Here is a 126,313-nt window from a genome sequence, read left to right on the forward strand (position 1 = left end):
CCGGTGGCCCGCGGTGTTACTTCTGTGGGGGGGTGAAACACCCTCAGCAGCGATGTCCAGCTAAAGCGGTGTTGTGCTCCGCCTGCGGCAAGAAGGGGCATTATTCCAAAGTATGCCGGTCCAAACCTCCATCCAAGAACAGCAGTGCGGCGTGTGACTCCCCGGAGCCGGCCTCCTTGTCTTCTGCGTCTTCAAGGTCTTCTACCACGTGCGATTCCAGGACGTCGCCATTCCGAACGACGGAGTCGCAAGACACGTGCGACCTGCAGGGGCCGCAGGTTTTGGCGCCATCGTCCACGTGCGACCTATGGGGGCAGCCATTTTGGTCGGCACCGACCGCGAATGACCAGCAGGGGTCGTCATCAACCATCTCAGCTGCCTGCAGTTGCACCCACGAACCAACGGTGGCGTCGATCATGCTGGACCAGGCCAAGCCTCACAGACTCGACAAGTCCATGATGGACATACAGGTAAACAGACGCCCGATTTATTGTTTGTTTGACAGCGGGAGCACGGAGAGCTTCATTCACCCGAACACCGTGAAGCGGTGTGGTCTCCAGATTCGGACTGTCAAGCAGACAATTTCGATGGCGTCAAGGTCCCGGTCTGTCACCATGCTAGGGAGCTGCGTGGTCAATCTGACAGTGCAGGGCACGGTTTACGAGAACTTCAGGCTCCTTGTGTTACCGCACCTTTGCGCGCCAATACTCCTAGGGCTAGATTTTATGGTCCACTTGAAGAGTGTAACCCTGCAGTACGATGGGCCACTCCCTCCGCTTTCAGTGGGAGACCCACAGCCTCTAAATTGCCCAACGCGCTCCACATGTAGTCTCTCAACGCTTAGGATTACCACACCCTCCCAATTCCAGAATCTCGTGCCAGGCTGCATGCCCATCGCAACAAAGAGCAAGCGTTACAGCGCTGAGGATCGGATCTTCATTCGATCTGAGGTTCAGCGGCTCCTCAAGGAAGGGATCATCCAACCTAGCGCTAGTCCTTGGAGAGCGCAAGTCGTGGTGGTTAAGAATGGGAACAAACCCCGGATGGTCATAGACGATAGTCAGACCATTAACAGATACACGCAGCTGGATGCGTATCCCCTCCCGCGCATACCTGACATGGTCAACCAGATTGCGCAGTACCGGGTGTTCTCCACCATCGACTTAAAATCTGCTTATCACCAGCTCCCCATTCGCCCAGAGGACCGACAATACACGGCCTTTGAGGCGGATGGTCGCCTGTACCATTTTTTAAGGGTTCCTTTTGGTGTCACGAATGGGGTCTCGGTCTTCCAGCGTGCTATGGACCGAATGGTGGACCAGAACGGGCTGCGGGCTACCTTCCCGTACCTGGATAACGTCACCATCTGCGGCCATGACCAGCAGGACCACAATGCCAACCTTCTTAGATTCTTACGCACTGCATCTCGCCTGAATCTGACCTACAACAGGGAGAAGTGTGTATTTCACACGCGCCACCTAGCTATCCTCAGATACGTTGTGGAAAACGGGGTCCTTGGCCCTGATCCAGACCGTATGCGTCCTCTCCTCGAACTTCCACTGCCCACTAGCATCAAAGCACTGAGAAGATGTTTAGGCTTCTTCTCATACTATGCACAGTGGGTTCCCAATTACGCGGACAAAGCCCGTCCGCTCATCAAGTCTACCTCTTTTCCCCTAGCAACAGAGGCTCGCTTAGCCTTTGCAAGAATAAAAGCCGACATCGCGAAAGCCACGATGCACGCTATCGATGAGTCCATCCCCTTCCAGGTGGAGAGTGATGCATCTGATTTCGCCCTGGCCGCCACACTTAACCAGGCGGGCAGGCCCATCGCCTTTTTCTCTCGCACCCTCCAAGGCCCTGAAATTCGACATTTGGCGGTGGAAAAGGAGGCCCAGGCCATTGTGAAGGCCGTTCGGCTTTGGCGCCATTACTTGGCGGGAAAACGGTTCACTCTACTCACGGACCAGCGGTCCGTGGCGTTCATGTTCAACAACACGTTACGGGGTAAGAACAAAAAACAAAGAACAAAGAACAAAACAGCACAGGAACAGGCCCTTCGGCCCTCCAAGCCCGTGCCGCTCCCCGGTCCAGGATTGAATCCTGAATCCAGGATCCCTGCCCAATTTTCCAGCCTATCTACATACCAATATCCTATCCACCAAGCTGTCCCTCACAGCTACGATGCTTTGTTCATTACAACCTATTAACTCACCCCCACCCCCCCATTCCAGACCATGTGATCTCCAGGGAGAGGCGAAAACCCAGAGTGAAAACCCCAGGGCCAATATGGGGAAAAAAAATCTGGGAAATTCCTCTCCGACCCCCTGAGGCGATCGAAACGAGTCCAGGAGATCACACTGGCCCTGATCGGAAAATGCTTCCCAACCCTAGTCATTTCCACTTCCACGAACACCATATGAATTCCCTGCCCCCGAGACAGGTTCCCAACTATCCGCAGTCTCGCTCTGTACTGGCACCAGCAAGATGATCATAGAATGAAGCCTTGAAACGAGAAACAAGGAACAATTAGCCCGCGCCGCTCCCTGGTCCAAACTAGACCACTCTTTTGTATCCCTCCATTCCCACTCCGTTCATATAGCTGTCTAGATAAGTCTTAAACGTTCCCAGTGTGTCCGCCTCCACCACCTTGCCCGGCAACACATTCCAGGCCCCCACGACCCTCTGTGTAAAATATGTCCTTCTGATATCTGTGTTAAACCTCCCCCCCTTCACCTTGAACCTATGACCCCTCGTGAACGTCACCACCGACCCGGGGAAAAGCTTCCCACCGTTCACCCTATCTATGCCTTTCATAATTTTATACACCTCTATTAAGTCTCCCCTCATCCTCCGTCTTTCCAAGGAGAACAACCCCAGTTTCCCCAATCTCTCCTCATAACCAAGCCCCTCCATACCAGGCAACATCCTGGTAAACCTCCTCTGTACTCTCTCCAAAGCCTCCACATCCTTCTGGTAGTATGGCGACCAGAACTGGACGCAGTATTCCAAATGCGGTCGAACCAACGTTCTATACATCTGCAACATCAGACCCCAACTCTTATACTCTATGCCCCGTCCTATAAAGGCAAGCATGCCATATGCCTTCTTCACCACCTTCTCCACCTGTGACGTCACCTTCAAAGATCTGTGGACTTGCACACCCAGGTCCCTCTGCGTCTCTACACCCTTTATGGTTCTTCCATTTATCGTGTAGCTCCTCCCTACATTATTCCCACCAAAATGCATCACTTCGCATTTATCAGGATTGAACTCCATCTGCCATTTCCTTGCCCAAATTTCCAGCCTATCTATATCCTTCTGTAGCCTCTGACAATGTTCCTCACTATCTGCAAGTCCTGCCAGTTTTGTGTCGTCCGCAAACTTACTGATCACCCCAGTTACTCCTTCTTCCAGATCATTTATATAAATCACAAACAGCAGAGGTCCCAGTACAGAGCCCTGCGGTACACCACTAGTCACAGGCCTCCAGCCGGAAAAAGACCCTTCCACTACCACCCTCTGTCTTCTATGACCAAGCCAGTTCTCCACCCATCTAGCCACCTCCCCCTTTATCCCATGAGATCCAACCTTTTTCACTAGCCTACCATGAGGGACTTTGTCAAACGCTTTACTAAAGTCCATATAGACAACATCCACGGCCCTTCCTTCGTCAAACATTTTGGTCACTTCTTCAAAAAACACCACCAGGTTAGTGAGGCATGACCTCCCTCTCACAAAACCATGCTGACTATCGTTAATGAGTTTATTCCTTTCTAAATGCGCATACATCCTATCTCTAAGAATCTTCTCCAACAACTTCCCCACCACGGACGTCAAGCTCACCGGCCTATAATTACCCGGGTTATCCTTCCTACCCTTCTTAAATAACGGGACCACATTGGCTATCCTCCAATCCTCTGGGACCTCACCTGTGTCCAGTGACGAGACAAAGATTTGCGTCAGAGGCCCAACGATTTCACCTCTCGTCTCCCTGAGCAGCCTTGGATAGATTCCATCAGGCCCTGGGGATTTGTCAGTCTTTATATTCTCTAACAAACCTAACACTTCCTCCTTTGTAATGGAGATTTTCTCCAACGGTTCAACACTCCCCTCAGAGACACTCCCAGTCAACACATCCCTCTCCTTTGTGAATACCGACGCAAAGTATTCATTTAGGATCTCCCCTACTTCTTTGGGCTCCAAGCATAAGTCCCCACTTTTGTCCCTGAGAGGTCCGATTTTTTCCCTAACAACCCTTTTGTTCCTAACGTATGAATAAAATGCCTTGGGGTTCTCCTTAATCCTGTCTGCCAAGAACATTTCGTGACCCCTTTTTGCTCTTCTAATTCCCCGTTTGAGTACTTTCCTACTTTCATTGTACTCCTCCAGAGCTCCCTCCGTTTTTAGCTGCTTGGACCTAACATACGCCTCTCTTTTCTTTTTGACCAGTTCCTCAATTTCCCTGGTTATCCACGGTTCTCTAATCCTATCCTTCCTATCCTTCTTTTTTACAGGCACATGCTTGTCCTGTAGCCCTAACAACCGTTCCTTAAAAGACTGCCACATACCAGATGTGGATTTACCCTCAAACAGCCTCTCCCAATCAAGAGCTGCCAATTTCTGCCTGATCCCAATAAAGTTAGCCTTCCCCCAATCCAACACCTTACCCTTGGGACACCACTCATCCTTTTCCATCACTATCCTAAAGCTAACAGAATTGTGGTCACTATTTGCCACATGTTCCCCAACCAAAACTTTGAAGACCTGACCGGGCTCATTCCCCAGTACCAGGTCCAGTATAGCCCCCTCTCTAGTCGGGCTGTCTACATATTGTTCCAACGAACCCTCCTGTACACATTTTACAAATTCCTCCCCATCCAGAGTCCCTGCCCTCAGCGATTTCCAGTCTATACCAGGGAAATTGAAGTCTCCCACTACAACAACCCTATATTTCCTGCACCTATCCAGTATCTCCTGACATATCCATTCTTCCACTTCCCTTGGGCTGTTGGGGGGCCTGTAGTACACCCCCAACATAGTGACTGCGCCTTTCCTGTTTCTAAGCTCCACCCAGAGTGACTCGTTACACGACTCCTCTGAATTGTCCTCCCTCTGTACCGCTGTAATATGCTCTCCAACTAATACTGCTACTCCCCCACCTCTTTTGGCCCCTCCTCTGTCTCGCCTAAAACACTTGTACCCTGGAATATTCAGCTGTCAGTCCTGTCCCTCTTTCAACCAAGTCTCTGTCACCGCAACCACATCCAAATTCCTCGTGCGCATTAAGGCCCCAAGTTCGTCTGTCTTACCTGCTACGCTCCTTGCATTGAAGTATAAGCACTCCAGACCTCCAGGCTCAGTGAGGTCGTCCTCCCCCAGAGTGCTCTTCTTCTTTGCCAGCCTTGTCCCAGTCCCAAGCTCGTCCCCAGCCACCACACTTATAGACCTAATAGTTTGATCCCCACCCCCCTGCCATACTAGTTTAAACCCCCCCGAACTGCACTAGCAAAAGCTCCCAGCCAGGATATTTGTGCCCTTCCAACTTAGTTGTGACCCCTCCTTCTTGTACAGGTGCCATCCTCTCCTGAAAACCTCCCATTGGTCTATGAAAATAAAGCCCTCCCTCCTGCACCGGTCCTTTAGCCAGGCATTCATTTGTACCAACTCCCTATTCTTAGCCTCACTGGCACGAGGCATTGGGAGCAGCCCAGAGATGGCCACCCTAGTGACCCTACTTTTTAACCTATTTCCCAACTCCCTGAATTGCTCTCTTAGGACCCCCCTACTCTTCCTATCTACATCATTTCCACCAATGTGTATAATGACATCCGTTTCTTTATCTTCCCCTTTTAATATGCCTCCTATCTGCTCGGAGACATCCGTGACCCCAGCACCAGGTAGGCAGACTACCATCCTGGAGTCCTGTTCGCCCCCACAGAATCACCTGTCTGTGCCTCTAACTGATGCATCCCCCACCACTATCGCTCTCCTAACCCCTCTCTTCCCTTTCCGGGCCACAGAGCCTGACTGTGTGCCAGTGACCTGGTCACTGTGTCTTACCCCTGGAGAGGCACACTCCTCCACACTATCTAAAACAATATACCTGTTTTGGAGTGGGACAACCACAGGTGACCCCTCTTCTAACTGTTCACTCCCCTCCCCTCTCACACTTGTCACCAAGCCCTTCCTATTTTGAGAGACCACCACTGGAGTCCTCCCTTGTACTTTACCCTTCTGCCCTTTACTCCTCCTAACTGTGACCCACGTGTCATTCTCCCGATGCCCCAGTGTAACTAGTTGCCTATAACTGCTGTCAATTTTTCTCCCTTTTTCCCTGACTAGACTAAGATCAAGAATGATAAAATCTTGAGGTGGAGAATCGAACTCTCCACCTACAATTATGATATCATGTACCGTCCAGGGAAGCTCAACGAGCCCTCGGATGCCCTGTCGCATGGAACATGTGCTAGTATGCAGGAGAATCGATTGCAGGCTCTCCACAATGATCTCTGCCGTCCGGGGGTCACTCGGCTCTTCCACTTCATAAAGGCCCGGAATCTACCCTACTCGGTGGAGGATGTCAGGTCCATAACCAGAAGCTGCCGGGTATGCGCGGAATGCAAACCGCACTTCTACCGACCTGACAGGGCATACCTCGTTAAGGCCACTCATCGCTTCGAAAGACTGAGTGTGGACTTTAAGAGCCCCCTTCCCTCGACGGATCGGAACGTGTACTTCCTCAATGTGGTTGATGAGTACTCACGATTCCCTGTTGTCATTCCCTGTTCTGATATGACCGCTGCCACGGTTATCAAGGAATTTCATGATCTTTTCACCCTGTTTGGTTACCCCTGTTATATCCACAGCGATAGGGGCTCGTCGTTCATGAGCGATGACTTGAGGCAATACCTGCTCTCATATGGGATTGCCTCTAGTAGAACCACGAGCTACAACCCAAGGGGTAACGGACAGGTCGAACGAGAGAATGCTACAGTCTGGAAGGCTGTCTTACTGGCGTTGAGGTCTAAAGGTCTTCCAGTCTCCCGTTGGCAAGAGGTACTCCCTGATGCGCTCCACTCCATACGCTCACTCCTGTGTACGGCAACCAACGCTACTCCTCATGAGAGAATGTTTTCATTCCCTAGGAAGTCTTCCTCTGGGACCTCATTACCGTCTTGGTTGACGTACTCAGGACCTGTCCTCCTGCGGCGACATGTTAGGACCCGCAAGTCCGACCCTTTGGTTGAACAGGTCCATCTCCTGCATGCCAACCCTCAGTATGCCTACGTGGCATATCCTGACGGGCGAGAGGACACGGTCTCGATTCGAGATCTGGTGCCAGGAGGGGGCTTGGAAACCCCTGTCGCTCCCACACCTCCTGTTGGGAACCCCCAACCATTATTTCCCCTCCTGACACGGCGCGGGCAGTATCGGGACCACCACTTAACCCTCTTACTCCCGTGTACAGCTTGCCTGAGTCCAGGAGATTGTCGCCACTTCAAGGCGTGCCCGAGTTCAGCGGATTGTCACCACCTCGGGGTCTACCGGCCCGTGAGGCACTGGAGGAGTCGCTGGACACCGCCTTGGAGAGAACGTCACCGCGATTGCCTGAACCGGTGTCATCGCCGGTGTTGAGGAGGTCACAACGACGGTGCAGTCCCGCAGACCGTTTGAACTTATAGACAGATGAACAATTGTTCTGTGTTTTGTACCCCGCCGGCCTTTGTTTTCAAAGGAGGGGTGAATGTGGTGAACCATTGTTGGTTCCCACCAGGTAGTGCTGAGCCATGGTCTGGCCAGTACTATGAGTCTGTAGATATGTTACTGTTGGGGTTAGAGTTGGGCTGTTCTACCTGTTAATATAGTCCTATGGTACACCCCAGTTGGCTCCGCCTCCTGGGAGAGGTATAAAGGTCACTGCTCTGCCTGGTGACCCTTTAGTCTGGGATCGTATACTGTATATGGTAGCTCTGTTATTGTTGGCAATAAAAGCCTTTATTTCCCGAGTACATCCAGCCTCTCGTGTGTTATATCGCGCATCAGTTACCTTTCCCAAGTCAATACTGAGACTCAAAGTGTCCCTGAAAACTAACCTTACGAGCAGCATTGCTAATGGTGCACTTCCTTTCAGCACTGATATCCAGCACACCCCAGCTTCGTGGTCAGTAACACTGCAAGATAAATGAAATATCTTTGCTGCCCATTCAAAGGGGTCTCAAGCCCAAGGAGACTCCAGCAGCTGTCACCACTTGTTTTACAGAAGAGCACAAGAAATAGGTGCAGGAGTAGGCCATGGCCTACTCTGCTTTTCAACAAGAACATGATTGATCAGGTTGTGGTCTTAACACTTCATTTTCTTGCCCATCACCAATAACCCTCGATTCTTGGTTCACACAGATCCATCAACATGCTTCCCAGTTGCAGGACTTTTCCCAGCCATTATAGCAGGCTCAGCAGCCAGAAATAAAGGCAGCAGTCCTTACTTACAAATAACTTTGCATCTGTTAACTTTATAAAGTAATTTTATTTGGTTTGGTATTTTACAGCACCAAGAGGATATGGTGGCAAAGTGGTAATGACACTGAACTATTAATCCAAAGGCCTAGGATATGTTTAATCACCTTCAGCCAGAACTGATGAGTGGATGACTCATCCTGGCAGTCTTCGGAGGTTCCAAACATCACAAGATGCCAGTTTTCAGCCAATTCAGTTCACTCCATGTGTTATCAAGCAATGGCTGAAGGTTTTTGATACTACAAAGGCTATGGGTCCCAGATGTGTGCTCCAGAACTAACTGTGACCTTAGCTAAGCTGTTTCAGTACAGCTGCAATGCTGACTTCTACCTGACAAGTGAAAAATTAACCAGGTATGCCCTGTCCACAAAAACAAGGCAAATCCAACCCAGCCAATTACACTCCCATCAATTGCTCTAGAATACCCACAAAGTGATGGAAGGAGCCATTGACAGTGCTATCAAGCAGCACTTACAGGCCAATAACCTGCTCAGTTTGGATTCTGCCAGGGCCACTTCTCTCCTGACCTCATTACAACCTTGATACAAACATGGGCTAAAGAACGAAACTCAAAAAGGGGTGATACGAAACAGTGACTGCCCTTAACATTAAGGCAGCATTTGACCGAGTGTGGTATCAAGGAGCCCTAGCACAATTGTAGTCAATGGGAATCAGAAGGAAAACTCTCCACTGGTTGGAGTCATTCTGGCACAAAAGAAGATGGTTGTGTTTGGTCAATTATCTCAACTCCAGGACATCACTGGAGGAGTCCCTCAGGATTGTGCTCGGCCGAACCATCTTCAGCTGCTTCATTAGTGACCTTCCCACCATCCTAGGGTCATAAGTGGGAATGTTTGCACAATGTTCAGCATCATTTGTGACTCCTCAGATACTGAAATAGTCTGCATTCATATCCAGAAAGGCCTGGTGTCTGTTTGTAGAAAGGCTGGACAACATTCAGACTTTAGCAGATAAATGGTGAGTAATATTGCCACCACAAGTGCCAGGTAACAACCATCTCCCACTAGAGAAACTAACAACCCCTTAACATTTGATGGCATTACCATCACTCTGAATTCAACATCCTGGGGGTTACAATTGACCAGAAACTGAATTGAACTAACCATATAAATACTGTGGCTACAAGAGCAAATCAGAGGCTGGGAATTCCAAGGCAAGTAATTCACCTCCTGACTCCAAGACCTGTCTACATCTACAAGGCACAAGTAAGGAATGTGATTGAATATTCCCCACCCCTGGATGAGTGCAGTTCCAACAACATTCCAGAAGTTTGACACCATCCAGAATAAAGCAGCCCACTTAATTGCCACCATCAATTTAAACATTCAGTCCCTCCACTGCCACACTGGAAGCAGTATGTGTCATCAGCAGATGCATACAGCAACTCACCAAAGTTCCTTCAACAGCACCGTCCAAATCCAGCATCCCTGCCACCTAGAGTGGCAACAGCAGCACAGGCAAGGGAACAACACCACCTACTGCTCCAAGCCACACACCATACTGACTTGGAACTGTGTCAGTGTCCTTTCATGTTGTTGGGTCAAACTATCTTCCCAGCAGCACTGTCTCTTCATGAGTGGACTGCAACAGCTCAAGAAAGCAATTCACCACCATTGTCAAGGGCAATAAGAGATGGGCAAGAAATGTTGGCCTAGCCAGCGATTCAACGAAAGGGCCATATAGTACCTTTCACCTAAAGCAATTGTGCAATAGGAAGCACTGCTTCAGCCTGACTAAAAGAACAGCAAGTCAATAAATTTCTCAGGGTGGGCTTGACATTCACATGAAAGCATTCGACCAGAGGAGTTCACTTCCAAAGCTTCACAATGCCCCAGGAAACAAGATTTAATTTGTCATTTATAACAGTAGCAACCTTTTGCTGATGTCAGAGATATTGGTCAAAATAATCCTACTGTCAAGATACAACAATCCTTCCCTTCTCAAAAATGAGCTGGTCTGATCTAGTTCGGAGTAGGATTGAAGCCTTCAATGAAAGCCAAGCCTGGCATTAGATTAGAGCTGCCTTTCAGGCCAGTGCCTGTGTCAACCGGTGTTACAGAACCAAGGTTTATTTGCCACTCTGCACTTTTAACCAACTGCCCGCCTCAGTATTTAAGATTCTGGTGATAATCCATTAGTGAGGTTGAAGATGTAAATCAGGACAATTGCTCAGGGTCATCGTTAGTCATGAGCTATGTACCATGAAGGTATAATGGTGCTCTCAAGAAATAAAGAGTGAGAATGGTGGGAGGGAATGGTTCAACTATGTGGCATCATTATTTCTTCTCCACTTAGCTTCACTGACACCACTGAGACTTGTCTTTCCTTGTCCAGTAAACTCAGGATTGTAGTTAGTTTTAAAATAGTGCACTTGTGTTGGCTGTCAATGCTTCTGCATGACAACACTTCAAAAGTGCTTCAGAAAACATTCTAGTATTCGTCAAGTGCTGTTCAACTCACTGATCTGCAAAGTGATACTTCAATTGCATTTGGAGCACAAGATTTTGTCTCCTGCCACAAACTCGAAAACTACAGAAGTATCATGTGGATTAGATTTCTCCTTTATTCCTGGCACCGGTTAACTCTTACTCCTGTGCTGTTCACAAGTGCCACTATTTCCAGGAGCCTGGAATACAGCTGTTAGATTTGAAACCTGTCAGATGTACTAACCAATGTGTCTCAGAATGAAGGACTTCGATTATATTAAGAGACAAGAGCATTCTTCTCAGAGCAAAGGAAAAGGGAGGATTGAATAGAAGTGCTCAAAATTCTGCAGGGGCTTGACAAGAAGAAAAGCAGTTCCAGGGACCAAGTCAGCAACAGATGAGGGAATGATTTTTAAACACAATGGATAATAATGATCTGAAAGGCATTACTTGAAGGGCGGTGGACACAGATTCAATGGTAACTTTCAAAAAGGAAAATAGATACATACTTAAAAGAATGGATACATAGTTAAAAGAAACAAAACATTTTCTGAATGAGAAACAAAGTGTGATCCATTTTAGATTCAGTTTTCAACAGCAAACCTTGGAAAATAAGCTTTATTCCAAAGTATGTTATTACCGTTATGAAAGGAGCTATAACACACAAAATAAGGATACAAAACAGAGCAATTACATACAAAAAATCCTTGAGTTAAAGATACAACCCGCTTTTTATCAATGCACTTCCTCACTGATCAAATGCAATTTATCTTGAAAAATCCCAGTTCCGCTCGTGAGATGTTCTAACATTCTCTACTGGCTGGAGGAGGTTACAGAGATAGGGAGGTTGTTGGGACTGGAGAAGGTTACAGAGATATTGAGAGTTGTAGGGGCTGGAGATGGTTACAGAGATCGGGAGAGTTGTAAGGACTGGAGAAGGTTACAGAGATAGGGAGAGTTGTAGGGACTAGAGGAGGTTACAGAGATATTGAGGGTTGTCGGGGCTGGAGAAGGTTACAGAGATAGGGAGGGTTGTCGGGGCAGGAAGGGTATAGATAGGGTGAACAGTGGGAAGCTTTTTCCCAGGTCGGAGGTGACGATCACGAGGGATCACGGGCTCAAGGTGAGAGGGGCGAGGTATAACTCAGATATCAGAGGGACGATTTTTACACAGAGAGCGGTGGGGGACTGGAATGCGCTGCCAAGTAGGGTGGTGGAGGCAGACACGCTGGCATCGTTTAAGACTTACCTGGAATAGTCACATGAGCAGTCTGAGAATGGAGGGATACAAACAAATGGTCTAGTTGGACCAATGAGCGGTAAAACCGCTCATGTATTGGGTGACAGTGAAAAGTATTGTTTCTTGTGCGCCATCCAGGCAAAACATACTATTCATAGAGCACATAGGGGAGAAGGAAAGGAGAGGGTGCAGAATATGATGTTACAGTCACAGCTAAGGTATAGAGAACGATCAGCTTAATATAAGGTAGGTCCATTCAAATGTCTACTGTCAGCAGCAGGGAAGAAGCTTTTCTTGAGTCGGTTTGTACATGATCTCAGACTTTTGTATCTTTTTCCCGAATGAAGAAGATGGAAGAGAGAATGTCCTGGCTGCTTGGAGTCCTTGATTATGCTGGCTGTTTTTGCAAGGCAGCGGGAAGTGTAGACAGAATCAATAGATGGGAGGCTGGTTTGAGTGGTGGACTGGGCTACATTCATGACCCTTTGTAGTTTCTTGCAGTCTTGGTCAGAGCAGGAGCCATACCAAGTTGTGATACATTCCGAAGGGATGCTTTCTATGGTGCATCTGTAAAAATTGATGAGAGTCATAGCAGACATGCCAAATTTTCTAAACCTCCTGAGAAAGTAGAGGTGTTGGTGCTCTGGACACCTAGAAACTTGAAGCTTTTGACCACAGAGATGTCTGAGCTCCAGATCTCTCTTTCAACAGCTACAGCTGAAATCAAACTAAAATTTGCTTTGATCAAATTTTACAGGGGAAAGCTACAGGAGATTCACCAATGTGTGTAATTTCACTTAGTTGTCAGCTGCTCTTCAGTTGGGAACACGCTCATCCTGGAGGAGGGGATCATAGAATTCATGTCCTACTCCGGAGACTTGAACAGAGTATCCATGTTGATCCTTCAGTGGATCACTACAGGGGCATTGCATTGACATAGTTATTGTAATTCAGATGAGATGGCACATGCAAGGCTCAGTCTGCCCTCTCAGGAAGATATAACATATCCTGGGGTCCTTTTTGAAGAGGAACAGAGGAGTGCTTCCTGGTTTCTTGAAGGTATGTATGCCTCAATCACCAGCAACAAAATGGATTGTCTTCCTTTCATTGCTATTTGTGGGATCTTGTTGTGTGCAAAATGCCTGCCATGTTTTTTACCTTACAACAGTGAATAAACCTCAAAAGAATTTTGTTGAATATAGAGGCCTTTGAGCCTCCTTGAACCTGCGAGGTGTTACTTTATTGGCTGTACATTCTTCAGGGTTAAATGAATTTGTCCCCCCAAAAAAAGGCGTGGGAATCATGAAGCCTGATTAATCCCACTTGTCGAGTGGATTGCAGCCAGTATATTAGCTTCCTGCTTCTTATAATAATTTCTGCATGCAGCCAATACTCCCCATGCTGTGTGCATCTAAAGGGAGCCTAATGCTATTGATAACTTGCACCACTTAAAGCTAACTTGCACCTCGTAAAGGAGAATCACATTGCAGCTGGAGCAGTTGTTGGGGGTCGTTCTACATGTGAACCTGCTCTAGCAAAAAATGCAGAATGACAGAGTGGGCATCCAAGTTTTTGGAACCCTTGTTAGGTGGAGGGGGGGTAGGGAGTTCTGGAAAAAAGAGACATAGAACATTAAAATGTGCAGATAAATGGGGCATATTGCAATACCTTCACGAGTGGGAGGATTATTACACAGCATAGAAGGCAAACTTGGATTTTGAGCATAAACCAATTTTTAAAAATTCATTCATTGAATTGATTTGATTTATTATTGTCACATGTATTGGGATACAGTGAAAAGTATTGTTACTTGTGCGTTATACAGACAAAAGCAAACTGTTCATAGGGGAGAAGGATAGGAGAGGGTGCAGCATATAGTGTTGCAGTTACCGATAAGGTGAGGAGAAAGATTAGCTTAATATGTGATACGACCAGTCAAACATCTGATGGCAGCAGAGACAAAGCTGTTCTTGAGTCGGTTGGTACGTGTTTTCAGACTTTGCTATCTTCTTTTCCAACGGAAGAAAATGGAAGAAAGTATGTCCGGGGTGTTTGTGTTCCTTTATTATGCTGGCTGCTTTTCTGAGGTAAGTGTAAATGGATGGGAGGCCAGTTTGAGTGATGGACTGGGCTACGTTCACAGTTCTTTGTAGTTTCTTGATGTCTTGGTCAGAGCAGAAGCCATACCAAGCTGTGATGCATCCGGAAAGGATGCTTTCTATACAGCATGTGGACATCGTGGGCTAGGGCAGCAATTATTGCCCATCCCCTTGAGGAGAGCTGCCTTCTTGAACCGCTGCAGTCCATGTGGCATAGGTACACCTGCAGTGCTGTTAGGGAGAGAGTTCAGGGATTTTGACCTAGCAACAGTAAAGAGACTATAGCTGGGATTTTCCGCTTCTGTTTTTATTGGGTGCGAAAGATGATGGGAGTGGAAAATCCCATGAGACGATCAAATCGTGTTTCACACCGATATAAAGGTATGATGCGATTGCTCCCAGCCCCCACCAGAGATGTCATTACATCATCCATTATGATCAATCTCCCACGTGCGAGGAATACAGTGAAAAGTATTGTTTCTTGCGAGCTACACAGACAAAACAAGCCATTCATGGAGTACTTAGAGGAGCACCTGGTGCATCCCTCAGGGTAGAGGGCATCACGGCTGGGCATTAACCGGATACATGCCCCTGCACTCCCCCTGGCTCTGCCCAGGCAGTACCAGAGGGCAGTAACAGGTGGCAGTGCCGGAGGGGGGATACGGGCAGGGAGGTGGGATGGGGTCTTCTGTTTTTATTTTTGTATACAAGGGTGGCCTTTAAAAGTGGTGCCCCAATCTTTAAAAAAACGAAGTTGATGGCGAGATGGGCTCAATCAGAGCCAGCGTGGCATCATGGGACCTGCCCCTTGGATTTTCTTTCTCTAAGTTCCTAACGATACGCTGGAGAAAGCTGCTGTTGGGGCTGGCAGCTTGAACACTGATTTTCCCACCCGCTGCCACACTGCTAAAAGAAGGGAAAATTACATCCTATACCCTCCAACCATCGTGTATGAGTTATTTGCATGAACAGCCCACGCTAGGGCAGTTGTCAACTTGCAGGCTGGTTGATCAGCTAAATTTTATACAGCGTGCATCAAACACTGCATGATTCCTTTTAAGAGTGCATTGCTGCAGTATTCATAACCAATGTTCTTCATATTTCCAGACATGTCTCTGAACTCTGAACTGGCAAATGTCCCTTCATTATCAGTCAGAAACCTGGCTTGTGCCTCAAGTTAGCTTCCTATGCATTTCTCCATGTTTTTGGCAAAAATTACCTTTTTGGCCTAACTCCTTAATCTAATGTCGAGACTGAGACTAATATACAGCACAGGAGTAAAACGCACCGTGACTAGTACAATTTGTTTGGATTGATTATTACCTTCATTTTCTGCCTCAGAATTCTCTGACATGTGTCATTCCTGCATTGGGCTGTTCATTACGTAGTGATCCTTTTAAGCCACATCTGAGGCCATTATTAACTGTTTCCTTAGGCAATCCTGGGCTTCATTCGCCTATTATTCCTGTTCCAATTTTGTTGTCTACTGAATAAGCAAATCTGCTAAAGGTGCTTTCACCCTCATTCTGCCTGCTTGGCTGGATGAAATGAGTTTTTTCCCCCCAAGGTATTTTTTCGAGGCAGCAGACATTTGACCCAACAGGTCTGCCACTCAAAGAACTGAACATAAGAGCATAAGAACTAGGAGCAAGAATCGGTCATTTGGCCCCTCGAGCCTGCTCCGCCATTCAATAAGATCATGGCTGATCTTTTCGTGGACTAAGCTCCACTTACAGGCCCACTCACCTTAATTCCTTTACTGTTCAAAAATCTGCCTCTGCCTTAAAAACATTCAATGAGGTAGCCTCAGCTGCTTCACTGGCAGGGAATTCCACAGATTCACAACCCTTTGGGTGAAGAAGTTCCTCCTCAACTCAGTCCTAAATCTGGTCCACCTTATTTTGAGGCTATGCCCCCTAGTTCTGGTTTCACCCGCCAGTGGAAATAATCTCCCTGCTTCTATCTTATCTATTCCCTTCATAATTTTGTATGTCTCTATGAGATCCCCCTTCATTCTTCTAAATTCCAATGAGTATAGTCCCAGTCTACTCAGTGTCTTCTCATAAGCAAACCCTCTCAACTCCGGAATCAATCGAGTGAATCTCCTCTGCGCCCCCTCCAATGCCAATATCCCGATGCCTTTCTCAAGTAAGGAGACCAAAACTGTACACAGTACTCCAGGTGTGGCTTCACCAGCACTACATAGCTGCAACATAACCTCGCTGTTTTTAAACTCCATCCCTCTAGCAATGAAGGACAGAATTCCATTTACCTTCTTAATTACCTGCTGCAACTGCAAACCAACTTTTTGTGATTCATGTACAAGGACACCTATGTCCCTCTGCACAGCAGTATGCTGCAATTTTTTTACTGTTTAAATAATAGTCCATTTTGCTGTTATTCCTTCTAAAATGGATGATCTCACATTTACCAACATTGTACTCCATCTGCCAGACCCTCGCCCATTCATTTTGCCAGACCCTTGCCCACTCACTTAAACTATTTATATCCTTCTGCAGACGTTCAGTGTTCTCTGCACACTTTGCTCCAGTTAGAACAAGGATCTTTTCCACCTTCACATAATCCAGCAATGTAAATGCTAGGATTAATCCAGAAATCACTAAATTCAATGTTTTTCCATATTTTATACAAGCTGTTGAAGTCCTTGATTCCTCCGTGAATGATTCCTCTGTTTTGTGAAATCCATCAACACCTGGCCCAGCCTCACAGGCGTTGATCTTACTTCTGGTAGAAGGTGGCAACACGACAAGATATGTTTCATATTTGGTATGGATGTAACCTGTGTTCACATATCTCATAGTCATATGGTTCAGTCAGACTCCAAGAACATCAGAGGGTTATCATCCCCCAACAATTTACATTTATTTTCTGCCATTTCCCACAGTAGCTTTCCAACCTTTACCTTTAAGCAAGCATTTTCCGTTCGAATACACAAAACCAATTAGTGAAGGATAGAACTGGAGCCAATCTTTATACACTATTACATTTATTTGCAGAATGAAACTTTGCAAGCTTACATCTCCTAATTCAACCAGATCACAGTCTCAATAATCTCTTTATATGTGCTCAAGTTAATCCCCAAGTAATAAAAATTACTATACGATTAAAATGCCGGAGCTCAGTCTAGAATGACAGGGTTAGTGTCAAACCAGTGATGTTTTAATCTGCCTGCTCTGTGTACTGCCAGTGGATGTTAGGTTCACAGATGCTATTGCATTATGGCATCTGGTGTACTTCATGTCAGAAATGTACCTGCATGTCATGGATACCATTTTGGAACCATAAAGTCCCTCTTCGTGTTCAAAAATGGAAGCTAACGTTTCCAGTTTCATCTCTCTTTTTTTAATAAAAATAGGGCCAGCTCATAAAAGTTACCAGGATGAAATTGTGATTTTTAAAAAACTAATTGATTGGATGTGGGTACCACTGACATGCCCAGGATTTACTGCCCATCACCGACGGCCATTGAAAAGCTGCCCTCCTGTGATGTATACAATCCAGGATTCCAGCATTTTGACCACAATGAAGGAACGGCAAAATGTTAAGATGGGTGTTAAAGGGTTACCACATAAAGCATGCTGCACCCTAAAAGAAAGGCTCAATAGCAAAGGGGGCATAATTTTAAGATGAGAGGCAGGAGGTTTAGAGGTTTTTCCCTAGAGAGTGTTGGGAGTCTGGAATACACTGCCTGGGGGGGTAGTAGCCTGGGGGGGTAGTCGAGGCAGGATACCTCACAACTTTTAAAAGGTACGTGGATGAGCGCTTGAAATGTCAATATTTAAGTCTATGAGACAAATGCTGGATTAGTGTAGGTATAGTGTCGTTTTGTCGGTACAGACTCAATGGGCTGAAGGGCCTCTTCTATGTGAGTACATGACTCTAAAACATCAAAAGCTGCAGTGAGCACAAGGTTGGCGTTTGACTTCTCTGCAGGACAGAGGGTAAATGGAGGCATGAGTGACATCTCCTGGCAGTGAATTAAATCGTGTCGAAATCTCGACTTCCGAGTTTGACACAAACACGCATTAACACAAGATACTTAACAGACAGATTATCTTTATTTGACTTGCTAGCAAGGGGAATCAGTTCCTGACACAATGGGTCAAGACACCACTCCACCGGACAAAGAAAATCATCCTGGTTTCTACAATTCTGCAGCTCACAGTCAGTTGGACAAATCCAATCAAAAGTGTTACAAATGACACACTTTACGTATTGATCCAATAGGAAAAATACTGAATCACCATGATCTATGAGATCACGATACCTCGTGGGTACCCCAATATATCATCCTAAACCTGTCCTCTAGTCTCTTAGTCAGACATTATGTCTCTATTTTTGATAGCAGACTCACAAAGCATCTTCTCTAAAACAGCTTCACATGGGCATCCTTTAATTGATAAAGGGGGCCTACAAAAGCCATTAGTATTTTATGGCCTTGTCAGTGAAGTTAACTGAATCTCTAAGGGATGTGGTCAACTCAACTTGCCTTCAGGATATTCCCCAATTATAGCCCTGATAAGTTTTGTTTATTGCCAACATAATGAAACACATGGATATATTGCTTATCAATTCAATGACTGAGCATTTTATCACTACCTACAAATCCAAGGTGTATCATTATGTTACCATTAATTCTTGTCAGTTCCCACTAAATCCCCTATCATAACTCTTTCGTTGGCTGAGACATTAATATCTTTCTGACTCTGTTTTGACTAGAAACTGTGAAGGCAGCTTCATTAAAACTCACTCTTGTATCAGTTATTTCTGATAAGTTGTCTGGTGAGGCAATTAAGTCTCCTTTATGGCCTTGTGATTCCAACAGTTTAAAGGATTGCATCTAACATGTTTGGTATCAAAGGGGCACTCTGTAACTGTGCATCTAAGTTTCTTTGTTTAATTTCTAAAAATGTATAGGAGATATATTTATATGTATGGATTAACTAAAGGTATTACATGTACCTTTAAAACTACAAAGTATTTAAAACACCTCATTACAATTACTAACAAACTTGCTGCCCATTGATAAAGTGAATTCTGTATCTAAGTTGATTATACAAAAACCTTAGCAGAGTCTGCCAATCTTATAGTAGCCCTTTTCTTTTCTATCTTTCTACAATCAGAACAGAGACAAGGGGACATACAGTTTAACTGACGTGTTAGTAATTTTGTTCAATGTTATATAATGGGCTTGTCGTTGTATTCTGGTACTGTACTGTGAAGGGTGATTGTTTGTACATCATGTAGAGGGAGTCTTAAGCACGACCAATGCATTTCTGGCTTCCTGATGCACAAAAATTGAAAATCAAAAAAGATTGTAAACATAGGCACATGCACAGTGATTTGCAAGCATTCAATGTTGCCCTGCACCTTGGAGAAGCCTGGAATCCTTGAAAACCCTCACAGATATTCTGCCTGGATCCCCATGATAAGATGAAACGAGAAAAATTTACCTCGCTTTTACATGGAGATCCACAAGAAATTCCTTTATCAGAGTAAACCAATTTACCAGAGTAATTTGGTTTACTCTGACAAACCAAATACTCTGGTTTGTCAGAGTATTACAAACCACGAGTTGTCACTGATACCTCCAGCTTCAGTCTGGAAGCAGCCAGAAAGCTCATAAACATGGTCACCTGCAAAGTGGCAACTAACAATGTGGTCCTTAATTGCCCTGATCTGAGGTTAGCCATCTAGCTGCTGCAATTGGCAGATTACAAAGAGAACCATCTTAGTAAAGCACAGAAATCTCTTAAGCAGTGGTTGTTACTGAAGGTCAGATAGTAGAAACGCTCTGTAAATATGGTTTCGGTAGCACCAGTTTTTGAACGCTAAGCAAGTCTTTAAGATTACAAATGCTTAAGACTCCCACTACATGATGTACAAACAATTACCCTTGACCCACATGCCCTGTGGATTTTGCTAAAACTCTGTTTCAGCACCTTCAGTAAGTTTGAGATTGAAGTTGCCAATTAATTTTCAAATGGATTATTTTGCATTTGTCTTTACATTTTGCATGCACCAAAGATCCTTAGACTGCAGCTTCCAAACCCACGACCATTTCCATCTAGAAGGACAAGGGCAGCAGACACATGGGAACACTACCACGTGCAAGTTCCCCTCCAAGCCACTCACCATCCTGACTTGGAAATATATCGCCGTTCCTTCACAGTCGCTGGGTCAAAATCCTGGAATTCCCTCCCTAACAGCATTGTGGGTCAACCCACAGCAAGTGGACTGCAGTGTTTCCAGAAGGCAACTCACCACCATCTTCTCAAGTGCAACTAGGGATGGACAATAAACGTTGGCCAGGCAGCGACGCCAATGTCCCACGAATGAATGAAAAAAAATTGTTTTGGAAAAGCAGTGGCACTGTAGATACAGACTGTATCCTCTACTTGTGTTACATCTTTAATGTGATACCACATCACAAGGCACTCCATAGGGGCATTATAAAGCAAAACATGACAATGGGCCACATAAGGAGATGACCGAAAGCTTGATCAAAGAGGGAGATTTTAAGCATGTCTTAAAGGAAAAAAGCGACGTAACAAGGTGGAGAGTTTTTGAGAGGGAATTCCAGAGCTTAAGGCCTCAGCAAAATGTATGGCTGAAGTTTACCTTCCTCAGCAGTAACTAACTGAAAAGTATTTCAAGTTTTTGGCACTTTCAAGAAACAGTTCTGTTGTCTAATTTTTGATGGGATGGGAAGAGAATTTCCATTACCAATGTTGGAAAGCATCAGCCACCAGCCGGTCTGTGGCCTCCGGCCTGGGTTATTAAGGTAGTATGAATTTGGAAAATGCCAAGAAGCAAGACATAATTTTTAACTAATGTAGGATTCCATTGTAAGGAGGATGCTGCAAAGAATTGTCAAGCTGTTGTTAAATCTTGAGTCAGGGAGCATTCTGACCTTTGGCTAAATGTAAACTAGGATAAGCATTTTTGTCTGCTGAACTCTATAATAAGACAATAGCAAAGATAAACAACTCTGTTATATCAGCTGTGTTAGCTAAAGAGTCTCCTGCTTAATAAACAAAAACACCATGTGTGAGCGACATGTACGTTTACAATACAGTATGGATAATAATGAAATAATGGTAAACCAATCAGATCAATAATAAAATGGTCATAAACTATTCAGAAGAGGTGCCACTCTACTCAAGGGTAGTCACCTAATGTGGTACAAGGCCAGATTGCAAAGAATATAGAAGAAGTCTGGTGACCCTCAACACACAACCAAGAGAAGAGCAGGCAGAACACAACAGCAACAAGATTGGAGCAGAAGTCAGCACTCCGATCAATTTGAGTGTCCAGAGTTGGTATTTGCAAGAACGGATTGTGCCTACTGCCTTACTAAGTAGTATTTTGTTATACTACTTGTCCTTCTACTTACTAGACTTATTACAGCTTATACCAAATGCCTCATACCCCGAGTGGTCAGTGACTAGTCAGAACTAAACGTCCCAAAGGTTCACTCAGACTTACACTGAGACTTCCTCACAAGCTCCAGGAGGCATGACTGCAACCAGATCCATGTTGTGTGAGAGTCCACCTCCTTCATTTCTGGTGTTAACAAATCCACAGAATGCTACCATAACCTTCGACTCTTTCACAGGCGCATATCTGATAACGTTGCTTTCTGATCTGTCTAGGCAGTGGAAACGTGGGGCAAAATAATCTGGAGGGTCTCAGCCGCCTGCTGGAGAGCCAGTGAGACTCCCACATCCTTTGAAGATTTGAAGAAGATTTTAAATGACCCAGTGGCTACTCTGTCGGGCTTTTCTTGTGGCAATTGAGGCTCTTTCATTCTGGGACACAATTAATTTACATTGTTTCAACCAGTACTTGTACAAAATTAAGCAAACACATAATACTGTCAGGATTCATCTAGTGTTCAACAAATCATCAAAGTCAATTGTAAAGAACAGTGGAAAGTAGAAGAAGTGCCAACATCAGGGAGGTCTTATTGTGACATTTTGTGTTCATTAAATAGGAATAAAGGAGCCTGCAAGCACATTAAAATGTACTTAGCAACATCCAACAGAATAAGATACAATTCTGAATCAATCACAAATAAATCCGAATGAGCGATAATTGCAATTTCATCGTAGACCACACTGGGGGTGGATATAAACACAAAGCTGCAAGACAAATCTATGCATATTCCCAGCTGTATTCCATCTGAAATGCTGAATCCCAATCTTAAACAACCCATCTGAGATACCATCGCCCAGGACAGCAACAGCGAGGTGAACCTTACTATGCGCTGCATTCAATTAAGGATTGAGAATTTATGTAACCAAATTAAAAGGGCACCAGCCTCCTGACGGTTGAGAGGCAATATTCAGCCAATTAGCGCACTCTTCACCCAAATCCAAATCTCACTGCTGGATAAGGGCAACAGTAAGTGGGCCAGGTGAGAGTGTTCAGTGCCACTTCCACTTCAGGCCAAATTACCCCAGACAAGTACTGAATGCACAGAATTGTATCCTGACCCTTTGATAAATCTTACACTCGCTGGTCATAAAGCATGGGGGAAACTATGAGGAGTGCGGCTCTGTGACACAGGGAGGATTGAAACTGTGTTGGCAATGTATTACTAGAGATTTCATTGCATGACTTGCCCTATGCTCTGAAATGGATTATAATCCTAGCATCTTTTTGGGGCTAATTCGGATCAGGATTCTCGGATGATCATTCTCAGTTCAGGTCGAGAAAGACAGTCCTCACAGGCACTTAAGTGTGTCTGAAGAACTGATCTAACTGTCCCCATAGGTAAGGAACTGCCAGAGAATATTACTGTCCTCCGCATAGCTTTTTAAACAACTTTTAGCTAGTTTATAATAACCAGGATATTGTATGGGTTGAGACATCTCTTATCAGCAATGTACCTATCCACTGATGAGTGTACTGAAATAGGTTTTCAAGTCTGGATACAGAAGACTGTCTGAGATAATATATTTTCTAAATGATATAAGAGTTTATTAAAGAACTGGACATGCAATTCACTTTTGATGGCAATTTAATTGCAACATTTAACATTTCTGGGAAAGATAACAACGTTGTTTCTATTGAGAATCCAGCTCTTATTAATGTTACAAAGAGATAGTTAAGATATCCATCAATATTCAAAGTAGTATCTACATTAAATCCCTGAGCAGAATGCTACCAAGTCTCACAAGATACCTCTATCCCAATTAAGGGGAAAACTATTATCATTACACTGTAGCATATTCTTGCCTTGAGAGTCGCTGGAGTGAATTCAACAAATCTAAAAATCCTACTGTGTAGTTCAATATTCATAAACTAAAAGAGCTAAACCAGCAGGAAGTATGTTGAGCACAAATGCTGGACAACCTCATTTGTTTTTGTCAACATCCTTCAAGCAAACAGGAACCAGAGAGATTGTTGGTAGTTTCAAAATTAGTGTGATGATCATTTTGTAGCCTGAATCAATATGTTACTTTGTATAGTAAACTAACATGGCCAGATACCATTTTGAACTATTACATTTTAAATACTAAACAAATTACTGCATTATTGGAAACTAGACAGATTAGTCAAATAAAGAGCCTTCATTGTGAGACAATGAAAGAAAAGCAATGAATCAATAGAGCATTAGTAAGATTGGTAATATAACCTGTAGCACAAAATTTGTAATGTTTTATGTCTTATAATTACACGTAATTAACACTTAATTTGAAATACACTGACCATAAATCATGATAATTGTAAAATGGTGTCTAACAAGCCAGTCTTGGAAGTAGGGTGTGAGACCTTTGAAACATTATATCCTTGACAAGCTACATTCAGTCAGGTAAAGAACAAGACCTTATTCAAGTTGTCTCATTTTATTTCAGTGAGTCTTTGTATTAAAACAGCAGGAAATTATAAATCAGTTGACAGAGAACCTGGTGGCATAGTGGTAATATCACTGGATAAGTAATCCAGAGACTAATTCTTAGGAACATAAGTTCAAATCCCACCATGACAGCTGGTGGAAAGACTTAGTGAGTGTTAGATCAACCATGATCTTATTAAATGGTGGAGCAGGCTCGAAGGGCTGAATGGCCTACTCCTGTTCCTATTTCTTATGGTCATATGTTAACCAATTATTGTTTGACACTTAAGCTATATTTCTTATCTTGAGTTAGCCTAAGAGAAGCCATTTCCTTAAGGTTGAGGCAACGTGCATAATTAGGTAAAACCAATAGAGTTAGATCTTATCTCATCATTGATAAATTATGGATCAATTAACTATTTCCAACATTATCTTTCAGGTACAAAATAAAGATTTCGAGAAGCCATTTTTGTTTGCATGCTGTCCATGTTTTGGGATTATTATTTCAACTTTTTGGCCTGATCAACCCAGGGAAGTTGTGAGAAGTCTATTCAATTGTTAAAGTTAAGTTTGCTCCTTTCACTGTTAATTTATATTTTGCTGTTTATCTTTCTGATTTGTCATCTTTCTACCTTTTAATGATTAATAGATTTCTGAATTTAGCATTTGAAGTGTTCATCCTTGTTGGATTAGAGAACAGAATTTGATTTACAACTGGGGACTTAATGCAAATAACCTGTACACCATAAATCCAGTCAGAAGTTGCGGATAGTGATCACTTCATTGCAACAGCCAGTTTCTAGGGCTCAGTTAACAAGTTATTTCAGATCATCCTTATGGTTATCCATTGTGAGATTGTAGTATCTTACAATTTACCAGTGCCTTGCTGAGTTGATGTAAAAGCAAGTTCCTGTTTTGTTTTCAGAATTGCCTTGTGTTAGAGGATATGCCAGAGGATATTGTTGTCCTTGAGCACACAATTATGCCCCTGCGTGTTTATAAACTTTTAAACCTTTGTCTAGCACATTAACTTTGCTTTTAATTTTTATTCCCTACTTCAGAGGAGAATTGCTTTTTTAATCATGTAACTCCTTATTTATAGCTAGATTCTTTTATGGCTTTATATTTATAGCTGCATTCCTTCACAGCTCCAGCCATTATATGACCGACACATCCATCGTTGTGACATGTTGCCTCCCTGCACTAATTGAAAAGTTAAAAAAAGATTCAGTACCCAAATGGATGATACTTGACTGTCAGCCAAACAGGCCCTTTCCCCCAATGTTCACTTTTTATTTCTAATAAAGAGAAACGTTTAAATTAAATTGCAAAAAAATTCTAACTTTTTAAAATCTCCCAGTTTAATTTTTCTCTAGAGTTGCACTGTCCTGGAGATTGGTCTTCAATTCCTTGGGACTCCGGGCCAGTCTTGGAGGCTTGACAACCCTAGACAGAGGAAAAGAACCTGTACAAGTATATCCTAACTCTGAAAAAGTGTTGGAGCCTGAGGAAATACAGCAAAGTGATTACTCTATATTACATCTAAGTCCAATATATAATATAATTCAGATAATGTTTAATTAACTACCTCTGGCGGATTCAGTTAAAATGAACCAAATAGTGATGCTAACATTGAAGGGTTTTGAATTTTCATTAATGTCTGACACATATAAATAAGCGTCAAATAATGGATAAACAAAAGAAGCTGATAGATGGAAACAAGGAGTGTAAAAAATTTGAAAACAGCCCCTAATATTAGTTTAATTTTATTTAAACAATTAGATTAATACATAAAGCATGATTAAACAGGGATGACAGTGCAGGTGGTGTGCCACTGCAGCATTATGGGAGTTTGTGGGGAGCATTGTGATCTCTGATGCAGTATGTGCCTGCACCTTGAGTAGAGAAGATAACCAATTGCCCAGGTCACTGACCAGCTTAATTTGAGCTTGTGAAATAGCACACTTGGCATTGTGAGGGCGGGGTGGGGGCAAATTGACATAATTTTTTGTCTGACATTTAACCGGCATGCTTTGAGAAAATTGCAGAGCTGGTGGCAACATGGCTTGTTTATTTTATTAAAAGGTTGCTGAACAGTGCAAACTAGACGAACTTAGAGCCAGACTCACTTTTCAAAGAGAACTGAGGGACTGCTGTGTACTCTGTTTCACGGAGACGTGGCTCACTCCTGCTTCATCGGACAGTGCCCTACAACCAGAGGGCTTCTCAATCCATTGAATGGACCGTACAGCGGCCTCAGGCAAGGCTAGGGGAGGTGGGGGTTTGCTTCTTAATCAACACCTCGTGGTGCCTTGACGTAGCAACACTGGCAATTTTCTGCTCATGATGTGGAGATGCCGGCGTTGGACTGGGGTGAACACAGTAAGAAGTCTCACAACACCAGGTTAAAGTCCAACAGGTCATTTCCACTCCATCTGACGAAGGAGCAGCGCTCCGAAAGCTTATGGTATTTGCTACCAAATAAACCTGTTGGACTTTAACCTGGTGTTGTGAGACTTCTTACAACTTTCTGCTCCCCAGACCTAGAATACCTGACGCTAAAATGCCACCCCTACTACCTTCCGTGGGAGTTCACCTCCGTTATCCTGATGGCAGTTTACATCCCACCCCATGCGGACGTGAAGATTGCGCTGGACGAAATATACACCACTACGAATAGCCTTGAGACGAAACATCCCAAAGCCTTGTTCATCGTGGCCGGGGACTTCAATCAGGCCAAGCTCAAGGGCGTACTCCCAAGTTACCACCAACATGTCTCCTGTTCCACCAGAGGCCAAACATCCTAGACCACTGCTACACAAATGTCAAACATGCCTTCCGCTCTATCGCCCACCCACATTTTGGCAAATCAGACCACAAAGCTGTGCTCCTACTCCCGGCTTACAAGCAAAAACTGAAGCGGGAGAATCCATCAAAGAGAGTCGTGCAATGTTGGTCTGAGGAATCGGATGATCTCCTACGGGGCTGCTTGGAGTCAGTGGACTGGTCAGTATTTAAAAACTCTGCGACCAGGCTGAACGAGTACGCCACTACAGTAACTGACTTCATTAGTAAGTGTGTAGAAGACTATGTGCCAAAGGGGCAAATCCGTGTGTTCCCCAACCAGAAACCATGGATGAACAGGGATATCCACTGCTTGCTGAAGTCTAGGTCTGAGGTATTCATGTCAGGCGACACTGACCTATACAAGAAAGCCAGGTATGATCTAAGGAGATCCATCAAAGGTGCCAAAAGACAATACCGGACCAAGCTAGAGTCCCAGGATAGCCACACCGACCCCCGCTGACTATGGCCAGGTCTGCAAGACATAACAAGCTACAAGATGACGGCATGTAAAATCGTCGGTTCCAACGCACCCTCCCTGATGATCTCAATGCATTCTATGCCCGTTTTGAGCAAGAGGTCAGCAAGAGCATGCCCTCCAACCTGGAAGCCCTGGATGAACCTGTATCTGGGGTCACCATTGTAGATGTCAGAGCAGCTTTCTTGAAGGTCAATCCACGGAAAGCAACTGGCCCGGATGGGGTACCTGGACGAGCACTCAGATCCTGCGCAGATCAGCTGGCGGAGGTATTCACAGACATCTTTAATCTCTCTTTACAACAATCTGAGGTCCCTATCTGCTTCAAGAAGACGACCATCATCTTGGTACCTAAGAAAAACCAAGCAGCGTGCCTTAATGACTATCGGCCGGTGACTCTGACATCCATCATTATGAAGTGCTTCGAAAGGTTAGTCATGGCATGAATCAATTCCAGCCTCCCGGACTACCTGGATTCACAACAATTTGCCTACCGCCGCAAAAGGTCCACAGCAGACACAATTTCCCTCCCTGCACTCAACACTGGAACATCTAGATAACAAGGACACCTATGTCAGACTCCTATTTATTGACTACAGCTCAGCCTTCAACACTATTATTCCCACGAAACTCATCTCCAAACTCTGTGGCCTGGGCCTCGGCACCTCCCTCTCCGACTGGATCCTGAACTTCCTAACTCACAGACCACAATCAGTAAGGATAGGCAACAACACCTCCTCCATGATCATCCTCAACACTGGTGCCCCACAAGGCAGTGTTCTCAGCCCCCTACTGTACTCCTTATACATCTATGACTGTGCGGCCAAATTCTCTTCCAATTCAATTTGCAAGTTTGCTGACGACACCACCGTAATGGGTCGGATCTCAAACAATGACAAGACAGAGTACAGGAATGAAATAGAGAATCTGGTAAATTGGTGCAGCAACAATAATCTCTCCCACAATGTCAACAAAACGAAGGAGATTGTCATCGACTTCAGGAAGCGTAAAGAAGAACATGCCCCTGTCTATATCAATGGGGATGAAGTAGAAAGGGTCGAGAGCTTCAGGTTTTTAGGTGTCCAGATCACCAACAACCTGTCCTGGTCCCCCCATGCCAACACTGTTGTTAAGAAAGCCCACCAACGCCTCTACTTTCTCAGAAGATTAAGGAAATTTGGCATGTCAGATACGACTCTCACCAACTTTTACAGATGCACCATAGAAAGCATTCTTTCTGGTTGTATCACAGCTTGGTATGGTTCCTGCTCTGCCCAAGACTGCAAGGAACTACAAATGGTTGTGAATGTAGCCCAATCCATTACGCAAACCAGCCTCCCATCCATTGACTCTGTCTACACTTCCCGTTGCCTCAGCAAAGCAGCCAGCATAATTAAGTGCCCCATGCACCCCAGACATTCTCTCTTCCACCTTCTTCCTTCAGGAAAAAGATACAAAAGTCTGAGATCACGTACCAATCGACTCAAGAACAGCTTCTTCCCTGCTGCTGTCAGACTTTTGAATGGACTTACCTTGCATTAAGTTGATCTTTCTCTACACCCTAACTATGACTGTAACACTACATCCTGCATTCTCTCGTTTCCTTGTCTATGAACGGTATATTTTGTCTGTATAGCGCACAAGAAACAATACTTTTCACTGTATGTTAATACATGTGACAATAATAAATCAAATCAAATTAAATCATTTTCAGAGGGAGCTATCAGAAGGGGATGAGGAGCATATCAGCCATGATCGAATGGCGGAGCGGATTCAATGGGCCAAATGGCCTAATTCTGTTCCTATATTTTATAAGGCAGCAAGGCCATTGGCTCAGAAAGAGACATTGATGTTTGAAGTAATTTGGACTTTCTCACCTGGCAGATTGTCAACTCAGCCCATTTGAATCCAAGTTCAAAGGAAGGCCCAATTACAAATTTGGACGGAATAGAAAATCACTGAAAGGGATGTTTTAACTGTAAAAAACCGTGGCTTAAACATATCGGTGCTGCAGTCAAAAAAGGTGATGCCAACTGATCAGCAGAAGGAGATTTCTGTACTTCAGTTGGAAAAATAGCCAACCCTGTGTGGATGGTTATCAATTCACTGAAGCTGGCCATTTTGGGGCAATAGTATGATCAGTATGAATAGTATGGGCGGCACGGTAGCACAGTGGTTAGCACTGCTGCTTCACAGCTCCAGGGACCTGAGTTCAATTCCCGGCTTGGGTCACTGTCTTGTGGAGTTTGCACATTCTCCCCGTGTCTGTGTGGGTTTCCTCCAGGTGCTCCGGTTTCCTCCCACAGTCCAAAGATGTGTGGTTAGGTTGATTGGCTATGATAAATTGCCCCTTGGTGTCCCGAGATGCATAGGTTAGAAGGATTAGCAGGTAAAATATGTAGGGATACGGGGATAGGGCCTGGCTGGGATTGTGATCGGTGGCCTCTTTCTGCACTGTAGGGATCCTATATTTCTATGAGTTATTCATAACTGTTTTGAGCACTGTAGTACTACAACATTCTCTTGTTAGATAATGGTTGTGGTGGTTGGAGGTCGATTATCTCAGCTCCAGGACATCACTGCAGGAGTTCCTCAGGGTAGTGTCCTAGGCACAACCATCTTCAGCTCTGTCATCAATTAACTTCCTTCCATCATAAGGTCAGAAGTGGGGATGTTCACTGGTGACTGCACAATGTTCAGTATCATTCATGACATCTCAGATACTGAAGCAATATCTAGGGCGGGATTTTACGGCCTCACTTGACCCGAAACCAGAAAATCCCACCCCAAGGTCAATGGACCTTCCCATTGTCTGCCTCTCACCTGCTTTGATTCCCATGGCGTTAATATCCAAATGCAGCAAGACCTCGACAATACCCAGGCTGGGGCTGACAAGTTGCAATTCATTTGTGTCACACAACTACCAGGCAATGATCATTTCCAAATAGGGAAGATCTAATCATCACCCCTTGACATTCAATGGCATTACCACCATTGAATCCCCCACTATCAACATCCTGCGGGTTACCATTGACTAGAAACTGAACTGGACTAGCCATATAAATACTGTGGCTATACAAGAGTAGATCAAAGACTAGAAATCCTACAGCAAGTAACTCACCTCCTGACTCCCCAAAGCCTATCCACTTTCTACAAGGCACAATTGAGCAGTGTGATGGAATACTCTCCACTTGCCTGTATGAATGCAGTTCCAATAACACTCAAGAAGCTCGACACCATCCAGGACAAAGTAGCCCACTTGATTGCTATTCCTTCCACAGATATTCAATCTCTCCACCACCAACAAAAAGATGCAGCCGTGTGTACTATCTACAAGATGCACTGCAGGAACTCATTAAGGTTCCTTCGGCAGCACCTTCCAAACAGGTAACTGCCATCATCTAGAAGGACAAGAGCAGCAGAGACCTGGGAATACCAACACATGGAGGTTCCCCTCTAAGTCATTCACCACTCTGACTTGGAAATATATCACCGATCCTTCATTGTCAATGGCTCAAAATCCTGAAATTCCCTCCCTAACAGCACTGTGTGTGTACGTACATCTCAGCGACTGCAGCAGTTCAAGAAGGCAGCTCACCACCACCTTTTCAAGGGCAACTAGGGATGGGAAATAGATGCTGGCCTATGAGGCGATGCCCGCATCCAGTAAATACATTTAAAAAATATAAAAATACTGGAGCATTCAAGGACTAGCAGAGCAGTAAGAAATTGAATTGCAGTTCAAATAAACAAACTTTATGAAACCACAAGGCTTTGTCTGAGTGATTAATTTATGCTCTTGTAATTCACGGATCAAAAGGAACCACAAGTCTGGGTATAAAGACTTATAGAATCGGACATGAAACTGTTACTTGGTACATTTAATTGACTGCAGGGTAAAGACATTAACATGGGAACATTATATCTAGTGCTCTAGTACAATGTGAACATGTCAATATGTTTGGAATGATCACAGCTTTACATTCATTAACATCAATGGTTAGTACAGTTTTCCTGTACTGAAGTCAGTTTTCCTTAGTTAATTGGACTTAACATGAACGAGATCTAAATGGTCTAGCAATGGTTTAGTCTGAGAATTAATGGAAGTGTGTGTTTATTTACTTGCAGGAAGATTGGTTAGAATAAGTAATTCTCCACCACAAACGTTTGCTGAAATAAGGCAGCAAGGCCATTGGCTCAGAAAGAGACATTGGTGTTTGAAATAATTTGGACTTTCTTACCTGGCAGATTGCCAACTCAACCCGTTTGAATCCAAGTTCAAAGAAGAAAATGGGTTTACCAGGTGTTAGAAATGTTGTAAAGATTAAATATTTGTATCATTGGTACACCAGGGATATCAATGCCAGATAAGTTGCTATCTTTAATACAACAGAATGGCTTGCACAGGCATTTAAAGAGGCAACCACATTGTTGTGTGAATCACATACATACAGGCCACAGGAGGTAAGGACAGCTAAAGGGCATTTTTGAACAAGCTGGGTTTTCACATAGATGGCAATATCATGGCCACCATTTTTGGTATTTTATTCCAGATTCCTTCATGGAATTTGAACTCAAAGCTCCAATCTTTTAGTTGTGCCTCTAGCTGACTATTCCAGTAACATAACCAATATTCTGCTGCACTCATTTTGAGGCCATGGACTCAGACAAAGATTCACATGTTAATACACTAACCTTTACTGTCCAGAAAGAAGAAACAAGTCATTTGGTTCATCACATCTGCACCATTGATGTTCACTATGCAAATCATCCAGATTAATTAGTCTAATTCGCCATGCTCTTAATACTCCTCTTTTCATAAAGCCAATTCCCTTTTAAGGAGATCTTGTGGTACAGTGGTACCGTTCCTATCTCTGAACCAGAAGCTACAGCTTAAAGCCCCACTTCAGGATGTGATAGCTGTGGAAGGAGCATTCATAATGTGGCCAAACAGGTTGATTATCAGCCTGTAAATCCTTCCAATAAGCCTGATGGCAGACAGGAAGGGTAGGAGTGTTTCCTAGTCAGCCATACTGCAGAAGACAATGGCAAATCACTGCAGTACTTTGCCAAGCATAAGCAAGGACCAATCCAATGGAGTTTTTTGAGGATGTAACTAGATTTCATTTATTCATTTGTGGAACATAGGCGTCACTGGATGGCCAACATTTATTGCCCATCCCTAGTTGCCTTTGAGAAAGTGGTGGTGAGCTGCTTTCTTGAATCGCTGCACTCCATGTGCTATGGGTTTACCCCACAATGTCATTAGGGAGTGAATTCCAGGATTTTGATCCAATGACTGCAAAGGAACGGCGATATATTTTCAAGTCAGGATGGTGTGTGGCTTGGAGAGAACTTGCAGGTGGTGGTGCTCCCATGTATCTACTGCCCTTATCCTTCTAGATGGAAGTGGTCGTGGGTTTGGAAGATGCTGTCTAAAGATCTTTGGTGAATTGTAGATAATACACACTGCTCCTTCTGAGCATCGGTTGTGGACAGAGTGCATGTTTGTAGATGTGGTGCCAATCAAGTGGGCTGCTTTATCCTGGATGTTGCAGAGCTTCTTGAGTGTTGTTGGAGCTGCACCCATCCAGGCAATTAGGGAGTATTCCATCACACTCCTGACTTGTGCCTTGTAGATGGTGGATAGGCTTTGGGGAGTCAGGAAGTGAGCTACTCGCCACAATATTCCCAGCCTCTGACCTGCTCTTATAGCCACAGTGTTTATGTGGTGAGTCCAGTTGAGTTTCTGACAGAGTAGATAAGAGTGAACCAGTGGATGTGGTGCATTTGGATTTTCAAAAAACCTTTGATAAAGTCCCACATCAGAGGTTAGTGCAAAATTAAAATGCATGGGATTGGGGGTAATATATTGACATGTATTGAGAATTGGTTAGCAGACAGGAAGCAGAGAGCAGGAATAAATGGATATTTTTCAAAATGACAGGCAGTGACTGGTGGGGTCCCACAGGGATCAGTGCTCGGGCCCGGCTATTCATGATATGCTTCAATGATTTGGGTGAGGGAGCCAAATGTAATATTTCTGAGTTTGCTGACGACATGAAACTTGATGGGAAGGTGATTGGTGAGGAGGATGTGAAGGGGCTTCAAGGTGAATTAGACTTAGTTGTATGTGTGGGCAAATACATGGCAGATGCAGCATAATGTGGATAAATATGAAGTTGCCCACTTCAGACAGAGAAACAGAATGACAGAGTATTATTTAAATGGTGATAGATTGTAAAATGTTGATGTATAAAGTGACCTGGGTGTCCTAGTACATTAATCACTGAAACCAAGTATGCAGGTACAACAAGATGTTAGGAAGACAAATGGTATACTTGAGTACAGGAGTAAGGATGTCTTACTGCAGCTGTGCAAGCTTTTGGTAAGACCACACCTGAAGTATTTTGTGCAGTTTTGATCCTATCTAAGAAAGGATACACTTGCCATAGAGGGAGTGCAGCAAAGGTTCACTAGACTGATTCCTGGGATGGCAGGAGAATTTACCAACTCTTGTTTCAACAACAGTTTATGGCAGAGAATTACATACTCTAACACACTTCCTGCAATTAAAAATATCCACCTTTAATACTTCATTTTGCATCCATCAGTTATTGTCTTATTAGCTAATGGACACAAATTTTTTACCTTGTTCATAATCTTCATGACTTCTATTTAATAAGCCCTGATTTCTCAGGCCTCCCTCGCTTCATGACGCTAACCGTTCATGTTTGGCATAAGTTTTTAACAATGTAAAGATAGAGACGACTGAAGCTTTTACCCAAGCTTGGCTGTCCCTGACAAATTTATCAATGTGATTAAACTGTTACAAGATGTGATGTCTAACGAGTGGTACTGGAATACTATCTGGGCTTCCCTATCATCAGCGTGTTCTGGCACCTCTTCTGTTTAATCTCCTGAAAGAACGGTTCACAACTGTGAAACTTGGATTATTTACAGACATCACGTTGAAAAAACCTTGGAATTGTTCCAGCTACAACATCAAACGGCAGGGCAAAATTCCAAACACTAAAGTCCTGACTTTCACTGGCATGTCACGGATCAAAGCTTCCCAAAGTCAAACTTCAGCTGAATCACACTTTGAACATGCCTAAAGGCAAGCTCGCCATGAAGGCCATCAAACAAAGATGTCACTGACAAAACTGGCATTTACTGCCCATTCCTGACTAAATGGTTTGCTGATCCACTTCAGAAAACAATTAAAAGCCAACCACATTGGCCAAAAATGCCATACTGTACAATATTATATACACTGTATTCAATATACAATATATTGTAAAATTCTAAATTTCTTTTCAGAATGCAAATAATCTCTTTCTTACTTACCAAAGCTACTAACGTAATGAAGGTACTTTTAATAATTCTAATTTGTTTATTAATTGCTATTTCAGTTTTTTAAATTTGTGGATTGTAGTAACATTGGCAAGGCCAGCAGTTATTGCTCCTTCTTTATTGGCCTTGAGAAGGTCTTGGTGAGCTGCCATCTTCGATATGACTGAGTGGCTTGCTTATACACAAGAGTCAACCATTTTGCTGTGGGAGTTGCATACAGGCCAGACAAGGTACAAAGTCACCTGTAGGCTGCATACAAACCGGAGGTTTCCTTTCCTGAAAAACATTGGTGAAATAGTTGGGTTTTTAATGATACACTGAGAGTTTTATGATGACTTGGCTTGATACCAATGTTTCATTTCCATGTTTTCCAACTGAATTTAAATTTTCAAATTGCCACAGTGAGACTTGAATTCATCTTCTTCAGATTGTACATCCAGGTTTGGAATCCAATCACCACTCCACCATTCCCAATAATTGCCATGCCCAGCTGAAAGAAGGCAAATGGATCCCAAATGGTAGATCTCAAAGAAAGGTCAGAAACTGAGATTAATATGTAATATAGGGATCAGTCTATGACCAACTGGTCCTGGGACTCTCAGAATGAGGCATAAGGTTGCATTGTGATCAGTGTTGAAACAGAGATGGTTTCTTCTGGTTTTTCTTGCAGTATTTATGGCGATTGACCAGGAAAATGGGACTGTCTGGATTGCTCTACACAGATTTGATGGGCTGAATGGCCTCCTTCTGGGCTGTATTGAATCTATGACTCACAGAGCCTGTGCCATCCAGTAATATTAGAAGCCTTTGTAACAGACTTCAGCTACTGAAGAGCCACATTTCAATTAGCTGCCCTGCCCAAGGTTTGTTTTGTGATGTAAGAATAAAGCACAGGGATGAAGAAGTGAAAAAGCCAATGGACTAGGTACAAAATACTTGGCCTCAGTCCAATCATTTCATCTGTGCAGATTAATGATTCTGCAACATTTCTCCACTTTTAATGATCAACAGGTGAACCAAGAGGAGTTTATTAGGTGACTTTGGTCTCAGAATTTCCAGGGATCTATTCTTCTGATGTAAGTGTGGCCTCTCGGCTAAGATCAAGGGTGGAATTTTATGGCCTCGCTCGAGCGAGACCGGAAATTCCTGCCTGAGGTCAGTGGACATTTCTTTGTCCACCCCTTGCCCGCTCCGATTCCATGATGGGTGAGGCAGTGGAATTCCGGAACAAGTATCAGATCAAGCCCAAGAAGGGGTGCAATGCCTCATCTTGTCAGCTTGGGTCTTGTTTGTCTCCCTTGTGGGGACCTTGAATTGGATTCAATTGGATTTTGAATTTGGTTTTTGGAGTAAGCAAGGAATGGATTTGGGGTTGCCCGGTCCACTCTGAACCTTAGCTTTGTAACTTTAAAAATCGAGTAAAATAAGTTTTAAAAAGTTTGGCAGGTGGAGGCCCTTAGTCTTTTGGCTCAGATCAAGCATGGGATCAGGTGTAAGATCAGGGGCAGAATTTTCTCAAAACAATTCTAAGTGTAAAACGGGCGAGAAAGCAGGAGGTTTTCTTGACGGGTTTTTCAGTGAGGTAAGTAATGGGAATTTATGGCATTCTGCGCACCACAGAGGCTGTAATGTGAATCTCACCAGTAAGTGGGGGGTTGGATTCTCAGCTTGCCTGTGAGGTGGGCAGCTGAGCTGTAGGAGCGCCATTGCACAGGCGCTCCAATCTCCCAGTGTACACAGTAGACTGGGAGATCTATCACAGCCCCATACCCCACACCCCAGATATCGCCTCCCTGACCACTGCACTAGACATCGCCCCACCCCCACCATGGGCATCGGCCCTTCCCATGCCCTGATCGCCATCCCAGCCGATTTCTGCCCCCGCACCTCCGAGCGTGGTCCCAGCCGATCACTCCCCCCACCCCATCCCGATCATCACCCAGCTGGTCAACCACGCCCCCCCCCACCCTCTTATGGAGTTACTGCAACATGGCCCTACCCCCACCAGGCCCTGCCGCCACATCAGGTCCCATCACCAACAGGCCCTGCCCCCATCAAGCCCTGGCTCACCAGGCCCTGCCTCCTTGGCACTGCCCAGTGCCAGGCTGGTAGTGCCAAGGTGCCAAGCTGGCAATGCCACGTGGGTACTGCCCAGTCCTGTCCCCAACCATCGGGGGCTTTAATGGTTTCCATTCCCATCAGGGAGGCCATCACATCTGGTCCTTCTTGGCGCTTGTTCCAATGCTGGAAAATCGCCCCTCGGTCAACGGATCTTTGCATGGTTCGTGTCCCGCCGGCTATGATTCCCCTGGTGAGCAGGACGGGAAAATTCAGCTTAAAAGTCTCAAAATCAGGAGAGAAAACTGGGCCGGGATTCTCCCCCCAAATAATTAAGTGCCCAATGGGTGGGAAAACAAGAGAATTTTGGGTGCACTACCCTGAATGAATCTCCAACACTTTGTGCCTCAGCATGATTCACGCTGGAAAGTGAGGGGGATGGGGACCCATCCCGCTGGAGATGTGGCAGCATAGTGCTGAGCAGGTCACTGCACATGCACCGAGCTGTCAGTGGGGAAATTGGTACATGCGTACTGGCCCCCCACTTCCCTAATCGCCAGCCTCCTGTTTATCCCCAAACTCCCACCCTGATTGCTGGCCTCCTGATACCCCCTGATCATTCTTGTACCGCAGAGTTATCCCAACAGAAGTTTTCTGTATTACCCATCACAGATTTAGGTAGGCACATGGTTCCACTGAGGGATTTAACAATCCCCAATACATACCCGAGGGACAATTGATAATATCCTCCCCAAAGCATTTTGCTTGGAGCAATGGCAGAAATGGTTCAAAGAGAAGTCTCTTTAGAGTGTCAGTCGGAACCCCCACTTCACTTGGTATGACACGGCACTATTCTGGCACTGTGGATCAGAATGGATGCTTGCTTGCTTTCGATACTTGGGTGCCAGGTTAGCACTGCCCAAGGGGCAGATCTCCTGGGGGGGGAGGGGGGGTCAATGGCGTCTGTCCCCACCAGTGGGGTGAGGACGCCTGTTCCCCTTTGGTGGGGAGCAGTTGTAAACCCCACTGTTGGGAACCTCTCCCGCGACAGGATGGGGGGATACTAGCGGGCCCTGAGAATACCGTCCTCAGCCCGCTAATCAGATGGAAATTGCTATTTCCAAACGGTAATCAGCTCCATGCCGAGTTCTGACATGGAGTTGGTAATGTTGAAAAAAAGAATCTCGGAGACTCACGATTGGCCAGAGGCTTGTTGCAAATCCTGATAGAGGTCCCGGCTGTTGTGTCCTGGCCAGCTCTGCTGCTCGGACAGCACAGCAGGCTGGGAGAATCCCAGCCTTGATCTGTGGAGCTGGAGAGGTTCTCACTGGTTTTCTGTCTGAGCCTGATACTTACAGAAAGTTTGGTAAGATTCATCTCTCTGTCTCTCTTGCGGGGCCCATGTATTGGATTCAATTTGAAATTGGTTTTTGGAGCAAGTAAGAAGCTGGATTAAGGGTTGGCCCTGTCCACTCTGTGTTGGCTTTGTAACTCTGAAAAAGGAATTTTTTAAAAAGGTTGTGGCAGGCAGAATCCCTGTTCAAAGATATGTGCGTTAGGTTGATTGGCTATGCTAAATTGACCCTAGTGTCAGGGGGGATTAGCAGGATAAATGAGGGTTACGGGGATAGGATGTGGATGGGATTGTGGTCAGTACAGACTCGATGGGCCAAATGGCCTCCTTCTATACTGCAGGAATTCTATGATTCTGGATCTACGCAGCAAATCCCAAAAATGCAGTCATTTGAATGGCTCAGGTGGACAGGTCAGCAAGCATTCATTCTGATCCACAGTGCCAGAATAGAGACTTCTCTTTGAACCATTTCTGCTATTGCTCCAAGCTTTGGGAAGGATATTATCACTTGTCCCTTGGGTATGTATTGGGGATTGTTAAATCCCTCAGTGGAACCCTGTGCTTACCTTAATCTGTACAGAATTCACAAAATCTAATTCTTTATCAAGCTATTCTGGTAACAGCTGTTTTAACCATTGTCATGTCCATCCCAAATATTCTGTTGGGATAACTCTGCGGTACAAGAATGATATAGACTGTAATCCAGTATATCTTTTGTGTAAGATTTCAGGGGCCAGGGTATGGTATTTAAACTTTGCTTATTTTTGTATTTAACCTGAGCAAACAATGAAAGATTGTTTTGGAAGAAGTCTGTTTTAAATGTAATTGTTTCCCCCCCCCCCCCCCCCCCCGCCGCCGCCGATTTGATTCTCCTGATGTCAGTGGTACATACTTGTGGAAGCATTATTTTGCTTCAATCACATTTCAAACTCGATGCCCATACAGCACCGGCCACGTTAAGCAAAGCTTGTGCCACAGTGACCAGGGTAACTGGGAAATGGCTTGCATTTATGTTGTGCCTTATCTCAAAGCGGTTCATAATCAATTTGTTTTTGAATTTCTTTCATTGATTTTATGTGGGCAAATATAGAAGGCAATTCGACAGAAGGCGGCACAATGGCAGAGTGGTTAGCACTGCTCCAGGGACCCGGGTTCAAATCCGGCCTCAGATGACGGACTGTGTGGAGTCTGCATGTTGTCCCCGTGCCTTCTTGAACTGCTGCAGTCCATGTGGTATAATTACATCCATAGTGCTTAACATATTTGTAATGAAGATAAATCAAGCGGCACGATGGCACAGCGCTTAGCACTGTTGCCTCACAGCGCCAGGGACTGAGGTTCGATTCCCGGCTTGGGTCACTGTCTGTGTGGAGTTTGCACATTCTCCCTGTGTCTGCATGGGTTTCCTCCGGCACTCTGGTTTCCTCCCACTGTCCAAAGATGTGCGGGATAGGTGGATTGGCCATGTTAAATTGCCCCTTCGTAAATACGTGGGGTTATGGGGATAGAACCTGGGTGGGATTGTTGTCGGTGCAGGCTCAAAGGGCCAAATGGCCTCCTCCTTCACTGTAGGGATTCTATGGATTCTATGTCATAGCAGTGCCCCACTGATTTAAACTGAGAGAACTGAAAGGCTATTGGTGCTAAAGAATGTAGATCTTCTTCATTGAAGACACAATATCTTAATGTTGACATCAGGAGGTCTCATCTGAGCAACAGCACCATTCCCAAATACTGCATTGTTGCATGGGAGCATAAGCTTAGTTTCCAAATCCTGGAGTGGGGACTTTCAGGACAGAAATGTTACAATGCAGAAGGTGGCTATTTGGCCCACTGTGTCTGCACCAGCTCTCCAAAGGAGCATCATGATTTAGTGCCATTCCCTTACCTTTTCCCCAAACCCCTGACCTGACTAAAGTGCATGTTAACCCCAATAGTAATCCATGATAATTATTAGTTCAAAAGCTGATAAATTGTTTTCTTCCAATTTGTAATGCTGTACAAGAGGACATTATGGATTGATTACTGCTTTAATCCCAGTAATAATTCCTGGCTGCCCAATAGTTGCACCACTGTGCTCAGGAGGCAAGCCAGGAAGCCAGGATGGTACAGTGGTTAGCACTGCTGCCTCACAGTGCCAGGGACCTGGGTTCAATTCCCAGTTTGGGTCACTGTCTGTATGGAGTCTGCACGTTCTCCCCGTGTCTGCAGGGGTTTCCTCCTGGTTCTCTGGTTTTCTCCCAGTCTTAAAGACGTGCTGACAAGGAACATTTGCCCGAACAGATGCCAGAGTGTGGCGACTCAGGGAATTTCACAGTAACTCCATTACAGTGTAATGGAGATCCAAGCAGCAAGTGCTTATGATCTGGAATGCACTTCCTGGGAGAGTGGTGGAATTGGATTATTATCTGAAAAGCAAGGATGTGTCAGGCTACCGGGAGAAGGTGGGGAATGGCACTCGGTGCACTGCTCATGCTGAGATATGATAGGCCAAATGGTCTTCTTTGGCTTTCCAGAGACTACATGTATGGATATGATAATTTGCATGTCCATGCTCCACCCTGCAGCAGATATGCAGAAAGACTGAAGCACTTGGCGATCGCTTGAACAGAAGTGTTAAATTGAAATAGAATATCACCCAGAAACCGGTCTCGTTTGTTTACCAACTCCAGAAACTAGAGACTGGGTTTAGAAACATGATCCTCTGAGACAAAATGCATCATTAATACCAGGTAGGAATTTTTTTTAAATTGAATGTTGTATAAAGCAGTTCCAGACTGTAAAAGGCTCAGATTTGTTAAGAGATTAAATAAACCATTAAGGAGATAAACCAACTGTCAATCTGCATACATTTGTGTTTGATTAAAAACTTTTGTTTTGCAAATCTCTTGATTTTTAAGATAGGACTCTATTTATTGGGATTTAATTTGGCAACTTCTTTCTCAGTTCTCCAAGCCCTTTGTGAGATTACCCATCATGCATACATGGAACTACCTTGTCCTGAGGCTTCCACCAACCTAAACCCCGTTTTAACTCCACAGGAGAGAATCCCAACTTGCAAGCTCTAAGCATCTTGCCAATACCCAGCTGATCAGGTCAGCTACAATCCAGGCCTTTGTGTCAAAACATCTTAAGTACGGGCAGCAGAAGGCAGCCTGAGATATGCGTTTAGTCATGAATAAGCTGTACAGCCGGCGTACCTCTGACAAATTGCAGGGTGGAGGCATTTAAACATGAATGAATCTGTATCACTTGTCATCAGACTGGACTCCAAATATCACAAAACATATCAATGAGATCTTAGGCCTAAATATCTTAGAATTACAATGGTTCCAGGGATGTTTGATTATGTTAAAGACACGGAATTGCTGTTGTTTTCAGACTTGTATTGTGCTGTTGTGACAATGTAGTTTATCATCCTGTTGGCTCTTGTTGCCTTTGATGCTTTTAACATCTCAATTACAGAATGTTATACTCTCAGTGATGTTGCATGTTGAAAGCATTCCAAAAGGAAATCAAGGCAAATCCTAACCAAACAGCTTGACTAATCTTCCCCATGCTTGGTAGAAAGGACTAAAGGCACTGGATACTGAAAAGACCAAGGACCCTGACAATATTCCAGCAGTTAGACTGATTGACCATGTTAAATTGACCCTTAGTGTCAGGGGAACTAGTCGGGTAAATACGTAATTACAAGTACCTGGTAATTACGGGGGTAGGGCTTGGCTGGGATTGTTGTTGGTGCAGGTTCAATGGGCCGAATGGCCTCCTCCTGCACTGAAGGGATTCAGATATTCCAGAGGTGAGGTGAGATTGACATCAAGGCAGCATCTGGCCAAATATGGCATCAAGGAGCCCTAGAAAAACTGGAGTCAGTGAGAATCAGGGGGAAACTCTCCACTGGTTGGAGTCATATGTGGCACAAAGGAAGATTGGGGGTCAATCATCTCAGTTCTAGGAAATCACTGCAGGTGCTCCTCAGGGTAGTGTCCGAGGCCCAACTATCTTCAGCTGCTTCATCAATGACCTTCCTTCCATCATAAGGTCAGAAGTGGGGATGTTCGCTGATGACTGCACAATGTTCAGCACCATTTGCAATTCCTCAGATACTAAAGCAATATCTAATGTCGAAATGCAGCAAGACCTGGACAATATCCAGGCTGGAGCTGAGAAGTGCAAGTAACATTCATGCCACACAAGTACATGACAATAACCATCTCCAAAAAGAGAGAATTTAACCATCACCCCATGACATTCAATGGCATTACTACTGTTGAATTCCCCTCCCAATCAGTACCCTGGGGGCTACCATTGACCAGAAACTGAACTGGACCAGCCATATAAATACTATAATTACCAGAGTAGGTCAGAAACTAGGAATCCTGCAGCTATTAACTCACCTGACTCCTCAAAGTGTGTCCACCATCTACAAGGCACAAGTCAGCAGTGTAATGGTATATTCTCCCCTTGCCTGGATGAATACAAGTCTAATTACACTCAAGGAGCTCAACACCATCCAGGACAAAAGCAGCCTGCTTGATTGGTATCCCATCTGTAAACATTAAATCCCTCCACCACTGACGAACAGTGGCAGCCATGTGTACCATCTACAAGATGCACTGCAACAACTCACCAAGGTTCCTTCGGCAGCACCTACTAAACCCACAACTACCATCTAGAAGGACAAGGACAGCTGATGCCTGGGAACACCACACCTGGAGGTTGCCCTCCAAGTCACTCTCAATTCTGACTTAGAAACATATCACTCTTCCTTCATTGTCCTCCCTGTGAGCACCGAGGGTATACCTACATCCCAGGAACTGAAGCAGTTCAAGAAGGGAACTCACCACCATCTTCTCAAAAGACAACTTGGGATTGGCAATAATTGCTGGCTTAGCCAGTGACACCTACATCCAGTAACTGAGTAAAAAAGGACAACTGTCTTCTAACCTGAAATATAAACGGAAAACATTGGAAATACTCAGCAGCATCTGTGAAGAGAGGGAAAGAGTTAACTCTTCACATCAAAATAACTTTTCATCAGAACTTTTAGCCCTAAGTAAAGTGATTTTGTTTTATTGACATTCAATTTGAAGGACTTTGGAGGTGGTGGTGTCATGGTAATGTCATTGGACAGAAACCAGGGTTCTAGGAAACCAGGGCTCTAGGAACCCGGGTTCAAATCGGTTCAAATAGTAGATAGTAAAATTTGAATACAATAAGAGCTGGAATTAAAAATCTAATGATGATAATGAAACCATTGTCAATTGTCGTAAAAACCCATCTGGTTCACGAATGTCTTTTAGGGAAGGGAATCTGCCGTCCTTACCTGGTCTGGCCTATGTGACTCCAGGCCCACAGCAATGTGATTGACTCTCAACTGCCCTCTGAAATGGCCTAGAAAGCCACTCGGTTCAAGGGAAATTAGGGATGGGCAACTAATGCTGGCCTAGCCAGCGACACCCACATCCCATTAATGAATTTTTAAAAATGTTATAGTTGAGGAAGAGACAATTATGTTCCATATTTATTCTAAATCAGTTGGTCTTCATTATGTCTTATTTTCCGTTAGTTATTTAAATCAAAACCATGCTTTGATGGCATTGGCTCCACCACCTTTCAAAGTCAAGGGGATAAATGATATGTTGAAGAAGCCAATTACATTATTTTCTATACAAATTGATCTCTCCGCACTGCCAAGCTTACCGCAATGTCCAGAGATTGAATGTGCAGAGGTACTTTCCAGTTTAGAGGGAGCAAGGACTTTTTGAAGTAGGCTCTGGAAATAAGTGTGAGAAAAGGTTTCCTAAGCAACAGTTGCTAATTTCTTCTCCCCTTCCACTTACAGTGACATATTGTACACATTCAAAATGTAAACTGAGTGCGAGGAAACAGCCCTCACACGTCCGTCTGCGTTTTATAAGTATCAGTCATTGTTGAGAGTGGTACCGTTCTTGCCCGAGTCAGAAGGTTTTGCATGAAAGTCTCATTCACAAGACTTGAGCACATAATCCGGGTGAGCACTTGAATGCAAAGCTGAGTGAGTTATTACTGCACTGTCAGAGGTGTCAGGTTTCTGGTGAGACATTAAACTGAAGTCCAACTGCCCTCTGAGGTGGACATAAATTATTCCCTGGTGCTGTTCTGGAAAAGAAGCCTGGAGTTCTCCCATTTCTCCCTCAATGTTTTTTTTTCTCTTACAGAATGTGGGCGTAGCCGGCTGGGCCAGCATTTATTGCCCATCCCCAATTGCCCTCAAAAAGGTGGTGTTGAGCTGCAGTCCCTGAGGTGCAGGTACATGTAAAATACATGCTTGGTATGTAGTTCGTTTGCTCAGCTAAGCGGATGTCATTCAAAACTCTACCGCTCAAGTCCTTAATTGTGCCAAGTCCATTCATCAATCACTCCTGTATTCACTGATCTACACTGGTTCATTGTCCAGCAATGCCTCGATTTTAAAATTCTCACCCTTGTTTCTAAGCCGCTCTATGGTGTCATCCTTCTCCGTAATTGCCAGCCCCATAACTCTCAGACTGATCTGTGCTCCTGTAATTCTGGCCTGTTGAGCATCCCTGACTTTAATCATCTGGTGGCCATGCCCTCAGCTGTCTTGGCCTTAAACTCTGGAACTCCCTCCACCTCTTTACCTTGCTTTGAAATTAACTTTTTTGACCTTCCTTTCGCTCTCTTTGACCAAGCCTTTGTCTGTCTTGATTCAGTGTCAAATTTTGCTTTATAACATTCCTGAGAAACACCTTGGCATGTATTATGTTAAAAGTGTGAAATAATTAAATGTTGTATTTCATTGCTGTTTGTGGGACCTTGCTGTGCGCCAATTGGCTGCCACATTTCCCACAATTCAATAAAGTACTTAACTGGCTGTAAAGCAGCTAGGGCTGTCCTGGGGTCATCATGGAGCCGGGAACTGGTTGTTTGTGGCAGAGAAGGAGGCCATTTGGCCCATCAACATCATGCCAGAATCTGGACCTTTCCAACTACAGTCTAACCCAGCTAAGGACTCACTCCTCCCAATGTTCTAGCTCGGTCTCAACATAAAACAAAGTGAGTCAGAGGTCGATGCGAATTGCCACAATATGATTGTCTGAAAATGATTGATGCATCATGAGGAACTTTACATTGCTGCAGGATTAAGCACATGGGATGTACTGGGCAAGAAACGACCGAGATCCATCGAGTTCACCTTCTACAATCCTAACTGTTGCATGATGTGCTAATATTGGAATTGTTATCAAATCACGGTAATCTGTCTCTATCAATTAATCTCCAACAGACGTGCCATGTTTCCTCACATTATAACAGTGACTTCCAGACACTTCTAGAGAACTTCATGTGTGCTTAGGGCCATCCTGAAAGAGGTCACTTAAATGCAAGTTCTCGCTTTCTTTCCTAATGCAGATGGACACCATTATATACTGAAAAAAAAAATGATTGGATAGGCCAGTGTGTGTCAAGGATTTTACTTCCACTTTACTGTTTTGCAAACCATCTGAACAAGGTTAACAGCAGTCAAGTACATGTGTGATGTCAGAGAGGAAACTTCAATAATTAGACATGCAACTGAATTCATACCAATTTTGATTAATTAAACGATTCAACTTGCTGGTTCAGCACATTGCATGGCCTCTCTTTTGGTGTTTAATCATAAGACATTATATGTGCTTAAATTTAAATACAAAAAGCTTTTGTGTTTACCAGCATACCATTTTGAGAGAGAAAAAATGGAAAGCAATTCAACCGAATGGTGGCTGATGGTGAGTCTTCATAGCACATTGAACAAAGAACTTCTGTTATGAAGTTATTCATTCAAATCGGCATACGATTCGCAGTAAACCAACAACTGAACACTTAAGCTGTTCAAGATACATTGTATATTTATGAGCTTAAATGCAAACACTTTGCAAATTAAAGAAATACAATAAACACAACTTTGTCACAAAATGGAGGACTGCACCAATGTACCAAGGTCAAAGCAGTTCATATAGAATGCCCTGTACAATCTCCAGCCTCTTTTGAATCTGGCAGGATTATCAATAAATGTTAATGAATTACAGATGCTGCCAGACTTTGAGTTTTTCCAGCATTTTCGATTCTTGTTTCAGATTCCAGCATCCGCCATGTGAGACGGGGTCCAGGTTTTGCAAGGGTAAGTAGTGCCCAGAGTCTAGAGATTGAACAGTAGGATAGGGTCCAATGGTTAAACAGTCAGAACCAACATAAGAATGTTACCAGGAGCAGGAGTAGGCCATGTGGTCCCTTGATTTTGCATCATTCAATTGAATCCTGGCTGAATTTCTGCATCAACTTCACATTCTCACCCTATCCCACATTCCCTCGCTTTGCACTGTTTCCATCACTCTAAAAGCCTTTCGACTCAAAGGGGTTCAGCACAAACTTTGTCACATATTACAGTGCATCATAGTCCCAGTTGATGGACAGAAAGTCAAGTTCCTGTAAAGTTCCTGGGATGCGCGATGGTACAAAGCCTCCTTGTGTTTTTCATGCACAGTGGCTTTCACCTGAGGTGAGACCAAGTATTCCAGTCCTATTCCCAGAGACCCATCACAGAATACTCGGTTAAAGTCCCAAGCTTTGTGATGCTTCTCGTTTCAATTTTATATAATCTCTGCATTTATAATGAATAGGCTCAGTGTATGTATAATGCATATAATGCACGCCAACACTTCATTATCTTCTACCCATATAGCAATAATGGCATATATTATAGCTTTAATACTTATTATTCATAAATAAATTATATATTTAATGTAAAAATAGAGATACTTAAACACGTTTGCAATAGAACTGCAGTTTAGATGGCAAGGTTCATGGGTAATATTTAGATTAAATGAAAAATCTAAACCTTGCATGACCCAACAATAGTCATTTATTCGCCGGTGTGATTAACATTTCCAGCACTGCCACTTTGATCTTATCACTGCGTTAAGATTTTGAGTCATGCTTTTGTCCAATCTGACTTCTGAAAGACTGGCGTGGTTTTGAAGAGCAGAGCGGGGAGTCTGTGGTGCGAATTGGGCAGGGCGGAGGGTTGGTGTGCGAACAGGTTGGTGATGGGCTGGTTGAGGGCTGGTAAGAGATGGCAGGGATGTGGAGGAGTCGGCAGGGATGAGACGGTCCACCTCTCGGGGAATGATTTCTGCAGTGTCACGGTGCCACGACGAAGCTGTGCCAGCATGTCCAATGACAATAGGTACGAGCCAGATTTAAAAGGGCTACTCACCGAGGAAGGACTCTGACCATGGAAATTACACATCATAATAGATCCTCATTTTCATATTGCCATTGCTTTGGAGATGTGGAAACAAATCTTCATTAAATAGGGGATATTTCTAATGCTATCTATAGGAGCCCATTAGCATTGATCTTAACCCCTCTGTTAAAACAAAACAATTCTGCCAATTTTCTTCACTCTCCTCTTGAAGCTGTTGACCACCTGCCAGTTGTACTGGGGTGTTCTAAGAACTTTGTCCAATGTACAGTTATTCATAGTGGAGGCAATGGTGAACTATTAGCCCTTCAAGGTTCAAGGACCAACCCTACCCAGGTGCTAGCAAGGTTCAGCAGAGGTCATTCAGGACTGTAAATGGCTATCAATTTCCATTTTGTCCAGGGCTACTGTAGCTCCAGACACTGACCTTCTCGCTGCCACAAAGAGAAATAATATTTTTCCCCTTTAATTTTAAGTACCTAGAGGGAAATTTACCCATTAATGAGAATGCTGCCAATTCCCTTTTTAAAACAGTAATTCATATTTCTTTGTACATGTTTTATTACAGAGAACTCAACATGGTGAGTTAACGTGTGGGGAATCAGTATGAGGACTGAGATCAATAACAGTGCCACCACTACAAGAGTGGATCATCAGGACTACTGTCCCATTCGTCGCAAGGCAGGCAGATCAGAAACGCACTTCAGCTTCTCATTGCTCATTCATCTAGAGGGATCAATGGCTCTGCAACCTTCTCTTTCAGTGTCCTATCTGGAAATACAACACTCCCTTGCTCCTGCCATCAAACTCAAATTGGTCTACCCTTGTTTCGGGCATGTGAATTCAAGTCGGTTCTAAACCTACACTGTCATTTGTCCTAGTCACCCAAAGACCCTTGAGCTCGCGTGATCACACTTCACCCCACGGGTAAGATTTTAACAGAGCCTGGACAGAAGGCAGACCCTGCCAGTCTCACAACTTTCACTCATGTTGCTCTTAAACCGGAACATGCCCCTTTCGGCTTCCATGAACTTGTTGTCTGCCTCGTCCTTCAATGACGAGTCTTACTCCTAACATCTCCACTGTGTTGGCTTGTCCAGAAAAGAAACAATTGTGATTATCAGAGGATAAACACCCATATGCTGAACATGGTCATTTGTACTGATTGACTTGTAAAGAATGTTGTGCTTCTGACAAGCTTCAATGCTGCACATTACTCATTTTGGTACACGCGCAAAGGTCTGGTAAGGTTACAGAGCAGGAAGTCACACACTCTCATCAACCATCTTGATTTGATACAAGCTGGAGCAAAGGGACATATTGTGGAATTCTTTACTGTAACTAGTTTCTGACTATTTGGTAAAGAATTTATTTTTTGGTAAACATGGGGATGAATTAATTGAGTTTTGTCAGAGCTTGCCTTGTGCAAGCCACAAGAATCACTGCAGGATGGGTTAAGATGGGTGGTAGGGGTTGCAGTTACTTGGGCAACACCAAATAAATGAAGGAAGGAGTTCAATAAATGAACCCAAGAGGCTGAAGAAGTTGCAATACCCAATTGCAATGCAAATGTTTGAGTTTAGATGAATCGCAACAGCTTCCAGCTGTAAAACTACGTTCATGATCAACATATCCTGGTTTCCTTCACAGTAGAAAGATTCCTTCGTCACTCCGGACGTCCAGGACTCTACGGGAACCAAAGTACTTTCCCCTCTTGCTCTGTCACGTGGAAGTGGAGAGCAAGCCATTCCTCTGTCACCTTGTGCTTGGTTCAAGAGGGTTCTGCTCATCCCTCCTTTCCCCTTGCAACTTCTTCTCCAGACGATCCAGTTTACCAAGGTTTTCTCGCAGAATCTTGCTATTTGGTACAAGCTCTAGGGCCTTTTCGTAATATTCACGTGCCGCTTTATAGTCACCCTGCGAGATTAGAACACCAAAATGGACATTAAATGAAGCCACAGATTAGAAACCAAGTCCACACACACAAACAAACAGAAATTGTACTCGGGCAAATAAACAGCAGATAGACCCGATGTAAGCAAACAACATACATGGTGGGTAATACCATAGAACCCCTACAGTGCAGAAGGAGGCCATCCGGCCCATCAAGTCTGCATCAACTCTCCAAAACAGCATTTTATCCAGGCCCTCCCCTCCGCCCCATCCCCATAACCCCGCACATTTCCAATGGCTATTCCACCTAATCTACACATCTTTAGACACTAAGAAGCAATTTAGCATGGCTATTCAACCTAACCTACACATCTTGGGACAGTAAGGGACAATTTAGCATGGCCAATCCACCTAACCTACACATCTTTGGATTATGGGAGGAAACTGGAGCACCCAGAAGAAACACATGCAGACAAGGGGAGAATGTGTAAACTCCAAACAGACAGTGATCCCAGGCCAGAATTGAACCAGGTTCTTGGCGTTCTGAGGCAATAGTGCTAACCACTGTGCCACCCAGAGCTTGACTTTCAACCTTGAACTTTGAGCCAACATCACCAGTTGTCATGTCCCAAATGTAAAGGTCTTGCATTCTTGCACGGTTAACTTACTGCACGCAGTAGCAGTTGGTTCAGCATCATTAACTAAAATTTAACATCAGGTTAAGACTGAAACAGACATCGGCCAAAGTAGAAGATGATGCACACAGTATCTGGTCAAGCGATACCCCATTTTCTCTCACTTATATGAAGATCCATAATTCATGTGCATAGACACACATATGTGCAAGCACATAGCAACACATATACACAGACACACAAATACAGTAACCCATACAAAGAAATATGCGAACATACAAATTAGCCTCAAGAGTAGGCCATTCAGTCCTTCAAGCCTGCTCTACCATTTAATAAGATCATGGCTTGGCTGATTGTAACCTCAAACCTGCATTCCTGCCTGTCTCCAACAACCTTTCACCCCCTTGCTTATTAAGAATCTATCCATCTCTATCCCAAAAATACTCAAAGACTCTGTTTTCTTTTGAGGAAGAGAGTTCCAAAGGCTCTCAACCCTCCGAGAGAAAGAAAATTCTCCTCATCTCTTGTCTTAAATGGGCGGCCCTTTTTTTAAAAAAACAGCTTCGTTCTAGATTCTCCCACCATGAAACATCCTTTCCATATCTACCTGTCAAAATCCTTCAGGATTTTATATGTTTCAATCAAGTCGCCTCTTACTCATCTAAACTCCAGTGGATACAAGTCTAGCCTGTCCAACCGTTCCTCATAAGACAACTTGCCCATTCCAGGCATTAGTCTAGTGCCACTTACCTGAACTGTTTCCAGCACATTTACATCCTTCCAATGCAGTAAAGAGCCCTGGACAGTTAAAGCAAGACTTCTTTATTCTTGTACTCTAATCTGCTGGCAAAAAAGGCCATTTGCCTTCCTAATTGTTTGCTTGTACTTTCAGGTTAACTTCCTGAGTTCCTTCAACGAGCACACCTAAGGCCTTCATCATTTTAAAAAAACCATTGGCTTTTTTATTCTTACAACCTAAGTGAACAACCTCACGTTTCCCCATATTATCATTCACCTTGCTGGCAGAGACATGGGAATGACTGATGGAAGACTTGCGGATTGTAAAGTGTTTGATGAAGCTTTTTTCAGTTGTTTAAGTAGCATTGCCAAGTTGAAGCATCCTTTTTCTACTGACCTTTATGTGCCGGATGCCTCCCATGTTCATCCAAGCCTGGGACAGATCTGGACTCAACTCTACCGCCTGCTTATAGCTCTGTGTGTTTGAAACCAGAAAAACATACAAAACACAGATTTCAGAAACAGAGCAAAAATTCTGAATTCAGAAAGATAAATTCTGAGATCCCTTTCTGCCCACAGACATGCGGGATCTCCACAACCTGCCCCCACCTCACCACATCCCATCAATGCCCACCCAAAATCTGCCAACTCACCCTCCAATGTCCATCATCTTCCTCCAAACTCCATCCAACCCTCCAATCTCTCAACCACTCCACCTCCCCCCACCCTCCCTCTCTCCCCATCATCTCCTTCATCAACCTTCATATTCACCATCTTCCAATTCTCCCCATCCCCCTCCAACCTCCCCCCACCCCCCCCAACCTCCCTCTAACCTCCCCGCTAACCCTCCCTCCAACCTGCCCTCCACCAACACCTCCCCTCCATCCAACGTCCTTTCCTTTTGGCACCTCGCTCTTGGGCCTTGATTAAAAGGCTTACATTTGGCTGATATTTAGTAATGCTGACTTTCTTATTTTGTTACTAATCTTTCTTCCTTCTCTGCCAGCTCATGCTAAGGTTCTCCATCTGGTATCTCACCCACCTGCCCTTACATGAATGCAGAAAGGGCTAACCAATTGGTTGGGGTATCACAATCGGACATGATCTGTTCCTCACCCAATACCTCCACAATTCACATTCCAACAGGAATAACTGGATAGTGATTGGAAGCATGAAGCATTCTCTCTCTACCGGGGATTCAGACTGGGTAACTGTCTCTAGTTTAATGGCCAATTCAGGGAAGGATTTTGTTGCGTCATTGAGGAATTATCCTTCACTAAGTTGTTAGTCTTGGCTGAATGGCTGGACTCTTACCTCCAAGATCAGAGGATCAGCCATTTAAATCCCATTCTGAAATCTTCAGAATGATAGCTAAGCTGGTACACCAATCCAGTACTGATGCAACGCTGCACAAGCAGAGCTGCTGTATTTTGGATGTGATTTTCATAGAATCCTCAGGTGGACATACAAGATCCAAGTGCATGATTCAAAGAAGAGCAGGGGAGTTCTCTCTGGTGGCCCAGCCAATATTCATCCTTCAAATAACGTCAGACTACCTGGTCATTATCACATTTGTGATTCTGGGAGCTTGCTGTGTACAAATTGGCTGCCACATTTTCTACATTACAACATTTCAAGAAGTATTCCATTGGCTGTGAAGCATTTTGGAGAGTCCTGAAGGATGCTGTATAATGCAAGTTTATTTTTTCAGAATAATTGCACTGTGTACTGTCAGTGCAGAGAATATCATTCCAGAGACTCTTTCATTGTGAATCTACAAAGGGCCAGAATGGTCTCTGAAATTCCGAGATGGCTGATTTGATGCAGGCAATGTACAGCTCAATCTCATTGACAAGTTAGTGGACTTCAGTGGGGGGTGGTGTTAGAAGCACTAGCGATATAAAGAAAGCACCTTTCTTAACCACTGACATCTTACTGGCAATTTTACAGCCAATGACGTACTTTTCAAGGGTAATCACGGATGTCATGTAGGAACAGGGCAACCAATTTGCACACAGAATTTAATCATCTCCCCTTGATATTCAATGGCAAGGCCATCATGGAATCACCTACTATGGGTGTTACCACTGAGCAGAAACTGAACTGGACTAAGCATTTCAAGAGCAGGTCAGACCTGGAATTCTGCAGCAGGTAACCCACTTCCTGACTCCCCAAAGCTTGTCACCATCCACAACGCACAAGTCAGGAGTGTGATGGAATACTCTCCCCTTGCCTGGAAAAGTACAGCTCCATCAACATTCAAGAAGCTCAACACCATCCAGGACAAAGCAACCTGCTTAGCACCCCATCCTCCACCTTCAACATTCACTCCCTTCACCAGTGATGCAAAGTGGCAGCCCTGTGTGCCAGCCTCAAGATGTACTGCAGCAACTCCCCAAGGTTCCTTAGGCAGCATCTTCCAAACCCACAACCATGCCCATCTAGAAGGACAAGGGCAGCTGATGTGTGGGAACACCCCACCTAGAAGTTCCCCTCCAAGTCACTCACCATCCTGACTTGGAAATATATCACCGTTCCTTCACTGTCACTGGGTCAAAATCCTGGAACTCCCTCCCTAACAGCACTGTGGGTGTATCTACACCACATGGACTGCAGCGGTTCAAGAAGGTGGCTCACCACCACCTCCTCAAGGACAATTAGGGATGGGCAACAAATGCTGGCCAAACCAGTGATGCTCAATCCCAAATGCCAACTTCCAAGACAGCAATGTGATCATGGTGAGATGAGTTGTTATTCTGATGCTGATTGAGGGATGAATATTAGCTAGGACACTGCGTGTGTCTCCAAAATTCTACAGGTCCTGGAAATCTAAAATAAGAACACAAAATGCTGGGAATACACAGCAGGTTTGGCAACATCTGTGGAGAGAAAAGCATAGCAAACATTTCGGATTGTGATCTTTAATCAGAAAGATGACTTAAATTCAACCATGGCACTTTCACGTTCACCTGTGAGGGGAAGTGGGGTCTTGGTTTAAAACTTCATCCTCTGCCCAGTGCTCCTTTAGACTCCTTAGCCAAACAGCCTAGGTTTGTGTCTTCAAGTCCTGATGTAGGGTTTGAACCCACAGCTTTGAGTCAGGGGCAGAAACGTTACCATCTGGCCCATAGCTGACCATCCCCACAGCAGATCTGTATTCGAGTTGGATCTGCTGAACACACTGTTTACAGTGACACCTACTGGAATGCATGCAGCTTTGAACAATAAGTGAAGACGGGAGTAAACACAGTTGCCCAGCCTTTCCCAATCAAATGGCCTCCAACATCTTGGAGAGCATTTTTTTTGAGTCAACAACTTCAGGACAAGAGGGGAGGAAAATAGTGGGGAAAGAATGTTAAGAAAAACATAAATTAAGGAAACATGTGAACAAGAAGCAGGAGTAGGCCATTCAGCCCCTTGAGCCCTTCTTTATTCTTGTACTCTAATCCCCTTGCATTAAAGGCCAACACAACCTTCTCTGACGTGCTTCCAGTGCATTTACATCCTTCCTTACATAAGGTGACCCCCAAAACTGTACCAGTTCTCCAAACATGGCCTCATTAGTGTGCTGTATAGCTGAAGCATAACCTCCCCATTTTTGCATTCAAATCCCCTTGCAATAAGTAAATTCTGAGCTTTCCTAGTTACTTGCTGTACATACATACCAGCCTTTTGTGGTTGACGCACCAGGACACCCATGGTTCTAACACATTTCATAAATTCAATATCTAGACCCAAATGATAAGAGTGTGTGAACTGCATTTCATTGTTAGATAAACACTGCACCTCAAATGCCATATCCAGCCGGTTCAGCTCCCTCAAGAGATTTCCTTCTGAAAAATAAAGTTCTGCAAGGATTTTTGGGTCTTTGGGCTTCATTTGGACGGCCTTTTTCACAGCGACAAGTGCCTGGGTGGGAGAGAGGGACAGATTGTGGGCACTCATCCCTTTGTCATCTAATATTTAAGAAATTACAAACAACTACATAATAAAGAATCCAAATTCTAAGCATAAGTGCACACACATAAACACGCACATGCATAAAAACAGACACACATTTAAAGAGGCACACATGCATATACAGACACACAAAAGCACACATGCACTTAAACATGTATGCATGAATACATGTGCATAAACACACGCATAAACACATGCTCATGAACGCACACTGACACATCACGCACACTGGCACTCACACACATGCAGATACACAAGCATGAACAGAAACACAGTGATACATGGATAAACAAAGACACAGTTGCACAAACACATTCAAGAATACTTACTCATGTATAAACAGACACACGCAGGCACACACACACAAACAGACACACGAATAAACAGCCCTGCACGCACACAAACAGACACATGTAGAATCATAGAATCCCGACAGTGCAGAAGGAGGCCATTCGGCCCATCGAGTCTGCACCGACCACAATCCCACCCAGGCCCTACCCCCACACAGTTTACCCGCTAATCCCTCTAACCTATGCATCTCAGGACTCTAAGGGGCAATTTTTAACCTGGCCAATCAACCTAACCCGCACATCTTTGGACTGTGGGAGGAAACCGGAGCACCCGGAGGAAACCCACGCAGGCACAAGGAGAATGTGCAAACTCCACACAGACAGTGACCCGAGCCAGGAATCGAACCCGGGACCCTGGAGCTGTGAAGCAGCAGTGCTAACCACTGTGCTACCGTGCCGCCCATATGTAGATATGTACATACAAACAGACACACAGATATACACGCACATAAAGAGACATGTTCAGATATACACACACATGCATAAACATAAACAGCCAAACACGCCTATGTGAACACATACATAAACAGAGACACACATTCATAAACACACACATATATAAACAGGCACAAAGAGATACATGCATAAACAGACATACACTAAACACAATGCCACACACATGTATAAACACAGTGCAGATACACATGCAGAAAAGACACATGCTGAAATTCACACACATTATCAGACACATGCAAAAACAGACATGCACACCAAGGATAATTAAACTGCTGAATATTGATGGTTACATTTATTTCCACCTGGGTAATAAAGGATGTTTCTTGGCAGTCTGCACAGTTCATGATTTTATTTATTTTTCTCATCCTCCTTCCAGTCTTCTCCCCTCATCTTTGGCAGGTCTGAGAGCTCCATTGTTTTATCAATAGGAGAAGAGATCCCACAGTCTAGCCCCATGTTGTCCTCATGGTGAAACATGCCCACTTTTGGGATGGGGGTGGGGGGAAGAGTGGAAAATTGTATGGACTGGATTCCCCTCCAGGTTCCCATATGTCCCGACCTGGTAGTGATTGTACATGGGGGAAGGCAAAGTCTCGGAGGGGAAGCCCATCCTTTCCCCACTTTAAACCCTTAAGTGGCCGCTCAGTGGCTACCTTAAGGCCTTTTTCTGCCCAGCCTTGGGTGACAGTTCAGCGCGAAAATAAACAAAGTTTGATCTCAGGTGGGAAAAGGAGCTCCATCAGAAGCCCCCTTCTGATGGGGGAGGCGGGGGTTGTCCTCCCCATCCAGGCTTGGTGACTTATGGACATCCCTCCCCCAACCTGGCCTATTCCCTAAGAGCCCCCCTCGCGACTCGCAAAATATTTCCAACCCTCCCTATCCCTGGTACCCCTGCCACTTAGCTCTCCTCAGGTTCCTGGGACTGAGTTCCATTCAGCTCCCTGCAGTACCTCCTCCGACCACTGCAGTACTACGCCTGGAGGGATTGGAGAGCTATCTCTCCAAGGTGGGACTTACTCCCGAGTGACGGCAGAAGTCCCAATTTATGCCAGTCAACATTTGATAGAGAGTAAATTGGCAACGTGGCAGCTGGAGTTGGTGGGAATGTGTTCCCCACCAATACTTTGGATGGCAAGGATCCTGAAAATTGAGGCCAATGTTTCCATAAAACCATTGCAACAGTTGTTCACTTCATTCATAAGCTGGTTAGCAGTTGTTTGCTACAATACACTCGGGCATGTTTTAATAAGGATTGATTCTTACCTCCTTGTGGTTGCCCTTTTTGCTGTGAATAACAGACAAGAGACGTTGACACTCCAGGCAATCACTCCTTTCACTCGCTACTTGATTAATGAGTTTCTCAGCTTCTCTGGCTCTGCCAGCCACAGACAGGACTTGGGCCTAGCAAACAAATTGAGTAGATGAGAGTTAATGTGCAACATTCCTGTCTTAGAGAATAGAGTAAGAATTCTCACAACACCAGGTTAAAGTCCAACAGGATAGAATCATAGAATTTACAGTGCAGTACAATCTACAGTCAGTACAATCTACAGTCATTTGGCCCATCGAGCCTGCACCAACAACAATCCCACCTAGGTCCTATCCCTGTAACCCCACATATTTACCCTACTAATCCCCCTGACACTAAGGGGCAATTTATCATGGCCAATCAACCTAACCGGCACAGCTTTGGACTGTGGGAGGAAACCCACACAGACACGGGGAGAACATGCAAACTCCACACAGACAGTGACCCGAGGCCAGAGTTGAACCTGGGTCCTGGCGCTGTGAGGCAGCAGTGCCAACCACTGTGCCACCGTGCCGCTTTATCTTAGAGAATAGAGAAAGAGAATCAACAATAGGCCACAGCCTTTGGTGACGACTTGGACAAAAAGGGAATAATTGCCAAATCTGCTTAAGGGTTTGCATGTGTTTGTTTGTGCAGCCCTGAGTATGAATTGCTACAACAAAGGTGATGTCCTCTTTCAAGGCTTCGCAATCTGATCAACACTGACTCTGCCGCTGGGGAACACCTGCTCAGGACTAAACACTGTACATTAAACACTTGGTACAATTTCTAAATAAAAGCAAGCCTCACATTTAAATAGCACCTGAAACGTCCTGAGACACTTCACTGGAGTATTATCGGACAGAATTTGACACTGAGCCACACATATGTCCGAGGATGTGGACTTGGATAAAGAGGATAGGTTTTAAGCAGCAACATAAAGGAGGAAAAATTTCAGGAAGGAATTCCAGAACAGAGGATCCATTTTGTATCTTGGATTTTTAAATCTGGGAAATGAAAAGTGGTTCCAAGATTTTTACACTGGGAGGTTTTTATCCCTGTTTACAACTACAAAACTCCGATTTATTACAAAAGAAGGACGGCACAGTGGTTAGCATTTCTGCCTCACAGTACCACAGGAGTCATAGACTCAGAGTCATATAGCACAGAAAAGGCCCTTCAGCCCATCGAGTCTGCACCAACAAACACTACCACTAAATGTGCGCTAATCCCATTTTCCTGCACTTGTCTCATATCCTTGAATGTTATGATATTTCAAGTACTCATACAAATACTTTGTAAAGATTGTAAGGTTTCCAGCCTGCACTACCTTCTCAGGCAGTGCATTCCAGATTCTCACCACCCTTTGAGTGAAATATTTTTTTCTCAAATCTCCTCTGAATCTCCTGCCCCTCGCCCTAAAACTACGCCCCCTCATGATTGACCCCTCAACTAAGGGGAAGAGCTGCTTCCTATTCACCCTCTGTCCATACCTCTCCCCTTATACACCTCAATCATGTACCCTTAGTCTGAGGGGAGCAATTATATAAATAGCATATATTCTCACAGAAAAACGGTGGTGACACTTTGCTATTTTTACAAGTCTGGAGGGATAAGATGTAGATCATGACGTAGTGCTTTGTTCTGTCCAAAACTGTAGATCCAGAGGAGACACAGCCTGCGATAGACAGAGGGGTAAATTGAAAACCAATTTGGGAAAACTTTGGGTGAAGTTTTAACTCCTTCAAAACCAATCCACTTATGCCAAGTGGAAGTGGGGCCAATTATTTCAGAGATGGAGTGACCAGGCTCTTGAGGCAGAAGCAGGATGTAGATTTCCTTCAGTGAATACCATTTTGGGATCCCCCATGTGAATAATTTGAAACATAGAATCATAGAATCTCTGCAGTGCAGAAGGAGGCCATTTGGCCCATTGAGTCTGCACCACTGACTATATCTTGCCATCCTGTCAATCATTCTGGTTGTTCCTTTCTGTATTCTTTCATTAACTGCAATTTTTTTTTGTACTGTGGTGACCAGGACAATTCCATGTGCAGCTGCACCAATGATTTACAAAATGTCAGGATTACATTATTTTCCAGCTCATCTATTGACCTTTTTCTTTAAAGCAAAAGTCCCAACATCTGGTTTGCTTTGCTGGCAATTCACTGTCAGTCAGGACCCCAGATCCACACACATTATTTTCTTTCCATGAGTTTCCGTCCCTGCTGAGAGGTTTGATCCCCATGGGGAGCATTTTGAGTTTCTCTTCACAGAATTCCCATCTGCTACCTCTCTGTTCAATTCCCGAGACTATCCAAATCCTACTGGGCTATGATCGCCACGTTTGTCAGTCATGTTTGATTTGTTGAGTTAAGATTTTTTCATTTGTTCCTTTGAGTTTTGCTGCAGATTTTTGTTGATGTTTGACGAACGTAGAATCATAGAATCCCTACAATACAGAAGGAGGCCATTCGGCCCATCGAGTGTGTACTGACCACAATCCCACCCGGGCCCTAGACCTGTAACCCCACACATTTACCATGCTAATTCCCCTAACACTATGGTCAATTTAGCATGGCCAATCAACCTAACCCACAGATCTTTGGACTGTGGGAGGAAACCGGAGTACCCGGAGGAAACCCACGGGGAGAATGTACAAACTCCACACGGACAGTGACCGAGGCCGGAATTGAACCTGGGTCGCTGGCGCTGTGAGGCAGCAGTGCTAATCACTGTGCTGCCGTGCCGCCCCAAATGAAGGTTTGTCCTTGACTTGAACCTGGGACCTCTCTCCACTTTTACCACCCAAAGCAAGAATCATACCCGAGACCAACAAGCCCTTGCTGACTGCCATGAACTGTAAGCAAATAAAAATAAAGACGCAATGTCCAAGTGGGGGCAAGGGTGGCAGGAAATGCTACCATTTTGTCCCTTGGTCCAGTTATTGGACAGTCAGAGGGCACACTGGTTTTGATCTTCAATGGCACTGTTCAGAGTTCTTGAGAACATGAGCTGATGGAAAGAAGAATTATGGATTTAAATGATGTTAACCAGTTAATGGAGCTGAGCAAGGGGGAGTGGTTAGTGAATAACTTGGGACACAGTGAATAACTGAGGAAGTAAAGTCACAAATGCCTGGGGTGAAAGCAGAAGAGGCATTGAGGAGCCAGGAGAACCAAAGAACATTAGGGCTGCAGAAGACCAGAGATGGAGGTGAGAATTAAGATTTTGACTAGAAACTGAATCCCTACAGTGAAGGAGGCCATTTGGCCCATCAAGCCTGCACCAACAACAATCCCATCTCGGCCATACCCACGTAACCCTGTGTATTTACTCCGCTAATCATGCTGACACTAAGGGGCAATTTAACATGGCCAATCCACCTAGCCCACACATCTTTGGACTGGGAGGAAACCCACGTGGACACAGGGAGAACCAGCAAACTCCACACTGACAGACACCCGAGACTGGAATTGAACCCAGGTCCCAGGCACTGTGAGGCAGCAGTGCTAACCACCGTGCCACCATGCTGCCCAGGGCAGGGCCAGTGACCATTCAGGAATAGCGAGTTACGAGAGAGAGATTCACTATACTATGTAGAATGCGAGTAGTGAGTTTGGAACAAGGAATAGTTAAAGGGTGGGAGATGCAAACTAAGCTGCTGAGGGGGTGAGAGAATGGGTGAAAGGGAAGCAGATGTACTGGGGAGGAATGAATATTTCAGAGCTGGACACATTAAAGTGCGGTGAGGCTTATCGAGTGAAGGGAGCATTAACAGATTTCCTCAAACACTATACGTAGATAGGTATGATACAACAATATAATCTATAGTTTCTCAACATCACGGCACGGCGGCACAGTGACTAGCACTGTTGCCTCACAGCACCAGAGACGCAGGATCAATATCGTCCTCGGGTCACTGTCTGTGTGGAGTTTGCATGTTCTCCCCGTGTCTGTGTGGGTTTCCTCTCTCTGTCCAAAGATGTGTGGGTTAGGTTGACTGGCCATGCTAAATTGACCCTATCAGGGGATTAGCAGGGTAAAGGGATGGAGTTACAGGAATAGGGCCTGGGTGGGATTGTGGTTGGTGCAGACTCAATGGGCCAAATGGCCTCCTTCTGCACTGTAGATTCTACGATTCTATGAACAAGCACATGTCACATTAATTAAAATCTTAACACAAAAGCAAAATAGTCTGGATGCTGGAAATCTGTAATATAAACAGCAAATGCTGGAAATTCTCAACAGGTCAGGCAGCATCTGTGGAGGGAGTAACTGAGTTAATGTTTCAGGTCAACCACCTTTAATATTTCACGTTTCCTTCAGCAGTGTACGTACCACCGCCAGCTGTAGTTCGCTGTTTGTGGGCTGCATTGTAATGGCCTCTTTGTAGATACGCAAAGCCTCCTCGTACCTCCCGGTGTTATAGTATAGAGCTCCCAGTGGAGACAGAACATCCACCTTCCTCGTTACCAAAAGCGCTCTGCAAACAGGAACAACAGAACACCTTCAACATGCGACAAACTCTCTGATGCATCATTTTTATCACTATCTGAGGCAAGCATCTCCGGATTACAGTCTGGTTGTCAACAAGCAAGAGAATAAACTGCCAGTGTGGCCACCTCCCAGCTCCGCCCCAGTGTACAAGGGTCAAACAATTCAAGTGGTTCTCAGTATGGAAGTCACCGCGAGGCCAAGCAGTGGCTGGGAATCGCCAGTTTAACCGCTGCGGATTTGGGTGTGGGGCCTACTATCGAAAGTCAAGAGTGTTCGGAACAAACAACGTTCACCAAATCAATAGTTTTAGTTTACTCCAAATGTTAATTGACAAAGTTTCGGATTATGAAAACTGGAGTCAAATCGGCTTTTTTCCTGCTTAATTCAAAGCAGAAATATGCAGCGAGCCGGGCAATAGCTGTAGAGAGAGCGACAAATTCACTCGGGAAACAGGCCCATCTTCCAAACATTACAGCATTTAAAAAGGGACAGGATGAAGGGTGGGGTAAACAGGCAGACATAAAGGACAAGAAGACAATCAAAGATAGAGGTTGGGATTTTCTGACAATTCCCAGTGGCGGAATCTTCTGGTCCCATCAAAAGCAATGCCCCACCCGTGCCGGATTACCTGGCAGCAGGACAGGTGAGCCATGCAAAACACCATAGACGTCGGCGGGACTGGAGGATCCCGCTGGCCGCCAATGGTGAGCTGCTTCCCACACCAGAAAACACGCCGCTGGGGGAAGGGGGTCACGCCGATTCACCTGAAAAGGCCAGTGAAGAAATATCACAAAAAAGATGGAGATAGAAAAAAGATTTCTGTTGCTCCTTTCACACACACAGATATCCCTTCTCAGCCACTGGAGTCCTCCTGAAACGTACTCAGTGCTGTAATCCAGTCAATTTCACATAGCAAATCCCACAGACAGCCATGTGATAATGAGCAGATAACCTGCTTTTCTAATGTTGATTGATGGATAGATATTGGCCAGGATGACATGCAATAACTTTCCTTTTTTTTTGAGTAATGCTGCCGTGGGAGTGTTTCCATCAAGCAGAGGGGGTTGATGGGGCCTCAGTTTAATGTCCCATCAAAAAGATGACAGAGAGTGAACTTCCTCAGATAGCCTTTCAATCATTGCTTTCTGACTTTATGTTTCCCAGGATCATTTCAATTCTGGCATTCAACCATCTTCAATTCTCCATTTAGAGGCTGTGTGCGGCGCGTGTACCGCGGGGGCGTGGCGTGAAACGTTTGTGGACTGTGAAGTGAAGAGGGTTCTGCACCTCTCCCTCTTCAATTCTGTTGCTTATTCCTGTCCACTTGCCAGTTCTTCCTATCCTGTGGGAGGCTGCCCACCTGATTTTTAACCTCCTTTGTTCTCTCTGCAGTTGATGACTAACAAGCCCAGCACTTGTTTGTTTGTTTTAGGTTTGCAGCGATTGCAGCATTTTGTATTTACCCGTTTTCCTGCTTATGTCGCTTCAACCTCCATTTGTCAGGATAAACCCAGAGGGAGTTTAATGAACCGACACCTCTATTTAATTTTTCAGTGTTTATCCATTGCTATATTTTAAAATCTCTCTCACTTCCTTCCTCTCCTCCTGTGCAGCCACACCCAAGAACTTCTGGCCAAGTGGATGTTTAAACTTTGATAACTAGTGCCTGCATGTGGCCTGATCCTGTGCTCTCCATGAGCCTGGACCCTGGCCAGTATTATCCCTGCACTAGGGCACTGAGGTGATTGTAAGCAGCCCTATCAATTCCCTGACTGAGGTCAGAGATCTGAAGCTGTGCCTTTCCAGGTCCTGTTTGTGCCAGAGAGATGGAGGGAGTGGGGCCTCTTGTGTTTTTAAAAATATTATCTTGGAATCAATCACCAAATATTGTGGATAACAATATGGAACTCATTACCACCGTTTCCTCCAAAGAGGATTGGAATGGATAATACCATTCCAATTAACTCCTTTTGGAAAGAATTGGATAAATATAGAGTTACGGATGGGATTGAGTACTGGACACCAATGGGACTGGTAATCTATTTGTGAGCAGCACTGGGAAACCCAACCACGGAAGACCAGTCCTAGAATGTGAGTAAATTTAGCTAATAGGGTTCTTTGCTGCTGTTGGGAGATGAGCAGTGGAATTTTATCCTCCAAACGGCACGGTGGCACAGTGGTTAGCATTGCTGCCTCACAGCACCAGGGACCCGGGTTCAATTCCCGGCTTGGGTCACTGTCAGTGTGGAGTTTGCACGTTCTCCCCATGTCTGCGTGGGTTTCCTCCGGGTGCTCCGGTTCCTCCCACAGTCCAAAGACGTATGGGTTAGGTGGATTGGCCATGCTAAATTGCCCCTTAGTGTCAGGCGCACTAGCTAGAGTAAATGAATGGGGTTATGGGGATAGGGCCTGGATGGGATTGTGGTCGGTGCAGACTTGATGGGCCAAATGGCCTCCTATTACACTAGGATTCTGTGATGCTATAAGATTAGAAGAGTCAGACTGAGTCAATAACACGTCATGGAGGCAGAGAAGCAGAATTATGTCAGTGTTTGACAAATACAAAAAATTACTGGGTTTTGACAAACTCTTCTGATCAAGTACAGCAGCCACTCGAACAGTTGCCATATATTTATACCACATGACGGGTTGAAAAGTTTAACAGAAACACACAAACTGGTTAAGTATCAGTGTATGGAAGATATCCCAGATTCTGTCAGACTTGCTGCTAATGTTGCTGGGAGGAACTTTCCTTTTGTTTTGTCAACAATTGTTTAACTCCCTCGTGTTCCATATTCCTTTGTTGTGTTCGAACTTTCTCAGCTTGGGCTCTCTCACAATGTCTTATTACCACAGCTGCACAGTCTGAAAATGTCCGAAAACAGCTCCTACAATAAATGAGGTGTCTGGACCACGACATCCCTGGTTCAAATCCTCATCTGTGCCACATTAGTTGATCTGAGATGGGCTAGTTTCCAGCTAGGGATTGATCCCCTCCAGGCACCATGTCCAAATGGCCATTTCTTTGGTGTGAGGCCAGATGGTGGATGCTCAATGGCTAATCGACTGCAGGGAGCATCATTGCGCAGCACATTCTCACCCAGCCTTGTTCCAATCCCTGCGCCCCCGATCCCCCCCACCCCCCCCAAAAAAAAACTACCTGTGTTCACATTTGACAAAAAACACAGATGCTGAAGCCAAGGCTACATTTACTGCCCCATCGTCAGTTGCACTGAGGAGATGGGAAAGGCTCTTGTTTCATAGGGATTGTTTTAAACAAATAACAGGCTCATTGAGCGACTTCAGCGAAGTCACATTAACCCATCTTTACAATGCTGCACTGTGCTTTTCCTGTTCTGCTGTTACATATTAAAGGGACACTGTCCCTCACTTCTCAAGTCACATGTACGCCCACAGTAGGTAGGAGTGGAGGTCAGTCATCTGCTCCACAGTTTGGTTCCAGCACAAAAGCAGGCCATTCGGCCCACCAAACCCATGATTTGTGGATCTCTGCAGGATCATTTTGCCGTGTCCCACTCCCCCACCTTTTCTTCACAGCCCTGTAAGTTTTCTCTTTCGCTAATTCTGTTTTGAAAGCCCTGATTGAATCTGCCTCCACCATATTGTCAGGCTGTGCATTCCAGCTCCTAACCACTCACTGCATACAAAAAATTCCTCATCTCACTGTTGCTTCTTTAGCCATAGACCTTCTATCAGCTGTCCTTTGGTTCTTGATCCTTCTGCCAAAGGGAGCAGAGTTTTCCCCTATCTAGTCAGTGCGGAGCCCTCAGAATTTTGAATACCTCTACCAAATCTTCTAAGGAGAACAGCCCCAGCCTTGTCAACTAACCATGTAACTGAATTTGCTCAGCCTTGAATGTTTCTCGTTAATCTTTTCTGCACCCTCCCCAATACTTTCACATCCTTCCTGAAGTGCGGTGCCCAGAATTGGACTAATACTCCGATTGAGACCTGGGTAAGATGTTCTTTTGGAGAGTTGGTGCAGACTCGATGGGCCAAATGACCTCCTTTTGCATTGTAGGGATTGTATGGCTGTTGGAATTTCATACCTGACTCTTACGTTACACATTAGGTTGATCTTTCTCTGCACCCTAGCTATGACAGTAACACTACATTCTGCACTCTCTCCTTTCCTTCCCTATGTCTGGTATGCTTTGTCTGTATAGCACACAAGAAACAATACTTTTCACTGTATACGAATACATGTGATAATCATAAATCAAATCAAAATGCACTCAGCCAACACGAGGAGATTTTGCACCCCACCTGTCCATGACAGTATCCGTAAGAGTGACCACTGCACAGTCCTGTGGAGACAAAGTCCCGCCTTCACATTGAGAATAACCTCCATCCTGTTGTGTGACACTATCACCATGTTAAATGGGACAGGTTTCGAACCGATCTAGCAACTCAAGACTGGGCATCCATGAGGCACTGTGGGCCATCAACAGCAGCGGAATTGTACTCCAGCACAATCTGCAACCTCATGGCCCGGCATATCCCCCACTCAACCATTACCAACAAGCCAGGGGATCAACCCTGGTTCAATGGAGTGTGCAGGAGGGCATGTCAGGAGCAGCAACAGGCATACCTAAAAATGAGGTATCAACCTGGTGAAGCTACCAAACAAGATTACTTGCATTCCAAATGGCAAAAGCAGCAAGTGATAGACAGAGCTAAGCGATCCCACAACCAATGGATCAGATCTAAGCTCTGCAGTCCTTCCACATCCAGTCGAGAATGATGGTGGACAATTAAACAACTCACTGGAGGAGGTTCCACAAATATCCCCATCCTCAATGATGGAGGAGCCCAGCACATCAGTGCAAAAGATAAGGCTGAAATATTCGCAGCAATCTTCAGCCAGAAGTGCCGAGTGGATGATCCATCTCAGCCTCCTCCAGTGGTCCCCCGCATCTCAGATGCCAGTCTCCAGCCAATTTCAATTTACTCCATGTGATATTAAGAAATGGTTGGAGGCACTGGATACTGCAAAGGCAATGGGCCCTGATAACATTCCGCAATAGTACTGAAGACTTGTGCTCCAGAACTTGCCACTCCCAAGCACTTCCAGTACAGTTACAACACTGGCATCTACGCAACAATGTGGAAAATTGCCCAGGTATGTCCTGTACACAAAAAGCAGGACAAATCCAACCTGGCCAATTACCGCCCAATCAGTCTACTCTCGATCATCAGTAAAATGATAGAAGGGGTTACCAACAGTGCTATCAAGCAGCACCTGCTCAGCAATAACCTGCTCAGTGATGCCAAGTTTGGGTTTCGCCAGGGTCGCTCAGCTCCTGACCTCATTACAGCCTTGGTTCAAATGTGGACAAAAGAGCTGAATTCCAGGGGTGAGGTGAGAGTGACAGCCCTTGACATCAAGGCCGCATTCGACAGAGTGTGGCATCAAGGAGTCCTAGCGAAACTGGAATCAATGGATATCAGGGGGCAAACTGTCCACTGGTTGGAGTCATACATAGGAAGGTGGTTGTGGATGTGGCGGGTCAGTCATCTCAGCAGGAGTCCCTCAGGGGAGTGTCCGAGGCCCAACAATCTTCAACTGCTTCATCAATGACCTTCCGTCCATCATAAGGTCAGAAGTGGGGATGTTCGCCGATGACTGCACAAAGTTCAGCACTATTCGCGACTCCTCAGATACTGAAGCAGTCCGGGTCCAAATGCAACAAGATCTGGACAATATCCAGGCTTGGGCTGACAAGTGGCAAATAACATTCGCACCACACAAATGCCAGGCAATGACATCACCAATAAGAGACACGCTAACCACTGCCCCTAACATTCAATGGTGTAACCATCACTGAATCTCCCACTGTCAACATCCTTGGGGGTTACCATTGACCAGAAGCTCAACTGGCTATAGGAGCAGGTCAGAAGCTAGGAATACTGCGGCAAGTAACTCACCTCCTGACTCCCCAGAGCCTATCCACCATCTACAAGACACAAGTCAGGAGCGTGATGGAATACTCCCCACTTGCCTGGATGGGTGCAGCTCCAACAACACTCAAGAAGCTTGACACATTCCAGGACAAAGCAACCTGCTTGATTGGCACCACACCTATAAGCATTCAATCCCTCCACCACCAACGCTCAGTAACAGCAGTGTGTACTATCTACATGATGCACTGCAGCAATTCACCAAAGATCTTTAGACAGCACCTTCCAAACCCATAACCACTTCCATCTAGAAGGACAAGGGCAGTAGATAAATGGGAACCCTACCACCTGCAAGTTCTCCTCCAAGGCACTCACCATGATGACTTGGAAATATATCGCCGTTCCTTCGCAGTCGCTGGGTCAAAATCCGGGATTCTCTACCTAACGGCATTATGGCTCAACCCACAGAACATGGACTGCAGCGATTCAGGAAGGCAGCTCACCACCACCTTCTCAAGGGCAACTAGAGATGGGCAATAAATGCTGGCCAGCCAGTGACACCCATGTTCCACGAATGAATTTAAAAAAAACCTTCTGATTCGAAGCCAAGCAAACCAACAATGTGAACTGAAACCTTGAGAAAAAGCACATTCAGAAGACCAAACGGATAGAATTCCATCCAGAGTTTCACCAAAAACACAGCATGTTGGCACCCTTACCGTTTGTACCAGGTTTCGGCCTCCTTGTTCTTGTTAGCCGAACGCAGCAGCCGACCGAGGTTCACCATGGCAACGTAATGTTTGGGATTTAGCTGAATGGCGTGTAAGTAATGAGCCGAGGCTCCATTCGCATCTCCTACAAAATTCAATGAATTCCAAAGATCAGTAAGTAGAGAGGCAAAGACAAATTGCTCAGACTGAGCAGAGGACTACAGAGGCTGGGTCATTAAGTACGTTCAAGACTGAGATAGGCTGATTCTTAATCAGTAAGGGAATCAAGGGTTATGGGGATAAAGTGGGAAAGTGGGATTGAGGATTATCCCATTAGATTAATCATGATCTCATTGAATGGTGGAGCAGAGTCGATGGGCCGAATGGCCTACTTCTGCTGCTACATTTTCTGGAGAAGGTGGTGAGTGCAAAGTCAGTAGTAATCGTCAATATAAGAAATGGATAAGTACTCAAAAGAGAACAAAGAAAAAGAAATGGGCAAAGGGAAAAGAGTAGGGGATTCGGACTATTCAGACATCTTTCTCAAAGCACAGGCACAATGAGCTGGATGGCTTCTATCTGACAGGGTTCAGCCAAGCTTTTTAGGTGTAGGGTTGATAACCCTTCCTCTGAACTTTCAAAACCTGAAAAATGGTCACTGTTTATCCCTCCACAGTTGCTGCCAGGGTGGCTGAGTGTTTTCCCAGAAATGATGATGTTTTGGGACATTTGCCATCCCTCTAGAGCTAAATGTAAACCTGCAGTCACCAAGAACTGGCAACGGATCAGTCATAGGGACCTCTGACTCATTTTGCGGCCAGTCTCCCAGACTGGACTGCTGCCTATAAGCTCACAATTCGATGTACCAACACATTGTGCTAAGAGTGCTGAATGTGATTTAATGATCACAGTGAATGCTCAGTTGATACTGAGGGGGAAGAACCAAGAGAACTTAAATACTTCCCTCACAAAGAAGGGGATTGGCTGTCAAATCTCCCCAGGGCACACTCACTTCTAATTGACATGTTTGAAACTGGAGCATTCACTCACGGACCTACCTGGGAGCAGGTCTTCACCACCCACCCCACCTCTCCTCCCTCTCAGGTACATGTCTCAGGACGTTAATAGAGGGGAGGGCCTTCTCCAGAAAGTTAAAAAGTCATGCCTTTCACCACTTGGACCAGCGTTCAAAATCAAGCCAATAGGATGAAAGTCTGGCAGGAAGAGTCATATGCGGAATGGTTTTGTGGCCAATGTCAAACTAAGTTCAAGTTAACATGGGCCAACTGCCCAAAACTGCCTCAAATTGGCATCAAAAGTGCAATCTCACTCAAGGATTACTGATGTGGGAATTGGAACAATATCCGGCTGGTACACCATGGACCATTCCCCAGAAGGCATGACCAAGGAAGTGTTGAGTTGCAGGAGTAAGAGGTTTCAAAAAGGCTTCTGACACTCACTCTCCATTTCCCACAGGAAGAATGGAAACCCAGGCAAGATACTGAAACTGGCCTAAAAAGTGGTACCCCAGCATTTGCCTCAATGAGCGAAGACAAGTCCAAACGATAATATGTAGTCATTATGTGTCAGATAATAATGCTTCCATTGCTTACCTCGGTCAACTAGGAAGACGCCATAGTTGTTGTAGAGATCGGAGTTCTCAGGACAGTTATCAATGCCACTCACATAGATGTCATCAGCCTCTCCAAATCGCTCCTTTGAAAAGATGGGGATGGGTTGTATGGAGAAAGTCAATTATTTTACAACCCTCAACATGGGAAATTCTTACTCCTGATCCCATTGAAAGAACAGCAGGATGTCTAATGGGATTAAGATTGGATGTGTCTGTGATCTCTCTCCTCCAGTAGGTAGGAATCTCAATAAAAAGCATTTCACCTGGCACTATCCACATCCTTGCTGTCAGGGTGGAACTGCCAAATCTAGTAATAGATTAAGTTTAGGAAACTAGCCAAGCTCTCTTCACACGAGACACTTGCAACCTCCGGTTGGACCTATTCCTGGAGATGTTGTAATATGGTCTCCCTCCTCTGACCAACCCCAATCTCTTGCCATTGGCTACTTGCCAAGTCCATCCTCTTGGTTCACCAACTTCCCACCCAAAAGGAAATCAAACAGACACTTTATTACACAACTGGATAGTTTGCAATTGTCAGCGACACAAAGTGAGTCCCATCCCCAATTTGCTTTTTTCAAACTGAACACTCAAAATGAACAAGTACTAGGAGGACAAGAACTAGCGGTCATAGTTTGAGGATAAGGTATAAACCTTTTAGGACTGAGGCGAGGAGAAATTTCTTCACCCAGGGAGTGGTGAATGTGTGGAATTCACTACCATATAAAGTAGATGAAGCCAAAACATTGTGTGACTTCCAGAAGAAGTCAGATGTAGCTCTTGGGGCGAAAGGGATCAAGGCAAAAGGGGGGAAGGGGGGAATCAAGATATTGAATTTGATGATCAGCCATGGTCATAATGAATGGTGGAGCAGGCTCGAAGAGCCGAATGGCCTACTCCTGCTTCTAGTTTCTATGTTTCTATGTAAGCACCATCTTTTTGAATACCCTATATCATCTCTCTCAGGTTTCTCACATCAGTGTCCTGGGGAATCAAACCAGGCTAATTCTAAAGGATTGCCAGCCCGACTCCAACTGCCTCTCATACGAATATGCAGCCCGTGTCAAGGTGGATTCCAAACGGTCCAACAGCCTAAGCCGCTGTTGTTGTCGACGGGATTCTCGAGTTTGATGGCATACAGCACATGGCCAATAGCAAGAGATTTGGCTGGAACTTGAATATTAGCCATCAGTAGATTGTACCGTTGCTCAAGCTCAAATGGCAAACCCATGAGCATCAACACTAAATATGGTGGGGATCCCTTTAGATCAGCACAGACTGGGAATGTAACCTGACATCGCCCGATAAATTGCATCGTCCAACAACTCCCACCCCACCCCCTTTCCTTATCTCTTAATCTCCTGCAGCCGTAAACCTCCAGGAACTCGGTGCTCCTCCAACTCCAGCCTCTTGTGCATCCCTCATTTCCTGTCCCCACCAGTGGCAACTATGACTTCAGCTACGTAGGCCCTAAACTTGGGAATTCCCTCCCAAATCTCTCATCTGTTCCTCTTTCTCCTTTTAACCATATAATTAACCAAGCTTATGGTCCTAGTGTCACTTTTTTTTTTAGGTTGGTGTTAACATTTATCTGATGACACATCTCTGAAGTGCCTATTACACAAAAGGTGTTATAAAACAGCACGGTGGCACAGTAGTTAACACTGCTGCCTTACAGCGCCAGGGATCTGAGTTCAGAACAAAGAACAGTACAGCACAAAAACAGGCCATTTTGGCACACTAAGTCTGTGCCGATACAGATGCCTCTCTAATCTAATATTTTCCCGGGTCTATGTGGTCCACATCCCTCTATTCCCTACCTATTCATGTATCTAGCCAGATGCCTCTAGAACGTTGTTATAGAATCTGCTTCCACCACCTCTTCCGGCAACACGTTCCAGGCATTCACCACCGTGTGTGTGAAAAACTTGCCCCTTACATCTCTCTTCAACTTTCCCCCTCTTACTTTCAAACTACCCCCTCGAGTAATTGACCCTTCGACCCTGTGAAAAAGACTCTGGCTATCCACTCTATCCAAGCCTGTTGTAATCTTGTAAACCTCTTTCAGGTCTCCCCTCATCCTCCAATGAAAACAATCCAAGTTTGTTCAACATTTCTTCATAGTCCATATCCTCCAAACCAGGCAGCATCCTGGTAAATCTCTTCTGCACCCTTTCCAACACATCAACATTCTTCCAGTAGTGTGGCAACCAGAATTGTACACAATACTCCAAATGCGGCCTAACCAAAGTCTTATATAGCTGCAACATGATTTTTCAATTCCTATGCTCAACACCCCGAATGATAAAGGCCAGCATGCCATACGCCTTCTTGATTACCTTGTCCACATGAGTTGCCACCTTCAGGGAACTGTGCATCTGCAAGCCTAGATCCCTCTGTTTGCTAATATTTCTAAGGACTCTACCATTTACTGTATACTTTCCTTCTGCAGTAGGCCATCCAAATTGCATCGCCTCAAATTTGTCTGGGTTAAATTCCATCTGCCATCTTTTGGCCAGGTCTCCAGCAAATTTATATCCAGCTGTATCATCTGACAATCCTCCTCACTATCCGCTACTCCCCCAAATTTTGTATCATCTGCAAATTTACTAATCGGACCACCTACATTTTCCTCCAAATCATTGATATATATTACAAACAACAGAGGTCCCAGCACTGATCCTTGTGGAACACCACTTGTCACAGACCTCCAGTTAGAAAAGTACCCTTACACTGCTACTCTCTGCTTTTTGTGCCCAAGCCAGTTTTGTATCCATCTGACCAGCTCACCTCGGATCCTATATGATTTCATCTTCTGTAGCAGCCTGCCATGAAGGATTGAAGGATTTACTAAAATCCACATATACAACATCCACTGCCCTGCCCTGGTCAATTTTTCTTGTCACTTCCTCAAAGAAATCAAGTTTGTGAGACACGACCTCCCCTTCACAAAACCATGCTGTCTATCGCTAATAAGCCCATTCTCTTCCAGATGTGAGTACATCCTGTCCCTCCAATAATTTTCCCACCACTGATGTAAGGCTCACAGGCCTGTAATTTCCCAGATTGTCTCTTCTGCCTTTCTTAATCAGAGGAACAATGTTAGCTACTCTCCAATCCTCTGGTACCTCACCTGTGGCTAAAGAGGATACAAAGATTTTGGCCAAGGCCTCAACAATTTATTCCCTCGCCTCTCTCAGAATTCTGGGATAGACCCTATCTGGCCCTGGGGACTTGTCCACCTTAAAGTTTTTCAAATTCAAATTCAATTCCGGCCTCGAGTGACTGTGTGGAGTTTGCATGTTCTCCCCGTGTCTGCGTGGGTTTCCTCTAGGTGCTCCGGTTTCCTCCCACACTCCAAAGAAATGCAGGTTAGATGGATTGGCTATGCTAAATTGCCCCTTAGCAGGATAAATACGTGGGTTTATGGAGATAGAGCCTGGGTGGAATTGAGGTCAGTGCAGGCTCGATGGGCCGAATAGCCTCCTTCTGCACTGTAGGAATTCTATGATACAAAGAAAGCCAAAGGGCTGTATCGGGTGTGTCGACATTCCAGATTTTACACTTAGTAGGGGAAGCAGTGGTGTAGTGGTATTGCTACTGGATTAGTAATCCAGAATCCCAGCATAATGCTCTGGGGACCCAGGTTCAAATCCCACCACAGCAGATGGTGAAATTTTTATTTCCATAGCTGTCGGGGCCAGTTCATTAGATATGTTCAAGAGGGAGCTGGATGTGGCCCTTGCGGCTAAAGGGATCAAGAGATATGGCGAGAAAGTGGGAGTGAGACACTGAAAGTGCTTAATCAGCAATGATCATACTGAATGGTGGTGCAGGCTCGAAGGGCCGAATGGCCTCCTCCTGCACCTATTGTCTATCTTTCTATGTTTAAAAATTGTTGTCTGGTTCAGGACAGCACCAATGGTGTCTTACCCAACTTCGTCAATAGGCGGAGCCATGTTCCATATTCTTGGCATGACCTATTTGAACTTCCTGGAGTTTAAAAGTCTCAGACACGTTAAAGCTGCCCTTTCTCGTAGGTGAATCTGTGTCCACCATTTCAGGCAGCACAGGCCATCCAAGTCACATAATAATAGTCACTGCATTAAAACAATTCTCTGGTTCTTTTACCCCTGCATTTCACCCGATTTAATCCATCAAAATCCCACAACTCTCGTAAACCTCCTGTTAACCTCCTCTGTTTGAAAGAAAGCAATCCCAGCTTCTCCAGTCCCCCCACAAATAAATAATGGTGCCAGCACTCGAGCACACCACTAAAATGCAGCTTTCAAAGGAAAAACAGCTGACTTCAGTCAGCAGCCCTTAACCCCATGGACCTCACTGAGCACTACAAAACATCAAATTTACCTGGGCCGGTTAAAGCCTTTGTCCTTGTGGGTCAGTTAGATACGTGTTCGATGGACTGTAACTTCAAGGGCCATACATGATGTTTAAGTGCATATTCCACTGACTTGTGTACCTGACGGGTTGCTGATTCTAACACGTCTTGTTCTGGTTTAGGATTCAGCTTTGAATTAGCCCTTTCCAAACCTCCAGGTCCACAAAGTTCAGATGGAAAATAGCCAATCTCGGTACAGATTCCCCTAAGTGGCGGAACGCAGTCGGCAAAATCTCGGATGTTGCATATGGTTGATCCACAGCATAAGGATACCCGACTTCACTGACACTAGTAGATAACTTAATGTCAATGCATCGCAAGTCATTGAGGATCAGCTGCTGTGATGCAGAGTAAAATCTTACTAAACACACCCGCACACACCTATACGCACACACTCTCAAATACAGTGCCAGGGACCTGGGTTTGATTCCAGGCTCGGGTCACTGTCTGTGCGAAGTCTGCACATTCTCCCCGTGTCTGCATGGGTTTCCTCCGAGTGCTCCGGTTTCCTCCCACAGTCTAGAAGACGTGCTGGTTAGGTGCATTGGACATGCCAAATTCCCCCTCAGTGTACCCGAACAGGTTCAACTAGGGTATTTTCAGAGTAACTTCATTGCAATGTTAATGTAAGCCTACTTGTGACTAATAAATAAACTTTAAAAAACTTTAAACAGACACATGCATATCCACACACGTGCGCACACCCTCACACATGCAAACACACACATGCACACCCATACACACACGCGCATGTACAAACACAATGTAATAAATTTGTATATCCACAATAGCCAGGTTATTAAGGCAAGTTGACAGGAGCCAATGGGCTTTCAATAGATTGACAGTACAAGTGTGTCATATGGTAAATTATTCTGGGCTGTTGTCTCTGGAACCATCAAAAAAGTGTTTCATGTTGATGCCTCAAGAGATGGCGTCAAATAGAAACCCTGCTAACAGAAGCACTGATGACTATATTTCCCTGGCATAGCCAGGAGGGCAGGTCTGGTGGCCGTAAATAAAGGTGAAAACTGTTGCTCTGTAAATGCTCCCGAGCGACCAATATTTGGAATGTTTTTCCAGGATGTACAAAGAGACCACACATCCTAAATCCATTTAGATACAATTAGACAATGTGTTGGGAGAACCAAGTTATTCTTTTCTTAAATGAATGAGCTAAGGGAGTCCTATTTATTGTACCTTGATTTCTGCTCGAGTATGATCAATTCACCAACATTAGTGCAGTGACTTCCACAATACCAAGAACCTCTAGAAATTGGAGAGAAGTTTTGTCTTGATATAGTTCTGTATGGAAAGTGTTCATAACAGACAATTTGAAGTAATGGGAAATACACGGTGCTCCTTGGGTATCATGGGGAAAGTGGGTGGTCGGAGTGGGAGGAATGGGGAAGTAAGCAGAATGTCTCTGGAGTTCCGCTGGTCTTAAGGTGCTATATCCTTTGATTCAAGATTGACACCAAAGTCACCCCTATCTGCAGGCTTGTTAATCAAAGACCTGGGCCAGGCAGCATAGGCACTTTTGATGATGAACCAACAGAGGGGACAGGCGAGAGGAGACTGACCTGTACGCTGCGCTAGTAGGTCATGTGGTTTAGGCTCGCAATAAATCAGAACCAAGTTCATCAATAGTCTCGCTGCTTCAACTACACCGTGACCCACCTGTTCAGCCAGCAGAGCTGCTAGGCTGGAGTAGGCATCTGCAAACTGGGGACCAAACCTCACAGAGTCACGCAGTAATCGTTCAGCCTCCAGTAGCTTCTTCTGGGATCTGCAAGAGAGGAAATGTGCAAGAGGTTTGGCTTCATTGGTATCAGTTGGGCCTACTTGTTTTTTTGACAAACAGTGCAAGCACCAGTGTCCAGGTTAATGCAGGACCACAGGACTCGGTTTCGAGTAGGCACTGTGCTTCCAGACACTAAAACACTTACATGCCCATAGTGCTCCTCTTACATTTTGGTGTTGCATAAAATCATGGGAGAGAGTAAGAGAATGTGTAAGAGATATTGAGGGGGAGAGAATGCGGAGAAGAGATAAAGGGGATGAGAGATGGAGGCGGCGGATCAACATTAAACTCCATGTTTGCCACAAACCCTCATTTTAAGTACTAGCACTGGAGTCACAGCTTTTGAATTTCATTTTACGAAAGGGAATGTTTAAGCCCGGAATATTACCTCAAGTCTGATGTTTCCCTTTGTTGCTGTTTGATGACGGAGATGTTTTGATTTGGGTTTAAACATGGTAACTATGCAGCAATCTATTGTGGTGTTCCTCAGCTATCAATGCACTAAAGTTGTATCCTGGGTCACCAGCTGAACTGGAGTTTGTTTAATGGGAGGGGGGGGAGAGGGCTGTCCTATAAAATCATCATTACTAAGAAGAACTTGTTGGACCAGCTACCTCCTTCAGGTGAAATGCTGCTGTCAATTTATCACCTCAACCAACCAATAATTGACAATATTGACATTGATCCACCCTGCAGCTCCAGTCAATTTTGGGGAGCTGTCATTGTTCTTTCATGTATTAGAGACTCAGTGAAGAAATTGTTTCAGAGTCTCAGAACACTTCCCTTTCAAAACTTGACCTTGTGATTCAATCTGTCGTTTTTAACAGTTGAGGAAATGGCACCTAGTGATTTCAACTGTTAGATTTTGTGGCAGTGATTCCTGTGGGACTCATCCACACTCGGCCACTGCAGGCACGACAGCTCCAGCAACAGCTATTTATTTTCCTTCTTCTTGGGTTCTCTGCCCAAAGGCAGGTCCGATCCACAGCACCGTGACCTTCACCACGTGTAGGGGGCAAGGATGCAGATGCCAAATCCACCCCACTAAAGTGGGGGGGTCGAACCCTGTGACGTCGGCACCAATCTGATCCACAACGGCCTAACAGCCAACCAGCCCTTGCAAGGAGTCCGAGTTGTTGTGGTAACACACACTTTTATGTGCATGTTGTTGTGATGATGGAAGCTCCAACTTTCTTTTCACCAGGAGTCTCTTCTGCTCTCCCAGCCACTGGCATGTTTGGAAGGATTTCCAGGTTGATACTCAACTTGTTTGGCTGCATTATGAACCCACCTTCCTTGGGCATTAGGTCCTGGAGTGGGACATGAACCCGGAACTCCTGGTTCAGACTGTGCCACAAGACCCTCTCCACAACAGCCATTGTAATAGAAAAATATTAATTTTCTTTTCGGAAATGCACATTATTCTGCACATCAAATAGCCACATGGTCTCCCTCATCTGGTCATCAATTTCACAACATCTACTTTACCAGTCCTTGACTTTAAATCCTATTTTACCTACATTTTGGCTCCTATGACACATTAATGGCAATGCATAGCTATCTTGATCTATCATGTAGCCTTGCTGCATATGTAGCTTTGTTCCCAGGTTCATTCACTTGCACATTTTGACCCTTACCCCTGACCCAAGCACATCTCCTCCACTTCCCCTTTTCTCTCCCGTTTCCTATTTTCACTTTCCCATTCTTCACCATCATGTCTCCTTTCATTTTTCTAACCTTGGGTGGGATGGGGATTATGGAAGGGGTAGGTAGGACACAGAAGGGGTATATGGGGTAGAGCGGGTATGGGGGATATGAGGCGGAACGGGGGAAGAAATGAGGGGGCACTGGCAATACACTTCTCAAAAATTTCACAAACTCACTTAGCTGGCAGGGTTCCCGGAGCCCTTTACAAGAATCCAAAAGGGAGAGAAATCTGAATTTCCAGCAGGAGGTTAAATTGCAAACCCAAGGTTACTTTAAGTGAGCATTGGGTCACAACCTGACTCGACTCCCGACCCAATGAAAGTGGCGAGCCCCAGGGTTCCTTGGACAAATACAAAGCTGCAGCCCAACCTGCCTCCACTTTGGCCCTCCTGACTCTGGCTTGTTCCAAGTGTGGAGACCAAAGTTCACCCACTGGCATCAGACGCAACTCAATGCGAGTGTTCCTGACTGTAATGAAAACAGAACATTCCAGAAATACTCAGCAGGTCTGGGCAGCATCTGTGGAAAGAGTGTTGATGTTTCAGGTCTGTGACCTTTCATCAGAACAGCACTTGTGAAACGTTAACTCTCTCACAACAGATGCTGCCAGGCATCATGAGTTTTTCCATCACTTGCTGTTTTTTTCATTCATTCGTGGGACATGAGAGTTGCTGGCTGGACCAGCATTTACTTTACTTTTATTGCTCCCCTGTCCAGGGAGTTAAGTTGCACTACTAGCTAGAGAAGAAATAAGGAATTTACTTTGTGTGGTCAGCAGTTGGAACAGCATCATTAAACGGCCAAGGTTGAAACACTCCCAGTCAGGCATATATTTCTCCTTTTTTTTTTTTAGCTTTTTCAGGTTGCTGGCAAGGCTTGTATTTATTGCCCAATCTAAATGCCCTGAGGTAATGGTGGAGGACCGCCCTCTTGAACTGTTGCCATTTTTATTGTTATTCTTTGCGAACAGTTTGAGAGGCACCGATAAGCAGTTTAGAGTCAATCCACGTTGTGAGGCACCAGATGTCACCTACAGGTCAAATCAGGTAAAGACCTCCTAAAGGTGTTTACACCAATCTGACCACCAGAAGGTGGCCAATTTTCAACTGATGACAGCTTTAATATCTCCAGATACTGCAATGCCCGCTCTCCTGCCAAACACACTTGGCTAAAACTGGGAAGTTCATTTCAGTGTGGATTGATTTTTGCCAAAAGGCATCAGTTTGCTGTTTCTCAGGAGAGGGGGAGGGGAGTTGACAGGCAAGCTGTGAGCACAGCCACACCTCATGGAAAGGAGCCAGCTTTGCACCTGCACATTCTGACTCTGCAATTAGGCTCATTCCCACCAGGGCTTTGAGTCCCACAGACCTGCTAAATTGGCACAAAGTTGGAAGGGAAGATTGCACACTCACGCCTGGAGCACTCATTTCAGCTTACCTGGGAAGAAAACAAAAAATCCTGCAACCACTGCAGGTAAGGTGGAGATAAATACACCGGGTCAGACATTGTGGCAGAAAAGGTTGGCAACATTTTCTGTTCTCAGCTCTGTTTTCTCACTCCATTTCCATTTAAAAGATATATCGGTGCCTGACCCTGCACCATCCCCACCCACACAAAACACTCCACACAACTCTATCCATTCATAGCACACTGGAGAAGTACCACGAACCATGACTTCACCATATCCACCAAATCCATTGGCAAGAAAGACAGTGCAACACAAGTGTCTTCTCCCGAGCCAACTTGCCCAACATCAAAGTGCTAATCACTCAAAACCAGCTCCACTGGGCAGGACGTATCATTTGTGTGCCTGACACCAAGACCCCCGAAAGAAAACCGCTCCACTTGGAACTCAGTCACAGCAGGAGACTCCAGGAAACACTGGGACGTCCTCAAAAATTCCCTGAAAAGGTCAAACATACCCACTGACTCATGGGAGGCCCTGCTTTTGTGACTGATCAAAATGGAGACGATTCATTCGGGAAGGCACCAAACACTCAAAAGACAATGTCAGGAACGTGCAGAGGCGTCGCAGCGAATGCCCAAACCATTCAAGCACCACCTGCCCCACAGATGGCGGAGTCTGCAGATCGCGCTTTGGACTTAACGGCGTAATGACTTTAATGAGATCCACGAGTATGAGCTCCCTGATTGAGCCAGTTAATGCTGTTCAATCCGGGAGCCCTGCAGAGGTATATAATATGGCGTGTCAGGATTACTGGCACTCATGGTCTATACTCTGTACTGGGAAGTGCCTGAGCATTACTCACACTTGTAAATAAATCTGGATTTGGTAAAGGGACACTGGCCTCCTGGGAGTTATTTCAATCAGCCCCCTCAGAAACTATTGAACCGAGCAAGTCCTCCTCGATCCTGAGGAACTCCCTAAGGCAATGACACGGGATTGACAAATGAAGTATTGTCCCTCTCCTATCATTCTGAATCTGTTCTTTGCGGTATATTGGCTACAGAATAAATGACAAAACTAGCCTCATCTGGCACACAGAATTCCTGGAAATTCGGGCACCATCCGATTTCTCATGGTCTGAATACTGAGTTTGTTTTTCACCCTGCTCTAGGTTAATTCTCTGATTCTCCCCACTATCTCTTATGAAGCTTGAGTTGCCAACACAACCGTCAGGAATCTCCTAAATCACTTCTGCCAATGAAACCCAGAGAAAGATCATTAAAAACAAAATATTTTTCATCTCATTTTCTGAGTGCCTTTGTTTATTAAGTATAAAAACATGGGGGTTGCCAGGTGGGGAAACCAGCTTTTCATGAACAATCGAGAATTATATAAACATGTAACAAAGAAGCTGTCCGCATTACAATTAGCGAAGGAAGGTGATGACCTCCGAAGGTGGATGTGTGGCGACCATTGATGAGGATGGGGCAGTCAAAGGTAGGACATTCAGCTACACCTGTTAAGCCACTACTCAAGTGTCTTTCTCTGTGCTGGCATTTTATCTTACAAGTGAGAGATTAAAGCCGAGCCTGTCCCCTCTCCTCACAGTCTCCTTACCCACATACAGACTTTTGAGCATGGGGTTGAATTTTTAACAAATTCCCTCCCTCCCTTGACTTTACTTATCCCTTGAACTGAGCAATAATATGGGCCTTCTGCCCAAGTACTGTCTTGTCGCCATCTCCTCTGGTACATTAATGGCTTTCAACACATCTGCTTTTTTGCAAGTTCATATTTCCCAAGGCAAGGTTTGCCACAAATATTTTGCGTCTCTCAGCAACCAATTGTTCTGGCCAGTTGTGTGCTTGAGCTGATTTCAAACTGTGCAAACATAAAGCGATCAGGACTGTACTGCAGGCTTTTTAAGGATGGGCTTTTAGGGATGTTATGTTTTTATTTCAAGAAAGCGTTAGAATTCAACGAGACCCGACAGATGTAAGGTAGAGTCTATTTGTTCTGATGTCTTTGTTTGTTGCTTCGGGAGGGTAAAGGGTGTTAGTGCTCAGGATGGAAATGCTTTTCCGTTTTAGTGTCGGTGAGTGATCATGATTTATACCTAGGCCTGGTATCATAGCCAGCCAAAGGGATAAGCTTCCCTTAACTCAGCCCCGATGACTACCATAACTCTAGTGTTCCAAACCTCCCCTTTTCTCTATCCTGAGACTTACCGTGGTTTCCTTCTCACAGCGAGCTAGGCCGAGACTAAAAGCTAGACAAAGGGGAGCGTTTCCACAGCTTCAACTTCATTGGAAATGGAGCAACTTGCATTTCTATAGTGCCATGAATGGCCAGAAAACCGTTCCCAGAGGAGGGTTTCAGTGGATGATGCTCTAAAGTAGGGTCGGAATTATTGACGTTGTAGAGGTGGATATAGGCAGTACTTGTGACAGAGAGGAGATCATAGAATCCCTACAGTGCAGAAAGAGGTCATTCGACCCATCGAGTCTGCACCAACCACAATCCCACCCAGGCGCTATTCCCATAACCCCACATATTTTACCCTGCTAATCCCCTGACACTAGGGTCAATTTAGCATGGCCAATCAACCCAACCTGTGCATCTTTGGACTGTGGGAGGAAACCGGAGCACGCAGAGGAAACCCACGCAGACATGGGGAGAATGTGCAAACTCCACACAGACAGTAACCCGAGCCGGGAATCGAACCTGTGAGGCAGCAATGCTAACCACGGTGTGACCTGAAGTTCAGCTTGGAGCTGATCAAAACACAGTGGTGTGCACCACTAACACGATCCTGAAACAGTGGCTGGGACTGGGATGGAAATCAGTTCCAAGGATGTGGAGTTTGTGGTTAGGGCTTCAATCTTTTCAATACTGCGCTGGAAGTAAAAGGCTATGGTTGGTCTATCAGTCAGACTGCACAGGGACCATGAGAGGGAGAGCTGGGTGTCGTGTGCCAATGGTTTTGTCAAAAAAAAGTCACCACATAGAGGCATGTTAATGAGGAAAAGGAGGAGGGGCTAAGGATAGGTAGCTGGGGGAGTCTTGACATTCCGTTACAAAGCTGGAAGAGAAGTCATTGTTGTAGATGCTTTCATTGTAATCAAATAGAGATTAGCGTAAAAACGCTCCCTTCCAGTTGCACCACCTGCTCGTCCTGTCCCGCATCCAGAAATCCTTGCACATTGTAGGAAACTTGAGCTCAATTATCTGAAGAGCAACTCAATGGTTTGCCAAGTTCTCAGCTACAGGCTCTGACGCAACAGTTCCATTCATCTAGTTCCAGAAGACACACAGGAAACATGGCATGGTTTATTTAGATTTTATTTGAGTTTGGCCCCAATAACATAAAGCCAGAGTTTAATCCACAGCACCACCCTGTCCCCTTTTTAAAATTTATTCTTGGGATGTGGGCTTCGCTGGCAAGTCCAGCATTTGTTGCCCCTCCCTAACTGCCCTCGAGAAGGTGGTGGTGAGCCGCCTTCTTGAACTGCTGCAGTCCATGTGGTGTAGGTACATCCACAGTGCTGACGGGGAGGGAGCTCCAGGTTTTTGATCCAATGATGGTGAAGGAATGGCGAAAAAGTTCCAAACCAGAATGGTGCATGGCTTGGAGGGGAACTTGTGATGATGTTCCCACATACTATTAAGCCTAGATATGATTCATGATCACTCACCGATACTAAAATGGAAAAGCGTTTCAATCCTGAGCACTAACATCCTTCACCTCCCTAAGCAACAAATAAAGACATCAGGACAAATAGACTACCATACATCTGTTGGGTCTCATTGAATTCTAATGGTTTCCTGAAATAAAAACATAACATCCCTAAAAGCCCATCCTTAAAAAGCCTGCAGTACAGTCCTGATCGCTAGGGGTCACATGTTTAGAAGGTGCTCTCTCATTATCACAGAGGTTCTACAACAGCGACCTATTCTGCAGAACATAACCAGCAGCAAGACAAAAATAAACCTATTTAATGAGCAGTCCAAATCAAATTAGAATTCTGCCCAGAAATCACAAAAAGACGGACCTGACAATGCTGGATCACGATTGCCTGTGAAACAGTCCGTGCTCAATATCACTTTCCCATGAAGGGTTCCTCGGTTACCTTGCAGGCAAAGTCCTGAAATAGTGTCTCAATTCCATCTCTCATGAATCAGCTAATTAACATGGAGTACAGATAATCTCTTCATGGAGATTTTAGGAGCATGGATAAGGAATCAGCTGCGACCGCATGTATCAGATTATATGATGTGCTTTAATGCAATACTTATATTACACTGCAGAACACACGGTTACTCCTGTCACAGATACAGGCTTGCATTGCGGTGGGGGAAAGTGAAATGTCATCTGAAGACTAGTGGGAGAATCAACAGGGAGAACAGGAATTGGAGGAAGCTGATACACAGCTGCTCTCCCAAAATTGGGCCAGTGAATTAAAATCACTTCCCCAGCACAACCACCTTCTGCCTACTAAACCACCAGTGCTTCATCTATCATCTTCAACCACTTGGATTTATAAAGAGCCTCTCGCATTGAAAGACATCCAAGGGTACTTTACAGAGGCATATGGATAACAATAACTAAATGAGGAAAAGTATCAGCTGGGGTGATCAAAGTCCAGTCAAAGAGGTGACCTGAACTTTAAGGAGTGTTTTGAAGGAGACAAGATGGGTTTTTGGAGGAAATCTCAGATAATGGAACCTCGTTAGCTGAAAGCAAGGGATGCCAATGGCATGGTGAAATTGAGACACAAATGGAGACACACTGGAAACCCTTGGGAAATTTCAAAATCACGGCTGCTGCTCTCAAGTGTGTGGAAAGCTTGCCTTATGGCTGGATCTGACCAATGAAACACAACTCAAAGGGCATCAGCTGATACAACATGGAAAGCTGCCATTTGCCACACCAATTCCTCCCACAGTCTGAAAGATGTGCTGGTTAGGTGCATTAACCATGCTAAATTCTCTCTCAGCGTACCCGAACAGGCGCCATAGTGTGGTGACTAGGGGATTTTCACAGTAACTTCATTGCAGTGTTAATGTAAGACTACTTGTGACACTAATAAATAAACTTTTTGAAAAAATTCATTATGGCCAGAGAAGGGATGCCCAATGATAGCTCAAAAATAGGAGCTATTCAGTACTTCATCCACCATTCAATTATGTGCTGACTGATCTGCACTCAATTCCATTTACCCAGCTTTGCTCCATATCCCTGCATTCCCTTACCTCACAGAAATGTACTTGTCTGGGCACAGAATCAACTGATTCAGCATCCACAGTCTTTCGGGGATAGAGTGACAGATTCCCATTATCTAACCTGAGAGAAAGTGCTTCTTGATTTCACTTCTGAAGGACATGGCTCCAATTTTAAGATCCATCCCCTTGTTCCTGATTCCTCACCAGAGGATCCTAATGGATTCCTTTATCATTTAAACATTGCAATCAGATCACCCCTTTAATCGCCTGACAGTTTGTGCCAACTCTCCTCATAACTGAACCATTTAAGTCCCAGTATCATTTGGGTAAAGCTACACAGGCCTCACACCAAGGCAAAGGTTTTGTGCTCAAGTCTAAAAGCAATACCCAGCTGACCAAGGCTCTGTACAACTGTCCTCTGTGCATCACTTCCAGATTGGCCACATTGGCCAGATTGCGGAGAGGCGGGGGGTTTCTTCTGTGGATCTTTGACACCAGTTCAAGGTGGTTACATCCCAAAGTTTGCTCTTTTCCTTTTCATAGTATCATAGAATCGCTGCAGTGCAGAAGGAAGCCATTCAGCCTATTGTGTCTGCATTTGCTCTGGAGGGTAGGAGGCTGAGGGGTGACTTTATAGAGGTCTATAAAATAATGAGGGGCATAGACAAGGGTACATAGTCAATATCTTTTCCCAAAGGTAGGGGAGTCTAAAACTAGACGGCATAGGTTTAAGGTAAGAGATACAAAAGTGTCCAGAGGGGCAATTTTTTCACACAGAGGGTGGTGAGTGTTTGGAACAAGCTGCAAGAGGTAGTAATAGAGGCAGGTACAATTTTATCTTTTAAAAAGCATTTAGATAGTTACATGTGTATGATGGGTATAGAGGGCTACAGGGCAAATCTGGGCAATTGGGATTAGCTTCGGGGTTTTAAAAAAAAGGGCGGCAAGGACAAGTTGGGCCGAAGGGCCTGTTCCCATGCTGTAAACCTCTATGACACTCTGACAGAGCATCTTACCCAGGCTGTATATCTCCGTAACCCCATGTACTTATCCTGCTAACCCCCCTAATCTACACATCCTGGGACACTATGGGGCAATTTACCATCACAAATCCACCTGCACATCTTTGGACTGTGGGAGAAAACGAGCACCCGAAGGAAACCCACGCGGACACAGGGAGAATGTACAAACTCCACACAGACAGTCACCCAAGGCCGGAATTGAACACAGGTCTCTGGCGCTGTGAGGCAGCAGCTAACAACTGTGCCACTGCGCCGCCCAAAGGGGGGCTCCACCAGTGGAGATCTATCAGTTCTTCCACTGGGTCATAGAAATCAGGAAGGTCTCAAGGTCCATCCATTGAGCTGCTTGGTCTTAGGGTGGTTTGTAGCAGGGCCATGGCAGCTGACGTTAGTGCTTGGGGCTAGGGCAGGGTTCCTGCTGCTACTGCATCCAGTAATTCCACCTGGAGGTCGGCATGCGCAGAGATGTTGAGTTGTGTCAACACAGCTGTGCACTGCCCTGACACTCCCTTCCACCTCCCATGGCTCAACACTCCGGCAGCACTTACCATCAACACTCACATGCCAACAGCAGCCATTTAGGTGAGGTAGCGAGTGGGTGGATGGATATCTCACCCTGGTGGAATGGTATACCCGCAAAACATCACTTCCTGCCAGAGAGGAGAGGCAGGCAGGCAGGAGACAGGCAAAAATATACAAGGCTTGTTATTCCATTGGGTAAGCATATCAAACTTACTACAGATGAGACCCTGACTGCAAATAGGATCAGAACAATGGGCCCAAAAGCCACTCATATACAGCCCTCCACTATTATATATTCAGTCCCACACTGGGCCCGTTACATCAGACGTTAACACAAACGACGCACCCTCAAGAAACTGGTGAAAGCTGGCATCTAAAACATTCAGGGGGAGAGGAATATATTCCCCTCTTCCAACTAGGATCACCAGCTCGTACAACGCACAACAATTTTGATACATGGCTTTCCTTGTTGCAATGCATGCTGGGATAGGCCTGCCTCCATAGCTGCCTGCAGTGCAGAAAATCAAGAGAAAAGCTTTTCCATCTAACAGTGAAAAAACATACAAGACAGTAAATGATTGATTTTTTTTTTCAATGACCTAAGGGCCTGACTGTTTCCAGTGTGGACTCAGTACTCAGGGTTTGTCTGAACCAGCATCCTGCACTGTTCATTGAAATCCTACAGTGCAGGAGACTATTCTGCACCGACTCTCTGACACAGCATCTTACCCAGACTCCCCACCCTATCCCTGTAACCCCTTGCATTTACCCCACTAATCCTCCGAACCTACTCATCCCGAGACACTAAGGACAATTTAGCACGGCCAATTCGCCTAATCTGCACATCTTTCAACTGTGGGAGGAATCCAGAGGAAACCCACAAAGACACAGCAAGAATGTGCAAACTCCACACAGTCACCCAAAGCTGGAATCAAACCCAGGTCCCTGGCGCAGTGAGGCAGTAGCGCTAACCACTGAGCCACTATGCCGCCCACCTGTTGTCCATACAGATCATCATTCAATGTGCCCCTCTTATCACTGCTGGCCATGTTGTTTGTCAACTCACTATTCTCCTTGATCCCCGAGCTATTTTAGCATCATTCATGGATTTTTTGTGGTTGATTATTTTACTTCCTACTTTACACAGACCTCGCTTGATCTGACAATTAAAAAAAGATTTTGACTGGAATTTTACCGCCCCACCTGCCATGGGAAGGCGAGGCTTGGACAACGGGAAGGTCCGTTGACCTCGGGTGGGATATTACGCTTTCGGGATGAGCGAAGCCGCAAAACCCTGTCCTTTGAGTTTACATTATGCCATTCACAACCCCAAGATGTTTCAAAGTGTTTCACAGTCAATTAACTGGGACTTTTGAAGTGCAGTCATGGTTCTAATGTAGGAAGCACGGCGACTAATTTGCACACAGCAATGAAACACACAGCATGTTCACCTGATTTTGTGATATTGACAGGGGGATAAATACTGGCCAGGACGCTAGTCAGAACGCCACTGCTCTTCCTCTTTAGTGGTGTGGGATATTTGGCATCCTCATGAGTGAGTTGGCGAGGTCTTGGTTTAATCTGTCCCACCCAAAAGGCAACACCTCTGGCACAGGGCAGCATTCCCTAAGGACTGCACCGGAGTGTCAGTATGGATTATGTGTTCAAGTGTCTGAAATGGGATTTGAACCCGTGATCCACTGACTCAAAAGGCAGACCTGTTACCCAGAGTCACAGGTGACACCTGCGGCAGGGGGGAAGGGAGAGTAAAACCATTCATGGAATAAATGGTTCAAATACACAGGATGCTGTACATAAACACTAATAAAATGCAATCTTTCAACACCGAGTCCCCAGCATCTGCTGCCCTTCTGTGAAGATGATGTTCAAATCGCCAGGGTGACATGGGACTGCTTCATGGGCTGTTAGTCATCTTTTAGTGAATGAAATGAATGAGTGACGAGAGTGACTTGGAATCAACTCAAGCAGCTGAAAAAGCAAGAGAAATCAAAAAAAAAATCTGCCATGGGCCATGTTCAACAAATAAACTGAAGCTGGGAATAAAACTGCCAATCTGGATTCTCTGCTAAATAAACTGCACAGTGCCTCCGCTGAATAAAATGTCAGCCTCGAGTCTATGCGAAATAAGTAAGTGAGCCCAAAAGCAAAGCTCCTTCTATCAGCTTCTGCTTGTTCTCTTGCCAGCTCTGCCCTGGGTTACAATTCACAAGGTGGTCACTGCCAATGAGGACTCTATTCAGATGAGTCCCAATAGTAATGCTGAACTGGCAATTTGACCTTGGAAGGCAGTGCGGCTCCACGCGCATCTCTGGCATGGAACAATGGGAGAGCTCAAAAGAAGTAACCGTGCCGATTTTGCCCTCCCTGTTCACGCGAGCACTGAGATCAACTGCAGTCAGCTGCTGTCCCAAACGTCAGCAAAGCCCTAGCAGTGGATCATTTGGTTCACTGAAAGATGGCTAACAGCCCATGAAGCAGACCCTTGTCACCCTGGCTATTTGAACATCATGTGGAGATGCCGGCGTTGGACTGGGGTAAGCACAGTAAGAAGTCTCACAACACCAGGTTAAAGTCCAACAGGTTTATTTGGTAGCACAAGCCACAAGCTTTTGGAGCGCTGCTCCTTCATCAGGTGAGTGGGAGTTCTGTTCACAAACAGGGCATATAAAGACACAAACTCAATTTACAAAATAATGGTTGGAATGCGAGTCTTTACAGGTAATCAAGTCTTAAAGGTACAGACAATGTGAGTGGAGAGAGGGTTAAGCACAGGTTAAAGAGATGTGTATTGTCTCCAGCCAGGACAGTTAGTGAGATTTTGTAAGCCCAGGCAAGTCGTGGGGGTTACAGATAGTGTGACATGAACCCAAGATCCCGGTTGAGGCCATCCTCATGTATGTGGAACTTGGCTATCAGTCTCTGCTCAGCGACTCTGCGTTGTCGCGTGTCGTGAAGGCCACCTTGGAGAACACTTACCCGAAGATCAGAGGCCGAATGCCCATGACTGCTGGAAGCGTTCCCCAACAGGAAGAGAACACTCTTGCCTGGTGATTGTCGAGCGGTGTTCATTCATCCGTTGTTGTAGCGTCTGCACGGTTTCCCCAATGTACCATGCCTCGGGACATCCTTTCCTGCAGCGTATCAGGTAGACAATGTTGGCCGAGTTGCAAGTGTATGTACCATGTACCTGGTGGATGGTGTTTTCACGCGAGATGATGGCATCCGTGTCGATGATCCGGCACATCTTGCAGAGGTTGCTGTGGCAGGGTTGTGTGGTGTTGGGGTCACTGTTCTCCTGAAGGCTGGGTAGTTTGCTGCGGACAATGGTCTGTTTGAGGTTGTGCGGTTGTTTGAAGGCAAGAAGTGGAGGTGTGGGGATGGCCTTGGCGAGATGATCGTCTTCACTGCTAATACTGCTAACTTTGTGCTAACACTGTGCCACCGTTCCGTCCCGAGGGCATTTAAGGATTAAAGACGTGGTGACATGGGGAGAAAGTGCAGTCTCCGCACAGACAGTGACCCAAGCCGGGAATCAAACTTGGGATCCTGGCGCTGTGAGGCAGCAGTGCTAACATTGTGCCACCATTCCGCCCAGAGGGCATTTAAGGGTTAACAACATTGCTGTGGCTCTGGAGCCACAAGTAGGCCGGATCAGTTAGGGACAGCAGATCTTCTTCCCTGAAGGGCATCAGTAAACGTGCTGAAGTGTATTTGCTGGGGAGGGAGGGAGCAACTTTCATATCCAACAATCGCAACTACCCATGCAACAGTGTTTCTGCTCTCAACAGACATCATATTGCTGCTCAGTCACCGATCAGTAATAAAAGCAAAACACTGCAGATGTTGGAAACCTGTAATAAAAACAGACAAACTGTTTGGATAAACTCAGCAGGTCTGACAGCATCTGTGGAGAGAGAACAGAGTTACTGAATGGAATTTTAAATGTTATAAAATTCTAAATGTTATAAAAGTTGAAGTGTTCCACACCAGTCTTTTGGGTGAGAGCCACCGTGCAATCCTCCCACACTCTGTTCAATTTTTTGACAGTTCGAAGATTTGCGCTGGTAGTGTGGGGTTGGTGGGGTGACAGAACCCAAGTGACCAGTGAAGTCAGCTTCAGAGCACTCAGGCTCCGTTGCACAGGGAGCCCTGATCTCCCAGTAAACTAGGAGACCTCCTGTCACACTCCCCCCACCTCCACCATGGACATGGGACCACCACCACCACCCACCCCCCCCCCCCCCCCCCCTCATCGGCAGCAGTGTTGCTCACCCACATTAGCCGCATCGGGGGCTCTCCCAACGGGTCCCCTGTGGGACCCTCCGACATGCCGCACCCCTCCCCCTGCTCACGCCTCTCCTGCACGAGCTCCCCATTGGCAATCAACCCATGCAGGGCTCCCACCTCGATGATTACGCCCTTTGCATGCTCCCTTGGCACTGCTCCAGCACAGTTATAGTGCCCAACCAAGGTGCCAGGTGGGCACTGCCAGGCTAGCACAGCCCAATGGGCACTGTCCAGCCATGTCCCCAACCACCCGGGGGCTTCAATGGCTTCTAGTCCCCCTGGCATGGCCATGGTGTCTGGTCCCCGCTGGTGGACAAGAGGGAAGCAGCCATGATGCTGGAAAATGCCATGCCGGATGCACTAATGGGATTAAAATGAATTCAATCCCATGCAAATAAGCTTTACGCCCTTTCTGGGCATGAAGCCATTCTCATTGGCAAAACAAAGCCAGGAAGATTGCGTGCGAGGCCAAACCGGTTTACCCTGATTTTTAGCCTCACAAGCTATCTTCCTGACTCACCACGCCGGAAGCTGGTAAGATCACACTCAATGCTTCAATCCCATGGACTCTGCTTCAGAACTGGAGCTGATAGTTCTTGCTCTGTCCTGCTCTTGATGCCTCTGAATCCTGAAACTAGGTCATCCCTTATCCAAAGGTTGTCAGACCAAATTTATACCAAAAATGAATCCGAGGGGCGCGAATATAAAAAGAGAGGTGCCAGGGAGTGGTAAAGTTATTTACTGTGCAAGAGAAAAGTCTAAAACAACAGTTAAGATATTTCAATAATTTAGTTCAAGCAGTTACAAGACCACGGGTAGGATATCCCATTCCAAAGAAATAAAGATAATTAAGAGCAAATTCAAATATGCTCAGTCAGTCACTAACAATTTAAACAGAAGTAAAATGCTGTGAATGTTGGGAACATGACACTAAAACAGAAAGTACTCGGCATGTCTCATAGAATCCCTACGGTGCAGAAGGAGATCATTCGGCCCATCAAGCTTGCACCAACAACAATCTCAACTAGGCCCATCTCTGTAACCCAAATATTTGCCCTGCTCATCCCGCTAACCTACGCATCGTCTGTGGAGAGAGAAGCAAAGTTAATGTTTCAGGTCGATGGTATTGCATCAGAAAGATGTTAGGACTGAGCAGCAATGAAATGCCACTGACCTGATGAGGTAACTAATAATTTAAAGGCAGGTGGCGTCACTCTCAGAATTCTTGTTTTTTTTAAAAAGCTCTTTCTTCCATTCTGGTTACTTGATCATGCAGCGAGATGTGAATTTTAGCATGTGCTGGGGAGTACCACAATGTACGAAAAAATAAAGCGACATTGGTGTTTAGATCATGAGGGAAGGAGATTCCTTTCAAACCTTTCTCAAAATGTAGAGGTTCCACTCAAAGATTTAAATGAGAAATATTTCAAGCTGGGACAGACATCACTTTCAATGAAAATTAAGCATTGTCTGTCAGAGCAGAGAGATCTGCTGGACTGGTTTAGATCACCTCCAGGGCTCAGGAAGGAATTTCACACGTTATTTTCTCTAATTGGACAATGTTTTTATCTGGTTTTTTTCTCTGGTCTCTCCCAGTTCCTGGGTGGGGTGGGGAGTGTACGCATTGTGCTACACAAGGTATCGGAGTTGTTCAGACAGGCTGAGTGGATTAGAACATCCTTTCCCAGTCACTGTTAAGTCTTTCCCAATCCCTGAGTCAAACAACCCCCAAACATCGCAGCAGAATAGTGAGAATATGGGATACCCTCAAGCCGAGGGAAGATATCACTGATCTATAAATTGAGCACCAACTTAAAGCAGAACATCTCTGTCTTCCAACATATTCCTGAACCAGAATAAATTTTGGCTTGTTGAGAGGCAAGATAAGTGAAGTCCAATGCTTCTCCCCTCATTTCAGCTGTGATATTACTCACCTGCCACCTCACAGTAAAGGTCAATGGACGGCTGATGCCATAAAATTTGGAAATATCCACACACGGCAAAATTGAAAACATCAAAAACAAGATTGATAGATTTTTGTCCAGCGTGGATACTGAGGGGCTTGCAACCAAGGTATGTGAATGGGGTTAAGGTACAGATCAGCCTTCATCTAACTGAATGGTAGAACAGGTTCATGTGAATGTGAATAGAACATCATCCACCAGGTACATGGTACATACTCATGCGACTCGGCCAACGTTGTCTACCTCATTCGCTGCAGGAAAGGATGTCCCGAGGCATGGTACATCGGCGAGACTATGCAGACGCTACGACAACGGATGAACGGACACCATGTGACAATCACCAGGCAGGAATGTTCCCTTCCTGTTGGGGAGCACTTCAGCAGTCAAGGGCATTCAGCCTCCGATCTTCGGGTAAGCGTTCTCCAAGGCAGCCTTCAAGACAGGCGACAACGCTGAATCGCCGAGCAGAAACTGATAGTCAAGTTCCGCATGCATGAGGGCGGCCTCAACGGGGATCTTGGGTTCATGTCACACATGTAACCCCAACCATTTGGCCTGGGCTTGCAAAATCCGATTAACTGTCCTGGCTGGAGACAATTCGCACTTCTTATTGTTCCCACCCCAGTCCAATGCCGGCATCTCCACATCATGTCTTAGAATAAGGGGCAGACCATTCTGAATGGCCTACTCCTGCTCCTTTTTCCTATTCCTATGGCCCCTTTGTCCAACTTTGTCTCCAACTCTGCTCAGCTTTGATCTTACAACACCATCCCGCCACTCCATCAGGATGAGAATTTTCACTTCCCATATCGTTGTGCCTCAGAATTACTGCTCGCTCACAGCTGAGCTAGAAATGAGTGACAGTGCTGAAAAACACTGTAAAAATCAAATGGCCACATCAGCAAAACTACACACAGTTTCACCTTCAGGGAAGCTGAACATTAAAAACTGAATGCAATTAGCTGATGCTGCTAATGGATAGACAAAACGGACAAACACAACCTGGGTAAACATTCTTATGTCTCACACTGGGGTGGGAACAATAAGAAGTCTCACAACACCAGGTTAAAGCCCAAAAGGTTTATTTGGTATCGCAAGCTTTTGGAGCACTGCTCCTTCATCAGGTGAGTGGAGAGTTGGGTTCATAAACACGGGCATATATAGACGGAGCCTTAATTGCAAGATAATGGTTGGAATGCGAGTCTTAACAGATAATCAAGTCTTTACACAGGTGCAGACAATGTGAGTGGAGAGAGGGTTAAGCACAGGTTAAAGAAATGTGTATTGTCTCACACCAGGACAGTTAGTCGGATTTTATATGATCTCAACCTATTAACGGTCGGACAGAATATGAGCTCAACCTATTAAGGGTGTAAGAATCCCCATGCATCGCTTCCGCCAATTTATATTGGATGACTGATGACACTCTTTAAACATTCTTCAAGCCCAATGTAACCAATCGAGACTGGAGAGCTCCAGATAGGTGGCACAGTAGTTAACACTGCTGCCTCACAGCGCCAGGTTCAATTCCAGCCTCGGGTAACTATCTGTGTGGAGTTTGCATGTTCTCCCCATGTCAGCGTGGGTTTCTTCCAGGTGCTCCGGTTTCCTCCCACAGTCTAAAGATGTGCAGGTTAGGTGGATTGTCTATGCTAAATTGCCCCTAAATGTCCAAACATGTGTAGGTTAGGGCATTAGCAGGGACAAATACATGAGGTTACCGGACTAGGGCCTGGGTGAGGTGCTCAGTCAGAGAGTTGGTGCAGACCTGATAGGCTGAATGGCCTCTTTCTGCACTGCAAGGATTCTATAGTCTGAAAAACAACCACGATTTCTGAGTCGCTGTCCTCTGGCCCCATTGCAAGATTGGGGAGGTGAAAAACAGGCTCAGTCAACTACGCACCACAGCTCACCATCAATGCAGAATGGCTATTGGTGTCCCTGGATCCGTAGCCAGACTGAGAGAGTAGAGGAGGGCTGAAATCTGGCAGCTGATATAGTTCAACACAGCCAGTAGCTGCTCGTGAAGCCAAAGTGTCCATGATATTGCTCCGCAGTGAGGAGGCACTCAGAGTAATGCTCCCTGAAGATCCTCTATGTGATCCTCCTGTGCAGTGTCCTCCTCCTTCAGCTGTTCCCATTTTCTTTGCTCTCTTGGGTGGCACAGTGGCTAGCACTGCTGCCTCATAGCACCAGGGGCCTAGGTTTGATTCCTGACTTGGGTCACTGTCTGTGCGGAGTCTGCATGTTCTCCCCGTGTCTGCGTGGGTTTCCTCCCATAGTCCAAAAGACATGTTGGTTAGGTGCATTGGCCATACTAAATTCTCCCTCAGTGCACCCGAACAGGAGTTTGGCGACTCGGGGATTTTCGCAGTAACTTCGTAGCAGTGCTGTTAATGTAAGCCTACTTGTGACATTAACAAATAAAATTTGACTCTCCACCCTCCACATCCACCAGTCCCAAAGGCAACCCTCACACACCTGTATTTACATCAGAAAAGGAGGAGACCATTCAGCTCCTCGAGATTTTTCTGCTGTGCAAACAGATCATGGATAAACTGTACTTCAATTCCATTTTATTGGACTTGTGCATAATGGATGCTTTTGTCAGCGTTGCCAGAGAGAGAAACTTGATACGTCTTCCCCCTGTATCTGTGGAAGGAATTCAATTTTCTCTTCTCGATGCTCCAGCAATGAAATTTGACAGAAAGGCTCCAGGATGTCTTCTGTCATGGCTATTGCACTCTGAAAGTTAATAAGGCGAAGTAATTTCTATTCAGTCAATAAAAAAGTCAACACAAGTGTGAAAAGCAATTGGAGTGGGCAGGTAAACACAGTCTTTGTGACAGTATGTGTTACACTGGTGAGAACTAAATTATATGACAAAGAACAGTCATTCAATTAGCAACACCGAGAAGCCAGACCACAGTAATATCTGTGCTAACAATCCCACCTGATTCTCCGATCCAAACTGCTGCCGAACCTGAGATCTCACTATGCTTGGGTGCATGTGCCATGGAACACACAATGTAAGTCCCACATCATAGTCATTCAGAACCAAATTAGTCCATTTATTCTTTTGTGCCTCTTTGAACACTCTAAGCATCCTTTTCTCCCAATTCTGTTCTGAAAGTTGTTATTCAATCTGCTTCCACCACACTTTCAGACAGTGCATTCCAGACCATAACAACTCACCACGTCGAATAAAAAACATACATATGAGCATACAAATTAGGAACCGGAGTAGGCCACTTAGCCCCTTGAGCCTGCTCTGCCATTCAATAGGATCATGGCTGATCTAATTGTAGCTTCAATCCTACAATCCTGCCTATTCCTATAACCTTTCACCCCCTTGTCTATCTGGCTGTGCCTTAAAAATATTAAAGACACTGCTTCCACTGCCTTTTGTGGAAGAAGAGTTCCAGAAGTTCATGACCCCTATCCTCATCTCGGTTTTAAATAAGCGACCACTTATTTTTAAACAGTGACCTCCAATTCTAGATTCTCTGACAAGAGGAAACATCCTCTCCACATCCACCTGTCACTACCCCACAGGATTTTAAAGGTTTCAATCAAGTTGCCTCTTACTCTTCCAAACTCTCATGGATACAAACCGAACCTCTCCAACCTTTCCTCCTGAGACAACCCGCCCATTCATGTTAGAAGTCAAGCTAACCTTCTCTGAACTACTTCTAGCGCATTTACATCTTTCCTTAAATAAAGCGACCAATACTGTACGCAGCACTCCAGATGCGGTCTCACCAATGCTCTGTACAACTGAAGCATAACCTCCCTACTTGATAACATTGTATTAGTTTTCCTAATTGCTAGCCTTTTGAGATCGATGTACTCTGCTTCTTGTGCAGTTTACCTTTTCCCTCTGGGTTACTTACCCTCCTACCAGTGGAAATGATTTGCCCCAACCAGTCTATCAAAGCCTCCCATAACCTTTCCTCTGGGTCTCCGATTTCCTCCCACAGTCCGAAAGACAAGTTGGATAGGTGGACTGGCCATGCTAGGTCTCCCTCAGTGTACCCAAACAGGTGCCGGATTGGCAACGAGGGGATTCAAGTTTTTAGGTGTTCAGATCGCCAACAACCTGTCCTGGTCCCCCCATGCTGACACTATAGTTAAGAAAGCCCACCAACGCCTCTATTTTCTCAGAAGACTAAGGAAATTTGGCATGTCAACTACGACTCTCACCAACTTTTTCAGATGCACCACAGAATGCATTATTTCTGATTGTATCACAGCTTGGTATGGCTCCTACTCTGTCCAAGACCGCAATAAACTACAAAGGGTCGTGAATGAAGCCCAGTCCATCACTCAAACCAGCCTCCCATCCACTGACACTGTCTACACTTCCTGCTGCCTCAAAAAAGCAGCCAGCATAATTAAGGACCCCACGCACCGCGAACATTCTCTCTTCCGCCTTCTTCTGTCGGGAAAAATATATAAAAGTCTGAGAACACATACCAACTGACTCAAGAACAGCTTCTTCCTGCTGCCAGCAGACTTTTGAATGGACTTAACTCGCATAAAGTTGATCTTTCTCTGCACCCGAGCTATGACTGTAACACTAAATTCTGAACTCTCTCCTTTCCTTATCTATGAACGGTGTGCTTTAACTGTATAGTATGCAAGAAACAATACTTTTCATTGTATACTAACACTTGTGACAATAATAAATCAAATCAAAATCAAACATTTTCACGGTAACTTCATTGCAGTGCTAATGTAAGCCTACTTGTGACACTAATAAATGAACTGCAAAAAAACCCACCTCTATTAAATTTCTCCATAAATACAAGAAAAGCTAATTCCAGATTTTTAGATGTTCATTCATGGGATGTGGGTATCGCTGGCTGAGTCAACATTTGTTGTCCATCCCTAATTGCCCTTGAACTGAGTAGTTTGCTAGGCCATTTTAGCGGGTAGATTTCCTTCCCAAACGGACATTAGAAAACCAAATGGGTTTTTACGACAATTGACAATGATTTCACTCACAGCCATCATTCGACTTTCAATTCCAGAAGTTTAATTGAAATCAAATTTCACCATCTGCTGATTCGAACCCTGGTCCCCAGAGCACTATCCTGGGGATTACTAGTCCAGCAATAATACAACTACACCACTGTCTCCCCAAATGCGATGTTGTGTTGTGATTGAACGAGAACTGCATTGACAGTGTTACAGTGGGAACTGGATCAAATTTAAGTGCACTCATTGTGAACACCTCGGTAGCTCCAGCTGCTCTGATAACATGAATGAGGATGGAAATCTTCAGAGTCAATGGGCAATATGAAGAAGTCAACAGAGGCTTTTTTCATACCAAGACAACTCACCATCTGAAACCAGCCATGTTTCTGCTCTGAGTTTATCATCTAACAGACGTCTAAAGTCTCTCAGTAGCAAGTACTGGAAAATAAAATGGGTCGTACATAATGGGTGCTCTCTGAAATTTGCATTGCATATGGGCAAGCATAATGTTTTTCATGTGGAATATATACACATACGTGCAGTAACTGTCTCAAATTTCAGAGGCAGTTGGACTCTAACTGGCAAAGTACAACTTCTCCTACACACATATACTGCCACTGCTGGAGTGCTATTGTGAATGGCAGACACTATGCGACGTTGCGTGAATGTAAGGCACACTAAGATCGTGAGTTCGGCTGACTACTACATGATTGAGGTGCCAATGGTTGGCACAGTTCACTCCATCCTTACTAAAGAGGACCTCTTCTACCATTGGGAGGGCTGAATTGTCAGATGGCTCTACCACAGCCAGGCTTTATTCCACTCGCTTGACAACAAACTGGGATTTCACAATGCTGGGCCTTCAAACTCGCAGGAGCTCACTGTTGCTGAGCACAAGCAAGTGGAGTGGAAGCTGCTCCTTGAAGAAGCTGGGGGAGGGAGGGGGGAGGGGGACCAAATTGGGAAAAAGAGCAATTCTCATGAATTGTCCTTTCTGACCAGCAAAGTATTTAGGCATAAATTTATAGAATCCACAGAATCCCAACAGTGCAGAAGGAGGCTATTCAGCCCATCAATTCTGCACTAACTCTATAAAGAGCATCCCACCCAGACCCACTCCCTCACCCTATAGCTGTAACTCCACATATTTACCATGGTTAATCCACGTACTTACACAGCCATACCAAACTGTGATATAACCAGAAAAAATGCTTTCCATGGTGCATCTGTAAAAGTTGGTGAGGGTCGTAGCTGACATGCCAAATTTCCTTAGTCTTCTGAGAAAGTAGAAGCGATGGTGGGTTTTCTTAACTATGGTGTCAGCATGGGGGGACCAGGACAGATTGTTGGTGATCTGGACACCTAAAAACTTGAATCCCCTAGTCGCCACTCTGGCGCCTGTTCGGGTACACGGAGGGAGAATTAGCATGGCTGATCCACCTAACCTACACACCCTCGGATATTATGATATTGCAATGGTTAAATTTAATTGATGAAGGGCCAATGTTCAGAGAGGCAGATTACACGGGATGTTTATTCAAACCACTGGTTGGATCATCAGGCAGAGTTATTGGTTAATAATGTGCATTCACCCAACAGCCCCTAGATTGCATATTGTATAATTAGAGATTGGAAGAGTTAAGAAATCACCATTGTGAGAGGAATGTGAGACCCACTTGCAGAAGTGATCACTGATGATGAAATTTTAACACAGACCCAAGTGTTATCACCACAACATTCCAAAACTCTCCAAAGCTTACATCAAATCTTTGCACTTACTTCAACAGGTTGCCCAGATTGAAGAGCGCACGGTTATGCTGAGGGTTCAACTCCAAGGCCTGTCTATAGTGGACTTCCGCCTCAGACACGTCCTTGGTCAATGTGCCGAGATTATTCAGTGCGCTGGCGTGACGTGGATATAACCTGGCAGAAATGGATTGAAGAATCCAGCAGGGGGAAAAAAGGAATATTAGTCCTGCAAATCCATCATCAGACACAGCACAGCAATGTCAAGGGATTAATGACATGTTGTCTAGACATTTAACCAGTATAATTGCCCATCAGAAATGATTAAACAGGCTGAGGCTCTTTCCTCTAGTCTATGCTTCTATGCTGTACATCCTATGTAAATACAACAATGTTCAACTGTATTTAACTGGATGCAAACTTGTTGCGTATGAAAATTGAATCCCAATGCACTATTTAAAGAAGATCACACCTGTTTTCCAGTCGATTTGACTAATATTTCTCCTTCATCAACATCACTAAAGACGGATTAACTGCTGGGATGGCACGGTGGCACAGTGATTAGCACTGCTGTCTCACAGCGCCAGGGACCCGGGTTCGATTCCTGGCTTGGGTCACTGTCTGTGTGGAATCTGCACATTCTCCCCGTGTCATTGGACACAGGTGAGGTCCCTGAGGATTGGAGGATAGCGAATGTGGTACCGTTATTTAAGAAGGGTAGCAGGGATAACCCGGGTCATTATAGGCCAGTGAGCTTGACGTCCATGGTAGGAAAGTTGTTGGAGAGGATTCTTAGAGACAGGATGTATGCGCATTTAGAACAGAACAATCTCATTAGTGACAGACAGCATGGTTTTGTAAGAGGAAGGTCGTGCCTTACAAATTTGGTGGAGGTTTTTGAGGAAATGACAAAAACGGTTGACGAAGGAAGGGCCATGGATGTCGTCTATATGGATTTCAGTAAGGCATTTGACAAAGTCCCTCATGGCAGGTTGGTTAAGAAGGTTAAGGCTCATGGGATACAAGGAGAGGTGGCTAGATGGGTAGAAAATTGGCTTGGCCACAGGAGACAGAGGGTAGCAGTCGAAGGGTCTTTCTCCGGCTGGAGGTCTGTGACCAGTGGTGTTCCGCAGGGCTCTGTACTGGGACCTCTGCTATTTGTGATATATATAAATGATTTGGAAGAAGGTGTTACTGGTGTTATCAGCAAGTTTGCGGATGACGCGAAGATGGCTGGACTTGCGATAGCGATGAACATTGTCGGACAATACAGCAGGATATAGACAGGCTGGAAAATTGGGCGGAGAAATGGCAGATGGAATTTAATCCAGATAAATGCGAAGTGATGCATTTTGGAAGAACTAATGTAGGGGGGAGTTATACAATAAATGGCAGAGCCATCAAGAGTATAGAAACACAGAGGGACCTAGGTGTGCAAGTCCACAAATCCTTGAAGGTGGCAGCACAGGTGGAGAAGGTGGTGAAGAAGGCATATGGTATGCTTGCCTTTATAGGATGGGGTATAGAATATAAAAGCTGGAGTCTGATGATGCAGCTGTATAGAACGCTGGTTAGGCCACATTTGGAGTACTGCGTCCAGTTCTGGTCGCTGCACTACCAGAAGGACGTGGAGGCTTTAGAGAGAGTGCAGAGAAGGTTTACCAGAATGTTGCCTGGTATGGAGGGTCTTTGCTATGAGGGTAAACTGGGGTTGTTCTCCCTGGAAAGACGGAGAATGAGGGGAGACCTAATAGAGGTGTACAAAATTATGAAGGGTATAGATAGGGTGAACAGTGGGAAGCTTTTTCCTAGGTCAGAGGTGACGATCATGAGGGGTCACGGGCTCAAAGTGAGAGGGGCGAGGTATAACTCAGATATCAGAGGGACGGTTTTTACACAGAGAGTGGTGGGGGCCTGGAATGCGCTGCCAAGTAGGGTGGTGGAGACAGACACGCTGGCATCGTTTAAGACTTACCTGGATCGTCACATGAGCAGTCTGGGAATGGAGGGATACAAACGAATGGTCTAGTTGGACCAATGAGCGGCACAGGCTTGGAAGGCCAAAGGGCCTGTTTCCTGTGCTGTACTGTTCTTTGTGTCTGCGTGGGTTTCCTCTGGGTGCTCCAGTTTCCTCCCACAGTTAGGTGAATTGGCCATGCTAAATTGCCCTTTACTGTCAGGGGGACTAGCTAGAGTAAATGCATGGGGTTATTGGATTATGGGGATAAGGCTGGATGGGACTGTGGTCAGTGCAGACGTGATGGGCTGAATGGCCTCCTTCTGCACCGTAGGAGTCTGTGATTCTATGAATCATCATCATGGCTGGTTGCAAGGCCACAACGTGGACAAAAGATGCAGTGTTTGGCCTATAAGACAAGAGTGACGGCACTTCAAAAATAATCCATTAGTTGTTAAATGCTTAGAAAATTCCAAAGGGCTAGACAGCGTAGATTCAGAAAGATTGTTCTTGTTGATGGAGCAGTCCAGAACTAGGGGTCATAGTTTGAGAATAAAAGGTAAACCTTTTAGGACTGAGGTGAGGAGAAATTTCTTCACCAGAGGGTGGCGAATGTGTGGAATCACAGAACTTTGTGAGAGTTCAAGAAGAAATTAAATGTAGCTCTTGGAGCTAAAGGGATGTGGTGGGGAAGGCAGGATCAGGATATTGAATTTGATGATCAGCCATGATCAAAATGAATGGTGGAGCAGGCTCAAAGGGCCGAATGGCCTAATCCTGCCTCTAGTTTCTATGTTTCAATCACATCCTGAGGCCTTGATAAGGTGCTAGAGAAATTCAAACCTGTTCCCCCCTCCCCCCCAGTTAGGATCTCTATATTTATTCTAAGCCTACCCTTTCTTCTGCTTACCTACCATCAGGCCTGGGTTACACTGTCTGTCTGGTATGCCAGACCTAAAACCCATCTCTTGATAAAGAGCTACAAAGCAGAAAACAAGACAGAGTACATAATGCTCTGCTCAGACGGCAGCAGGCCACCTCATTCTGAACAGAATAAAAGTGTAGCTATGGTAACTTTTTGTACTGCCCTTCATCAGGAAACTCAAAGGCATTGGACGCAGGCCAAGCAGTTGCTCCAGACGACAAACTTTGAACACTGAGCCAAGCCCCTTCAGCAGGAGACTGCCCTTTTGTTGCAGGAAATGTTTCAGGTCTGAAGACCACGGGTTAGACAAATAGGGCAAGGAAAACATAGACTTTACTGCTTACATCAGAGCTGTTTTGTAATGGTAAACAGCTTCGTCATGGCGACCATAGTCTTTCAGGAAGTTGGCATAGTTGTAATGCACCTTGGCATTAAGAGGCAGAGTTTGAACTCCAGATCTGTAGAGACAGTCAGGGAAATAAACAGCTAGAATTATTGTCTCAGCACGAGTATTATTGGAAACAACATATTTTTATTTTCCTAATTACATTTAACAATGGATACTCCAAACCATTTAACAAATTGCATCTCAACATAAATGTCCACAATTATTAACACCCAGAATTAATTCAGAGAGCAAAACGAAGATTTTTGTTATGGTTTGAAGGTAACGTCAAGGACACTTTCACTGTTCTCCTTTTTATACTATCCACCAAACATTATTACCGCAATGTCAACACCAGTGTGCACAACAATTAACCTGATCTATAAACGGCAGCAGTAACCAAATGGTAGTGGACAGGAGACCTTGCAATCTCTGATCTTCCAATTAGGGACTTCACAGCCTTCTGGACTTAACATTGAGTTCAAAAACTTCAGCCCATGAACTGTTTTCTCCATCTTGGCGTCCATTTGTAATCCATTTTTTTTGTCCCAACCCCACCTCCCCAGGACCATCTGTCACTTTTTCTTAGGTTTTGCTTTCGCAGAGCCCTGACCCTACTATTAATCTATTCTGCTATTTTACTTTTATGCCACTATCACCACCTTCTTTAGTCTTTAACACTATTAACACTCCCTTTGTCTTGTGCCCATGACACCTTTGTCAAATCTGTCCTTAGCTCCCATCTATCCCTGACCTTCAATTTTGCTCCACCTGATCCACCACCTTTCTTAAACGGTATAAAATCCATCACATTTCTACCCTTCTTTAGCTCTGAAGAAGAATCATAGATTCATAGAGGTTTACAGCATGAAAACAGCCCCTTCAGCTCAACTTGTCTCTGTCACCCCTTTATTTAACCATTAAGCTGGTCCCGATAGCCCGCTTTTGGCCCATATCCCTCTATACCCACCTTACCCATGTAACTGTCTAAATGCTTTTTAAAAGACAAAATTGTACCCACCTCTACTACTGCCTGTGGCAGCTTGTTCCAGACACTCACCACCCTCTGAGTGAAAAAATTGCCCCTCTGGACTCTTTTGTATCTCTCCCCTCTCACCTTAAACCTATGCCCTCTAGTTTTAGATTCCCTTACCTTTGGGAAAAGATGTTGACTATCTACCCTACCTGTACCCCTCATTATTTCACACACCTCTGTAAGATCACCCCTAAGCCTCCTATGCTCCAGGGAAAAAAGTCCCAGTCTATCCAGCCTCTCCTTATAACTCAAACCATCAAGACCAGGTAGCATCCTAATAAATCTTTTCTGCACTCTTTCTAGTTTAATAATATTCTTTCTATAATAGGGTGACCAGAACTGTACACAGTATCCCAAGTGTGTACACATTTAAAGTGTGGCCTTACTAATGTCTTGTACAACTTCAACAAGACGTTCTAACTCCTGTATTCATACCGTTAACTCAGTTTCTCTCTCCACAGATGCTGCCTAGCCTGCTGAGCTTTAGCAACATTTTCTGTTTTAATTATTGGAGCTCCTGCATCTTTTTATGAGAAGGACAGCCACGATCTGATGATGTGCGGCACAATCCAACTGGTTCGGGATGAGTGCGTAAGGTGGAACGTGAAGAGCATACACCATGTGTGGTCAACATTGCAAAAAAGCAAAGATTAATTTCAACCATCCCAATGATTCAGAGAAAGGTCTCCATTACCAAAGCATACAGACCGCGACAGTCCCAGGGCTCAGCCCTCCCACTTTGGACTCAGGAGATCTTTTGATTTGATTTGATTTGATTTATTATTGTCACATGTATTAGCATAAAAGTATTGCTTCTTGCAAGCTGTACAGACAAAACATACCGTTCATAGAGAAGGAAACAAGTGCAAATGTGGTGTTACAGTCATAGCTGGGGTGTAGAGAAAGATCAACTTAATGCAAGGTAACTCCATTCAAAAGTCTGACAGCAGCAGGGAAGATGCTGTTCTTGAGTCGGATGGTACGTGACTTTTGTATCTTTTTCCCGAAGGAAGAAGGTGGAAGAGAGAATGTCGGGGGTGCGTGGAGTCCTTAATTATGCTGGCTGCTCTGCCGAGGCAGCGGGAAGTGTAGAGAAAGTCAATGGATGGGAGGTTGATCTCAACTGGGGCAGTTGTTGATAGGGAGAAGTTACCCACAGCAGCTCCTGTGGATCAGGGAGGAAAAAAGTGGCCAAGGATTCCATCCCTCTTCCTTGTTTGAAGGCCATGTGCGCGAACACCAGGCAAGAACGGGATTTTAGGATCAGCTGTGATACCTCATAGCGTCTGCTGACACTGACAACGCTTCAACGAACTGAAGGAGCCTATGCTTTTCCGAATAGATGAGAAAGGGAGAAAATTGTAGGGAAGAAGCTTCTGAGGCTATACTCGAGTGTGCACTATACTCTTAAAATTACAGTTTTGCTGTTAATGGAACACATTACCTGAAGATAGAAAATTCTAACATAGAATGAGGCCATTAAATCTGGTCACTGATTTTTCCCCACAGTAGCCATCCAGTCTTATCCACTCTTCTGCACACTCCCCATATCTTTTAATGTCCTCTTTTTCACACAAAAAATGTAATTTCCTTTTAAAAAGGACTCTGCTTCAGCAAGGTTCGCAAGAATTCTACCACAATTACCCTCTGCACAAAGATACTTTTTTTCCCTCTACGCTTATTTGCAATATTTTTTGTGGTGATCGGAAACTCATACCCTCTTAGTATTGTCTCACCAGCCAGTGGAAACAGTTTATTAGCTGCTGCTATCCTTCACAATCTCCTCCCGTTCACTCCTTAACCTTCGCATCCAAACCTTATCTCGACCTTGAACTTCCTCCATCGCTGTCCATTTTCTCTGCATGTGTGAATGTCACTGCCTCCACATCGTGCCCCCAATTCTGGCCTAACCTCACTGACTTACTTACTATCGAGGCTGTCAAACCCTTTGCCTTCACAAATACTACTTTCTTATTTTTGGCTACATCTCGTTCCTGGAAGTAAACCCAAGTCCTCAGCCTGGGTTTTCTCTAAGCGACTAAATTGGAACAATCTGGGATCAAACACGAGTTGTAAGAGTTGTATGAGGAGAGATTGGGTCAATGGGGCCTGTATTCACTTGGAATTTAGAAGACTGAGAGGAGATTTGAGAGACCAAACTTCTTCACTCAGAGGGAGGCAAACATGTGCAATTCTCTTCCACAGAAGGCTGTGGAGGCCAAGTCACTAAGTATATTTAAGAAGGGAACAGATAGATTTCTAGACTCTAGAGGTGTCAAGGGGTATGGGAAGAGTGTGGGAAAATGATGTTTACAGAGAGGATCAGCCTTAACCATACTGAATGGTGCAGCAGGCTTGAAGGACCAAATGGCCTACTCCTGGCTCCTAGTTTCTATGAGTGCAGTCAGCCATTCTTCTATTGCTACTTCTAGAATTTTCTGCCAGAGGTGACTGTGGAACATGAATAGCAAGGACGGGTTTCTGATGCAGAAAGGGTATATAAAGCACTTCCCATCACGAGTGCCTCGCATTCCTGATGTCCGCCAAGGAAGAAATTGGGGGGAAAAGGGTAGTGGCGTGGGCAGTGGCGGTCAAATTGAGGAAAGTCAATTTTCCCCTATCCTATGATATGACCTGAGCTGCAACCATCCATCCCCCACCCCTCTCCTCGACCCGGCCTAAACTGGATCCACACACACAGACTGAGTCAGACAACAAGGAAACTGCAGAAATGCCACCAGCACCACACTCACGAACATTTAAGTCAATTCAACTCTGAAGGGTGTTCTGGAGTTAAAGAGCGGTACTACGACAGACAGATAAGTCCCACCAAACACATTTCTAGAGGGAATCATGTCACAAAGCATAGCTGAATAGGTTTGTGCGTAGGCTCATTCTTTTGGATCATAAATCTCACTCCTATTGTTAAAATAAAATCTCTGCTTAAACCGAAACATTCTTGGTATGCCCCAAAAGCACATTTACTCAACAAAAGATCAAATTTCCCTCTGCTGATCTCCTTTACGTAGAGATCCAGGCTTTATAACAGTGTCAGTCATGCTGGCTTTATAACAGTGTCAGTCCTGAACAGCACCAATCCCCGCCCCTCACCTGAACAGAGATTCCCTGGAGAGCCACACCTCGTTCTGCTTCAGGGTCTTCCAGAAGAACAGTCCCAGGACAAGCAAGGTGGATACAGTGACAACGCTCGCTCCCCATTTACTGAGAACTCCACACAATCGGTTCAAGCCATGGACAACAAGGATGCAGTATCCCATACTGAAGTTAAAAAGAAGGGGGGGGGGGGGGCAAAGATATAAAAACACATGAACATACTGGAAAATAAGCAAACCGCCCCCCCCCCCCCCCCTCCCATACACGCACGCACACCGAATATACAAAACATTCACACTTTGCGTGGCTTGTCTTAAAAACAGTTAGAAGTCTCACAACACCAGGTTAAACTCCCAACAGGATTATTTGGTAGCAAAAGCCACTAGCTTTCGGAGCGCTGCTCCTTTGTCAGGCAAGTGTAGTTCTGTCCACAAACAGGGCATATAAAGACACAAACTCAATTTACAAAATAATAGTTGGAATGCGTGTCTTTGCAGGTAATCAAGTCTTAAAGGCACAGACAATGTGAGTGGAGAGAGGGTTAAGCACAGGTTAAAGAGATGTGTATTGTCTCCAGCCAGGACAGCTAGTGAGATTTTGCAAGCCCAGGCAAGTCATGGGGGTTACAGATAGTGTGACATGAACCCAAGATCCCGGTTGAGGCCGTCCTCGTGTGTGGAATTTGGCTATCAGTCTCTGCTCAGCGACTCTGCGTTGTCGTGTGTCGTGAAGGCCACCTTGGAGAACACTTACCCGAAGATCAGAGGCCGAATGCCCGTGACCGCTGAAGTGTTCCCCAACAGGAAGAGAACAGTCTTGCCTGGTGATTGTCGAGCGGTGTTCATTCATCTGTTGTCGTAGCGTCTGCGTGGTCTTGGGTTCCTGTCACACTATCTGTAACCCCCACGACTTGCCTAGGCTTGCAAAATCTCACTAACTGTCCTGGCTGGAGACAATACACATCTCTTTAATCTGTGCTTAACACTCTCTCCACTCACATTGCCTGTACCTTTAAGACTTGATTACCTGTAAAGACTCGCATTCCAACTATTATTTTGTAAATTGAGTTTGTGTCTTTATATACCCTGTTTGTGAACAGAACTCCCACTTACCTGACGAAGGAGCAGCGCTCCGAAAACTACCGGGATTTGATGGATTGAGTTATAAGGAGGCTGAATAGACTGGGACATTTTTCTCTGGAGCATAGGAGGCTGAGGGGTGACCTTATAGAGGTCTATAAAATAATGAGGGGCATAGACAAGGTAGATAGTTAATATCTTTTCCCAAAGGTAGGGGAGTCTAAAACTAGAGGGCATAGGTTTAAGGTGAGAGGGGAGAGATGCAAAAGTGTCCAGAGGGGCAATTTTTTCCACACAGACGGTGGTGAGTGTCTGAAACAAGCTGCCAGAGGTAGTAGTAGAGGCGGGTACAATTTTATCTTTTAAGAAGCATTTAGATAGTTACACGGGTACGATGGGTATAGAAGAATATGGGCCATATGCGGGCAATTGGAATTAGCTTAGGGGTTTTTAAAAAAAAAAAGGGCGGCATGGACAAGTTGGGCCGAAGGACCTGTTTCCATGCTGTAAACCTCTATGACTCTAGTGGCTTTTGCTACCAAATAAATCTGTTGGACTTTAACTTGGTGTTGTAAGATTTCTTACTGTGTTTACCCCAGTCCAACGCCAGCATCTCCACATCTTGTCTTAAATAAACAACAAGTTGTATTTATATAGAGCCTTTAACGTCGCTAAACAAGCCATGGAGGCTCTCATAAGCATAATCAGACTTGAACGATGGCGGGTAAAGAACGAGGTGCTAGCAGCAACAATGAAGAGTTCAGTCAGAGATGGAGGGGGAATGATCGAGAGATAAGGCGAACAAGGAAGGGATTCTTTAGGATCTCGGCAACTAAACGGGCAACCACAATGTGAGGTGAAGGTAGGAAGCACTAGAGCCAAGAATCAGAGAGCGCTGCAGGTTTTGAAAATGTTACAGGATTGGACAGAGACAAGGCCAAGAAGGGATGTACGCTATGATTGAACACAAATAAACCAAATAAACCGGGGTGGCACAGTGGTCTGCTGCCTCACAGCTCCAGGTTCAATTCCAGTCTTGGGTGTCTGTCTGTGTGGAGTTTGCATATTCTCCCCATGTCTGTATGGATTTCTCTGGGTGCTCCAGTTTCCTCCCACGCTCCAAAGATATGAGGGTTAGGTAGATTGGCCATGCTACATTGACCCTTAGTGTCAGGGGAATTAGTAGGGTAAATATGTGGGGTTATGGGGATAGGGTCTGGGTGGGATTGGCGTCGGTGCAGACTTGATGGGCCGAATGGCCTCCTTCTGCACGTTAGGGATTCTATTCTATTCCAAATACTGTTTGGTCTATGAAAACTGAAGAAAACACGTTAAGCTATTCTGCATGCGTGCACTGAAATATCTAATTGTACAAAGTTCCACACAGCTGAGGCCACATTTATTCAGAAAAATGTTCCACATCGGTACAAAACAGATCTTCAATATTCTGCCCAAGAATGAAGTAAATGTGAAAATCAGTGTTGGAAAAGGAACCTTATATTTGGCCTCCGTGCCCCTGTTAATGAGGGAAGAAATCCTATTGGCGACTAACATCCGAGAATCCTGCTACAACAGCGTGAAATGAATGACTTGCAGAGGAAAGGAGCAAATTAAATCTCGGCATCTCCCCACTCGCGCTATGTCTGTCCTCCTAGATGGACAATTGTCCACCTTGAAATCAGGTCCCAGCCCAAGTCACTTCCCTCAGGAGAGGTGGGGAAAAAGAAACCCATTTTCCTTACTAAATCATACAGAAACATTCAACCGTTCATTAGAATATTAACCATAGGAAACTGATTACAGAATATGTGTATGAGAGAGAAAGAGAGAGAGAAAGAAAGAGAATAAAATTGGCAAACAGCCAACACTGTCAAATTTGAAGGATCTCTTGGGGAAAGGCATCCAGGGGAAAGAGTTTTTATTCCAAGCATGCATCCGTTTTATGGGATAATATTATATGCTCAGTAGAATTTCGACACGTTTTGGAACAAGGCCAGTGGAGAACCTGGAGTTAAGCGCACAGACACAAGGCCACTCTAACACAATCACTGACAGAAACTATCCAGTTTCATCCAAATTATTTCCCCTGTAAAATAAAAGCTCCAGGTCCCAACATCATTGAAGCTTAAAAGCCACTACACCCCAGGAAGTGGAATCACCAGAGCAGCCAGGGCAGGAGCAATTGCAGACAGGGATCGGTGGCAAAAGGAACACTTTTACCAGAATGGACTCTCAGAATTTGGTACACCTCAATTATTTCACCCAGAATAATCAATTAAGAACCTAAATTCTTATAGCATGATTTATCCCTCAGTCCCTCACAAAATGCTTCACTTCTACAGAAATACATAACCAATAGATTTGTCAAATAGAGGCCTATCTTTCCATAAGCGCCTGAGGAGAGGCCCCACTGGCAATAACAGCCTCTCCTGTGGACTCTACACACCACAGGAAGCTCCATTCCTCTGATCGACAAGGCTTACCGACTTGGCCCTGGCACATAACAAATTTTCCACCTCCCTGCAAGGGCACCTCCAGCTTTTCTCCCCCCTTGCAGCCTCAGCACCGGCCACTTTCTGCCGGGTCTCTGATTAGACTTCCTGGTGGTGGGCTTTTAACTGACGTCATGGTGCCACAGACCCACTTGCCACCTAGCCCCGCTGCCAACCGTGCAGGCTCAGCAGCTTTAGGGCCCAATGTCAGGACCCAGGGCATGCCAGCAAAACTCTCATGAAATCCTCAGCACTGCAACGGAATGTCAGCCTAAATCATGAGTTCAAGGCCTGAACAGGGCCTGAAATCCACAACCTCTGACTCTGAGGTGAGGGGGCCAAGCTTGAGGCAAGCTATCACATTGAAAGATTGTACTCACATGAGATTCCCCTTCCTCCTTATCCCTTTATCCAGGGTGGCATGGTGGCACAGTGGTTAGCATGCTGCCTCACAGCACCAGGGACCCGGGTTTGATTCCTGGCTTGGATCAGTGTCAGTGCAGAGTCTGCACATTCTCCCTGTGTCTGCGTGGGTTTCCTCCGGGTGCTCTGGTTTCCTCCCATAGTCCGAAAGACATGTTGGTTAGGTGCATTGACCATGCTAATTTCTCCCTCAGTGTACCCGAACAGGCGCCAGAGTGTGGCGACAAGGGGATTTTCACAGTGACTTCATTGCAGTGTTAATGTAAGCCTACTTGTGACTCATAAATAAACAGAGTCCTGGGATGCGTAGGTTAGAGGGATTAGTGGGTAAATATGTGGGGATAGGGCCTGGGTGGGATTGTGGTCGGTGCAGACTCGATGGGCCGAATGGCCTCCTTCTGCACTGTAGGGTTTCTATGATGATGATTTCTTTACTTGTACTTTACTTTTGATATTCAGAAGGCAATAGTGTCCTGTGGAATCTTCCTGGCTAATTTGAGACGTTACATTTCTATATGAGCACTGTGCAATATTTCTAGCTAAGTCAGTCAAGTGAAATCAGTCAAATTGCTGCATAATCCTGTTGGGGAACCACATCTGGATCACATCAACATCTGTACACCAGATCCTGGTCTACCTGGTAACAGCTGCACTGTAGATCTACTTACTATTCTACACTCCACTATTTGATCCTCTCCCAGAATCCACTCTCTATCCCTGAAAGATTTCAATTAATCCAAAACTCTACTTCCTCATTGTAATTCGCAGCCAGTCCCACCCATCCATCACCCCTCCGCTCACTCGCCAATCCACATTGACTCATCGTCCAGCAGTATTTCAATTCTAACATTCTCATCCTACTGTTTAAATTGTGGTAATATAATCAGGGCCTAGTTTTAAGGCTGATTAAATTGAAAATGCTAAATTAAAGAATTGGGCATATTAAAATCAAACACAGTCAAACCTCAGGCAGGCCAGACTTGACAAAAGTCAAATATGCAAAGAGACAGGAACATGTCTGGGCCTGGCCCATCAATCACCAATCAAAGATCATTGCACTCTACTGAGACCCAGCAGGAGATCATCACGCCCCAGTGAAATGCACCCGCCTATTGTTAGAAGCCCAGATCAGGCCAGACTTTCTGTCACCTAGAGTCCCTGCAGTTACCTTATCTGACAACAGGTTGCATACAAGCAACACCATAGAGATGGACATCTGGGAGCGGGCCCGGTGTCCTGTCAAGCAGACATCAAGAAACTCACTGGATATTGGGACCCACTTCCGAGACTTCATTGGTCGGAAGCCAGAGAAGTTTCTGGAAAGGTGGAGAGGGAGGGGATAAAGGCACACATCCCAGACACACCAGCAACGAAGACTCGACAAGAGAGGTGACCTTTACCATCTGGAAGACTGACCAGAGAAGCAAGGAAGGAAGAAGTTGCCATCGAGTCTCACCTTCGTGACGACGGACCAGAGGGACTCAGAATCAGGCCTGCAGTTTAACCAAACCATCTTTGTGGGTAGTATACCTGAATCTGGGGTATCCTCTTGTTTTATGGGGGTAATTTAAGGATTAATAGTATTATTAATAAACTTATTGAACCTTTACTTGTGTTTGTCCTTTATCCATCTTGCAAATAAGGCACCGGGGTAAAACTTTTCTTAGAATCCCTACAGTACAGAAAGAGGCCATTCGGCCCATCGAGTCTGCACCGACCACAATCCCACCCAGGCCCTACCCCCATATCCCTACATATTTACCCACTAATCCCACTAACCTACGCATCCCAGGACACTAAGGGCAATTTTAGCATGGCCAATCAACCTAACCCGCATATCTTTGGACTGTGGGAGGAAACCGGAGCACCCGGAGGAAACCCACGCAGACACGAGGAGAATGTGCAAACTCCACACAGACAGTGACCCAAACCAGGAATCGAACCCAGGTCCCTGGAGCTGTGAAGCAGCAGTGCTAACCACTGTGCTACCGTGCCGTTGAGTAAGTATACTGGTCGAAAATATCTGAGAATTAACAAGTACAACAAAATGTATGATGATTTTTGAAGTTTTTTTTTAAAGTTTACTTATTAGTGTCACAGGTGGGCTTACATTAACACTGCAATGAAGTTACTGTGAAAATCCGCTAGTCGCCACACACTGGCGCCTGTTTGGGTACACGGAGGGAGAATTTAGCATGGCCAATGCACCTAACCAGCACGTCTTTCGGACTGTGGGAGGGAACCGGAGCACCCAGAGAAAACACACGCAGACATGGGGAGAACGTGCAAACTCCACACAATGATCCAAGCCAGGAATCGAACCCGGGTCCCTGGCACTATGAGGCAGCAGTGCTAACCACTGTGCTGCCATGGCGCCCGATGATGGAAGAGTGACATTAGCAGTCATGTGCTCGAGACTCTGTAGAGACTATTGAATGGTCTGTACACAAGAGAGATTTAATTGCCCAGTAGCTGATCATGTATATAATGTAAATAAAGTTTTGAAGAATCCTTCCTGAGTCAGACCTAAGTCTTCATGAGTAGAGAGAAATTTTCCCAGCATAGATTAGGTCCCAAAGAACCCACAAAACATTAAGGAGTACTGAGTGCGAGACAGAGAGAGAGAGAAAGGAAGGAAGTTTACAGAAGGAATTCCAGAGTTGGATTTTGAGGCACCTGAATGCACAGGGACCAATGACAGAAGTGATTAAAATCAGGGGTGTGGAAGAATTGGAGCAGTGCAGAGATTAAGAAGATTAGTGGGGCTGGGGGAGGTGAGGGAGACTGGGAGGGGCGAGGCCTTGGTGAGATTTGAAATCATGCATGTGTGTGTTTAACTGGAGGTACTGTCGCCAGAAATCAGAGAAGATCATCAATGGACAGAGGTGACGATGAATGAAATTTGGAATAACACAGACAGCAGAATTTTAGATGAAAGCAAGTTTATGGAGGGTTAAAGGTGAGAGGCTGATCGGGAGAGTATTGGGATGGTCAAGTCTGGGGGGAAGCTGGATGGGGCTCTTGGGGATGAGGCAAGGCTGGGAACAGCACTGCAGGAGTTGGGACAGAATCGAGATAACATTTTGGGAAATTTGTCCTGACGAATTAGGAGAATGAGGGATGTGACAGAGAATGCTGTTTACAACAAAAAAAGGTCTGTGAACTCTTCACACTTATTGTTGGAGGTGAGGGGGAGGAGACACAGGAGGAAGGGTTTAGGAAGATGGTTAGTGGTGGAAAAGAGAAGCTGTGAGTTGTCATTACGCTACTGGAAGCTATCTGAATAATGAGTAGATTTAGTGACGGAGAGCCTAACTTGATAATAGTTCAAGTGGTCTAGCCAGATATGATGATGGGTCGTGAAACCATCTGTCTGCCCAAGATGTTCAAAGCTGCGTTCCCTTGGATTTAAGGAAACAGTGATGGGTACGTATTGGGGCAATGATTAGGGTGAGAGAGGCTGTGATTTACTGAATCAGTAGCTGCAGAAAGTCACAATGAATTGCAGGCCAAAAAGACAGGCAAGTGTGAATTTGAAATTGCAGCGCTAAATGACTTGAGGGATAGTTTTGTTCCTGGGGCGAGTACAGAAAGAAATTGGGTGAGGCGCAGGTAGAGAGAGAGAGATGCAAGGAAATAATCAAAGATTGGCTTGATCCTCCAGCCCAAGAACCCTCCTCCAATGCTGTGCTCCTCCAAATTTGGCCTCTTGTGCATTGGCCAATTCCTCCACCTCACCATTGGTGGGCGTCCCTTCATCCATCTATGTCATAAATTCTGGATTAGCTCTTTCGATTCAAAGAGATTTTTAAAACCTACCTATCTGATCAAACTTTTGGTCACCAGTAATTCTTTGGCTCTGAGAACCGTAGAATATCTACAGTGCAGAAAAAGGCCATTCAGCCCATTGAGTCTGCACCGATTCTCCAAAACAGCATCATACACAGTGTGCCCCCACCCTATCCCCGTAACTCCATGTATTTACCATGGCTAATCTACCAAACCTGCACATTTTGGGAGTGTGGGAGGAAACGAGGCACCTGGAGGAAACCCACGCAGACACAGGGAGAATGTGCAAACTCCACAGAGACAGTCACCGAAGGTTGGAATCGAACCCAGGTCTCTGGCATTGAGGCAGCAGTGCTAACCACTGTGCCACCATGCTGCTCTCCTGGTCAATCTTTGTTTGCTTATAGGTAACTGTGAAATGCCTGAATTTTGATTGTTAAAGGTGTGATATAAATGCATATCATTTTTGCACTGGACAAAACACAATGGCATATTCAAATATATATACACCAGGGACACCGGTTCAATTCTGGTCTTGGATCAGTGTGTGTGTGGAGTTTGCACATTCTCCCCGTGTCTGCGTGGGCTTCTTCCGGGTGCTCTGGTTTCCTCCCACCGTCCAAAGATGTGCAGGTTAGGTTGATTGGCCATGCTAAATTGCCCCTTAGTGTCAGGGGAACTAGGAGGGTAAATACGTGGGGTTATGGGGATAGGGCCTGGGTGGGATTGTTGTCGGCGCAGGCTCGATGGGCCAAATGGCCTCCTTCTGCACTGTAGGATTCTATGAATCTATGATTCTATGACATACCAAAGGTGGCATTAGACTATAAAAATCTGGAACCATAGAATCCTACAATGGGAAAAGGAGGCCATTCGGCCCATCGTGTCTGCACAAACACTCAGACAGAGCATCTTACGCAGGTTCTATCCCCAAAACCCCACATATTTACCCCGATAATCCCCCTAAACTACACATCTTGGGACAATTTAGCATGGCCAATTCACCTAGCCTGCACATTTCTGAAATGTGGGATGAAACCTGAACACCGGGAGGAAACCCATGGAAACACAGGGAGAACGTGAAAACTCCACACAGTCACCCAAGGCTGGAATTGAACCCAGTTCCTTGTGGCTGTGTCAGCCTGAAGTCGTGTTAAATCAACAGCAGTTCTGCCTTAGCTGGAGTGCTGAGTCTAATTTTGGACACCACACTTTGGGAAGAAAGTGAAGGCTTTGAAAGAGATTTACTGGAACATTTCCTGGGTTGAGGGATTTTGCATTAGACTGGGGAAACTGCAGTTATTTGCCTTAGAGCAGAGGAGGTCTGATAAAGGTGTTTAAAATCCTGAAAGGTTTGGACAGATTAAATGAAATGACTGAAGGGTCAATAAACAGTGGGCAAACTTTTAAATTGGTTGGCAAAAGAAGCTGACATGAGGAAAACACGATGCAGAGTTACAATTTGGAATATGGAGTTTCCATGATTTTATCAAGCAGATTCAATAACTGACTTCAAAAGAGGATTGGACAAAGAGTTGAAGAAGAAGGTCAAACGATGTAATGATTTTAAAATTCTCATCTTTGTTTTGAAATGTTCTGTTGCCTTGCCTCTCCCTATCTCTGCAATCGCCTCTAGCCTGACAATGGCCTGAGACATCTGCATTTCTTGAAATCTAGCCCAATTATAATTGCTCCACCATTGGTGGGCGCTCCTTCAGTTGCCTGGGCATCAAAACTCTGGAATTTAGTCCGTACACCTCTGTCTTCCTTCTTACCTTTTGTTTATTTATTCGTGTCACAAGGAGGCTTACGTTAACACTGAAATGAAGTTACTGTGAAAATCCCCCAGTCGCCACACTCCGGCACCTGTTCGAGTGCACTGAGGGAGAATTTAGCATGGCCAGTGCATCTAACCAGCACATCTTTCAGACTGTGGGAGGAAACTGGAGCACCCAAGCCGGGATTTTGAACCTGGGTCCCTGACGCTGAGAGGCAGCAGTGCTAACCACTGTGCCACCGTGCTGGCCATCTGATCTGATTTCTCCTTATGTTTGTTTGGTTGCATTCCTTGTTTTATAATGTTACTGTGAAGTAGCTTGGAGGGAGGTCGCCCTCTGTGCCAGATTTTCTGGCTGAGCCTGGAATTTGGCTTAAATTTTCGTGTCCTGGACATGGCCTTCTGGGAATGCCATATGTTCCAGATTTCTCTGAGCAATGATGTGTGGGGGTGGCTGGTCTGTCGGACTGCAGTGGTGGGGAGAGAGTCAGGGAGAACAATGCAGGCATTCTCACCCAGATTTGGACGGAGGAGTGGGAGGTGGGGTCTTGCGTCCAGTGACAGCAGCCCTTTCAGGCCCGGGTGTGGGGGAAATCAGGTGTAGTACAGGTGTATGGGAGACCTGAGGGGAGAGGCTAGGGATCTGAGTGAGCCTGAGGGGGATGGACCTAAGGGGGAGGGAGTCTGGCAAAGGGATTGCTGGGGAAGTCCAAGAAGAAGAGAGCGATCAGGGAGACCTGAGTGGGGAGGAATCCGAGGAGGAAAAGTGGAGGGGCAGAGTGGCCTCGTGGGAGGAGTGCAGGTCCAAGGAGGGGAGGGAATCCAAACAGGCTGCTTCCCTAGTCCCGTAACACCCCCTCCCACTCCTCTGGTCTCAAAAGCCAGACACCAACACCACCCCACTACTCTTCTAACCAAGTGTCCCTTATTCACTACCCCCAAAGCTAGTCACTCTGTTAGGGACTTTTTATTAAGTTAATATTGCTACATAAATTGCTGTTGCCAGAGAAATTTTAAAAAGCCAAGGTTATGGAGAAAAAGCAAAGTATATGCACGGCTTTTCGAAAGAGCTGGCACAGATGAAATAGGCCGAATGACTTCTTTAAACGCTGTGCTGGTATATGATTGTGTGCATTGATGACTGACCCACTGGACAGCAGGTTCTCGGAATGAACAGAATCCACCAGCCAATCTTCCAGGAAGAGTTGCCTGTGGGATTGTGACCTTGTTTCTGTATCCCAGCAGAATTATTCCCCACCGCAGAATAATACTCCAAGATGTGGATCAAGAAAACTGGAACAGCAATGGTCAAAGGTGAAGACCCAATCGATTTGACTTGATTTATTATTGTCACATGTATTAGTTTACAGTGAAAAGTATTGTTTCTTGCACCCTAACAGACAAAGCATGCCGTTCATAGAGAAGGAAAGGAGAGAGTGCAGAATGTAACGTTACAGTTATAGCTAGGATGTAGAGAAAGATCAACTTAGGTAGGTCCATTCAAAGTCTGATGGCAGTAGGGAAGAAGCTGTTCTTGAGTCGGTTGGTATGTAACCTCAGAATTTTGTATCTTCTTCCCGACGGAAGAAGGTGGAAGAGAGCATATCAAGCATGGAGTGATTATGCCGGCTGTTTTCCAAGGCAGCGGGAATGGTAGACAGAGTCAATGGATGGGAGGCTGGTTTCAGTGATGGACTGGGCTACATTCATGACCCTTTGTAGTTTCTTGCAGTCTTGGGCAGAGCAGGAGCCATACCAAACTGTGATGCAACCAGAAAGAGTGCTTTCTATGGTGCATCTGTCAAAGTTGGCGAGAGTTGTAGCGGACATGCCGAATTTCCTTAGTCCGTTGACTGTTGGATTGCTTTCTACTGACATTGGTCTACTGATTAATAATTGGCCATTTGGCAGATTGTGACAGTCAAACCAGTCAGCTTCGTCAGGGTAATAGTGAAGCCACATCTCCTCTTTACGGCAATAACTGCTGTAAAGCAGCTACATTCAAAGGTCCAGTCACTTTGAGAAGCCAGGGAGAAGGTTGGAAAGTGGATAGGGGTGGGTCAGGTGGATAGGGGTGGGTCAGGTGGGGAGGGGAGGTCAGGGGAAGAGTAGTTTTGGTCAGGGATAAGGATCGGGAGGGTTGTCGCTGGTTGGGGTGGGGGGATAATCAAAGGGTCCTGTGGAGCTCCAAGGGAGGAGTGGGAGAGGCCAGTACCATAATCACCAAGGTTTTAGAAGTGGTGTTTATCCTTCTAACCTTTTCTGGGTAACTATTCTGCAAGGAGAGTCTGAACCATCTGAAGTCTCAGATTTAAATTGGAGATTTGGACGGTTCCCAATGCAGGATAGTTGCCCATTGGATGCTTGAACTTCCTGGACAATGCCTGTGCAGTCCCTGTGTGGGGTATTCTGGAGGGGGTGTCCCCAGTGTACCGTCTGGGGTATCTTCCTACCTCCCAGCGGAAAGCCATAATGTCACAAGCCCAACAGCAGGACAGCAATCGCCATAGCAATAGAGCAGGTTAGTGGACTTAAGCTTTGAGAACAGTTACATATCTTCTGGAGACTAAGTAATGAATATCATAGGGGCAACCTGGCAGAATTTGCCCATTGATCTACCCTTTGTGCAGCAAGAGGATGCATCTGTCATCAGGATCTGTGCCAGGGTGGGGGTAAGGGGGCATGATGCCAAGACAGTTTGAAGGACGAAAAATGACCATTTTCCTGCCAGTCCTGTTTGGGTAAAAATCCATTCGGAGATGTAGGAAGGATCATTATACCAGGGGCCCAAGCATTATTCACCATTCGTAGCAGGAGACATCAGTAAAAGAGAAAAGACAAAGATTTATGTACACAATTTTTTAAAGATGGCAGGACAAGTTCAGAAAGCTTTTAAAAAAGCAGATGCGATTCTTGACTTTATTAATAGAGGAACAGATACAAAAGCAATGGGAATTATTCTCAAACTTTGATCACGCCTCAACTGGAATACTGCTCTGTACACTTTTGAAAGCATGTCAAAGCCATGGAGAGGGTGCAGCAGAGACATATGAAAATGATATTAAAATGAAAAGGGATGAGGAACTTCAAAGGTGTGTGGAGAGAAGTTGGGATTGTTCTTGAGAACAGAGAAGGTTCAGGGAAATTTAATATAAAAATTCCACGGGGTTTTGATAGAATAGGTAGGATGAAATCTTCTCCAACAGCAGAAGGGTCAGTAACCAAAGGTCACAGATTTAAGATGTATAATTGGCAAAATAATCAGAGGGGAAAAGACGACTGTTTTATTACACGCAGCCAATTATAATGATCTTGAATGCAGCAGCTGAATGGATGAGGGTTGCAGATGCAATCGGCACTTTCAAAAGTGAATGGGGTACAAACTTAGAAAGATTTGCATAGTTACTGCCTAAGAGCAAGAGAGAGAAACTATAATTGAATAGCTGTTTCAAGTATCTGGCACAGGAATGATGGGCTGAAGGGCATTATTTGGGGAGCTGTAGTATGCAATAAACATTAAGCTAGTCTTGAAACCATTAATTCAAGGCATGAATGACACTCATAAGGAGAGCTATGACATTAGAGTCACGTCTTTCCTTCACAGTGTGTCTGGTCTCTGATGTATATATGGGGCTTAAACAAGACCTTCTTAAGGAAGGTGGATGAGCATTTGTTTACCTTTGACTCCGTGATGTGACTCTGAGATGTAACAGGGCAGATAAGGCAGTACAACATAACGAAAGGCAACTGAGAGATCAACCTGGAAGCAGGATCAGCATGTTTGGCAGTGAAATTCAGTGAAGTAGGGGCACTTAGAGAGGCAGCGTATCGAAGGATGAAAGAACAGAATAAAGATGAAGATGAATTGGTGATCACACAGCAACAATGTGCTCACAGCTCCATGACTTTGGACTTGTGACCCATTCAGGAGCTCACCAGAAGAGACGGGCTAGCCCATAGATTCTTAGCTGATTGAGAGGTCACTACCTTCCCAACAGACAGGCAACCACTAAGAAGACTGTGCTTCAAAATTACTAAAAGCTGGTGAAAAATGGCAAAACAAATCAATGAAACCAGCTAATGGATTGTTGCTTTTGTTTTGAGGAAGTTATGATTCAGTTGTAAGGAGTCCTGGTCAGACCCTATCTGGAGCGCTGTGTTTGGAAACCACAACTGAAGCAAGTTATCTTGGTCTGGGAGAAGAAACAGAGTAAACTCCCCAGAAAGGGCTCAAAGGGTTAAATTACAAAGACAAGTTGCCTAAGCCTAGCTTGCCGACTGTTATTTGAAAAGAAGAATGTGCAGGGTTATGGGGAGAAGACAGGAGAATGGCACCAAGTGACTTTGCTCATTCGGCCTGCCGGTGCAGACAGGATGGGCCGAATGGCCGCCTTCTGCACCGTCACAATTCTGAGATCGAGTTTGGAAGAATGAAGGGTAATGAAATCAAGGTATCAAAAAAATAACAAAACGATTCGAGAGAAGAGATGCAAGAAATTACCTCCTCTGGTGGCGGGGGGGCAGGGGTGTTCCAGGTACACAGGACAAAATCTTATAATTGGAGCACGTGCTACAGGACTGAATGCAGGCAGCTCTTTCACACAAAGCACAGCAGAATCTAGAACATCCCCCCCCCACAAGTGCTGGGATTATTGAATTCAAGACAGAGATTGATAAATGTTTTTAGGTAAGGAATACAGAGGTAAGATGGATAAGTGGAGTTAAGGTACAGATCGAACATGATGCACATCACTGGCAGTATAGGCTCAAAGTGTTCATTGGCCTCCCCCTGTTCCGATGCCTTCAATCTTTGCCGTGAGGACCCACAAGGAATTGAGTGGCAGGCACCCTCCTTTATAATTTAGGAATTTATGAACTAAAGTAGGTCATTTAACCCCTTGAGCTTTGTTCTGCCATTTAATAAGATCACGGCTGCTCTTTGACCTAACTCCATCTGCTCTGCTGTCACTTTCTACCAATTCCATACACTCACACTGGCGTTCAGTCATCAGCACAATTCACAACGGGGCTTGCTAAACAGATACATCAAATCCTCTGAAACAGCTGTAGGAACGCCCTCTGCCCTCCCATTCCCTCATCAGCCCATCTTCCCGCTATCCCTCCCACACCCCCACCCCCGGCTGTCACTCTGAATTTTTCAAACACTACATTCCCACATTAGACAATGCAGGAAGTAATGAGAAGGTTCAGATAATCTTCCCACCAACCTGCGCAACAGTTAAAGTCACACGCACACACATATACACATACATTACTCAGCGGAAGCCACAAGGTTACCATCTGCCAGCTCCCTCATGACCAGTTCCATACTCATCAGGCAGTCCTTACCTGGGCATGTACAGCACCCGCTCCGCCACCACGAACCCCACTCTGAAAAACAGGTTGCTGGCAGGAATGAATGGGAAGACAAGGAACAGCAAGCCCACTAACACCTCTCTGTGCTTCAGTTTCTGCAGTGGTGGAGGGGGAAAGAGGGGAGGAAATTGTCAATTTGTTGCTAAATTTGACACATTTATGAGTAAAGATGCAGCATATTAATTTATTCACATACTTCTTCGGAAGCAAGACACCTCATCGCAATGAAATAGGTTTATTATTACCCCCAGTGAGGGAACCTGGATCAAGGTTGGAGCATCAGTTAACTGGCTCGTCTGAACGATGCTGCTCAGGTAATACAGCATTCCCTGAGTGCTGCACTCAGCATGAAGTCTAGAATTGAACCCATAGCCTATGATTCTGTGCTCCCACTTTGGCAAGGTTAACAAAGCTTTGCTTCTGTCTGGCTGGTCCACATTGGGCAAATGACCCAAACCTGCCAGATGCCTTCCTCTGAAGGCAAGACCTTCAACTATGCTCCTGAGCCAGACCAACCTAGAGCAATGCCACCAATCTAGCATGGTCTCCAAAGGTTCATTTTTAGGCAGATTGGCATAGCAGGTGGGAAATGGTGTGGAAGCCACCGGCCCAAGGGCAGCTTCCTCCATCATATTTTTAGGGTCTAAAATGAAGTTAAAGGGTGGGTCCAACAATGTCACACGTCGATACAAAAAATTAAAAGTAGAACCCCGACCACCACCCCCACGAACCATACCCCATGCAACACCCAGCCACGCAATAGCACCCTTCCCGGCACTGCGTGAGCCCAGGCAGTCACAGGGGGCAGTGCCCGGCCATGATCCTCTCTCCCTGGTGGATGCCTTCAGCAGGTTCCACTCGCCAGGGGCATGTCATGGGGAACCTATCATGATTCACGTCGCTGTGAATGGACATTCTAACAGGGGAGTAAACTCTCGGCCATAAAGGCCTAATAATGATATTCAAGCAGGGATCCCAACATTTAATGTCGGGCTTCCCATTACATCATTAGCAAGGGGACGGGGACACTCAAAACAGTAAATCCTGCCAATCTAAACCGTGTTTTGTGACCCCTGTGGGATTCCCCTGATTTTGTCCCTGAAAATGGGAGTAGAATATCTCGCCCAACATTTCCAAGTGAGGACAGAATTGAGGGCAGGAGGGAAAATTAAAAACCGTAACAGCTTTTATTGAATTAAGCATGATCACAGGACTGAACATGTGGATTAGCAGTCAGTAACATAGCCAGGATACCTACCCATAACTGTTTCAATCCTGCACACCTATCATTGAGGCCTTTGACCTTGCCCAGAAAAAAAGCATAACTTTAGTTGAATCCTTTTCCCGGCAAAGCCAAGGAGTTCAGAGCATTTAGTTTGTGCAGGGTTTCTCCTGCTGTCCCGCGCACAGTCAGAAAGCAGGAATACTTTTTCAACTGCATCCATGATTTGCTAAAAGTCCAAATCTGCATCCAAACTGGTTGCTGCTAACCCGACCAGTTCCAAAAACAGTCAGGTCATGTCAAAACTCCAGCTACAATCACATTAGAGTCATGGCTTTTTGGAGAGCAGCACCTTTCTCACCAGGGCAGCTGCTTGCAAGAACGGCGAGCATGCAGGAATTCAGGACAAGGTACAAGCCAAGGCAGCGTTAGATATTTCAAGCTGTCATTATGGTGTGGTTATATGTTAGTGAACTCGTAACCCAGAGCTTTGAACTAACAATAATCCAGAGTGTGTGAAATCCAATCCCACCATGACAGTTTGAAAATTATAATTCAGTTAAAACAAAAACTCAGTAACAATAACCATGAAACTCATCGCAAAACTCCAAAATCTCCCTAATAATCTGTAGAAGAAACCCTCCATCTTTTATGGTCTGGAGAATATTTGACTCTCCTCCTACAGTTCATGGTCAACTCATAACTGCCCCCTGACGTGGTCCAACAGTAACCACTAGTATTCACGGAGAAGCTTTATTACAGTAAAACAAGCCAAGGCACTTCACAGGACATTCTCAATGATAATTTGACAGAGACACATAAGGAGATGCGAGGGCTGGTAACCAACAGTCTGATCAAAAATGTAGGTTTTTAGGAGGGTCGCATTGAAACATAGAAACTAGAAGCAAGATGCCCAGTGGGCAGTGCCATGGTGTCCCCTAGGCATTGCCAATTTGCCCCTTGGGCAGTGCTATGGGTTCAGGCTGGCAATGCCAAGTTGGCAAAGCCCAGGGGATATCCCCCCTTTAACCCGACCTCTTGGGGAACCTTGATGACCCTCCTTCACTCCAGTTGGGTTGGGTCACCATCTCCCTACTAGTGGGGAGCTATTGTAAACCCCGCTGGAGTGAAACACTCCTGGCGATGGGGGGGACGGAGACTCTAGCGGGCCCGGAAACCCCAAAAATCAGACTTGCATCACCATTTAAATAATTATGCAGCTGTGCTGATTTCTGGCATGGAGTTGATGGCGCCAGAAATCTGGCGACCCCGAGATGTGTGGAGGCCATGTCACCTAGCGGGGAGCCTGCCACACGGCCGCCACTCGAGTCTCCTGTGCAGTGGGCTGGGAGAATCACCCCCCATATCTATTTTTCATGTCATGTCAGGAATTGAATCAATTTAAGATAACCACCAAACACAGGGAGATGGTCAGGGAATTTCTTATCGAATGTCACAAAGCATTATGACATTAGAGATTTTAAGGAAACTATCTTAAAGGTGCATTTCTGTCTTCAAATTTTTACATAAAGTTTAAAGGACTTTTTCAAAATGCAAGTATGGATAGACAACACGGCACCTTTCTGTGTCAGCACAAACATTGTCAAGTATAATTTCTCTAGAACTGGCTATGAAGAGTCATTCAAATCCGGAAGACTCCTCCAGAGACGTCCAATGTATTTTTTAAAGGTGTGAAAATGTCTTGGCTTCTGAAAGAACAGGAGGCAGGGACTTCAAAGGACCTCAACATCATTCACTTCTTTGCCGAATGGAACAATGATTCATCAAAATGAACATAGCAGCCATTTTATTTTGGGTTGTGATAAAAACAGCCTGTGAAAACCTTGTGTGCAGACCCTCCAGGAAGATCTCAGAGACATCATCAGAGGGACTTTCTCTCCACCACCAGCAATCAGAGGGGACGGTATTAAGAAATAAACTCCTGTTCTGCTGAAAGAGTCCAGGCTATCTGCAAGTTCCATAACCGAAAGGCTAATGAGGAACACAAAACCTACTCTCGCTCCCAAAACCAGCGTGACCTGTTGAGTCAACCTGCAAAAGGCAAACACCTACTAGTCAACTGCAGAAGCCATCACAGCTGTTAAACACAGCCTCAAGTTCCAGCCACTGCACTTTGGAAAGAAGGGATTCAAGCAACAGGTCTACAATAATATCTCACAGAGACTGATTTGAAATCTATCTTTAAGTATCTAGTTTTTTTAAATCCGCATGTTAATCTTTGTATCTGCATTGCAGGTAATCATTTTATGACCTTTACTTAAGCAGCTTTTGGCAGAAGTTTTTTTAATAAAGTGACCTTTATCGTGTTTAAGATTAAAGCTTTGCCGGTGGCTAATTTTAATATTAACTTTGAGCATTCGCAAATTAAAAGGGGGCTATAAACATGTACACGGACACACACAGAAATGTCTATCACCTGGTCACAACATTGAGATACGCAGAACACCTTGGATAGGGTAGACGTTACCCCTCCCAGAAACCAAAGATAGAATCAGAATTCAGAACAAGAAAGTGGAGAATCACCTGAAATTAAAAATGTATACTCAGCACGGGGAATGAGTTTGAGATTGAATGGCTACCTGCCTCTGAACAGTCATCTGTGGTGTTAAACTTTAATGATTCTCTGTACAATATCCAGTTGCCTTGTGTACACATTCCAAACCGATAAGAATTGCAATAAGAATTCATCATCTCAGAGCTCAGTGTTATTGAACAGCAGCGGTAAATGTCTCAAGGTTAAAGATATTTATTTTTGCTGAGTATCTACTTTCACCTTAGATCTACCCCCCCCCCCCCCCCCCCCCCCCCCCCCCCCCCACCCGCCCTTCCCAGAACAGGCACTGGCCAATCACAGCTGGACTGGGTGAGAAGCTCCATCGGTCATTTTTATTGTCAATCTGCTTGGCACTATAATCTTCAGGTTCAGTTCAGCCAGACTTGGCAGTTAGCTTGTGGAGGCAATGAAATGCTTGTTGTCACTTTAGTGGGTATAGCTCCCAGTAACCGGTTCTTATTACAGGAGCTGCACAAAGCCCCCTTGCTGAGCTGCTGGCACTGAAGCTTGAAGATTGGATTTCAGCTCAAGAGACTCTACAGTCTGTTATTGACTTGTGCAGGGTAGCACTGGAAGATTTAAGATGCACTCCATCACTGGCGTTTGTCCGCAATCAATTAAATCAACTGAATTACAGTTGGGGAAATTTACGAAGGGATACTGCATTAAACAGACATTTTAGTACTGCCTTTCCCCCAAAGCTATATTTTAAGTATCGGCAGCATTTACTGCAAGGCATTTCCATATGCCTCTCGATAAGGAGAAGATTGCACTCATTCAGGGGAGAATGCGGTGGTGCAGTGGTAACATTACTGGACTGTAATCTAGAGGGGTAGATTAATGCTCTGAGGACATAGGTTCAAATCCCACCATGGCAGCAGGTGAAATTTAAATAAATCTGAAATTGAAAATGATCTAACGTAAAAGCCTATCTAGTTCACTAACGTCACTAAGGGAAGGAAATCTGCCGTCCTTACCTGGTCTGGCCTACATGTGACTCCAGACCCACAGCAATGTGGTCGACTCTTAACTGCCCTCTGCAATGGCCCAGAAAGCCACTCAGATCAAGGCAATTAGAGGAATAAACGAAAAATCCCATGAAAGAGCAAAAAAAGAACTCTGGTCTAGTCTATTTGGTGTACATTCCACCCACCGGATGTCGTGTGTTGCCAGTCCTCTCTGAAATGTTTGGGGTGATTCTCCCATCCCACTGCGCTGATCTTTCAGCGCAGCGGGCCAGGAGACTTAGGAGGCATGGATTAGTGCGATCAGCATTGGGCATCTGGCCCGAGTGCGTCTCCCAGCTCCGGATTTCCCGCACCGTCAACCCCACGCCAGAAATAGGCACATTGTATATGCAGCCCCTCACATTTGCATTTGTTTTAAATGGCATTAACGGGCCTGGGACTGAAGGCTCTGGGCCCGCTAGCCTCTCCCCACCACCAGGAGTATCTCACTCCAGCAGGGATTACTATAACTCCCCACCTGTGGGG

General features: G+C 45.2%; 1 protein-coding gene across 1 annotated transcript; it reads right to left on the reverse strand.

Moving 5' to 3' along the window:
- Positions 1–45,727: 45,727 nt before the first annotated feature.
- On the reverse strand, positions 45,728–121,655 carry LOC144499229 (protein O-mannosyl-transferase TMTC1-like). Its single transcript, XM_078221348.1, has 14 exons — positions 121,269–121,655; positions 120,997–121,118; positions 106,085–106,252; positions 101,897–102,010; positions 98,704–98,847; positions 75,667–75,775; positions 69,571–69,673; positions 67,967–68,102; positions 61,167–61,311; positions 56,801–56,938; positions 54,558–54,680; positions 51,169–51,246; positions 49,265–49,422; positions 45,728–46,440 (listed from the first exon to the last, which is right to left on the reverse strand). Exons 1-14 carry the CDS (start codon positions 121,653–121,655, stop codon positions 46,317–46,319), a joined length of 2,049 nt encoding a protein of 682 aa, XP_078077474.1. The 3' UTR covers positions 45,728–46,316.
- Positions 121,656–126,313: the final 4,658 nt, after the last annotated feature.

Source organism: Mustelus asterias, chromosome 9, assembly GCF_964213995.1.
Source record: "Mustelus asterias chromosome 9, sMusAst1.hap1.1, whole genome shotgun sequence".
In the NCBI taxonomy this organism is placed as follows: Eukaryota; Metazoa; Chordata; class Chondrichthyes; order Carcharhiniformes; family Triakidae; genus Mustelus; species Mustelus asterias.

Coding starts and splice junctions, on each gene's coding strand:
- LOC144499229 (XM_078221348.1), bottom strand. CDS start 121,655: ATGATGGAGGAAGCTGCCCTTGGGCCGGTGGCTTCCACACCATTTCCC. Junction 106,253..120,996: donor CGGGTGCTGTACATGCCCAG/GTAAGGACTGCC, acceptor TTTTAACTTCAG/TATGGGATACTGCATCCTTG. Junction 49,423..51,168: donor GAGGCATCCGGCACATAAAG/GTCAGTAGAAAA, acceptor CTAATCTCGCAG/GGTGACTATAAAGCGGCACG.